The 144,179-nt window shown below is 42.6% G+C and overlaps 2 protein-coding genes across 5 annotated transcripts; one reads left to right on the top strand and one right to left on the bottom strand.

Moving 5' to 3' along the window:
- Positions 1-1,517: 1,517 nt before the first annotated feature.
- Positions 1,518-76,941, bottom strand: LOC147223697 (protein phosphatase 3 catalytic subunit alpha). 4 transcript variants are annotated; one of them, XM_086165856.1, is made up of 15 exons: positions 76,607-76,941; positions 45,336-45,536; positions 33,555-33,679; positions 32,905-33,016; positions 32,123-32,268; positions 31,311-31,450; positions 26,882-26,959; positions 25,793-25,887; positions 16,677-16,802; positions 15,216-15,287; positions 13,468-13,494; positions 11,961-12,045; positions 10,892-10,989; positions 7,312-7,341; positions 1,518-3,324 (listed from the first exon to the last, which is right to left on the bottom strand). In XM_086165856.1, the coding sequence occupies exons 1-15, from the start codon at positions 76,665-76,667 to the stop codon at positions 3,122-3,124; spliced, it is 1,599 nt and encodes a 532-aa protein (XP_086021982.1). In that variant the 5' UTR covers positions 76,668-76,941; the 3' UTR covers positions 1,518-3,121. The 4 variants fall into 4 exon arrangements, with proteins under 4 accessions (XP_086021982.1, XP_086021983.1, XP_086021984.1 ...); XM_086165857.1 differs by lacking the exon at positions 13,468-13,494; XM_086165858.1 differs by lacking the exon at positions 7,312-7,341.
- Positions 76,942-96,744: 19,803 nt separating this feature from the next.
- On the top strand, positions 96,745-102,675 carry LOC147223698 (B-cell scaffold protein with ankyrin repeats-like). The gene is made up of 8 exons (XM_086166477.1): positions 96,745-96,786; positions 97,001-97,204; positions 99,247-99,309; positions 100,939-101,138; positions 101,912-101,975; positions 102,050-102,079; positions 102,205-102,329; positions 102,427-102,675. Exons 1-8 carry the CDS (start codon positions 96,771-96,773, stop codon positions 102,457-102,459), a joined length of 735 nt encoding a protein of 244 aa, XP_086022603.1. The 5' UTR covers positions 96,745-96,770; the 3' UTR covers positions 102,460-102,675.
- Positions 102,676-144,179: the final 41,504 nt, after the last annotated feature.

The following is a 144,179-nucleotide window of genomic DNA, read 5'->3' on the forward strand; positions in this document are numbered from 1 at the left end:
GGGGACCTTTTCAAATATTAACTGTAATATTTGACTATTGTTCATAATGCGCCAATGACTCCCAAATACACTTTGCAATTTAATCCACTCTATAAGACTCTATTAAATACCATTATAAAATATGTATTTTATTAAACTTTTATACTGGTGAATACTATACTTAGCTGTGACAAATCAGGCCTCTGTTCCTTTATCGTCCCTCCAACATCAAACTCAGGTGGCTTTCACGTTTGAATCTCAGTTTTTGGTCCTCTCGAAAGGCAGGATGTCAGTTTACATCCTGTCATTTGATCACTGTGTTTTGGAATTCACCTTAAAAGACAAAAAGAAAACAAGTTGCTTAAACTATAAAATCCTATGAAAACCACATCTGTGTCCAGATCTTAGGGAATTCTCCATTTCGGCCAGACCTCTTTTTAAACAAATGCAGTTTTGATCAGAATGAGACACTTTGGATTGAAACCAAATAAGGTTTTTAAAGTCTTTTCACATTGTGAAGTGACGTGTTGTCTGTGCGTCAAGGAGGACTGCCTTTTTTTGTAGCTTTGCTTACACAATCTTGGCCTGGTCTTGAGTTTAATCAAAGAAGTCACCAAGGTTGACAAAAAGGAAACACCCTTGTTGCAGAACTGCCAAGAGGCAATTTCCCATCTACAAGCTGGAACATCAACACTGAATTCCAAAGCAAATAGATTGTTTACACCAAAAGAAAGAGGAACTGTTTCAAAGACCTTATTCAAACTCAGAAAAACAGAAATTAAAATGGTCAATGGTGAAGTACCAGAAGATTGAAATGCTCTAATGTCTGCAACTGTTCTTTTTAGGAAAGCCCACTGGTATCTTTTTGTCTGTTTTTCAAATCAATAACTTTAAGATTAGTATTTTTTACAGAATTTACAGTATGCTTTTCTCAAAATGGCAATTAAAAACATTTGCATATGTTTGACAAATTGAGACACTGATGGGTATATTATCTGTAACAGCAATTCATCGTGGTTTCATTTATCATTAGGTGTGGGATACAAATACTGACGTTCTATCAATTTTCTCACCTGCAATTTAAGGGTTCTTTTTCCCCAATATCTGACAATAACTAGAATCACAAGAAAGGTTCTACATTATTTCTGAAACTGGTTTATTTTCCGTTAATAAACGGAGGCCTTCTAAAACGTAGCCAACAGACACTAATGCTCGGTTAACAGGTGCTAACACTATATGGCTAACTAATGTTGAGCAATGGATTAACAGCAGGCTAGCTCTGAGCTAAGATATTGCTAACAACACTCAAATATTGTCCTACACAACTAAAAGGGACAAACTTACTAGTCACACTTGAAACCAAACAACTTCTGTCAAACCTGTAAGCAAGTAATGCACGCCAAACACCACACAGGATGACAGGAGGGGTTTAAAAGTGCCTCTTAAACAAAATCACCTGCGCTAAATTAGAAACTAGTTTTGACAAAGCACCAACCTGAAAGTTAAGCACTTCCGTACACACACGCAGGAGAAATAAGTTCAAGTTGAAATTCATGCACATTTTTATTGAACAGTTATATAAAATACTTATTTTTCATAGTTGCAAGTGCATGCCTCATCTGCCAACAGTTTTGAAGTTAAATTACAAAAGCAAGGCTTCATGTCGTGTAGTGAATTACTTGGGCACTTAAGCAGTTCTTAAAAAAGATCAAAGTATTTTTTTTTCTGTCATCTTTAAGTATTGAGCAGTATCAAACCTGTAACTGATATACAAAGCAGAGTTCCAAATAATAATAAGTCATAATAAAACCAAATTACACTTTCTGTGGCACATTTACAAAAACGGAACAGAAACCGATTTACCTGTTATATGACACAAACAGCTAATCATGCAGTTTTGAGCTCCACATTGTAACCACACACCTCACAAGAATTGTCAAACATGCTTAATTGGACTGTGTGCACTTATAAGCGCAGGATAAAAATATGATTTCTCCTCATCTTCCATCATTAAATGCTTCAATTACAAAAGAAGTTGAAGGCATAGAGCATCATGGTGTTAATTGAAAGTATGCAGGTATACATTTCCAGTATATGATCACTAAAGCGCAAGATATTTCAAAACAGGCTTCCATGGCCAAGGTATTCAGATTTTCTAGTTCCTTTCTTTGATTTTTATAAAACATGCATAGGCAGACACTTTTATCTTACTCTTTTTTTCTTTTTTACACAATATAGGTTCTCTAGTTTTACTTTGTTCGCAATACTTAAAGAGAAAATTAACACTCAGTTCCAGCAAGCCACAATAAATCTACCCCTCCCTTTTAAAAGAGACAAAAAATAAACATATTTGCAAATGATAGATAGGTCAATGTAAATTCCAGTTATGAAACTCAAGAAAATAGGTATTCATTACCGAGTTATTTAGCCATTATACAGAAAAATCAGGTCAAAGCACACACCAAAAGAACCTGAGGTAAGCAGAATATGTACAAAACCATAAAACTTTCCATTTTTGGCATTTCGACAACATTGCAACATTCTTTTTAAGACTGCCTAATTCATCTCAGAGCTATTTTAAAAGAGTAGCAAAAAAAAAAAGTTATCAATAAATAGTCCTTACTTAGTTTGTACACCCTTACATTTTAAAAACGGTATCTCATGTTCTGTCCTTTTAGTGCTGTATTTTTGTAAACGTACAATAGTTAGTAAGAAGTTAAACAACTTTCAGTGAAAATGAGCAAGGGTCTTTAAAAAAAATAAAATTAATCACCTTTGAGCTATTACTATCTCTCTGTCTCTCTGCCTCCCTCTCTCACATACGGTGGGGTGTGGAATCAAGCCCAGAAAGGCCTGACAGTCCAGAAATGTGAACTAATAAACAGATTTGACTAGGAAACTTAATATTTTGAAGGCATATCCAAACTAGCAAGAGAGAACCCCCTCCCACCCCCCTTTCCCATAACCCCCCCTTTCCCATGACAGCCAGACTGCCCGCTCCAATCCCCTCCAAACTCTTACACCCCCCCCTTTCATTTCATTTCCACTCCTCCACCCTCTGCCTCTTCTCTGCGGTGGCAGGCCGGGATGAGGCTCTGAGCAGGGCGGCCCCGTCGGCCGAGCTGGCGCCTCCTCTTGGCCTTTACTGGATGCTGCTGCCGCTGCTGGTGCTTCCTTTGGTGTCTGTGCCATTGGTCTCCGAGGACAGGGCCTTGTTCAGGGAGTTGAGGCTAGCGTCTGATGGCAAGGCGTCTCGCCGCGGCGGCATTCTCTCATTGATGCGGTCCAGGCCTTTGGCCTCCTCGAAGCTGGTGATCTTGTGCTGAGGAGAGAAGCCCTTGATGGCTGTTGAGATGCAAGAAAGAAAGAAGGGGGAAATAAAAAAGCGAGAAGAAATTAGGGAGGATCAGGCGAGGGACTGGTTTGACAAGTGAAGTAAAGGCCACATTTCACACACACGCACGCACGCAGACACGCGCACAGACACACACGTCATTGGCTTAATCTTTTCCATGGAATTACATGGAGAAAAAAACAAAAATACCCTTGACGCAACAAACTAAATAACCTCATGATTTCAGAGAGCTGTTTAAAGGTCTAATGTGACTGAATGAATTGGACCGCCTAAACTCTAAAAGAATGACGGAATAATTAGACATTTTGCAAGTATTCAGGTCTTTGTCCAGAGGTTGAGGATTACTCTGGTGTCCATCTGTTCAATCTGAGGCTGCTGCCATCATGCGTGTTGTACTTTAAAATCTTCTTGAGTCAGAATGAAACAAAACATTTTTTACTGGGACTAGGCAGAACTTTTGCATCAGAGGCTGACATAGCTTTATTAAATAATATCCCTGAATATTATTTCATGACATGACATTTCTGATGAAATAACTGCATATCAACCTTTTGAAATCTTTGGATCTTCTGAAATAGTTTTTCCTTATTTTAAGCATGTCTGCCGGATGGGTATGTCAGTGATTATACTGGGAGACTGATAAATCGGTTTTGTTGTCCACGGCATTTCCTGGTTTGGCGTCAAACTTGCTGGTGGTTGCACAAGTTCATGTGGAGAATACATACTGGATGATATCAATTTTGGAGAGACACCTCAGTTTTAGTATTCTATTCTATTCTTCTATTCTATTCTATTCACCAAGGGATAACAGGTATATTTCCCAAAATGTTCAATTATTCCTTGAAAAAGAAAAGTCTGATGTTAATTAAATCTGGTCTACTGAGAGTTATTGAAATTGTTTAAAGGTTTTTTGAAAAAATAAATCATAAAAAGGTACAAAAACAAATTGTACAACATACATTCCCATCGCTAAATCTACACACCAAGCTCTTCACCAATGACTGAAATAAAACGATTGCTTCGATGACAAAACACTGACAATGTTTTGTCGGAATTCTAAACATTATAAGTGGAAGGACTACAGGATTAAGTATAATCCCTCTAAAATCTATAGTGGGAAGTGCTGGCATCAGGGTCAACAGGTTGCCATGGTGCCGGATCCATCCAAGGGCTACATGTATGTTCTGGTTACCCTACCCTGCTGGTTTTCCAAGTTTTATACCGGTTTGGTTTTTGAGCATATCGAAGAGCAGCGTCCACTGCTAAAAATAAAGCTGATGCTGAAGACAGTATTGCTTCAAAAAGGCACAAATCAGAGCACCTGAGGACCCCGACCATCCAGATCCACCCGGCATGTCACAGATTAAAATGACGAAGGGAGGGGACGGGGGAGAAGGAGGATGATAAGAGACAAAAGAACCAGGGGAGAAATAAAAGATACTAGTGGAGCCCACGGAGACATTCACGTCCACAAAATAGAACCACGTTGAGACCGAGCTCACGTACAAAGACACTACAGAGGTGTTTGGGGTGCTAACCACTTGTTTCGTCTGCTTGGAACATGCAGCAAAATTGGGAGCTGGTTTGAGGTTATGAGGGGTGGAGGCCACAGACTAAAGGGCAGGGCTGGGCCGTACCCGAAGACACCAGGGCCGTGATATCCAGAGAGCCTGAGCTGCTTTAAGCACTGAAAATCACATGAAAGGTATGCAATCTAATTATACCCTAAAGTGCTTTTGTGTACACTGTATTCCAGTCTAATCTGAAAGGATAACTGATCACTTCTTAAGTATATAGCATAATCTAGACTTGTTTTTAAATGTCTTCTTTTTTGTTCCTGCCCCCAGCTTCTAATTCTTCTTTTCTGTAATTTTCAGCTAATGCTTTTAGATGTGACTAATTGCCTTTATTTCACTCATGTGACTTTAGACAGAGAAAAGGATGGAGTTTTGTTTTACGGAGTCAGCAAAGAAATGTCAAGGTTTTTCCCAATAAAAAATAAAACTATGCAAAATCCTATTCTATTAGTAGTTTAGAGTTTGATTTCTATATTGCCCAGCCCTACTTTGAGATCAATGAGATGAAGCTGAGCTAAGAAGGGACATTACTTGTTGACATTATCGCAGTAAAAGTACAAATGGTGGCTGACTTCTGAATCTTTTTGCAATATTCAATCAATTAGCGCCCATTTCTTTAACAATGAACTGTGCTACTTCCACCTTTCATAAAGGCTCAACTGTCCTTCATTAAATTAGATATGAATTTAAAAAAAAAGGGACGACCCTAAGCTCATTTTCGAAGTACTGTCTAATCGGGGGGTTGTATGAAGAGGGGCGTGGTTGCTGCATAGCACAGGTCAGACACAGGTTATTAGCAGCTCACAGGGAGGAACACAACACAGCAGGGCCACAGAGGAACCACATGGAATAAGAAGCAGAGAAGTGTCTCGACTACAATGGACGGCCCACTGCAGGGCTCAGGTGGACAAACTGGACAAGTCCAACGTAAATAGCAGCTGGCAGACTACTATTTAGCTTGCAGTTGAGGTTGTTCTTGCGCCAGTGGCAGAGGGGGGGGGCATGAGTTTTGGGGAAGAGACCAATTTATGCAGGGGTTATGTTGGTGGGAATGCAATAACAAGGCACAACTGCTTCAGGTGTTTCAAAGGGGAAATACTGAGAGAAGCTTTCATAGCAAGACTTGCATGAGGGCTGTGCAGTGGATGTGCTGTCTTGAAAGGTAAGATAATGGCTAAATCATGCCATGGAGTGGCTCTAAATAAATGGTCTTGATTTCGTAAGAGACTCCCTTCCTCTGGCAAGGTCCAAAAACTCTTTAGTTGATTCATTCACTGCATGAAACCTGAAGTGTGTGTGCTCTGCAAGGTAACAAATTTTAAAGGCCAGAAAACTTGCTTGAAATGGTTTTGTAATTTCACATTATTTCTAATGGGCCTTTCTGCCTCCCTGCCTCATTGGTTTTAAGTGGGCAGAAATTAACTTTTATTATACAGTACGTAAGGATTTTAAGAACAAGTTAGGATGCAGCACCATTCAAATGTCCATTAAATCTGAACTGTTGTCACTCCTTAGATGAGGAGCGAGTTGCTGTGGACGTGGGGAGGACAGCAGTTTCAGACACCAGTTCAGGACCTTGATTGTTTGAATAACTGGCTTTTTGTGGACATAATTTGTGTGTTTTATTTATTATCTTCAAATAAATCTTGACTTTTTTTTTTTGCTAAACCTAAAATAGTGATCGCATATCTTATGATCAATTGACATGCTGCATTTTTACGGCCAAATATTAGGATTGAGTCCAGAAATCATAGTTCTTTCTGTTCAAAGGCATCCAGTGTAAACCACATTGAAAGTTTCCACATTTGATGCCTTGGCACAGAAGAACAATCCGTTCAAAATATCTGTAAGAAAATTTTAGAAATATGCGACAGGAGAAATTTGTTATTTATGACTACATCTATTTTTGGGCTTTAGGGTACAGTATTTTTCCTGTTGTATCTGATAAAAAATTCATGCATCAGTTTATTTACCTTTTTCTTAACAACACTGGTATTATAAATGTATGTCTTTCAGTCTTACTCACTCCACGTTATTTACCAATAACTGAAAGCCCACAACATGAATGTCCCATTATATCCCATTATACTTTTGGGTGCTAATATCAAATTTACATTTTGATCTTGACAGATAAAGATATGGTTTGCACTCACCCAACACGGCAACACAAACTCTGTGACAACGAAGTCTGTGCTATGAAATCTGTTCCCCTTTAAAACATTTGACCACAAGACTTCCTAATTACTTACATTTTGTTCCCTGTTAATACTGTGCCACATTTTGTTAGCCCAAACACCCAACACACTCTATTCAAGCACCAGCGAGATGGATGAAAACCCAGCAGAGCCCCCCATCTATTGCCATGAGCAGCAACAGAAGAGGGCAGCCAGACCTATTTACCTTCGTCAGCCTCAATAGCTTCAATAGTAGCTGAAGAGAAGAAGAGGGGAGTTGCAAAACGAATGAGAGAAGTGAGCAGAGGAGTTCATTTTGTCCCAGGAACAAGTCAATGAGCAGCAACGACAGCCAGTGCCGACAACAGTGATTCAGGTTATCATCACATTTTGTGACAAGACACATGAGTGTTAGCGCAGGTGGTGAGTTGGATGAAAATGGTTGAAGGAAGAGAGAAGAATGATGGGTCTTAGCTTTTTGATAAGTTCCAGTTCTGTGAGAGGAAGCAGAAACGTGTTGGTGGGGGAAAGTCGAGATATGACATTTTGTTTTGTTTTGAAGATTAAACGTCTTGTTTCCGCAGAGCTCTGTGCATCAAACCCAAGTGCATCCACTCCTATAGGAACCTCGGCCATCTCCAATCACCTCCTTGTTATTTAGCTCATTTTCAGATTCGAGCATCTTTTAAAAAGAGATTTATCAGCAGATTTGGGGAGGCCATACACAGTCTCTCTCACCCAGGGTTTCGGGTGGCATTCTAATCCATCTAGAAATTAATCAGCTTGCAGTGAATGCTAAAATGCACATTCCTTTTCTTTGTAAGTACGACCATCCTGCAGAGCTATGTGGAAACAAAGCATGAATGATGAGATTGAGAAAGGTAACTAAGGCAATGATGAACACTAACAGCAACACAAATAACTGAACTGTATTAGTTGTTCATTATTGAGAAGATGCATGGAAAGGGACTTTTGTCAACAGGACATGTTAAAACAAGAATACTGGCTGATTGTGACATGTCACTCTAGACGAATGTAGAATTTGCATCTTTTGATACAAATTATCAAAAGTGCTGCTTTGCAGGAAGTTAAAAAAGGGGAGGGGGGGAACCTTTGCCACACTGACCACTTACCAACGTTTACTGTTTTTCTTGAGATTATACACTAAGAACACAGCTATGAAAATTAGTTACACAAGAAACAGGAACAAAGCGAGGGGTGGAAGCAAAATCACAACTATTCCGAACACGAAATTCTGCCATGAGAATGAGTAGAAATTACAAGAAGACACAGGTGGAGCAGACAAGAGTTTGGTCAGAATGGCTGATGGGAGTCAACATTACAGTAGAAGCACACCAGTGTTTGCCTTAAGGTGGGGATGTTTTGGGGGGGGGGGGCAATGTGATTCTACCAATGTTGCAACAGGAATCTTTGAACATCACTCTTCCTCCACTTGGGTTCTCTTCACTGTCAGTCGCTTGCTGATGGCTCACAGTCATCCCACAGGCTACAGGTGACTCATTTGGCCAAGGCGGCTCTTCTAAATCTATTTTTTAGCCAAGCAGTAACGGTTTCTCAGTGTCAGTGAACTCAAAGTTTGTCATAGAACTAAAAGTTATGAGTTACATAATTATCATATTTCAGATGTAGCCATTGTAGCATCTGTGCTCTTTATTTGATGCCCAATATCCCTATCAGTTTTTTGAGAAATTCACGTGATTTGAACCACAGATTTGAGAGGACAGTGTGAGCTTGTAATGCTCCTCAGGAAGGTTCAAGGACCAGAGGTCAGATTCCCCTCAGAGCGCAAAGGGAAAATAATTGAACATGTCAACAGAGGAAGTTAATATCATCGTACATCAATTTAAAAAAAAAAAAAAAAGGCAATGTGTAATGTCTAAATGTTTGAGCACTCAAGCCATATTATTTAAATGTATCTTGGCCAGGGGAGTCAACAGCCGAAGGTACATTGATAAAGATATACAGAAAGTTAAATTTGTTGATTCATACATTATTGCAACTGTCAAGTCTGCACTGAGCAGGTTTGTGTCCTGTTCGCTGATCTAGAGGTAGGTCTGGTATATCTTGGTTATGTGTATGCATAAGTTCAAGTATTCAGTAAGTAAATGGAGCCATTTATGGGTCTTTTGTAGAGTCGCAGCAAACAGTCTCCTTGTCTGCTCAACTAGATGCAGAACATATCCCACGCTTTTAGAAGTAAAACTGTGAGTAAAATACTTTACTTTTTGTTTTTCTAAACATTACACTTTGGAATTTGTGTACAATCATCAGGGTGGTGCTTTTCACAGAGGTAGAAACCCAGAGATTGGGTACCATCAAAATTTTCATTGTGGGAAGGTGCAGTTTTCAAAGCTCATGTGGGTTTCAATGGTGGACAGTGAACCTAAAGAGGTTTGTGGCAATGTGATTAGCTTTGACCTTGTTAATTCACACACTAGAAGCTGTGTTTTCTTTACCCGCACAAAGAGCTGGGTGTAAAGCCTGTGTTTGACATCGGAGAAATTAAGATTTTGTTCCAAAAATGTTGCACCCATGGAGACCTAGTAGGAGGTACTCCTGCCTCTCCTTCCTTGCACCACAGCCACAACAGTCTGAAATTGAACATTATTCTTTGAAAATGAAAAGAAAGAGCATTTTCACTCAATCACATAAAATCAGGGTATTTGCATCATGACCCCACATTAAAAGAAAGGTGTTCTTCAGACTATAATAAGACCCTGTTATTCTCATTGTTCCATAACTAAGGGTTGGTTTTATATTCCTATGACAAAGTGAGAGGTTTTTTGAATTTTCTTCGTGTATTTTATTTTATTTTTTTACATATTTGCATAGCTTTTTGTCGTTTTATAGAGTGAGAACCTGTGAGAGGAGAGCAACGTCGTGTGGATTTCTGCTTCATTTTGTGAATAAAGAGGCAGACAGCAGCAGCTCCCCCCCTGTTCATTCACAAGTGGCTGTCAATTCCAATCCATCCTTTGTATCACAGAGCGCCCTGTTTATCCTGACAGAGCGCTACTGAGATCCAAACGACCACTCCTCTTTGGAAAAATGAAATTGCGGTTTCTATCAGGGGGGTTGCAACTAAATCGGAAGGGATTTTTCTTTTTTTTTCCTTTAAAGGCATTTCTGGAAAAGCTTTTGTTTTCTCGTCGCTGCGCCTGGTCAGTCATTTAGGGAATGTTTGGAATTCAACATGAGAGGGTGAACTGGACTCTAAACTTGTCTCACAAAATGAGAGGGGGAGGACAACAACACAACAGAATACTTGCACAACCGAATATACCTGCAGTTTCTAGGGAGAAAGGAGAAAGAAAAAGATACAGGTAATATTTGAGATAAAACCAGTGGAATACACAAAGAAACAGGGTCTGGAGGAGTGGGACTTAATGTGAGACATCAGGAGAGACACATTAGAGAAGACAAAGAGACAAGGAATATTGCTGTAAGTATGACATTATTTGGGAAGGGGGTGTGGTCTTTTGAAAATACAACATAGTTAAGCTATTTAATGAGACAAGGGTCATAATAAGTGGATGGAAAATGTTGATATTGTTAAATATTTAACTGACTGCAGTATAGAAAATTACACATACAATATGGCAGCAACTGGAGGCTACAACTTGAGATTCTCGAGTGGCGAGAGGAAAACGGAAGGGAAGAGAATTCCCTGAGCAACGAACTAGCGATTCCTTCAGGGGTCGTTCTGTGTAAGGCTAGTTTGTGTGAGTGCAAATCTCTTCTGGGGCCACAGCTGAGGGTCTCTGGGTAGGTGGTAACAGTCTTACCATTCTGAAGCTTCTCTTTGCCACCAGACAGCACTCCGCTTGGCAGCATGCCTGTAGGGGTCAGGCCCTTCAGAGTCAGCACACTCTCACTTTCCTCTCTAAGACATAAAACACAGAGATGCATCCATCATCCACTGTCCACCACCTTTGGATAGATTATTTTACGGAATTAATAACAAGAAAGCATCCTGAATATTCTGAACTTTGTTACCAGTGTTAATTAATGAAGCTGCTCAGCTGCAGATTGCAGAGGCCAGCTTCCTGAGAGCTGAGTCAGCCCCAGTTTCAAAACCCAACCCATCCATTGAAGGGAGAGATTGCTGTTTGCTGTTGTTTTCACATTGCTCCTCCGAGTACAATTTGGTCTGAACCGTAAAAACAGATGTGAAATATATCTCCGACTACAGTCTGGACCAAAGCAGACTTAAAGCTCAGAGTTAAAGAGTTTGTTTGTATCCACAAAAATAAATAAATAAATAATTTGAAAAATAAAAAAAAAAAAAAAAAAAAAAAAATTGCTGTAGTTTGTTTTGGAGGCTTTGGATTCTCAGACCATTTAACCCTGAAGACAAAAAAAAAGGGGGAGGTAAAGCCAAATGGGCACACTTGGAGACGAAACAGATAAATAATAGTCAAACTTCAAAAAATATGTAAATGCTTTTTTGTTCTAAAATGGCCTGGATAATTGAGAGCGATGGTGCTGTCGGTAGTGATGCTAGTGAAGAGAACTGGCTGTTTTGGCTTCATGTATCCAACTCTCACCTCCCCACTTACCGTTTTATTCTCAGCCAACTCCAGAGGGAAACACCTGGTGCTACTACGAATGCGAATGTAGGGCGGGATGATCAACGTTTTCATGAAAAGGAGCCTTATTCAAAACTGAGGTTCAAAGAACGCAGGTCAGTTTAGCCAGAATGAATTGAGCGCCAATAACAATAAAGATGTGGAGTTGCAAGTTAAAATGTTACGTGTTGTGGGAACTAAAGGTGACAAATCTGCGTGGGACAAGAGTAATGGCCATATAGACCTTGAATTGTGCGTCTTTGAGTTTTGGGTCACAATCACATACCTGAGCACAGAGAAGACTCGGGCCATTTTCCCAATGGCACGGATTTTGTTTCGGATCACTTCCTTTCGGGCAGAAGCCGTGGCACCTTGAGTGTCAGAGGTTGTGGGAAAAAAAATTTAGTAAGTAGTGGCTCGTGAGTACAAGGGCCGACTAAATCCTGTCTGCTATGATTTCTTTAAACACTGAGCACTTCTGGACATTGAGATAACGAAATGTACGTTTTAGCTTAATTCGGGACTGTGTCAAATAGAATGTGATGCAGGCACGACGCAGTGAGCGACTCCTGGCGCTACAATGAAACACTTTTGAATTCACTCACAGCAACCAGCAGAGGAACTCTCAGCGGTCAGTGCACACATGCTATCTGTGATCTACCGCAATGTAACCTGCGAGCTCTTCGACATCAGAACCATTGCTTGGTCGTCTGTAAATGATCCGTTCCTTGTACAAACATGTTATTTCAGCACGTTGGCTTAACGGATCTGCAAAGAGTTTTTTTTCCTGTGCAGAGTTTTGGTTGCAGAGATTTTTTTTAAATTTTATTTTCTTACTGGACTGGAAAACTAAACTTTGTTTTAAAAAGAACCCTTTAGCAGAATAACAGTTTGAGGGCCCCTCGGGGACCCTGCTTGGAAAATGAATGAGCATGAAGGATGGAAATGATGTTGGTATGTTTTGAAGGGTTGTGTAAAGGAAAAAAAAAGTTGTCTTGTCTGAACCTCCGGTTTCATTTTCCATCTCAGAAACCTGTCAGCAGAAGAACATGTTTCTCCACAGGATTTGCTCTAGTAGAGAACCATTATTCAAGCTTTGTGTATTTGGCATGGGGCTAACAGAAGAAAACATGACTTCAGTGCATCTTTGCTTATTTTCTTATTCCACTGAGAATCCAGAACCAGAAATTAGGAACATTGATTTGGTTTCAAACAACAGTATATTTAGTTTGTTTTAATGTGAGACTTAAAAAAACTAACTTGTAGCATTCAATATCAATTAACTGTTTATCAAATTAAAACACATGACCATTTGGTTGATTTTGAGCTGATAAAGGTTATCCTTTAACAACCCAGGATAATAAACATCCACACTATGTAAGATTTAAACGTCTGCAGCTTTTGCCTGATGTCCGGCTGATGTTAATTGCTGTCTGATACAGCCTTTTGCTTTGAACTGTTCAAGTGTTTCATGTCCTGGAATTAGCTCAGCCTCACTTTTTTGATTTTTATTCTCAGCCAAACATGAAAAGAGAGGGTGATGCACTGGAATGAAAAGACCTTCATGGGATTTCTCTTTGTTGGTACTTCAGTTCTCATTTTGGCTGATGCAAGAGCTTGTAAATGTAAAACTCGGGTCAGGAAAACAATTTACTTGAGATCAAAACCAAGGCTCAGAAGAGGTGTTAGGGCTTTTAATCAGAGAGTTTAGTTTTCAGCCTTCCGAAATGCGGAGCAAGCAACAGAGCAGGTCTACGTGCTGCTGCACACACCAGTATGGCTCGGGTTTGTACCTTTCTTGGGGGGATATATTAGCTGTCCTTCTCATGAAACACCCCCAGCAGAGAAGAAAAGGAAAAAAAAAAGGGGACAGAGAAATCAGTGGATGGGCTGCAGAATGAGAGAGGAGGCGGCGAAGGAGGGGTCAGACAGCAATAATAAGAAGCTAGAGAGTACGAGTGTAAAGAAAAGCGATGCCTTGAACACAAAACTCTGGAAAACACAGAAAAGAGAAATTAGATAGGTAAATTGAGGTTGTGACATCACAGCATGAGAGAAAGAGAATGTGTGTGAAGGAAAGAGCAGTGAGACTGGGCCTGTAAATATAACTGATAAGTGAGAACGTTGGCAGATAGGAGTTGGACAAACAGGATTATCCGAAATTAGGGAGGCAGAGAAAATGAGCTTGTGAGTGAGGAGGAAAGAACAGTCAACAGAATGAAAATTAACTAAATGTGAGAGGAAATGGTTGTAGAATTACATTAAAAAAAGAAAAGAGAAAACATGGGAGGCAGGAAATGTGAAAATAAAACAGATTGACAGTACCACGCAAAGGTCAATGAAGTGGAGAATGGTGAAATGATGAGGCCTTGTCTTGAAATGTCTATCAGTCTGAGTTAAACTACTCTGAATCATTCTTATAACTGATCCATCGTTTATAATCCCTGATTGGATGCAACTTTTTCATCCCCATTGTGCACCACAGATGCCTATTGCATTTGAAAGAATGGGCGGTGAGTTTTAGTGCAATTGATTTCCTATCTCTATATTATGTCCTTAAAACTGTAAAATTCTTCGAGCTGTCATGACATGATCGGATTTGCTTTGACAATACAATTTTTTTGAATTTGCAACCAGGTTGTGAGAGTGTGCTAAAACATTTATGAGACGCTATTGTATACTCATTTGTATTTGGTGGTTTTAATATCCGAGTTACCATGGGGCATAATGTTATTGTTGGTTAATCGTTGTGCTACCCGAGCATGTCTAAACGACCAATAAAAATGGAATATCTTTACTCATCCATGAAAAAAAAAAAAAAAAAAAGAGAAAACAGCTGTTGTCAGATGGTGTAAAGAAATTAAATTTAAGACTCCAACATTTGATGAACCAAATCCATTCCTGTTTCCATGTCACTAAGTTGATCCTTTCGACATTTTATTCACCAGATGCCCTTTTTCCAAGACAACTGGACTCTCATGATATTCGAACACTCCACCACTGACTGCTGTTTACAGCCAAACCCTGCGCATTCGTAAACAAAGAATATGGGAGCAGAAAGGGAAGTACTGCTGAGATAATTTCCTGTTCGGCAGGAAGGGGTGGAACGGGCTGAGGAAATCTGGCCATATCAATGTTGATAAGCTGTAACCTAGGTTCAAACAGATGGTACAAACCCCACAGTATGCTACACTGTTAAAAAGTATGCGTTCAAACTAGTTATCGGCCTTTTGGAACCTGAGCTGATGTGTGCCACATTTAGTGGAGGCATTTGAATTATTTTAAGACACTATGAGCTGATTTCCTGTGTTTAGAAATTCAAGTTGGAATCAGCTACTAAACAGAACATTTGCTTATCTGGCTGGTGCGAGAATGGTCTCTAAGAACGTGTCACAGAATGCAGAGAAATTTAATACAACCAAATGCAAGTGTTACAAACACTGTGTGCACTTAATAGAGCTTATATCTCTCTCTAGTGGCCATGTGACAAACTGCAATGAGGCTGGGGGTTGTTGCTGCCGCCACCACTGCTGCCGCTTACCGTCCAGCTCCTCGTCAGTCGTCAGCTCATCGTTGGAACAGATGCTCAGAACATTCACGAGCATTTCCGTCACTGCAGAGGATTGAGAAATAGGATTTAATGTTTTCACAACTTTGACTTTGAACAAATACTTTGAGCAGTAAGGTTCGGATTTCATTTATTATCCCACTGTACGAAATTAATTTGGTCTAGTTATCTTAAACTCCCTATAATAAAAAGTAAAACTATGTCTGAGCATCATTACGATGAAATGCAATTGTAAGACACAGCCAAGTAACATTCACAGATATTTGTGTGTGTCACTTTCCCCAAATCAGGATGCTGCGCAGTGAAGAAGATGGGTCTTGTTCTACAGTATTTGAATGATGACTTTGCTATACAGGCTGGAAGTCATTTTTTAGCACTGCTGCTGTGATTCCTTGCTGCAGCCCTACTTTGTCCTGTCTGACTATATCTGAGTATTAGGACCTTGGTCAGTTGTGTAAGGATATGAAAACCTTTTAAAGGTCATATAGAAGGTAATTTGAGACATCCATACAGATTAAAAAAAGGACATAAAGGAATGTAATAATAATAATCATTGTCTTTCACTAAGCTGCAAGGAGTTCAAAAGCACTGTGACTGCAGTTTACTCTGGAGAAATGGGAAGAAGAATTATGCATGGTAACACACCCGATCCCAGGGATATGCTGTCTAAAGTTTATTGGTGCCAGTAGCCGCCAGTATTTATAGTCTTGGGGGAGGAATATTTCAACCTGATAAACAACTTAATTGAATACAAAATTATTAAAGGCCCCCGAGTACAGAATGAGTCATCAAACATTTTAAACCCTTCTAAAAAGGAAGAGAGAGAGAGAGAGAGAGAGAGAGAGAGAGAGAAAGAGGGAAAGTCCTCAAATTGCTGACACATAATTTGCATTCAACAGAGGGATTCGAATTTTAAGCTGGACAAATGTAATTTCACATCCATGGGGTTTGTAAAGACCTTTGGGAACTCCATAAAAAAAAAACATGTTTTAGTGGAATTGTAGAAAACATTCACCCACACACACATACCCGCTTTCACGCACAGGCATACACTGAGTAGAGTTCTTGAGAGCTTGTAGTGTTTACCCTTATGTTAATAGTTTATTCCCAAAATGGGAATCTGAAAGTGTGTGTGTGAGTGGAACAGAAGAGGTTGACAGTATTGACTGACATGAATACAAATTGAGAATATGTTAACATGAGAAACCATCTCATGCAGTGTTCCAGAAACAGTCAGTATGTTTTTCATTAACTCAAACCATTCTTGATACAATTTGAAATGCATAAAGGTGTTTATTTAAGGACTTCCAAAGCAACTTCAGATAAATATCCTGAATAGTATCACAGAATGTGCTCTGTCACTTTCATGTAAACCACAACCCCTACAGGTCAAATTAAGATTGCATGTGTGCCTATGTATGTCTTCACACTCACCTTTTTCACCGACAAAGGGAAGGGACCAGGTGAAGACGTCCATGAAGTTGGGCAGCCAGTAAGGGTGAGGCGAACAGTTGAACTGTCTGATATTCATTACATTGTTCTCGTACTTCAGTACTGCCGCTGAGGGTGGAAAAGGGGGAAGGTGCGTATTAAAATACAAAATATGTCCAAATGAGTCAGAAATGTTGGAGGATGTTCTGTGGAGGAGTATAAATCCCAAGTTTTATAACCTCATTCCTGTCAAAATGTCTCTTTCTTTTTGCTGCAGTTAAATGTTAGCGCTTCAATGCGTAGGAGGATGACCGTTTGATGACAAGAGGTGGTCACATTCACTGATTTCATTTTTTTTTTTTTTTTTTTTTGGACATACAAAGCCAATTTTGAAAAAGTGTTATGTTAGCTGATGAATAACCAGAGGACCAGATTTGTAAATTGGACCGTGAAAGGTCAGAAAAATTACCAAAAATGTTAATCAGTGCTTTCCAAAAGCTGAAGGCAAGAGAATAGAAAGAAATATCCTGAACAAGAAGAAATTTAAAGTCCCTGATAGGTACAGAGAACAAGCACAGTCTATACATTTATCAGTTTTGGTAGTCCTTGTGCAAACAAAAAACAGACATAAGTGGTTCTACATGTTGTTCAGCCTTGGTCTGAGCCCCCAACTGTATTGAACCTTGAACAAGAGGTTCGATCCATTTCCGATTCATTGAAAAGGATTCCATTAAAAAGGGCTTGCTTTTTAATGTGGAACGGTTCTAAAATGACTGATTCATGACTTGTGGATGCTGCCAGTGTCACAAACTGACAACCCTTAAGTTTTCCAGTTAGCTCAAAAACATTCAAAAAAAAGTGTACAAGACTGAAATCACAGGTAAACACTGTCAGGTTGCTGTCAGCCAAGCCCTTTGGGGGGCGGAAATGCAAATAAATCATTCAATACAGAACTGGTTTGGAGGAATATTAATACATTAAACCAACTGTCAAATTAACTGAAGTAGTTGCTGTAGACTCAAAAGGTACAAATTGACAGGTTCAAAATAGGGCTGCAGAAAAGCACACACATCAAAGTGAAGCTGACTAACATTCAGGGAGGGGAGGAAAATCAAATAAATTCGCTGCCCCATCTGGAACATTTCCTCTGGATATTGACTACTGCCCCCAGTTGGTTCAACATGTCAGTCATTTACAGGGTTGGACACAAGAGTAACATCACAGAAACACACGGCTCATCATCTGCGCTTGGTGAGGCCTGGCTTGTCATTTGTTAGAGAAACAGCAAAACTTCCTGGCGACAAGCGGATGAAGGAGTAGAAAAACAGTTGTTTGCATTGAAATGTCCTTTGTTAAAACACTAAAAAAACCCCAGTTGAGCCCAATGGCCTGGGTTTGTGCCTTGCATGGCAAAACATACCACATCAGTGTGTTTGTGTGTGTGTGTAAGTGAATGAGTGAAAGTAATCCAGTATAAAGGATTTTGAAACCGTAAGGTGCATAAGTGCTGTATATGAGCAATTTACCTTGAACAATGTCCACCATACTATTAGAATACACATTAAAAAAGACAGAATAAACTGGTTCACAAAAGGCAAAGTGGACTCAGCATCTGATCAGTTCTATTTCAGTTACATGAACCAACACTTTGTTGAAAGGGAAGCAATGGTTATCTTATCGACTTCACAAAAGCCCTAATGTATCTAATTCATTTAGTGAAGTATAATAAGTGTATTTCCAAGAGAAAAAATCTATTGTGCACATGGTGGGTTTAAATAATTAAGCAGAGTATTAATCATGTAGCAATAGAGACTCCGGTAGGTGTGGTAAAGCTGATGTTTGCTGGAAGTTGGGGTTAACAGTCGAAAAACATTCTGGCAGTGTTTTGTGATTATTTTGAGCCCATTTCACTCCATTGAAATATGGGCGCCCTGCTGATGCACCACAACCAATGCAGCTTCATGCAAAAGCTCAAGTCTAGCCATCTGGAAAAATGTGCGGCTTCAGTTTCAGCCATTCAATGTTCTAATTTGCTTACCCCCCCATAAAATGCCAAATGGCCATGTCAAGTCTAAAAGACTGACATTGAAAGTAACCTCCACAACACTGACAGCAACATGCTGCATGTGACCTAACCCATGATTAAGGCACTGTGAACATGAGTGCTGAGCAACACGAGAGATACCAAACAAATATATCCATGCTGTATATAGAGACCCCAGCTTTGCTGTCATACACAAGGCAGTCTGGTGACCCAGATCAGGGAACAGCTGACACCGCGACTGGGTCGCCATGGGGGACTTTCTTCCCTTGGCCTCTCTCAGGTCGGGAATAGCAAGTCATCAGACCTGGCATCCCAAACAGCTAACCACGGACACGACGCAAATCGAGACAGAAAACACCCTGAGAGCCTGGGGTTTGCCCCTAGCGTGTGTGTGTGTGTGCCTGTGTGCGTGTGCCGATGTATATGTGCGTTTTAATCAATGAAGCATGGTAATGCCGGCACACCATGCTTTGCCTGAGCAATCACGAAATATTATATTCCACTATCTATATGTCAAGCTACACAAATAAACAGACAAAAATCCTCCAGAATACCCTGCAGGTTGAATTTTTGCAGCAGTATGATTAATGCCAGTCTTATCAATACAAGCAAAACATCACTACCTAGATGAATAAGAGGACCTTTGTATTGCCCACTGCACTCAGATGGGGTCGTGGGCGTTTATGCATGTGTGGAGGCATGCATGAAAGCAATTGCGCGCGTGGGCTGCCGTTGCATAAACATTACATACTGCATTAACATCGTCAAGGCACTTGATTGAACGCAGCCATGGAAGCCCGGGGGGAATAAAAGGCAGCGCGGGGGAGAAGGTCAGCCTGCATGCCATGGCTCCTTCAAACTAGAATCCCTTTAAAGGAGCAGGGACAGCCCCCCCCCCGTGCACAGCAACCGGCCCCTTTGAATGTGAGCAAATTCAAAGGGTTCCTTTTCAGATATTAAAATAAAGATGCAGATTGTGGCGGCAAGCAGCTCTTCCTTTCCCATCTTCAGACCATTAATTAGTCCAAACTTATTTCTTCGTAGAAGTCACTGCTCCTGTGGCAACCGGCCGGGCGCTCGGTGTTTAAGTCGGGTGCTAAATTTAGTGGTGTGATGACCACTAGGTGTCTCTGCTGCCCTGACGGTGGGGACAGAGCAGCTGAGGCCAAGACCGCTGCCACAGTAACACAAAAATGGCAAAGTGCCGCCTGCTTATTAATTATTCATTAGGGAGTGCCTCAAGCCTGTTTCCTGGTAACAAAGACAGCTAAAAGAACTGCTTTGTGATCACTGGTAGATTCCTAACATCCCTCCTCGGCTAATGCTGATTGCATGTGGGTCTCAGAGGCCTCTTGTATCAAGTTCCACTGGGTTATTTACATTTTCATCTCCATCTCCTTCAGTACTCGCCTTCTGTCAGATCTTTCTGAATGGTGGAGATCTAAGATGGGGTTTGTAAGGCCTTTCCTTGTGTCAATTATCGAGCCACACCGAGCGCACACTATTCCGTCATGACTTCTATGTTCATTCACAGAGAGAAAGAGAGTAACCAGCTATGGAATGGCTGTGAGTTGAAGCCAGTTCCACTGGGATTTTTATATTCTTTTTCCCTCCACTAATTTTCTAAAAACAAAAAATCTAACAATTATGGAATGTTAGGCTCACTGGGTCTACATCTCCACTCGCTGTTTCCTCATGGATCATTGACGCTTGTTAGGCCTGCAATAAAATCATATACCTTTTAGCGATAGCAATCGTAGCCCTCCGTTTGTCAGTTAACAAATGCAGAGAACCGAAAGCAGTGGACAAACAACGCGAGGAGCAAAACGGGACACAAACTGTCAGGATAGGACAACAAAAGGTCAGTTTATTGTTTACCATCTTTATACATTTTTAAATTATATTATTGCATAATGACTGAAAATGATGAATCACTTCTTCCACCCCCCAATTACAACCAATTTTCCTAAGTGAAACAATTGAATTCTTGAAATCTGATACATAACATTTTGATTGCTATTTGTGGCCCTAAATTTAGTGCAAATTATCTAAAAATTAGACAATTATACCGGGCTCCATTTACATAACAATATGCGGGCTTGAATCTTCACCTGAATTCAGATGCTAGACACAAACAAAACTGAAAAGCTTCTCCTGATTGGTGTTGTGTAGCTGATACGGGAGGATACGAACTATCTGGATTTAATAATCCATATTTTCTTCCAACAAACCCCACCCACGTTCATTTTTCCTTTTTTAAATGAATATATATATATATATATGTATATGTATATATATATATATATATATATGTGTGTGTGCGTGTGTGAGTGCAATGATTGATTTAAGTCTGCTCAGCTGTCACTGATATTGCATGTGATAAAATATTTGGTAGAGTTTTCAACCACAGCTGGTCAGAAAGGAAGGCAGGGTACGCCAGCGGTTCTTAATGGAGCTTAAAGTATTGTGCTGTAATGAGGTTTACATCCCAGGTGGTTTGGAAAAGAAGAGCTCTAAGTCTTTCCTGCAATGTCTGTGTTTTTTGTCTGATACAACATAAAAAGCCTCTGAACTGGACCACAATTGCAGATAAGTGAGGGGAAGCCCAGCACTGACCGGCGATAACAGATGGGTGGGCATCTGCAGCAGGGAATACTCTGCTGGCGCTTGTGACGAGTGGGGAAAAACGAATTCCCTGCGGTGCTGGCGTCATCACTGGCTGAGCCTCTATCCTGCTATTTATTCCAGTGGCAGGGCCAGCAGCCAATCATACCACTCTATTTCCCGTCTTCTCAAATCAGCCATCTCTGCAGTTTGTCCTGCGAGTGAACCAAACTTTGATGTCTCTTGGCAACAGCACACTTCGCTTTTTTTTCTTTCCTTTTTTTCATAAATGAATTTATGTTTCCCCTCAGTCAATCTACTCTCATTTCCACCTCATCAGCAAAAAAACACAAAAGAGGAAGGAAACATTCATTTGGTGGTGTTGGGTTGAGTTAGGTTATGGCTGTTCCACCGTGTTTGTGCGTGCGCAAGCTGAGACCTGTATTGTTTCACGCAAACAGGCTGGACCAGTATGAATTATTATGACACATGCTGTCAAATGAGAAGTAACCTGCACCAGTGGCTTTAAGACAACAAGCCAATGTGTGGCCGGTGGTCGGTAGCTTTGGGAGGAAGGCAAGATGTACATGATGTGTTTTCTGATGGGATGGTAACAAGTCAGGGCATGGTGGGCCCAAAGCCTTAAACATAAATCTAATCAAATGGAACAATTTGTAATCACAATTTTAGAACCAGACTAAGGTATAACTACAATTGGGTAAGGAATCAGGATTAGCAAGTATACAGAGAAAAACACGCATGACATGAAGGGAAAATAAGAACCAAATCAAAATTTAAAATTCTAACAAAATCAGTCAAAGATTGTTAAATTTGAAAAAAAAAAAAATGTTTACAGTATTATTTCAGTCATTGTTTATCAGTCAGGATTTTCTTGTATTAAATATTTTTTCATGTTTAAATATTTTGCACATGCTGAACTAACCCTTCTTCTAAATCTATTGAAATTCACCAGTTTTGCTGAATCACTTTCTCATCTGCATGAAAGCTCTTTTTTTGTCTATGAAGTTCTAGTCCAGTAGCAATGACCAGATTTTATTATTTCATCTAACATACACTAGCTCTATGAGGACAAAGCTGCCACCTGCTGATCAAATTTGGTATTCTTTTCTGGTCACTGAATTTATGTTTGACTTTTAAATTTTTCCTTTTACATCTTATCGCCGGACAAAAATCGTCATTTGTTTGCATTGAGTTTAACAGGTGTAATTTGAGAGGAACCGAGCCATCTGCCACTGCCTTGGGGAAGATAGTTCGCATTGTTATTAATCCATCTTTTCATCTGAGCACCAGGACCATTAGGATTCAGTCACTGGCTTTCAAGTCCGGTAAATAATGACTCAGTAGAAAATCTTCCATTAATTCAAAACCACAGCCAAACTCTGAAGTGTACGATTGCCAATTTCTACCCCCATCCTATAATACCCCCCACCCCTCCTACTGTAGTCATTTCAGGACTCAGATCAATGCTGCTCTGTTTTCATTAAACAGTTTCCTTGACAGGTCATCCATTTCAACAATTTTATGATTTCAGTGAGAAGGTCAGGGGTCAGAGTTGTGATGGCCAGGTGGTCAGCGCCAAACAGTTGCTGGATAATTGACAGTTTGGCCTAAAAGGGCAAAAAAAAAAAAAAAAAAAAAAAAAAAGGGGATGTGTGACTCAATAAAGCTTGACTTCTCCTGCTGTAGTCACACCCCCAGCAGTTTTCCAGCCTTGATTAGTCAGACTGACTACAAGCCCCATTTATTCCTCATTGAGGTGTTCATTTCACGACTGCTTCTTGTCCCTTTTGAAAGCAGATGCAATTCTTACCCCCTCCGTCCAGTGCGAGAGGTCTCATGGTTAATCTGGCCGACTCCCAGCGCTAGATTGATGGGGCCTGCTGATACCTCCTCCCTCCCTTTTAAGATTTATGTGCCCACTCAATTGCCCATCAGACATGGAGCTTGCGCAGTGGGCTCTTGGGTTCCGGTGAGCCATGAAGAGCGGAGCAATTCATAACGGAGACTGGTTCTAACAGTGAACCCCACCCACATGAGTGATGAGGGCAGCGACAGGGGAACCGGCAAGACAGTATTGCTGCGTCTCTTTGGTAGAAATATGTTACTGCGGGGAAAAATATGTTGGGGAAATGATCAATAAAGTCAATGAGGGAGTAATTATATAGAAATGGGGTGACATTTTTACTTCTGTGCTTAGCAGTTGCTTACTTCATATATTTTCATGTTTTGACATAAAAAATGCATCTCGCAGACAGGTTTGCTCATGGATGGGATGATAGAAAAAAGGACTGTAAGCTCTGCTTCAAGCTGAACTGCATAATACTGTGTTTGGCTTTGTTTGTTTGTTTGTTTGTTTGTTGTAATAAGCAATCTTGCTCTGGAAGACATGTCATGAACTGCCTGTGGAGGCTAATCCGGGGCTGTAGACCAAATCATATTAAATACTTTCAACTCCACTATCTTGAGCTCCAATGGTGCAAATCATTTGCTAGACAGTCGCTTGCCAAAACTAAAAATAGCATGGACTTTGTTTGTTTGTTTTGTGTCATGTTGTCTGTGCGCCCTCAGAAGATTAGTTGGCACAGGACAAATGGGGTCCTAATAATAAACAACCGAACAGACAAGCAAACTGCTCTGCCTTCAGTGTAGCTGCCTGAGCGAGGGTGCCGCTCGCAGAGAGCGGAGTAAACAGAGGCAAACATGTCCCTTCTTATACACACACCCGCAAATGGGTCAAAAGAGGGCGAAGAGGACACTCCTTCCTCCCTAGTGTAAAGTACACACCCCGAGAGCCTGGCCTTGTGACGATACACCGGGACACTTTATCAGGAGGGGGATTTCAAAACAGTGGGTGACAGCACCATAGGTCTTTCTCTGACATTTCCATTTCCTGTGGTTTACCTACCAGCCCCACATACACATGCCCCCACAGCCAAGGCACATAGTGTTTGTTCTCCGGGGTGGGGGGGGGAGTGCTGACTCACAGCACAAAGGCAACCGTATCGCATTGCGTGGGCTCCACAGTGCAATATAGGGTGCCATCGAGAGCCAAGTGAAGCAGCCCTCCTTTACCTGACCAAATCCGCATTGTGTCGGCAGGCAAGCGTTATTTCAAACCCCAATTTGTTTGCGGTGGACAATGCAGAAATGTTATTCTCAGTTGGAGAACAAACAGATGCTGTTACTGTGTGATAATTGGAATAAAACATGAGACTGGCGCCAAACATTAATTGCCGCTGTACAAGTGAAATATACTGAAGCATGAAATTAAAAGGAGCACCCTGAGAACATACACTTTTCTACTGCCACTGAATTGCAGTGCACAAAATTGATATGGATGACAAAAGTGAACTTCAACCAGCAGTGTGGTAAAACCTGCGCTTCCTGTTATAGTCTACAAGTCCAAGATCAGACACTCAAGTAACGTCAAGCATTTAGGACAACAATAAAAGACAGCTGTTAACCTTTAAGTCAAGACAGGACACAATTGAGTCCTTGTCAAAGGCTGGTAATGTTGCTGATCTCTGCTCCAAAGTAAAAAATCTGTTCTGTAGTGCTCCTCAGCCATTTTTAGCTCTTGGTTTTGGTTGTCTGGTAGAGTTTCTATAGCGCTTACACGATCCTCACTCTAGAGGTTGCATTCAAGCCTTGCCCTCGTTTTTAGAGCTATCCTCTCAAAGGCTCTCCAATGTCTAACATGTCTGCAAAATCTTTGCTGCCACTGTCACGGTAGTTTAATTTGGAAAGGTCGATGAGAGCAAACCTCATCGTGACATAGGCAGTGGCTTCACACAAACATTTAGAAACTACCTGAAAATCAATCATGCAAGAAAGCATGTAAGAGAGGTTTCCCTTCCAATAGTGTTTATCACCTCTCAATTTGGATGGTGAGAGGACTGACACTGGTGGGCTTGTCTGCTTGGGTTGAGCTACTTTTAACTAAAAACACAACAAGCTCAGCATAAACAGAACCAAGGGCACGTTCAGGATGGTGACTGCTGTCAACTGAACTACAGAGGGCTGGTATAGAAAACAGATGCTGCCAGAGCAGGAAACCTCTAAGAAGGACTGACAAAAGTGAGGGCTGCCAGGGCCTTTTTCCATACACATACATATTCTGAGATTGCATGACAGAAAGTGAAAAGGAGTCAGTCAACAAACTCCACCGGTAGCGTCATTTGTGGCTTTACTACATGTCAGCCAGCCAGCTTGCAGGATACCGCACTTGTATCCAGGTAGTCATTATAAAATGTCAAAATGACAGGAAAATTGAATATACCGCAATGCTGCTATATAAAGTTTTGCACCCATCCAGGGTTAAACACATGGTCTCTTCCCCAGAACAGGCTGCAATGTGTGTGAATCTATGTGTGTGATGCTTCCTAGAGGCACCTCATGAATGAAAGTGTTCATGTTAAAGCTTGATGACAATCCTTTTCCCTCTCCTTACCTTTGTTGTTGTAGACGTCCAGGTAGTTGGGTGCGGAGAAAATGGTTATAAGGGATGGGAAGCCAGTGGTCTGACTCTTTCTGTACATGCGATATCTGGTAAACAGAAAATGTCCAAATGAGAGCTATCATCACTTTACGTTACACTATTAGAATCGGCTGGCGCTTGTTGGCATTTGACCCTCGGGATATGATTAGGATTTTGTTCCCAAGCGTGTTTTCATGCCTGTTTGTCTTGTAAGCTGTTGCATCAGAAGAGGGACAACTTGGCGAAGCCACGGGAGAGTGAATCCCACTGTTGCAGGTGAAACATGCACTTGAGACCTGCAACAAGCCAACCACTGTGCTCTCAATCTTTGATCCGCCAAAAGGCCTGAGCTGGGATTGGCGGTTGGTATTCTTGGAACGGACTGAAACTTTAGGTAAACAGCAAAAACTGGGACCATTTATTTTGAGGCCTTCGTACCTTGTACCAACTGTTTGGATTCTAAGGGAGGCACTATTTGCAAAGTAAACACAAGTGAATAACATTGTTGCATGAGTGGTTTTATGTCAGCTTGGGGTAGAAACCTCATCTGAGACATGATGTTGTGTCCCATGTGACCACACTGTGGGAGTGCAATGGTAAACAACGGTGTGCTGTGCCTCCCACCACCTTGCCCTTGCCTGGAGGCAGATCAGCTTGACACAGCCACCCACCTGTCCATTCTAATAACAGGACTCCTCAAAGAGGGCTATCCAGTGCCTGCGATAGAAATCCAGCTGGCTCCTGCTATGCTATGATATTTATAAAGAGTTTGAGTGTGAGATAAAACACAAGGAAATCTTTGGGGCCAAAACAACTTTTTAAAACCCATTTTGGTGTCTGCATTAGAGTAGGCACAATTTTCTACTGCACTCAAACTGGTTTGCTCTTCATGCTGGATACACTTTCATTTTCCCAGATTAACATGACTTTCTCTTAAGGTTAAAACTCCACTGATTTTCCTGTCTCGCAGCAGCTCTCAGGAGAATGCTTTTCATGTGATGCCCTGAAGCGAATCACTGCATTGTGTCACAGTGTGATGGGAGAAGGACCACAAAAACTCACCCTGCATCCTGCGCTTCATGGGCCCGGATGATAGATAATAAATTATTGTGTTGTAGAAAGTCACAGACTGCCGGGTAGCTGCGGAGAGAGGAGACAAACACTTGCTTCACTCACACGTGAAAACTGGAGGTCATTATGGGCAATCAATATAGATATCAGTGAGTCAGAGGTATTCACAGAGATATAAAACCCTGAGTTCAAGCTCTAAAATTCAGCCACTAGGGCAGTTAACTCAAAAAGCTAATATTCTAGCAGTTTGATATACAATATTACTATATTATACATTATAAATAATAGTCTTGCATACCTTAACAATGAGACATGAATTCAAGCACAGAGGAAAGTAAAAAGGACCATTTTCATAAGCTGGATTTATTTCAGAATAGACTGAAAAAATGGCAAGAGTAAAACATTGGATAGTATCTCAATTTAAAAAAGTATGCCAGAGTTAAATGCTGGTGCTGACTTATTCACTCAATTATTCTTTAAACGTTTCTCCCCTTCAGCTCTGACTTCCACTGGAAACACTGAATGGTGCACTGCTGCCAGGCGTGTAATCTTGACCTCTTTTTAAAAAAAAAAAAAAAAAAGTGCGATCCAAACCACAGCACCACAGTGCCACAGAGGGCAGCCTGGAGCAAATGTGATTGACACGCCAGTGGATGCTGTGTAATGACCAAAGTGAGCGACGGCTCCCGAGGAACCAGTGACACCTTAGCATTGCTCTTGAGACACTGAGGGACTGCGGGAGGTCCCTATAACAATATAACAGGCTGACATAAAGGTCTGTCTAGTTCTGCAGAATCTCCAGAGGGTTTTGCCCGATTAAATGTCAGTCTGGGGTGAGTGTTGAGCACTGAGTGAGGTAGACCGATCAAATAATATATCATAAGTAGACAAATTCATTATAGTTGGTAAAACCAGTGCCAAACTGATTTTGAGTTTCTGTGTTTGTTTTTTAATCATATTCCCCACTCTGTTACAGGGCTTAGACAAAATACCTATGTAGCCATGTAATGGATTACTGCACTTTCAGTACACACAAAACATGGATATTGTGTACACACACACACAAACACACACTTAAAATCAGTAAACCATTATAAACACACTTCCCTGTCACGATTTTGACGGGCTGCTTATTGTGCATATTGAAGAGCCACAAGCTCTTCCTCACGCACTTTCTTATTATTCCCCATGTGGCTCGAGTTGACTGTCTAAGGCTGTCCATTCTACTCCTTGCTTTTCTGTATTGCTTTTATTTGTTTTTAACGTTAGAGAGCTGCCATGGTAATTTTCGTGAGATTGTTGTCATGCACAGTTGTATAGAGGCAGTAAATCTGTTTATTTTATCCCTCGAGATTACGCCCTTTACCGTTCACCATTCGGGGTAATAAATTTACAACTCAGCTTGCAGTGAATAAATACATAATTTATATTGTTTGCCTTGTTCCTATTTTATAATCAGCTGTAAATTCTTGAAAATTACTGATAATTGCACAATCGCTATTGAGTACAAAGAGCAGTCAAAGCACTGTAATCTGGGTTCTCCCAAGATTTCCCATTTTCCCATGTTTTTGGCCTTTTATCCACCGCCCCATCTGGTGCCGCTCAAGGCTCATGCATGCAATCTCCAAGACAGTTTAAACGATTCCTATGAAACTTCTTACACCCAGTACTGTCTGATCCTCGTTCTTATTGTTTTTCTGGGGATGCTGCCAAATTCTGATGCAGCGATGTAGGATTATTGATTTCTACACAATCTTATCACAATCCTATGCCTTGATTGATTTGCTTCATATTTTAGTCATGTTTCACACAGTTCTTCATTTAAGATATTTATGACCTGAAATGTTCACTTCCTGTGGCAGTCAGAGTGGATTATTGACTTTTTTTGCAAAATAATATATCCCAAAACATTGATGATTTATATGCTGCAACACTGTAGTTTTTCAACTGGCAAGCCAGTAGTGATGGCTGACTGATGGTGTGAAGGTTACCGTGATACATTCTGCTATTACCCCCAGCAGTGGTCAACATCACAGAAGAATAAGGTCATTACTAAACTTTTTTTTTTTTTAAACACATTTCTAATAATCAACACATCAAACCACAAGGAAATGTAACGTGTAGTCTAGTTAGTAAGCAGCCTTTATTAGGAGATTTTTTTTTCCCAGGTTTTAGATATTCTGTATTAATGTGTATGCAAGATTTGTTATTGGCATTTTATAAAATAAACAATTTCTCTTAACGGACCTGTTTACAGACATATGTGCATTTTAGATGTACCATTTATCGGCTAGATGGGTATAAAAGTGCTATATCTTTGCACATCTTTCATTGGAGCCTGAAAGGTTCATTTACAATCAGGATGCATGGTAACATGAGAGCATATGTTCCTGACAATTACAACAAACGTCTGCCCGCAGGGAATCAGGGTTGGGGGGAGCTATATTTCTTTAAGGACTGTTTTCTCACTTGATCTCCTGCGGCAGATGCAAATATAAAAGCCATATGGAGCCTTTCAGTCAACGGAATACATTTTGGTCTAGTTTGGGTTTTTTTTCCTAGTTTGAGTTCAGAGCATTTCCCATCTGTCCAATGGTAGGTCAGGTATGGTAATGAGTTCCATGGACTCCGTGACTGCTTGCGAGGCAAGGAAGTCTGTCATGAGTAATCTAAGCCTGGATGAAAGTGACAAAAATGATTTGAGGTGAATTTGTTTAGGGTGTTGCATCTATTACACATCAAAAAGTATAATTTCATGCCTAGGTTGTGCTCATAAAAGCACAATGAGTGTGTACCTGGTGTTGAGAAGAATAATTTCATGTTGCAAGAGAGGGGCCAGAAAGAAAGCTGATTTTTGTGCATGTGAGTGTATGTGTTTTTGTTTCAGTCAAACTTGGGCTGTCTTATACATCCTGAATGCCAGTGTGATGCCAATTAGCAGGCGTCCCCTGGGAAGACGAAGTGAAGGACACTGATGAAAACTCCGGAGGAATTTTGAACAAATGGCAGAAGGTTAACCGGGATGCTGGTACAACACAAACATGTGACAATCAACTGCAACGTCTGAGGTAAAAAGTCACATACTTGTCATTTCTGTCTGGCACTTTCAGACAAAATGAATGTAATTTGACTGTCTGGGTAAAATAAAGTCAGCACACAGAAAAGTGTCAGGGCTGGAACTTTTTCATAACCATTATTAGGAACTATATTAAGGCAGTAGCTATGAACCACCTGCAACAGAGAAAGAAAAAAATAAAAACAATGGCAGAAAATACATGTTAAGGGCCTCCGGGCATTTTGGACCATTTGTGCTGGCTTGTCCCTAACAGGAGAGAGCCAGAGAAGCATCACTCAGGCAATAATGAAGAGTGGGAGTGCCGAACACATTTTGAGGGAGTATGGAACCCTCCGGTAATGAGCCAGTTCATTACATTTTCAGACAGTGCAAGTGCTTGTGTTTGCATTTCCTTTGCTCAGTTACTCAGCTCAATTTAAGGTAATGTGGGTTCCATTAAAAACTGTCAGCAATCGCAGGAGTCTTTAAGGGGACTTTCATAAATACTTCCTATCAGTATTTTGCTGTATGTACATGTTGCACTCTACCAGGGTTGAGACCTTTTAGCATATAAGAACAAAAGTTAAAGTTATGACTTTTCTTCTTGACACAAAACTCACCTCCAGCTAAAGCAACTTATTACATTAATATATAATGAAGATGAACTGGACTGCAATGATTTCATTAATAGAACTTAAATATTTGAAATGTAGTCTTTGGTATATTATACAAATCAATTTAATTCACCAAATGTGTCAGTGAGGCTTATCTAGGGTAGTATTGAATTCATAACAAATTGATTTATTCAAAACGCTTTTTTTTCTGTTATTGGCATTGATTTTTGCTGGTGAGGTGATCAGTGGTCATCAAAATTTGTGAATTTGCACTTTTACACATGTAGTATAACGTGATAGTGAAGTAAAAGAACAAGATGGAAATAAGCACCAGCAATTAAGCCATTAAAGATGGGTAATCATAGTCAATAAGGGTGGAGATGATGCTAAACTCTTGAAATCAACATCTTTACTCCAATATTCTGCCTGTGTTATGAAGCTAAAGCTGGCAAATGCCTGCAATGTATTTTTAAATTCAGCCAAACGTAATTGGGGATCATTTTCCCCCCAAAGCATTCAAAGCAATAAATCTCAACCACCAGTTTTTCGCATTCCGCATTAAAATACAGCAAGTTGTTTTTATTTATATGGAAGCATTTTTTGAAAAGGGACAGCTTCATATGGAAGCGGTTATACAGACTCGACTCGAGTGAATGTAATCTGATGCTGTCGGTGAATAATCCAGCTGCTGTGTCTAGACTCTCAAAAGAAGAGGCCATGACCTGCAAACCTGCGGTCGCTAATTGCTCACCTGTAGAAATAGGAGCATCCTCGCACCGTGTTGTGTGTGAAATGCTCTTGGCTTTTCTCGTTCCCAAAGTCTTCCAGAGGGTCGGACCACAGCAGATCGCACATGGGCCCGTACGCTGGGGGCTCTTTGAATCTGTCTAACTGTGGAGGAGAGTGGATATGACACTTGTCAGCCTGTTTAACAAGGATTCACTACTGTGCCAAAAAATAAGTTTCAGCAGGATGCTGTGCAAAAGTTCATCTCAGAGTTCTCAGTTTCAGTTCGGGGGGGGGGGGGGCTTGTGCAGCCTTTTTTGGAGCGGAGAACATAAATGACTTTGCTCTCAGCTGGGGATCGCTCTTTCTCAAATAAAAGCTTGTGGATTTCTGGATGTACAGCCTGATGGACACTTCAATGGAGCTGATTCCATTATGCATGCCCTCTGATTGCGGCCACAAAATCCATTTGGAATTAATGAAAGCAGAACCTCGCTCTGCAATGTCTTTTAATCAGAGGGAAGGTGCAGACCACTGCTTCCGATCCCGCGTGTCAAAATCCTGATCGCCTCTTCAGAGGCTCTCGCACAGAGCAACTTCAGGTTATTATTTTTTTCTTCAACGCACATGACAAAAACAAATACCCTTTTTTCCTCATTAGCGCAGACTGAATGCAGAGAAATACATGAAGACAGGAAGCACTGATTATCAACAACTGCTCTGTATTTCCAAGAGCCATTTATGTTCACCTGCTGTTAAAACACACACACACACACACACACACACACTTTGGCTTAGTGAAATTTTAGAGAAAATAGTCTCAAATCAGACACATACTTTCCTGATGTCGTCAAGATTTGTGATTTCTGGAGACAGTCCTCCGTGTACACACAGGAACTGCTGGTTCATAAGTGCAGCCAGGGGAAGGCAGTCGAAGGCGTCCATACATGCGTCATACACCCTCTCTGAATACTTAATTCTACCTGTAATGTGGGGGGGACAAGGCAGGGAAGGGTAAGCGTGCCAAGTCAAACAACATTGCTCTCATACACTGGGCAGTGCACTGAACTGGGATGGAAAGGTTCTCCAAAGTGCCAAATAACCCCCAAAACGCATTTTAAAACAGCATCATTTTATATCTTCTTTTCAAACTCAGTCATGCAGTCCACAGCAGAGAGCTTTCAGTCAAGGGGCTGAACCAGACCCTTTATGGAGGACCAGGTCCATTAAAAAAACTGCAGGCTGCATCTTCAGTCGAGGGGAAAAATAGCAATTTAATAAGAGTTAATGTATAATTTAATGAATGATGATAATTTAACCTTTACGTCAGAATTGCATCCGTTACATGTTTGACATTTATTTAAAAGGGAGTGAGCCCGCATAGGTTTGTTTTTTTTTGCAGGTAAAACAAATTCTTCTTTCTATTAAAAAAAAAACAACAACACATTTGCCATGTGGCTGTGATAAAAAAGGTTCTTAAAAGGTCTTGAATGGCTTCTGAGGAAGGACTCAAGAGGCTTCAAGAAAGAATAATGTAGTCCATCCTCATGGCCCAGACTGGTCGGACTCAAATTGGTTGGGGAAAGGAGTGGGGTGTGAGGTACTGAGGCATTACTTACATTCTTGCTTAAATGTGAAATACTCTGTTAAATGTCTACATTCATGGTTCCCACGCAGCAAAAACAGTGTTTTGGGGTAAAGGATCTTTAAGGCCCACAAGTACAGCACACACTGAAACAGAGAAGAACAAACAGTATATCATAATAAAATGGAGAAAAAAAAAGAAAAGAAAAAAACAGAGGAAACACAAAAGCGTCAAGTGAAGCCCACTGTTGGGTTTATGTTGAAACATTCATGCAGAACATTTTGTGGCACAATCTGAATTTGCTTCAAGAGATGACAAACCTTCAGAGGGCAGGCATGGCTCCATTAAAGAATGTTTTATTAATAAAAGTATGCTGTGTGAAGAAGTGACGCAACAGCAGGAAACAAGAGTTAATTCCAACCTGTGTTTTTTGATTAAATAAATACATTATACCTCCCATGAACAATCTCCATCTTCAAGGATATAGGTCTTACAATAGCAATAGAGGCCACATCGAAGCTATAACAAAAGCTTATTACCACTCTATCGTCAGCCTGATTTCATCTATGCTCAAAGAAAGCTATTAATACACTCCGCTTCGGTTGGGCACATGGTGTGTGTCATACTTGATTAGGCCCTTGTGAAGATAGGAGGAAAAAAAAAAAAAAAAAAAGACAGACTTACTTCAATACTGAAATAACCTCTGTCAACATAGTCCCCCAGGAAAAGGTAGCGTGTGGATGCTGGTGATCCTCCTACTTCAAACAGCTTCATCAGGTCAAAGAACTGCCCATGGATGTCTCCACACACTGGAGGAAGACAGGGGGGAGCAACAGCAGCTCGTCAGGAGGACAGACATCTATTTTTACAGCTGAGAAACAGCAGATGAAAGCCTACAGAACACTGAGTACCAATTGCTTATTTCCATATTTCCAATCGTTCATGGAGTGCTCCATCAATGTACATTCTGCTGGTAAACACAAGATACGGGTCCATAAAGGACCGGGTGCATGTATTATCCTTGACTGTAAAATCTTGCCGCTGAGAAGGCCTTTCAAAATTACACAAACACTTTTTAATTAGTCTCTGTTATTAAACAATGGGAAATGTATTTGTCTAAATGCTCATGCATGCTTATAATTAAAAAGAGGCATCATTACAGAGTATCTACTGTCTGTGTAAAGAATTTGCAAAGAGAAGAACTGAGGATAACCGACGGTTTGTGCAGGACATGTCAAAAAACTGGTTTGTCAGGCTGTCAGTTCAATTTTGGGAGATATTCCAGTTTTAACCGTTTATGTAAGGGCAGGGTGGAGGACCTCTAATTCAATATGATATAAGTGTCTCACCCCCATTAAGATTAATGAACCTTGACTGACTTGGTTATCACAGATTTACTTTGCATTTAGTGCTGTTTCAAGTAAGTGCTTACTCAAAGACATTAAAAGCAGTCACTTTTATTCAATGGTTTGAATAACATGTAACAGGGAAAGGTTTAATTTGTTGACAAGAGCAAAAGAAAATCTGTCATTTTTGGTTGAACAACCTTCCTTGTGAAAACCACATGCCCTTGGAATATGAAGTAAGACCCAAGGGAATAACAACATTCAGTCCAAAACACATCAAATACATGAACATACAGAAAGGGCTGTTATGCATTACACCTGGGGTGCGCAATACATCGATCGCAATCTACCAGTCGATTCGAAAATGTAATGCTGGTAGATCGCATGACATAAAAAAAAAAAAACAGACGTCAGCTATCATCCATCCTGTCACTTGATTGATAGACAGGCCAGCCGGTCAGATGACATCTGATTTTTTCAGACACTGAGGTCACTGCACATGCACAAACAACAGCGCTGTGTGCAGCAAAAAGTTACCTCCAATTTTTAGCCCTCGTTTTTTTCTCTTAAACTTAAGAAATAGTATAAAATGAGTGGGAGAGCTGGACCAAGTAAGAAAACAAAAAATTATCACTTTCATACGAAATTGGAGGAATCATGGAAACTACGACATGAACATCCCGCCAAAAAGCGAGCTAAGAATGAGAAAGGTGAAAGAACTAAAATCCCAGTTATCCAGACAGCAGTCATTTTCCACACAACATACTTCAAAAGCGAAAGCCGCGACCGAAGCATCGTTCCGGGTGAGTCACTTCATCGTTAATAAGGCTGGCTGTAAGCAGCTACTGTCCGGACTATTCATCCCTGGCTGACTCAATTCAGTGCAAGTCATCAGAGTGAACTTGGGCAAGGTACATTAACATTCATTGTAAATATTAAGAATGTTTGCATTTCTGTTGTGGGTAGATCATTTTGACTTGGTCATTTTATATGTAGCTCGCATGCTGAAAAAGTGTGAGCACCCCTGCATTACACAAGTGGTAGATGGTGGCTTTACGCTGACCTTTTCCAAAGGCACTACCAAGCCAATGGGAGCCTCCGTATTCTGACCACGACCAATGAGAATGGAGCTAAACGGAAGTGCCTCCTCCTTTTGTTCGAATCCCACATCATTTACAAGCAGGCTGAGTCAATGGTCGCATAGGTAATGAAACCCAGAAAAATGACCACATGCTTAGCGCAATGTTTACGACGGTAATAAAATGGACACATTCATACAGCTAGATACTGGACTTTTACCCAACCCAGGAGAGGGAGAACTCTTAAGTCCTAATTTCTTAAAGATCACCAAAACTTGAGGTAAGAGGAGCAAGAGAGACAAGTTTTTTTTTGTTTGTTTGTTTGTTTGTTTGAGTAATCAAAATGAGCAACAATTCAGCATGAGATATTACCTCAAAATATTTCAGTTAGATAAAAATGTAACTAATTAGTTAGCAATTATAAGACAATCACAAGGAAGGTATAAGAAATCTAGGATCATGATTCAACTGATGAATTATTGTGATTCGATAATATTAGTAATTTGACCCTGAAAATAGAGGGGTACAGTCAATGATTCAAATTGCTGCACACTTGCTTTATTGGCATTCAATAATTGTCTTGTGGTCACGACTGATTCTGAGGCTAAATACCCAGTGGCTGATTGGTGTGCATCATATCGAGGCCAATACAACTCTGAGAAGATGAAGTAGGAGGATATATCACGGATTACATACTGCACTTTATCAACGACAAACTTCAAGTTTTAAAGACGTAAAATTAAATACTGCAGTGCACTGGCTTTCTTATATAAAATAGCTGTCAAATATGGTAAGGTATCATAAGTTCTGGCTTCAGGACACATTTCCATGCCTTGCCTTTTCACCACATCCTCATAACCTTGAGGTGATTTCACTGGCAGACAAGAGTCTTCTGAACACACCTTGCTTTGCCAAATGCACTAAAAGTTCATTGGTTGAAACCCAATGGAAAACGTTCAGTTGTGTCCGTGGCCTGGCTTCTCGCCGGATCTGCAAACAGACAATGGCTTGGAAGGGCTCATCCTGATATTGCTGGCAGGCTTTTGCTTCACTTGAATTCCCTGGAACACCGGTGAGTTGTGCTCAGTTAAGTACGCTCTGTTCTCTTGGCTTGCTTTTCTATTTATGCTATAGGACGACTAGTAGCGTGGCAAGCACACGTTGAACAACATCTGGGGAGAGATTTGACCTCAGCGTGTCCACATCACCCAAAAAAACAAAACAAAAAAAAAAAAAAAAACCCTAAGCCAGTCAGTATGGATTAGTTTCCTGGAACCTATGTGACCCCACGCTCTATTACCCCCCTGGGAGTCCAAAAGAGCATGGGTCGCTGGTGCCGTGCTGCTTAACTGCCTTTGAATGACAGCGCACATTGACGGTGGTCTGATTAAAGATTCTTGGCTCGTTTTTTCAGTTTCCCTCAAGGTTGGTTACACCAGTACTCCTGACATGTTGATTGCTACATTTAATCATCCGTAATGTAAAAGATACATTCTAAACATAATCTAATGGCACAGGACCTTTTAAGCAGAGAATTAATCCTTGATGAAAACAGCAATTAGTACAATTGTTTTCATGGCTGACTTGAAGCCTCTTCAGAACAATTTTTAAAAGCCACTTTTCCTTACCTGGAATCTGCAATGAAGACAAAAGCAAAATCATAACAGCAGAGGTAAGTGTGGCCTTTTCAGGCAATCTGCTAATTAAGCAAATAACAGGGTAAATAGATTGAAATGGATGTGAAAAGCGGTCACTGCGACACACCGCTGTTTGTGGCTTTATGAACTTTATCTGGCGGTATTACAATGAGGGCCGGTGTCTGTTAGAGAGACACCCAATTAGAGGGAGCACGACAGGCATTGGAGAGCAATTATCTGGAGTTACGAGCCCCAAGAGACAGCTCCTAGAATCAGCTCTCCTCGGCTGTATCGTAAACCTCTGCTTTACCATTTGCCTTTTTATTAAACCCACAGCGTGTAACAGTTTAAACCCACAGTAGGGAGAAGAACTTCAAAAAGAAGCACTTTTTTACATCCAGATTCAAAGAATCCCTCTCTGGATCAATTTTATTGCACTCACTGAGAGCGGGGCTGTATCTATTCTTTTTTATTCATTTTTCAAATCATTTTCAACTTTCCTGGAATATTAATTTCTTGGTCCAAATGGCTCAAGGGGTGCTCAGATAAATACATACCAAGCCATTTATGATTGTATTGCTATTTTGCATCAAGTTGCTTCAAATCAAGTTTTTCTGAGAGGAGCAGCAGCACTCTCTGTAGTTGTAAATGTTACTTGCTGCAGGACGTGACTCTTCTACGAAGCCAAGGTCATAGACCATATTTCCATTTATCCAGTTCGCCCTTTTCCATATCGGGCTCTTATCTGGAATATCTAAATATAAAAAAATCTATGTTGTAACTTACTAACATTTGTTCTTTCCAAGGAGCTTACAATATCAATCTCCCAATAAACTGAAACTTTTTTTCATTACAAATTACTAACACCATATAACCAAATATCACATTTCTATCAAAATATCTATTTTAAGCAGACTATGCCTCCAGTCCTTTTGACAACTTGTTTGTTGTGTGTGTGTGTGTGTGTGTGTGTGTGTGTGTGTGTGTGTGTCACAAAGGCTACGTAATCAAACAGTTTGAATGAAACATCTGGAGTGACAGTAAAACATGCACTCCTCTGCAAAACTACCGGTATCTTGAAGATATGTCAAGCATGTTATCAAAACCATGTGAAAGTAATATTTAGCTGATAAAAAGCCTCAAATTCTGCATCGGGGGGCAAGGATTTCGGGATTCAAATTTCCATTAAAATACCAGTATCTAACTTAGATGGAGGCTCATTCAAGTGAGGCAGCACTGTTTGTGCTTCCCCTTCCAGCAAGGCACTCAAAACCAAAACATTCTGAATTAAAGTAACAATAAAGACTACTTTAGAGCTCAAAAGTAAAGAATTGCTAAAATCCCAAACATTTCCTCTGATGGCCAGTAGATTGATTTTACCAAGATGAAATTCAAACAAATTTACAAGAATTTATTTTCACAATAAACACTTTCCATGTTAGTGCATAGTCCCAATATCTCGTACCAAAACAAGTTAGTTTTGGTTATGTTAGAGTATGACATTTGATTACAATTGTTTTTGCAAGTAGCAACAGTTGGGTCCCCCTCAAACTGCTAACCAAATATGGTGATGATATATACATATTTCACAATAAAATGCCACAACACATGTTTGTCAGGAAAATGTTTGATTTATGTAATTAACGGAGGTATTCACATTTAAATGTTGAGAGGCGTTGAAAGGGTAAAACAGGAGAACATTCCTATTTTGCACTATCAGGAATCATGATGTCTCAGACTCATCTTGCTTCTTCCAGTGCTAATATAGTATTTTCTACATAAACACAACTATCAATATACAGCCCTGTGAAGCCCTGTATCTCTGAGAAAAAGCCCTGAGCTGCAGCTGACCTGATAAAGGCCCTTTGTGGGAATCACCAATGGCAACAATACAGCCAATCCGTTGTGTAATAACAAGCAGATGGATGCAGTAAGCAGGGGTTCTGAAAAATCATATTTCACAGCGCCTAAAGCAAAACTACCATGAGCAATTACTGTAGAAAGTCTGGTGTTTACAGCTCGTCAGTAGAATGTCGTGGTGAGATTCACACCACAACCATGAGCGTTCTTGAAAATAATCTCCGAGGAATATAAAATCTCTTTTTTTTACGCCAGTGCTGCAGGCGGGGATTCTACCAAGGGACTAAGAGGCTGCAATTTCACCTGAAGCCCATGTCAAACACAACCATGTGTGGGAGGACTGCACCTCCAGCTGACCTTTTAGAACCCTGTCATTTGCTGGCGATGGGGACAGCAGGAGGGGGTGGGGGCAATGATGAAGGTTCAATTACTGTCCAAATAGCCTCGGCACAATAGACAATGGGTAGACTGGTCCTCTTATATACGCGAGAGCGGTCGATACAAAAGCAAACAGAGATGCTAAAACAGCTCACTCTCCAAGCTACACCTCGGCTTTATCATGGCAAAACACGATCCATCCGTCATTCCGCTTCACTACACCTGCGGAGGCGCTTCACTCCCCCTCCTCGTCGCACAACACACAAAAACGAGGTGAGAACCAAAGCCCACATAAGAAGAGCAGGTGGGAGTAAATTATCTGGAGTGAGAAACAATTCGTTCTGACCATCTCCTGCTTGTGCACTAAAGTGATCTGCCCGAGTAGCAGTGTTTCAGCAAGCAGCAGCTACTGAGTGGGCGGTGGACGTTACACAACCTGGCTTCAGAACCTACACAGGCCACTCCAAAGGCCCCGCTCATTGAGCAAGAAAAATCCGGGGTGAGACAAACTGTGCCGCATCATGTTTTGATTGAAGCCGGATGAACAAAACACCGCAGTCCGGGGTTTATGACACAAACATTCGGCAAAGAAAGCAGTCACATGAACCTCCAAGCAAGGCGGCTAATTTATTACAAGTAAAGATCTTGTTTTTGAATTCTCTGGAAAAAAATCTTGTCTAAGTGATACTAAAAAAGTAAATTCACCTGGAATTGTTTGTAATCAAGATTGAAAAAAGAAAAGAAAAAAAAAATATATATATATATACATATATATACACACTGAGCATTAGATGTGGACTCAAGATACTATCCAAAATAAACATCAAGGGTTTGTGTTTGCATGTAGCTCTAGCTGCTTCGTCTTCACCTCAGTCAAGTGTGTTCAGCAGAGTCGTGTTGGGTGTCTGATTAACACTGTTGACCCTACCTGGCTAATTCAGGACTTAAAAAGCCTGCCATCACTAATGCATTAAACATGCGCGCAGTTCACACACAGGCGACATGCTAGGGGGGCTCTAGTCGTCATGGTGTGAATGAAACAAACCGTCATGTTTGTTGGTGCCTGCAATTTTCTTCAGACCTACTTGGGAGCAGAGTGAGACGCCCCCAATCCTGCTGTGCATCAGCCAGGGCATCTCGGAACACAGATGTGAACAGATTGAACAGAAAAAAGGTTCTGGAAAAGCCATGGTGTAGAGATATATTTTTCTAATTAATCAGTTGGCAAAAAAAACATGCAAGGAGCCACTCCAACCATATTACTTCAACTGCCCGGACCTGCAGATTTGTGCTGTACAACATTCAGAAAATCAGACCCGACCTGACCCACAGCTATTGGTTCAGGCCATGGTTATCTCTCGCCTGGACTACTGCAATTCCCTCCTAGCTGGACTACCTGCTTGTGCAATAAAACCACTGCAGATGGTACAGAATGCTGCAGCATGGTTGGTATTCACTCAACCCAAAAGGGCTCATGTTACACCTCTGTTCATCCAGTTGCACTGGCTACCAGTAGCTGCCAGGATCAAGCACAAGGCCCTGACCCTAGCATTCAAAACTACCTCAGGAACAGGTCCAGCATATTTGAACGAAATGATAAGACCTTATGCTCCCGGCAGAGAGCTGCGTTCCTCTAATACAAATCTAAGGCAAAACTGTTCTCAGTTCTACTACCGCAGTGGTGGAACAAACTTCCAGAAGCAACAAGACTAGCATCATCTCTCTCAACCTTCAAGAAACAGGTAAAAACTGTTCTCTTTCAGGACTTTTTACTGCGCTGATGTCCTAGATCTGGTTAGGCAGCAAGTTAGGCTATGCAGTGTGTGTGTACGTTTGTGTATGTCTTGTCAAAAAAACAAAACAAAACAAAAAAAAAACTCACTAACCCAAGCTTACTGTTCTCTATATTTCCTGTGCATCGTGTATTTGCAGTCCCTAAGTCCTCTATTGTAAGTCGCTTTGGATAAAAGCGTCTGCCAAATGTAATGTAATGTAATGGTTATGATGGCATATTTAACCCTCTCAGGCTCAAATTAAGTTGTGGCGTAATTAGCTAAGTAGCATTTAGCTGTCGCAAATCTGCAACATCTGCCTGGAGAGGGTTAAACTGGTGATTAAGTGGCGGGGGCCAAATTAACACTACCATGATGAACAAAAAAAAAATAATTGTCTGAAAACATTTTGATTTATATATATACTTTTTCACTGCTGAGATTCAAATTCCTCACTTAGGCAATTTCCCCCTTGGGAATCAATAAAGTAATTCTGATTCTTGGTACTGCTGTTGAGAAGTTCTCCCCAATAGCAAATAAATGACAATTACACAAATTCAGTGAATGACCAAAAAAGGATATGGCCTTCGAATTAGTTTTAAGAACTTCCTAACCTCCTGGCTTGCACTCACTAGAACATGATATTGTACATGACGGTAGTGAAACGATAAACAGAGAGGACTGTTCGCTTCAGACCTTGATTTTTGAGCAGTGAGGGCCAGGCACAGTTTCACTCCAGCAGAAATCAGAAACACAATGCTGCTTCTTTTCTTTTTATTTATTAATATACTTAACACCGGATCAGTGAATATGTGCTGTGTGTGTGTGTCTTTCTAAAGCAAAACAATCAATACTGCTGCAACTAGCTGCAATATCGTCAGAAGTAGAACGAGAAAAAAAAAAGCATTTACTAGAGGAAAATAATTAGCGATTCAAAAAGATAAAATATGCTCAAGGTGTGCAGCTTAGAAAACAGAGCCTGTTTAAACAAGGTCGATTGTGTGCTCAGCATTAGAGCTGTTTGCAGAAAATGTGGCTGGCGCAGTTCTGTCTATTCTTTTGCCCGGTTTGGTTTAATGCCCCTGACATAACCTTAATACAATAATATCGGACCCTGCCCATTCTCATGTCTCCCTGCACAGACAGATGAAGCTCCCACTGCAAGACTATTGCATAAAAGCCTTTTGGAAAGGTTTAATAGACCTGTGATGCTGGAAAAAAAAAACTGCCATTTTCATCAAGGTCTTTGTTAGACCTTTAGACTTGTAGCCATAGTTTCATGAAATCCAAGGTCTTTCCCTCACTTGGAATATACAACTTTTTAGTCCATACAAGTCTCGAATGTCAATATTTTATGAAACATGTTTTTATTATCAAATTCTAGAAGTGGGGGGGGGGGGGGGTGTCACAAACATCGGACAGACCAAGGACCTTCACGTGTGCATGACCAGGTGCTCAGTATGTGTTGCCCAGTGACATGGCTCTGGTGATGGGTAACTTGTACGAAGGCCACAGGAGCAGCTTGTACTCAGAGGCCTAAGCCAGTATTGTTTCGTCACACCCCTCCCACCATAAAAAAAAAAAAACCCACCTGCCATCTGGCCTGACCAGGAAATGACTGTGTGAGAGAAGCTGAAAAAAGGCAGGGTGATGGAAGGGTAGTGGACACGTCACGCTTCTTTGCATGTATGATAAATATTTACATACTAATTTGCTGACCGTGTGTGGTGCTGAACTCAGGGTGTGTTAACAGGCTTGGGGAGCGAGAGAAACAGATCCAGAGCGTGACACGGAAAGATTAAACATGGCAGACTGAGGGAAGAGAAACAAAGACATGTTTATAGAGGATCGTCTGTGTTCGGGAATGTGCAGGAGAGGGAGACGTGGCAGGAGCATGGGCAGAAATCCTTGTTGAAATGGACTGCTGAGTGGGAGATGGGTTGAGACAGAGGTGTTGAGTGGGAGGGAAAGAAGTGCTGCCACCCTTGCGCACACACACACACACACGCACACACGCGCACCTTGGCTTGCATAGAGAAGATGTCCACTGTTTCTATATTACACAACAAAGGAATCAGTGTCACTGCACCTACAATCCGACTGGAGATTCCCTGCTTTTACAAGATCGCTGTGGGAGCACATTTCCCCGCTGCAAACTTAAGCAATTCGGGTAAAGATAGGAAGTGGTCTTTTTCTGTGCATCTATTGGTCGATTAATGCTGCTTGACTGCATCTTACCACATATCTGATCACTCTTCTCTTACAGTGTGTGTTCTTGTCCTTATATGTATGAAACGCTGTCACTTTAAGGGATATTTTTTCCTCTCAGCTCCAACAGAGTTTAAAAAAGGCTTTCAAAAAGGCTCTCAGGAAGATCAGAGCATTTACATATCAAGCACCATAGAGAGGTGGGGAAAACAAATTACACCATAATATTCTGAAGCCCTTTTCAAAAAAGAATTTTGGTGAAAAATCGCAGTGATGGCTTTGGTATGGGGGTGAGGGGGCTGAGATACGCAACACACAAACTGATTCCCTGGTATAATTTCACTTTTATTCAATTTAAGAGGGTTGTTACTGCTGCCACATTTTAGCTAGATATCTGACAATTTCCTGGCCGCTATCTTGTTACTGCTTTCCAATTTCAAACAGATATACAGCTTTTCTCGCTCACTTTCAGGACATTTCTAATTTTCAGTTATGCAAACATAAAGATCACGATTTTACAGGTAATTGTACTGGCTAAACTCTCCTCAACAACTGGACAATACAGTCTCCTGGCATAATGGCGCCAGTAACATAGGACAAGGGCTGTGAATTTATTCATTTGATTAATTTAAATATGACAATAGTCCAAGTTGGCCTATATATTTGGGAATAATCTTGTCTGAATGAATGAGAGGTTGCCATAGATCCCTCGAGGAGGTCTCTGATTAACACAAGATCAAAGAGGCCTCATTGGAAAGTCTAATGGAGGAACAGGGCACTTGACCAGGAAGAAAGGCGGCAGAGGATGAGTGTGTGAATAATATGCATCCGCAATGCTGCTCGTTCAGCGCACCCCTGCTACGTGGCATGTTCACCCCCCCAGTGCAAAAATGAGTGGAAAACCAGAAGCAGAAGAACAAATATCAAATGGAGCGCTTTAGATGGATGACACTGGCAGACGGATGAGGTAAAAGCTTCTCCTCGGGTTAGCAAATACTTACAGTCAGATGAATATCTGGGGAAAAAAAAAAAAATGCAGCCTCATATCTGCTTTTTCTGTGTCAGAAGCAACAGCATTTTGGTTCTTAGAGAAGTGATTGAATTTAATCTGCGCCTTCCTTAAAATACATTTCTATAGCCGGTGGCTGCGTGGCCCGCATAGAGGCCGGAGGCAAAAGGACTGAGTCAATAATATGTCTCCACTTATACAACGCTTTCACACCTTGCAGTTTCGAAGCGCTTTACAGTGGATGTCACATTCACCACACACAGGCACACACGCACCCCAATGGCGAGAGCTGCCCTGCAAGGTGCTAACCAGGCCATTGTGAGCAACTGGGAGATTCGGTGTCTTGCCCAAGGCCACATCAGCATGCTGACAAGAGGAGCCGGGAATGGAACCGCCAACCTTCAGATTGGAGGGATTCCTGCTCTACAAACAGAGTCACAGTCACCCTCGGAAAAGAAGGAATGTTACATCGTAAAAGTGATTTAAGCAAGCTGCCCTTCCCAGTTACTCTACTGTATTGAATATAAATAATACATAAAGCAAAGGCCCGTAAATTCACTTGCGATTTGGACCCATTGTGGTTTCAGCACTGGCTCTCTTGCAAGGAGTAAAATGAGGGGTGGAATCGGAGGATTAAGTCAAAAATGGACAATCACTTGTCGTGAGTTAAACCAATAGATAACACACAGGCTTGCTTTATTTACAGTCTTGCCATCAGTTTTTCCTCTGAGAAGCTAACTGCATTCTAAATTAATAGCTGGGTAGATTTTTTTTCCCCACATCAACAAGATGATAATACGACTGAATATTCACTTGACACCTTGGCCGGGCGGTAAGATGACACATACACAAGAATCTACACTAAAAAAGCTCAGAGCAGAAACGCTCAGTCCAATTTTTCACATGCATGGCAGTGACAGGCACCTGAATGCAGCATTGAGTATAAACAGTGTAATTAAAATACTCCTAATTAAAATGTTGTCTGGCTGTGTATCTGATGGGATTTTTCAGACGTGAGTAGATTGACGATAATATTGGTTGTTTTTTTCCCCCCTCTATTATCCATTTAGCTACATATTGCATTAAATTGCTGAGTGTGAAGGCAAATCAGCCACCGGTGATGTACCAATTTATGGGTGGGAGCATCCTGGCAACATGGTGTAATGTGTGACTTACCCGTCACAGGGGCTTCGATGTCCAGCAGGTTCTTTTCTGAATGCAAGATGGAGGCCCCCTCCCCTATGAGCCGGAGGGCCACAGCCTCCTCCACGCGGCCCTCCTTGGTTAGGTGCGCTTTCAGCACATCCACTTTGGGCTTGCCCTCGCTGTCAAACACTTCTTTAGCGGTCAGTCGGTGACTGGGGGGGAACGGGACAGCTGCAGGGAACAAGAGAGAAATGTATTTTCAACCACGCAGTGCTTGAATATGCTTTTCCAGACTTCTGAGGAGACACAGTAAAAGCCACATTACTGAGTAAACAACACTGAGCAGTTTGATTAGCAGGTGCTTTGTACCTTCTAGGAGACTGACTCCCTGCAGGGAGGAGGGAGGCAATGTTCACTCCCTGCTTACAGGCCCCTCGCTGATAAAATTCCACCTGATTTCTGTTATGATCAGTGACTGATTCCATTTCCAGTATTTAGAACAGACCTAAACTCTGTCTGACTTGCTTGTCTGTGTTCGAAGGCAGGAAAAGCAATTACGCAGAGGAATTAGAAATCAGTCTTTCATCTCACAAAGTCACAATAATAAACTTATTATTCTGCAATGTGTCACTTGCAGGTCACTAGCACTTTATTTCAACATGTTCCATCTCATGTCCATGATTCCTATACATTTACAGAATACAATTTTTCAATTCTATTTTTCTAGTCACAATGATTTAGGAGTAAAATGAATTACATTTCTGTGAGCATTTCTTGGAGCATGATGAAAATAAGGTAACTTAAAACCTCCCAGTAAATTGATTCCTTGTGTGTTGGGCTGTTGCTTTTTTTTTTTTTGAAAATTGTTATCTTTGAATAGGCATCCAGACAAAGGTAACAGTGCGGTCTTTTGAAAATTCTCTCCCTCTCTCCCGGTGAATTTTACCAGTTTAGTTTCAAAATATAAAGGAAAATGTCACAGGTATAAACAGTGAACTTGAAATTGGCTCAAGATTAGTGGGGAAAAAAAAGTAATAAAATCAATAAGATCTGCCCTAAACTGGATATAGATTTCCCATCATTCTGTGTAAGATTCTTATCTTGGAAAGACATTTACAAGAAAGAAACTTAAACTCCTCCCTTCTGTGTGGTGAAATCCTACTCTATTTGTGCCGTGTCTTCATCACTTGGCTGCTGGACACTATGTAGCCCCTAAAGCCCGCCCATGTCTGAGCCTCCGCTACCTGGGAATCCCAGGCTCTGTGGACCAACAACAATGAGAATCACTGGTTTCTGTGATGTGGTCCTGGCTACACCCGGCAAGACACACACTGTGGGATGGTCTACTGGAAGACTTTGAACAGGAACTAACACTTCCGTAATATTTCAATCATAAGAGACTGTGCAGTCCACAGAGTTTATTTGGTGGTAAATAAGACACGCAGCGGGGTCTTTCTTCATTATTAACCATGTGTTCTCTCCATCTATTTATTTGGTTGGGAGAGTGCATGTTAATGAACACACATGAGACATGCATGTAAACACTCCGGATTGTAGCCAAGGGCTAATTTGCATCCGTTGTCCCACAGTTGCGCTCACATACACACTCTCATTAATCCTGACCTATTGTACATGTTTTTAGTGATAGGGGAAACCAGTGTAAGAGGAAACCTACGCAGAGAGAACATGCAAACTCCACACAGAAAGGCCCCATCAGGCCCGGGGATCAAACCCGATACTTTCTAGCTGTGAAACCCGTGCACTAACCGCTGCGCTACCGTACTGCAGATCCGTTATTGGTCATTTGACTTGTGGCCTCTTAGCCATGAAAATATATCGCTGTAAGTCTGAATAAAGATCTAGAATGTCAAATTAAAAGCAAAACAAAAAACAAATCAAACATTTCATGAATATCTTAAAAGGGATTCCCCGACCCAAGTTCCATGCAGACCCCAACCCCCACACCCCTCTTCGAAAATATTTGAGCTGCAATTAGTCAGCTGCAGATTTGAGATTGATTTTGAGCACAAGTTAAGAAAAATTTAATTATAACAAAGCATCAACATTTGACATTTGTGATCTACATAATATTGATCCTCATAATATTGATACTGTGCAGTATTGATCTATGCAGAGTTACGGAAAAATTGAATTGTCTTTTTTCTGAATTTATTCATATGAATGATGAATAAAAAGCATTACGCTGATGAAAAATGAAAGCAATTCTCCGAAGTCCCGTCACCTTGGATACAGCTCGGCTATCCAAGTGCGTGTATTTTTTTAAAAACACTGAACTTTCCAATCTAATCACCGCATTAACTAAAAAAAAAAAAAAAAAAAATAGATGGTGCACACATGTTCTTTCAATCCCCTGATGACGGCATTCCTTCCTAACAGCAGAGGTACAAAAGGGGAATTATATAAACCGACTCTTGGGGTGGATGCCCCATTTAATCAATTGACCACCATCACACTTTAAAAATAAGACATGGCCATAACTGACATCCACTTGCAGACTTTGCACAGCATACAGGTGTGACTAATGCACTAAGCTTGCCTGTATGTGTGCGCATGTGCGCACTCGCACCCTCATCGTAACATCCATCCCTCTGAAAGGTGTCGTCAGTTGTAATCAGACCTGGACTTTGGTGTCACACTGCGCTAAGTGACAAATGATATTTGCTGCAGCCCACACCTCCAGTATTTAAAGCTTTCGAACAGGTGGAGGTTAAAACGACACCTTTTGCCAGCTTTGCACACATGAATCAGCAGGTTCAGTGAAATGATGATTTCATGCAGGGACTGAAGAGTTAAGCTTTCTTCTGCGGCAATGGAAATGACACACATTCTCTGCGCTTGTTCCAAAGTGCACTGCTTTATCCGGTACTGATAGAATATTAGGGCTGCTAGATCCAAACAAGATAAGAAGATACTGAGTACTGATAGTACGTCATGATTTTTGAGTTGGACCAGAACTCTGGCACTAATGTCTACCTCTATATAATAAGCTCCGAAATCTCCATTCTGTGCCTGGCAATGAGGTTAGTATTGTGCCGTTTCAAACAACTGCGGAAAATCTATTGGTTTAGCTCACGGGGGACGCAGGAAAAACCGAACTGCTTGCATCGAAACCCCTGCTATAAAATACATCCAGCTCTGTTTTAGCTGAGTCTGCGCGCCAAAGATCCACGTCTTAAAATGGCCTTCATGTGAGCTATATTTCTGCCAGTACAAGGGGTCTAAACCTCAATATCAGACTTATGTTCCCATTCGAGTATCTGGGGCATTTATAAATCCCCATCAGATATAGAGTTACTCAAGGCCCCAGGTTGGCCTCCCCGCAGCACCTGCTGTGCAACTCTAGCCAGAGGTCCGGGCCTCGCTGCTTCTGACTTGAGCATTAACAACGCACATGCAGACTTCTGCTGGACCGGAAATGCACCACATTTTACTTTTGTGTGGTATACTCAGGCCAGCGCATGTCCTTTACCCCCCTAAAGTGCAAGATTTGGAAATGGACAAGAGCATAATACAGGTTTACTTACAAAAATGTGCAAAAATTACTGCCCTGATTAAAATGAAAATATTATTTTAAATACTGAAAATATTAATGCCAGTAATATGAAAAACATAATGCCTACAACACATCTAATGAGTACAAACTATCTGTATCTTTCCACAATACATGGTTAATAATTCATCATGAATCAATTTATCATCCTTTACCCCAGTGTGTGTGTGTGTGGTTGGGGGGGTTCAGCTGCTCAGATAGTTGTGATGAAGCACGGAGGAGAAAAAAATAAATAAATTTTTAAGAAGAGTTTGGGAACCAGTGCCCATCCCTGATAATAGGATAGAGAGAATTCTACACCCCTGAGGATAAATGCTGAAGGGTTTTCTGGAGAGGACGGATGGGAAAACCCCATATGAGGCTGAACAACTACTACTTTCACTGAGGAGTTTTTGTTTTCACCCACATTTGAGTATCTGTCTTTGATTACAAAACTATGGGCTCAATCTTTCAAGGAAAAAAGAAACAAAAACATGCACATGGAGGGATACACTGAGGGCCAGAGAAGAGACCAGGTGAAACTGGCCAAGTAGAAAGTATGGCATCATATGATATCGGTAATATCATGATGCCTTGAAGCCACAATGGATATATGCTGATGTGTGTGTGGTGGCTTTTTAATAATTATTATCGTTCCATTTTTTAAGACAGTGGTGGTGAGAATGTACACATTAAATTTGTGAGAATGGAAAAGATGGTTAAGAGAGCTCTTGTCTGGTTTAAATATGCTCACCCTAATCCTGTACCTAAAAACATCGACCCAGCACCGTTTCACATGCACATCTGTGCATGTGACTCAACCCCATGGCAGCTTTTGACTTGAACTCTACTGCACACCTGTGGAAGACAGCTACTCCTGCTTCTGGTACTCCGAAACATCAGCGGAGCCATGAATGTCTCCCACTGCAGTGACATAACGCAATTCTAAATTCAAAACACTGTAGGATAATATTATTGTTCACAAAAATAACCCAAGTGAAAGCTGTGCTTGTTGGTGCGCTGGCAACCTATACACATGCCATCCTAACATTTCCTGCGGCCAGGACTGTGGAAACACTGAACTTTCCCCTTGTGGAATTTATAACAGCACGCTTATTAACAGCAGTAACACTTGCCTCTGCCAAACATTACATGGCACAACATAATGGCAGCTTCTACGCACTGGAGAAGAAGAAAAAAACGAAAATAGGTGTTTCTCCCATGACAAGTACAATGTAGTGCTCAACAAATCCAGATACAGATGAGGTTAACAAGTCGAGTACTGAGGCCAGATCCGGTCCTTTCTGTGAACTTGTGAAGTGTCAAATGTAGTGTTCTAGCAGTAAATAAAAACAATCTTTACAGCACCATGCAGCTGTTCCTGCATTAGCGTTTGGCTAAAACATCTTACAAGCCCATTTTCTCCCCTGCAACAGCATCTGTGCATTCCATTACGGCAATTTTTGATTATTCTGTATCTATTTGTTCTCACTGTGGCTTTATGTCTGTGAAGGAGCACAAATGGCCCCATGGCTCTCTGCCTGGAACTCAACTGAGACGGTAAAAGGTCTCCATTAGCTGTTCACTTTTGCCTTCATTAATTTGACGATTTCTCCACTCCTTTCTGTTATGTAACATGGAAATTGCACGGGAGCCTTGAGTCTGGCATGAGACAAAAAATAATAAAAGTGTGAAAGAGGGTCAGAAATAAAAAAAATGAAATGTGCCTCAGATTCCTACCTGGTTGGCTTTATTTAATAAACTAGAACATTAAACTCTGTTGGTGATCAGCCAGACTACAAGCTACATTGTGGAGTTTTGTGTCTAACAAAGCCTCTAATTGAAATGATTCTGGTGGCAAACATTAAGAGGTGACTCCTGCAACATCGGAACCATAATGCACCCTGCTAAAAAACCCTTGAGAGACAGTCTTGAAATGTTCGGGCTGATGTGGTTCGCAGCTGATCAGGTGTCTGTGGGATGAGACAGCTGGAGGCAGGCCGTCATACAGCACTGGAGTGATCCGCTTAATTGATGACATTGAACCTGGCTGTTGCAGAGCTCAGCGGGCAGGTGCTGGCTTCATTTACCGGGGGAAAATAAGGTCCGATGCCCGGCGCAGCTCGTTCACACTGACACATTTCCTACACATCTTCGTCCTTCCCTGCTTTTGTCAGATGTCAAAACCAAATGTAATAAAAGTTTAATGTACAGTACAAGCCCCAGCCCAGGCGCCCACAGGTCACTGACAGCATGTCCTCTAAGGCAGAGGTGGCATTTATGCAGGAAGAGGCTAATTAAAGTCAGCCAGTTCATCTACATTTTGCCTCCAGGTAAGTGCCAGTACGTAAGACGACAACCCTTTATCTCGGTCGTGGGTCTCCCTTCTTGACGCTGTGTGCGGCGGCTGATTGCTATGACTTGCACCGCTCCGACCACAGCGTTTCCGACGGGGTGGTGCAAAACACACTTTGGTACACTAACTCTTGTCTCTGCTGTATCTGTGCTGACTCGATTCATCTGCGTTTAACACCAATCGACATGCTGTTAGAGCAGTTGAGCCTGAAAGTTAACTTTCAAAAATACGAAATGTTAAGGATAGAAAATTAATATCGGCTCGCTTTCAATAAAACATTTGGCGGCCAAGGACTATGGAAAGAAAGAGAGAGCGAAAGGAGGGGAAACATTTTGATTTCAAGGAAGGATGGACAAGAAGCAAAAGATGTGCTTTTAAAGTAAATAAAGTAAATAAGTTTTAGTTACCGCAATGTTACACACTTTCCCAAAAGGCTGTATAATTTCAACTGACCGTTGTTGTTCAAATGTGATATTAAAGAAATGTTTATCTGAACATTGTAATTCTCATTTTGACTGAATATCAAATGAATGACACTCATGTTTATTGTGACATGTACCAAACAAATATAGTCTCTCCAGAATTAAAGAGTAGGATGCAGGAGGGGGGGGGGGGGTTCTGCAGCACCACATTATTCCTTTTCTTTGTTGTTTTTTTAAATCATATTTTGTGGTAATGCTTAGAGCTTGTGCCACTCCTGACCAAACATGAACCTTTTTTTTTTTTCTTTTTTTTAAACCAACAAACACAGGATCGTCAAGAGGCATACAGCTACCTGATATCACCTGCCGCTGGATGCGATTAAGCCAATATTAAGCCACAGCTGCCTGTCTGGCAAGAACAACAGCTTATAATAGCTTATTTTAATTTTCATTGCTAGTAAATTCAAATCCTGCCATGCACAGCATCTTTCCATTGGAGACTAAATTGATCCCCAAGAAACCGCTGACAGGACTTGTCAGTGCGGGCAAGGCTGGGGTTGTCACTGCCCACGACGGACAACCCCACCCCCCCATCCCCCGCAGCAGACAAGCCACCGTCCGCACCAGCTTTCTCCTCCCTTTAGACTCTGCATGACCAGTAGAAATCTCGGCAACACTGACAGGGAGCTGAAGCAGAACAAAGATTTAGAACTATGCAAGAGTAAAAAGGGCAGTTTATAAAAAAACGCAGAATACCAGAGGTAATTTGACTGCATTTTATTGTGTTACTACAAAGAAAGAAAAAAGCAGTGGAGATCCTGATCTAAAGCTTGATAGCTTTGCTTTTTTATGCTGTACAAAATAGCAGCCTTTTTTCCCCTTGATCCATTTGCCTTTTCAAAATATGCTCATTGCGCTTTTTATTCAGAGAAGCGAGGTAAGTGGCTGGCAACACAAGCAAGATCCCGTTGTAATGAATCAAGTGGAAACTCACTATCTGATCAAACCGCACATAAATACGCTGCCAGGTAAGACAGCGCCGCAGAAGTGGAGTGGCACGCGGCCCGATTTGTTTGCTTTTGGCAAGAAAGGGAACGAGACGATGCACCCCAGCAAGAATAATTCTTCAGTAATACAACCTCATGAATATGACAGTACACTGACTTGAGACAAATTGGGAGAACACAATAGCACCGTGACTTTTATTTGTTTATTTATTTTACAAGACGCCTTGAGGTGAAGTGTTTCCTCACACGGTGAGAAAGTGTTGATCGTTTTCGTCATGGTTTTTCATATAGCTTTGACATTAAATTACAGCTGGATATGCTGAGCCCATGCTGAGCAGCAAGACACTACAAACACACTACAAGTCGGAAAACATTTCTCTATCCAATGTCATCCTGCAGGGGTTCCACTGCTTCATTATTAGATTACCACACAGTCCATTCTTGTGAAATGAAAAGCTTGAGATCATATGACTATCTTTTCTGATAACGGAAGACCTGCAGCAGCTGGAGCAAATACTTTTAATAATATACAATTCACAAGCTTTATAAATTATTTGCGTCACGTCCACATTAGATCTAAAACTTAATTCGATTGAAATAGCCATTTCAGGTTCTAGTGCATCTCAATCTCACTCAGCAACCATCTCGAAAGCACATTAATACCATCCATCCATCAATAATTCATACACCTTTACAATTAACACATTACTAACGGAATGACGGAGTGACGCCCACAGTACACAATAGCTGCAGAGCAATACAACAGGATTAAACTGACACTCATGGCTGGCCTCTTAATTTAAAGATGATCCCTGTAATATAAATCCAACAACAAAATAGAGGTACGTTAATCCAACAGAAACGTTCCTTTCATTTAATGAGTATCTTCTTTGAATGGCTTTGAGTCAGCACAAAATACTTTTCATATCTGTGTGCAATATTGTGTTCCTTATTAGATGGAAAAAGAATTGCACTTTGGCTGATTACAGAACCCATAAATTAGTGTCTGGGCAATAAACGGGGAAAGTAATTTCCAAAGTGTGTATGATTGTTTTCTTAGCAAAATTTGGATTTTCAAACAAACCATTTACATACTGTGATTGCGGAACGGTTCTGAGAAATCAAGCGTTTTCAAGGTGGGTTTATCAAATCTTCATCCACGTGCTTGGCCATCATTGCGTTGCGGTGTTGCTCAGGACAGGGAAGAAGGGTTTGGTTTAAATCATATTGCAAATATGTTTTCTAATAGAAGTCTACCTATAGAGCATATAAGCTTCCCATCTGGCCATGAACACATCACAGAAGGCCTGCAAGCTTTACCGCTAACGGTGAAAAGGTCAATTCGAAATTTGCATGAACCTCTTTACCATGCATTAGAAAGGATTGAAGGCTGGCCCCGAACAAAACGCTTAGCAGAGCGAGGCTTTGAAGCTCAGCTCGTTTGAGTCTGCCGATTATATCTATATGCAGTATGGGAATGGAGAGATTACCTCTGTCGATGAGGCGGCGAGCAGAATCAGCCACCTTGCCACGTACCGAGTGAAAACACACACACACACACACACACACACACACACACACACAAAGAAGGGGGGGAAAAAAGAAACGCCCCGGGCTGCGTCAGGATATAAAAATGCAAAAAGGTTCCTGAACAGAGCAGTCAAAGCTTCAGAGGACCTGGTATCGTGAAGACAAGTGTTGCCACGACACCTGGCAGGTATCACAGACATGTTAAAATCAGCTGTGTACAGAAAGCTGGCTTGCAACCCCAAACTGATCAGATTTTTCTCTGGCACTACTCCATTTGCTGACTGTAATTAATATTACATGGCCTAGATTTACTAAAATGAGCTATTGAATTACTCCGTTCATTGCCACAAATTAATAATTATTGCCATTTGATCTCATGTAACAATGAGAAACAGATTCAAGGTTGTGTTTTGTATAAGATCTATGTATCTGCTGTCTACTTATTCGCGGATTTTTTTTTGTCTATCTTCTGCCTTTCTATTTGTTTTCATATTAATTTCCTTTTTTTGACATAACTGTTATGCTGCTGTGACAGAGGAATTTCTCCTATGGGGATAAATAAAGTTTCTTATCTTAAGACGCTATCACCACAATGAGTGCCAATAACCGGAGTGGTTCGATCCATACAATCAGCAGCCCCATCACTTCAAGATTTAAAATAATCATCTTATTACTTTAGATAACGTAAACCGGTCCACTGATATGAGTGAATACAAAAAGATCAATTCCAAAGACAGACTTTAATGCAGTCCAGATTTCTTCTTTTCATTGTGGCTCCTCCCCCAGAAGTCGCAACAGCACTTCTTCTGCCTCTATTTAGCCCTATTCTTTGCATCATCTTTTCTCACATTCTCTCTTTTATTGCACATCACACCAGATATATTTTCTTCACAGTTCCAACCTGCTTGCACATGTTTCTTCACCTCTTTTCCACACCCTCCGTTGCTCTGGACTGTTGACCCTAAGCACTTAAAATCCTGCAACTTCTTTATCTCTGCTCCATGTAACCTCGCCATTTTACTTGGCGTCCTTGCATTCATACACGTATGTTCTTGCTGGACCTAACCATTCCAAGGTACACCTCCACCTCTGGATTTGTCTTCACCTGTTCCCTGCTCTCAAACTCAGTCCAGGCAACTGTGGAAGATATATCCATTGCTGGGGATGGGCTTATCACAAGAACTTTAGCTGAATGTTTGACTGGCAGTTCATGGTCTGGTATTTAACTGTAAATGACAGAACATGTAGCTTTGAATTACAGAGCCGGGGGCTGATGGCAACACGAAGAGAGATATCAAGAGAGGGAATGGAAAAGATGGCTGCGAGTGGAACATGCTGTGTTTGTTTACTCCAATGTTCATGTGTTATTTTTGGGGAGGCGATGAGACGAGACACAGCAGACAACGGAGCACCATTTTGGATATGAGAAGTCACCAGCGGCCCCAAGATACCATATTGTAACGATGCTCAAGTTAGAATCATATTGCAATTTTTCTAAATCTTTTTAGCTTCGAATGATGTACCCTAGAAACAAATCTTCTTAAACATCTGCTTATCTCATAAGATGAAGTACTCTTGTTTTTTTCCCCACCCACTTTTATCATGGCAAAAGGCATTTATGAGGCAAAGAGAGAGGAACTCTCAGTTAGAGGTTAGTATTTGCAATGAATATATAATCAGGCATAATAGTTTAAGAAGAATGTGCGAAAGTAACTCAAGTAATGACCAAATATAAGTCGTTGCCTATATTGGAATCAGTAATTTCAGTATCAGAGAGGATTTCTGTGAATATAAAGGATTTCTCATTCATTCACATCGTCGGATTTCTCTAAGTGTTATCCGACAATTATTAACCATCGTTTTGTCTTGGCCGCTAGTGGTCAAATTTTTCTGAAATGCAACTTACTCTTTTCCTGAAATGAGCTGGGGGGGGGGCTCTAAAGGAGATATTGCTGCAGTGGAAGGTGAGGCAGCAGCTTCCAGTAAAAGCCGCTGTAGCGCAGACAACTTGGCTGCTGTGTGAAGCAGGACACCCAAGGATAAAGTTCAGTATATTGGTCCATCAAGGTATCCTGAACTGTAGAAGATCCTGATGTAATTCACTTTGTGGTCAGTGTAGTCACTAAGCAATACAATATAGTTTCACTCTGCACTTCAGCATACCATGATAGTCAACTGTAATGAAAATTGCAAAATTGAATTATTGCAATGAATTATCCAACCACCGCTAAAATGAGACACTTGCATTTAAAAAAAAAAAAAAAAAAAAAAAAAAAAAAAAGATTTATTTTGAAAAGCAACTGATAATGCTGCCCGTCCAGTTCTAAAATGTCCTCTGAATTCTTCTAAGACATAACAATTCACCTGTCAACAACAAAACACCCAAATAATTTCAAAAACATTTCTCTTCAGCCATCTCTGACCTGGAGTCAATGTCCTAGTTCATTGAAGCTCAAAACTAACTTTCCTTAGAAAAGTTGTTCTGTTGTGGTCTCCTGCTGCATGGAGCTTTTAAAACAGACACAGCAGATATATTAGACAAAACTGAGTAAAAGCAGTTGCCAAGGAAACAACACTGTACAGTCTGTCCTAATCTTTCAACCATCAAAACATTGGCTTCGAAATTAGTCAGTCCCCATGTTACGTCACACATTGAGTTGATCCACAGCTAAAATCCTTATCATGCATATTCCATCTCTGTATGCTTAATGCCTTTTTTTTTAATTAAAAAAGGGGAATTGGCGATGAAACACAAACAATAATAATGTAGCGGTGCTTCTAACATCTGTTCCCTGCAATAAAATGTGTGCTTGTCCTCCTGTCGGGGTCAGTTATCCAGGGATCCTGATTATTTAGACAGACAGGTTCCTCACTAAACAAGACAACAATACCCCCAAGACTCTGCGCATCCATCCTACCACAGCTGTCAGGGTTATCAAAAAGCATCAAGGTCTGACAGAAAATAGATCATAGCAATGTTTGTGAGACATGCACAGCAGCCATGTGAGAGTGAGTGACACAAGCAAATGCTAACAGCACCATTTGTGCGACAGATTTTCAATGAGAAATGGAGAAAGCGTTGGCAGCAGGTGGTGATCGAAATGCACCGCCACTCAGACAGATCTCCGACGACGTCCCTGATTAATTAGTGAGGTTAGGCCTGAACCGTGGGAGGCTGAGTGAATGTATGCCTGCATGTGGGGATGGATGGAGGAGGATGAGTGGCGGAGGCTGCCATGAGGGGGAGGGGTGTGCATTTTGAGAGGGAGGTTCCTGCACTGGATATTTGCGGTAGTGGTTGGTGAGCGGTGAATAGTCTGCGTGGCAGCGGATCAATGACACAGTTAGAGGCCGCTGGGGACCTGGATCATGCCTGGCAAATGAAAGCAGTGATTTAGAGCTCTGGTGGGGGAGGGGCACGAGTCAGTGAAGATGAAACATCAGTCAATGAAATAAAATGACATCAGGAGTCAGAATGACCAAAACATAAAGGTTTTTGTTTTTTTTCTGTAAAGCAGGATCAAATCCATGGCTCCAGGCCTGTTGATGGGATGTCCTGCATGCCTTTCCATCATCATAGCCCCCCCCCCATGTTAAATGAGCAACAGCAGTTCAACTTCCTGATGCAATAAACTCATCTCTAAGATTATGACATAAGCAAAAAATATTTTTTCAATTCTCTTCTAAGAGTAAAAACACTAAGATGAATAATGTAATTATGAGTCTAATGGACTCACAAATTAATTTTCAGTCAGAGTATAATTACTTGACTCAGCTGCATTCCTGCTGTCACATACTTACCTTAGGCAATCCCCGTCTCATGACTAATAAAAATATGGTGAAGACAAAATAAAGAATACTATTAGGTAGAACGAATTGGAAATTATAATACTATAATAACTATAATAATTATAAAACCAAGGCAAATGCAACAGCTCTAATATAATCTTAAAATCTGCGGCAGCAGCGTCCATTTCATCACATAAAACTATTTTCTGGATTTCAATGGCTATATGAAGAATCAATCATTAAGCAGAGTGTTTTCCACTTGGCTTGGTCTTTAGATGAGGGAGTTTGGGTAGGCCTATCAGCTTGGATGTGGTGTTCCCTGAAAAGGTCATTTTGCAGCTGCCACTTTAGTATCCAATGCATAAATGTGGCCTAAAATGGGGCGCGCACACACACACACACACACACTCACAAGCATCTTTGAAATGATGCAGTGGTTTTGCATGTCTATATGGAAGCAATTATGTCTTTTGGAATAAATATGCACAACATTCAGCCCCCGGATATGAGTCTGAATTACAGGTGTTAGCTGCTTACGGAGTACACCTTGCTAAAAGCGGAGGACGGCTCAAATGGCATCGATAACCATCTGAAACTACAGGGCCGAAAACTAATACTACTTCGTGGCTGGTTCAAGACTTGATTTTTGTCCTGGATTTTGGCGGAGTCAGCAAAGCTGCTTCTGAACCAGACGCTGTCACTGTTTTCCCCCAACAGTCACCCTCGTGTCATCAGCAATTTTAGCCACTGCAGGGAATGCAGGTCGTGCTGTATGGACACTGCAAAGTGTGAACAGATTTCCAACCCACAGTATGACTAGTAAGTACCCTTGATCTGTTCTGCTGTGCCAGGTCTGATTGAGATTTGAAAACTAAAAAATGAAATAGAAGTCTGGAGTAAGCTGGTAGCAGTTAGGGGGAGGCTCCACCAAAAGGCCCATATGAATAAAACTTTCATTATTGACAACTGAAATATTTAATCTTAAAAACACAATAAACCAGTGTGTAGGAGGAAGCTCCAAATAACAATGCATTAATTTGTAATACATTTTTGCATGCTCCTGATGCACACTGACAGGCTGAAAGCCAGACAATTAATGCATACGACTTTAATAATCAACAATATTAAATGTAACATTGATCATTTAGCTCTTCTAATTAAATAACTGCAAACAAACAGAACAGCACAAAATCCATATGGCAAAATATAAGGCACCACCCCTCTTCCCTGATGCAGAACAGCCCTTCATGTAGCAACATAACCATGTGCAGCAGGTGACGCATAAACACTCAGGCTGGCATTTTAACAGGTGTGCTGGTGTCGTACTACTAAAATGTGTTGGAATAACAGAATCATTGTTAAGTGAGGAAGTTCGTGAAAAAGTCATAATTATTGAAAGAACAGCTGCAAGCTACAAGCACACCTGAATAAAGTATTTGTTTTCCAATTTAAGTGCTTTCAGTCAGTCTCCCAATCTCAAACCTCAGATTGGCAAACAGCATCAAGCAACACTGTTTGCTATGATAAGCAGAAGTTAAATTCCACATGACCAGCACCGGAGAACCAAAGAGGATGTGGTATGACAGCCAAACATCATTGTGATGTTGATAGACAGGCTAAAATAAGTTTGTGCTATATCAAGCTTCATTTACAAATCTGCACACTTTCATTAGGCTCTTCTTCTGCACTATTCTTGGTTTAAATTATATTCTTATTTATAGAAGGTATCAAACTCTTATGGAGCGTCTAGGTTAATCCTCAGCAATTTTAGGTAGTGATTCTGTGAGTAGCCAACTATCAGAAGGGTAACAAGTGGTAGTGTCCTTGTATTTTGTGGTTAGGCTTTGCCTGGATCAGATTACGACAATACATCCATTAAAAAGCAAAGAGCTGATGTGAGACTTGAAATGTTTAATGTTCAATATAGTAACACAACGTGCAAAATAAAAATACATAAACTGTCTTAATCATTGGTACTAAAGATGTGAAGAACCTGACAGGGAGGACTGTGACACCGCTGGTGAGTAATGTTATAAATAACACATTTAAACGCCTTTGGTATTCTTCAGTCTAAATAATGGGATTCAAAATATACTGGTTCACCTGAAAAAAAAAAAAACATGCTTTTGTTTTAACACAACACTGATACATTTAGAAAAGTTAGAAACTGCTTGTGAGAAGCCATGGTGATGGAATGATGATGTACACACTAAAAATGAATGATTACATTATTGTAGGCTCTTGAAATTTTAAGCAGAGCTGTGTGTTGGGTATTAAGACATTACCAGAAAAAGGTCAGTGAGGCAGGTTGGGAGAAACACTAATACTCTTAACATTTCCTCTGAACATCACTCTGACAGGTCCTGAAGAAGACATCCCCGCTGGCTTTGCCTGTCTCACTGCTGCTTTGCCATAATGCCGTGACACAGGATTAGCTTTCATTAGAGAAGGCGCCGTAATCAGCTTTGGAGCATAGCAGAGACCGAACAATGAAGGAGGCTGAAAAGGATCTGGAAGACGAGGTGCGAGGGGCTCAGCCTCAGCTGTATGAGCAGAGCAAGGAGACTACACAGCTGCACTTGTCTTAATTTTCCCATATTCCCCGGAGTTCCATACTACCCATTATATCATGCTTTTTAAAATGGTAAACACAGCAGGAAAAACACACTTACTGTGTCACTTGTATTCGGGCGCAAGTTCACTGAGCGTTGTCAACCCTATGGTTTACCTAATCAGCTGTGGTTGTTTTCACCAGACCATGGTCTGAACATACCAGTTGGAAAGGGGAGATTTATAGTTGTGCACCACATCTGAAAGTTAACTATTCTAGGATGATCATGTTCAAAACAGATTCACTGTGTGATCATTTATAAAAAACAAACAAAAAAAGGTTGGTATGCCAGTTTTGTTACACAAAAGCAACCTACTGAAACAACAAATTCCAGCACTGGCGGCAAAAGGCAAATAATGTCATTGGACTAAATTGGATCATCTATTCAGCCTGTGCTATCATGTGTCCACTCCTGGAGATACTGGTACTTTCTTTCAGGCTATGGTTTCAACATTTTCTACAGATGACAAACTGAAAGGTCATGGGGCAGGGTAGGGGGTGTTGTGAGCATGTTTGGATTTCTGTCCGGACAGGAAGCCGTCCATGCATGTGCGCTGATCGCCTTTGTGAGTGCCTCACCGCTCTCCATCAAGCTGTCAACTGCTGCTTGGGGTGGAGGGGGGGTTTCAGGTCTATCGAGAACATGTGTCCCCACTAACCCTGGAGAGCAAGACCAGAGCCTAGGCAGTCACTTGGCAAAACATCTTTGTTGAGGGCCAGTTCTCTGTGTGCAGTGTGCAGTGACATACAGATGGCAGGGTGGGCGTGATCACGATGTTCAGCCAGGCTTGTAGTTACAAACCAGATTTTGCTTCGAACGTTTTATGCACTTGGGTCAATATGTGAAGCCCAATCCTAAATTCCTGCCTGAACAATCAATCAATCGATAAATCAATAAATAAATAAATAAAATGAACTCAACCTAAGTCGAAGTTTCCAAAACTCATCTGTCCGTCCAATAAAAGATGCAATATTGACTTATATTCAGTCATCGTTTCATGATGTCCTCTTCTCTGCATGAACAAACATACAACTGGTGACATATAAATACGCATACATTTAAAAGATTACCTACTGTTTAGCAAGCATGGTTAAATTAAAGGTGGACTGTGAGAACAGGAGTTTTAAAGGCAGATGGGAGGCAAAGAATATGTCTACGGATATAAATTGTGAGACTATGTGTCTTCTGTGCAAAGAGTGCGGCAGTAATGAAAGACTGATGACTAGCTCAGACTAGTGAGCTTCGCAGTGCAGCAAGCTTAGGTTTGCTGCATTTTCAGTTTTTATTGCACTTTAATTATTGTATTTTTTTCTTCACGCTATGACAGGACATTTTATTTTTTCCTTGAAAATTTTTTGGGCTGTTTGCCAGTAGAAAAATGCTTCACTTGAGCATTCTCTGAGAAAGTTGCAGATAGAGCCATAAGAAACTGCCTTTGTTATGTCATTTATTTGTTGATTCATTTTGTTTTATAGGCAGTAACTTAAAAGCTTTGTTAGTTCCATGTTCAATATGTGCAAGTAGGTAATTACAATAAGTTTTCACTTAACATCAAACCAGTCAGGCCCTTGACTTGCACCCATTTTAAATTTCTTTTTAGTTTGACACCCTTAATTTACAGCTTGAAGGTAGAAATTAAAATAAAAATGTAAAGAAATGTTAAATTATGGAGATGACAGATGTTCCAACTCTATTGTTCTTAGAAGACTATTTTGAATGAAAACAAGGCTTGGTCAAAATAAATTGATCAGCACATAATTGGTAACCATAGGATTTAACATACTAAAAATCAGTTTTTATAACCTTCAGATTAAACCTCCGCTATCAAAACATTTTGACTCACCTTTCAAAATGTCACTTCCCCCATGTCAACCACTCAAATTCTTAAACAGCTGTTGATAATTCCATTCATTATGACACGGACAAAAGACACATTAAATATATGCAATGAATTACTATGTGGAGAAGCAAACTATAGTGAAATGTTAGTGTATTAGGAACTCCAGCCCAATTCATGTTTTCTGTGCTCATTCACAGCTTGCCTCTGAGATAATATGCCTCAACAGGCGTGATCGCACCTCCCAAGGAAGGCTTGTTGGCAGCAGAGATGGTGGCATTTCTAAAATGCAATTACAAGACACATACAGAGGAGATGAGGCCAGTCTATATTTGCACCTTCACTCTGTTAACTAAGCATACCAGACCAGATATTGACCCAGATAAACCACTGACTGATCTACAGATAAAACTTGACCACTTCATCAAGCTGCCGACTCCTTACTATTCATGGCTGACAAGTTCACCTGATGGACCTTAAAACGAACACTCCCGAAGCTAAAGAATCGGGGCAAACCCTCACAACCGCACACACACAAACACACACACACACACGCGGGCGCGCGCAATAACAAATGTGACCTGTGAGATCCTCGATGTGGCAAAGAAGCAGGGGAGGATAAAGAATGATCAGCTTAATGCAAGGTATCCTAAATAAAACAAGTCTATAACAGCCTTTTTTTGTCAACATGATTTACAATAAGTATAATATCATAAGTTTCTTTGTGGCTTGAAACGTGTCCAAGAACCTCATGCTTGAGTTCCATTGCTGGCAGTGACTGTGGTTTTTCAGAGGACAGGTGGTGAGGCAATGGGATGGCGCAGTCAGTCACCTCCTCTCACCTCTTGCCAAAACAACAAGCCCCCAAATAGTCCCTTCCCTCTGCCACTGCTTCCCCTTCCCATTGCCCACGCCAACACTGCTCAGGCACATCTCTGTACTGTATCTAGGCCATGACTGCGTGGGTGTGGTGGGTTCTCCTGCCAGCAGGGGTTCCTGACTGCCAAGAAAGAGAAAAGAACACAGAAAGGGGAGGGCAGTAAACGAATTACTACTGTAACATGGAAAGGAATTCTGAGTCAGCAAGTCGCGCACCCACCACACAACCACACACTTTCTCTCACAATCCCCGGCCCCCTGGAGGCGCTCTATATACTAGGAGAAGCTGTGACGAAGCCCCTGAAGTAGCTGCTATTATGCAACCCTTCTCGGCTAAAAGTGACTGAAGTAAACCATCCTTGCTGACCTCCATACTGCAGAGAAAGCACTTTCAAAATTCACAAGTGAAGTATTGCGCTGGAGGCGCCATCTGTGCCGGCTTTACTGGCAGCCATGAGATTAAAGGTAGTTAAAGCATCAATTTGAAAGCCATCTCCACAGTCAGCCACCAATCGGTGACGGGAGGGGTCAGAAGGGGGCAAGGGCCTTCATAAAAAACAGAGGTGCCACAGGGTTGTCAGGGTCTGGGGATGGAGGCTCACCCAGGTCTTTTCCCCCTATCCCTTCAGGCCAAGCAGGGCTTGCAGGGGTCATGTGTCCTTGACAATCAGGTCAGTGCGTATGTTCACTGTGACACTTGACAGCTTGACTGCCTGAAGGGACTCTCCACTTCCAGAGACAGCTCGACCATAAGCAGTAAGCATTGAACTTTGTTCATTTACTGGCCACATCCTGATTTTTTTTTTAATTTAAACTTTCAAAATCAGCATTCAGATACCATTTCCCCTGTATGTGATGCTAAACGATAACTATGACTACTGCCAATAAATATGTAATTTCACAATTGCACAGTTACTGCAGTACATGCAGTTATTTACAATATCTATAGATTTAATGAAATTTGGAGTGCAAAAAAAACATAGGTCAGGCAGCAATTTTTTGCACTAAATACAAACAGTTTCTCTACGTTTAATTCTCATTCAAGGACACTATGATTTATGCAGTCACCCATGCACTGTTGAAGCTTAATACTATGGAACTGCATGTACTGAATGCACACCATCTGTTAGGCTGAAGAGAAGTCCTGCCCTCTTCATTGCCATCTACAAAGCCCACAAGACCAAACATTAATGCAGCTTATAACTATTGTCTGTGACTTTCATAAAGTGTGTGATGTTGAAAACAATCACAAATCTGGTTTTGTGCTGGGGGGGGGGGGGGGGGGTGCGAAACAGATTTCTCTCTGCCAACTGCAACCCAAGAGCTGGCTCAAAATCACTTGGAGATACACTATCTGCCCGCCGACCGGCTGATTTGTGCCTCGATTTGGCTGCGGCCAAGGCTTGCCGCATTCCTCCAGCAGGATCAGATTACGTTCTATACAGGGAGATGGGTCTGTAGCATTATGGGCGTTTTGGTATTTGAACATGGGTCTGACGCAGTTTAGTTGAGCGGTGTGTGTAGAGAGGAATGAAAAAGAAACACTGAATGAATGGCAGATGATGGCATGGAGACAGCGTTGCAGTCATGGTTGAAAGGCGGCATGGCAGAGCTACTATTAACTACAAATGGGAAAACCAAACATGCTGTTGGAGAGCAACTAGAATACATGACAGCGAGACAGACAGGCAAAATAATTGTACAGTTTGTCTCATATCTTGCAGGACAGAAAAAGAAAGTTCTCACAGGAGCGTCACAACCTAGCAGAAAAACTGTCAGATATTGTTCTCTTTCGTATACCAGCGACTCCATGTCACGAGAAAACCCATACTTGTGTTCACACCAAACTGTGTGCCAGCGAGCTTGTGTGACACTCAACCTTGCTGCTTTGCCGAGCTTGGACGCTATTAAGGGCTCACATGATATAGCAACGCAGCGAAGAAGCTGCCAAAGAACATGACAGCCTGTGACCAAGAGTATGTGTGTGTGTGAGAGAGACTCGGGTGTGACAACAGTGTTAATTAACGACAATGGACCACATCTTGGGCATAGAGATTAGCTTGTTAAAAGAAGATTTGATAATTTTTTTTTTTTTTTTTAACATAGCTCAACCAGTGCTACTGATGTGAGGCCAATACTTATCACAGAGGGGGAAACATAGCATGAATACATGCAAAGTTGGAAGCAAAAGAAAATGTATTAGTGAAATTTGATTTCTATAGTGTTTTTTGAAAAAACTACACATTTTATTCTTGTCTTACAATCATGTTGGCCTACTACAGATAAAGTATTGTAGAATGACAGATTTTCTTTATCATGTTTATCATTATTTTCAGTTCCTGTGAGGTTCAAATTAGAACTTAAGTGGTAGAAATTGAATCTCTCTTTAGTCTCCAATGGTTAGCTTAATAATGTTTCTGCTAAGTGGGAGCAATAGCTTATTATGCATGATTAAGAGACAACCAGGTTACATTCTGACATTCAGACTCACTTCACATCCAATATTTGTTTTCTACAAATTAGAATTTTATTTGCAATAGGGACTCTGCTTCACCCTGCGCAGCACAGAAAATGCTACAAAATTCTTATCCTCAAAGTATCTCCTAATTATTACATTATTTTTTTCTGTCAGTATGGCACTATAATGTGTCGTTCTAGGGTAAAAAAGCAATCATAAAAGGCTGCTATGAAGTAAGTTAATGCCTTTAGAGTTTATGTCTAAGAAAAATATCTTGAGTTATAAACAGATTTTTTATCTGTATTAATCATGTATAGATTTTCATCTAGCCCCATCAGGAGATATTTTCCAACAGATCAGACATAATACTGTGCCCCTTTCAAAAAAAAATGGCAATGCAAGAGAAGATTTGTAATGCTACAAAAAAAACAAATGTGTGCTCCAAATAGCAAAGCCAGAAACAAAACATGGTATGGTTGAAATTATTTGAAAAACAACAAAAGATATCCTCTTGATTTTCATAATCTCCTGGAGATTCCATAAGGGCATTGACAGTAACAGTAAACAGTGAACAATATGGATGCACCCTCAACCAAAGTCAAACTGAACAAGTGATCTCCTGAAATCAATTCATGGTACGATCAGCACAATTTTTTAAAAATTTGATGTTTTGAAGACAGAATTTCCACAAAAAAGAAGAACGCTAGAAAGGGGGGGGGGGGCAGCCTATTTGCTTTTTTCCCCCTCAGGCTGCTACAGGTGCCACTCCTCATATAAAACAACTGAAAACCAACAGGTTCCACGTGTTATGACAATCAGGCTGCAGATACATGGTTGGTTGCTGTCATTTTCACATACCAAGAAGAAGAAGAAAAGAAAATATTACTGGCACTTATTGCTTTCTTCCGATTGCAAAGGTGTTTCAAAATAGGTGCAGCACCTCCCACAGTATGTTGGGAAATATTATTTCTCATAAGATCAATAATAATAAAAAAAAAAAAATCCATTCATGAGCAGCCCAGCCACTTTGAAGCATAAATATAAAGTGTATGGTCCTCCCTCAATCTCGAATGCCTATGCAATGGTATTGAGTGGGACAGCAGAGCCCCCGTGATTGGTTATTGTAATGCATGGCTCCCAGGCGCTGTTTGGACAGGCATAAAATCAATTGGAGGTATGGGACACACTAACCTCCCAGCAGTCATACTAACGGAGTAGCAGGCACTCTCACAGGCAGGCTGATGAGATGCAAGTTTGCACCACGATCATGCATATCCTGGCCAATGAGAAGGATAACTCCAAGTGAGTTGAAGCAGGTCATTCTGTAATGTCCAGATTATACTTGCCACATAATGCATGCAAGGCTAATAGAAAAAGGCTAGCAGAAAAAAAGGCATGCCACTGCAGTCTTATATCTACATACTTCAGCAGGATCATGGGTATAATGGGTATAGTCCATGGACTAATAAAAACATTGAAAACGCCAATCTTCATATAGTCGCTTATTTAAATCCTAATTTTGAGAAATCTGAATGGAAAAATAAATTGTTTTAACATTGGAAGGCTGGAATTGAGGCAGTTAGCTCATGTGCCTTCACAAATATCCCCCAAAAATAAAAATCTAATATTGGGAAACTAATATTATGAAATATAATATTATCTAATATTATGAAAGTCAGGTGGATTATAGTCAAAATGGACATCGATTCAACTTATCCCCCATCAAGCAGCTGACGATTAGCAGAAACAAAATTCACCACCGCGTGGCACAAGAGGGTTCGTTGCCAGCCAGGTGGTCTAAAATTAACGAGTGTAAATAAACCTTGGGGCCTCGACTCACCTCCAGCTGTATTTGTATAGCTGGAGTTGCTCTCTTGTCCACACAGTGGTACTTTAGCTAGTTAGCTTACGCCACCTGAAAGACAGAAAAAGGCCATCTGGCCCCCTCTAGCTTATTTACCCAGCTGTTATTAGGGCTTCCCTCAATTACGTGCATTTCTGTCTGCTTATTGGCCTGGGAGGAAGCACAAAAAAAAAAAAAAAAAAAAAAAAAAAACTTTTGTTAAAAACACAGTAACTGATGCTTTTCACTGCAAAGTTTAAATGGAGAAAAAAATACTAATAATTATACATACATACATAGAGAGTGAGAGAGAAAGAAAGAGACACACACAAACACACACTCTTATTTATAATGCCCAAAAAACCCATCACACAGGAAAAGTGTCTAACTAAACCTCCTTTATTTGCTCCTGTTACTTTGGATGGGCTATGTGTTTAATGAAGTGTGTCTATAAGACTTGATTAAAAATATTGATTTAATTGAAGAGGGACGTTTTCCGCTCATGATCCATCTCATTAAATCTGCTTGGCATCAGATTACTTTCCTAAGAAGTTGTTGAAATGATGAAACCATTCATAATAAGGCAAGCATATTCATTTAACCCTTCACTTGTTCACAGCAAACTGGTAAGCAAAGCAACGGCATAAGACCCAGGCGCACACACATGCACACACACAGACACCTTTCTGAGTTTGTAGTTTAAAAAATAAAGAGAATCTGCAGTCTATGGGCTGAAGCCTCTTGCTGCTGCTAAACCGCTGGGCAGCTTGTCAGAGTGCATGGCGTGCCATGTTGGCCCGCGCTGCACGCTTCAGTAATCGCCCAAGCCAAACTCCCACTAAAAAGCCCTGCAGTGGAATGCAGCACTCCAGCACACCCTGAAGATAAGTGTGAAATTCTGCAAAAAATCCTTGCTTTGACAGCTGATACGCCTTATTGAACACCCTCAAAAGACAACTGTAATGATATCTTGGGAAAAAAATAAAATACCCCACAGTAGCTATTATTCACTCATCTTGCCGCATTGGGGATGATGGTTCAGCAGCTCATTGGCTGTCTGTAGAGGCTCTACTGGCTGGGGGTTGTGAACACAAGACACACTAAGGTCATCGTAACACATTTCATCATAGCAGGGGCATGCGTACATGTGTCAAACTCAGACAAACCACAGAGCATAGTTGATTAAGGGACAATAAAATGAACCCAAACTTTTCCCAGCTTTGATCAGATTAAAAAATAATAATGCAATCTAGACCAGATGGTTTCTAGGAGACATGGCCCACCTCCACCCCTGCCCCTCAGTGCAAGGGATCTACGAGTTGACAAGAACCCAAACGTACCTGTCCTTGCAGCAATGTTTCTCTTCTTCCTAATGTGCCATATACAAGCTGCACAAAGATGGATTCATTCATTTCACCCATATCAAAATGTAGGTGTTTGGCACACCAGAGACATGGGTCTGGGGCCCCTTTGGGCATGCACTGCAAATCTGACATGACCTGGGTCTAAACCTGCTGGACTATACATATAAAAACTGTATCAGAGGGAGTCAGATGGGAAATGAAAAACCGCTTAGCTCCCTCAGCCTAAATCTGCATTATCAGGGATCCACATTCAACAGGCGGGCTCGTAGTGAGTAAAATATGAGTTTATCAAGTGACTGGAAGGAAATTAAAACATTCAGTTCTGAGGACATGCCATTTAAAAATGAGGAGACCAACTGGGTTCATTGATGACACCAATAAATCAACTATGATTAATGCAAATGTGATACATGGCCAAATTTTCTTTTATTTTTGAAAAAAAAAAAACTTTAGAATTCCTTTTCGCATACATAAGTATGTTTTTATGGGTTAATACATTAAATGTTATTCTGTCCATTTTGTAAATAAAATATTAAACGAGTTGACTGGTCTATATATTTTGAGTACTACCATTACTCAGTGAGATTCAACCTACTCTGTAGAGACAAATAATCACAAGCTATAACTTGGGATTTGAGGTTCATGTAAATTTCCTTGTGCGAATTTTAAGGTGTGTGCATGCACATACACGGGGAAACATATCAGTAAGAGTTAAATATCAGTTTACTCAAAAAGTTTGATCATAATGATTAAACCATGGAGTTGTAGTTATTCATTAAAGGCTGACTAGTTGGCATATTCATGTTCATGAACGAAAACTGAAGGTGATTTAGTCTTTCAACAGGTCAAGGGTGTGAACTGCAGTGGAATGGACACAGGTCAGGTCACACATTGAACTCTTTCCAGAAACTTGCTTTTTTTCCCCAAAAGGTGGGAAATTTCAAAGTGCAAAAAAATGAGTTATTGCAACAGTTGTGACTTCTTGCTGTGAGTGAAAGAGAATCTGCCACAGAGAAAGTCACTCTGCACACTGGACTCCGCCTGTGTTTGTTGATGAGGCACAAGTTCTGATCAAGTGATTCTTCTAGCAAACTAGCCAGCGTTCTGCGCCCAGCTGACATCTTGTCAACAAACAGGAGCTGCAGAGGCAGGTATGTGGTGGGAGCTGACATTTCCTCTCAGTTTTGTACAGACACAGATTATCTGACTGGATGTTTCTGCTCTACTTAGCCAAGGACGTTTATGAGTTGTGTGCATGTGAAATACTTCAACCAATGTGCACACCTGCTTAGTGGATTGACAAATGCATTTTTTGTTTCTCCAGTATGAAAAAAAACAACATAAAACCCATAACTCTCAGCGGTCACATGATCATCTACTTTGTTAATTAAAGTGACTCACTGATGGATAAATACCCTTCGATGAACCATTTGCTCTCAACTGTTGCGAAAACACCATAAGGCACCAATTCCGTGACAGATGGATTTCTAATAGTGTGAATAAGAGAAATCCACATTTTGTACAACTGACCTTGGCAGAAGCTAAACGTGCAGTTGAGGATATAAAGCCAGATGAATCAGCCAAACAAAAATCACCATACTTCAGCGGTTGACCATGTGTCTCTCAGTTCACTGGGTTAGCCTCTCCTCCCTGGTGCTCCCCAACTGGATGCCTGTTGTGTTGTTACATGTGTTGCAGACACTGTATTGATTGATTTGCGACTGTGCTGCCACGGGCTCCGGAGGGGGATCTAATGACACACTGCTCTTGTCTCGCTTCCAAATGGCTTTTGTTAACCATTGTCGCTCACAAAAAGGACCACGTGACAGTTTCTCTCATCCACGAGAGCCCAGGGTTGACTGTTAACATGGTATCAAAATGCGCCATGATATATGGCTCTGAGATGTCAATGTGACTCTCAGTGGAAGTTTTCCATAGAGTTTTGAGATAAATTATGAAGCTAATGTGATACAAAAACAGTCAGTCAGTCATTGTACACGTACGAACCGGGGCTAGGAAATTCAGTACCAGAAAAAATATAATCTAGTTTGATTTTAAACCAGTCTTTTTTCACAAATACATTTGTGAAAAAAAATCTTCCATATTCATTGAAATGCTTCTTGATGTCAGAAAAGCCTAATGACAGAAAGAGCTTAAAATTGAAAAGTTTCCCTTGAAATATAGAAATAAGCAAAAATGGCTAAATCTTAAAATGTATATCACTCCCTATTTTGCTAGTGCAACAATAAATGTGTCGCGTGTGTGACACAAATTTCATTAACAAAGCCAAGCATATATACATCTGTATAGAAAAGGGACTTTCAGGATTTCGTTTACTATTTTTCAGCTGGCTGAAATGAAAAACTGTTGCCGAACAAATTTTAAGTTTAAGTTAATTGTTTCAGTATTGTGACTTTAGAAGATTACAAATCCCTTACAATCCAAAAAAAAAATGTCTGTTTGGCTCCCAGTGCTTTATCAAATTAGCACAAGCAGCAGCTAATGCATGGAGTCGTATTACAACCTCTGAGCAGAATCACCTTTATCCCCCTATATGGAGCTTAATCTGTCCAAATCCGCTGTGTTTGCTGTGCCCTAAATCCACAACAGAGCCTAATACCTCTTTAATCTAATGAGTGGTAAAGGTGCACTCACTCAGATTCACAATACCACAATCGAAGAATCCCCGGCCTCCACCACCACCAACTGAGAAAAACATCTTTATCAAGAACCAGCATGAACGTGGAACGCTACGGACAAGTAGACACATGACAGAGTTAGACGGCTTGTCTTGTGTCACTTATGGTTTGTGCTATAAGGAGCATTTCCAGGTTGCGAAGAAGGGCAGAGGATGCGGAGCATGTGTCGGCAAAGCCCCGAAGGGACCGGCATCCCAATCTCACCACATGCCAACAAGACATGACAGCAGACAGGGAAGGGTTCTAGGCGCACGTGGGAAACTTGATTGAGTGACTTGGTGTGATTAACTTCAGACAATTGCAAGTACGGCAGAAACTGCCTCAGCTCATTTGTGCCCATTCAACCAGCTACTCAGTACTGCCCCTATGGTTGGCGGCATGTTACTTAAAAAGGCTATCATCCTCCTGATTTCTCAGGGCAGGGGGTTTTAACAACTTTAAAATGGAGAGGCTACAATATAGCAGCATAAAATGGCGATATATACTGCATATAGAAGCAAGAAACCTGTCATGCACGTGTTTGGAGGGATATATCCTTTTTTTTTTAGTAAGATGCCATTCCGACATTTACTTTATTAGCAACCTTGGTTGTCACTACAGCAGCAGAGTGTGGGTTTCCACAAAATAATTTGAAGATTTTTCTTGACAGTCTGTCAATAAAATGGAAAGAAAACAAACAATTTCTTTGAGTCGAAGATGACATTTACAAAGAGCTTGTTTTGCGTTACTGACACCAAAGAGGTTTACTGATAGTCATGAAAGAAACATTGAAATGAGAGAATGCTTTTGGCATTTAAACAGATTATCAAAATTGCTTTGTCCTGGATAATCCTGTAAGCTTTTCTCCAGCTTTGTGCTCAGGTAGGTAACAATGATGTGGCTCAAGATGGGTCACTGACAAGAGTAGAAAATAAACGAGAAAACAAATTAAATGCCATTAAAATATTGAAAGAAATTACAATTACATGGTGAGGAACAATACCTAAAAACTCAAGAAATTGGCTTACTATAGACTCAAAAGAAATGACTTCATAAAACAAGTCTGTTGTTGCAACAAGCTGTACTGCTCAGCTGGGAAACACAAGGGAGTAAAAGTACTATTACAAAGCAGCAGTCCCTTGAGCAGCGCATGCTTAAGAAGGAATAACGGAAAACTCCATTAGTTTAATTTACTCTTCATTTGGATTTTAGCGTAAGCCAATGAACAGCTCACAAGTCAGTTCTAAACGATGGCTTTATTTAAAGCTGTAATAATAATTGAACTTTACATGAGCCAATGAGAGGAAGCGCTTGTGTGTGTCTGTTAGACTTTACATACAGGTGACCACACCAACACCAAGGATCAAGTGCGTGGTATTACTTAATGTTCTCTGCTATAAATGACTCCGCTACCCTGCTGGGATCATTGGTTGGCATTGTGCCGCTGTCACCACTGCCGCCACCGCCGCCATCGTCTCTCAACCCACGCACATCTGAGCACGGGGGCCTCTCCTCAAAAGTCAAATGTCAGATGTTATCCATCCTCACTCATAGAGAGGGACCGGCACTCGGCCGGTGGCTCCGAAACACTGATTCTCAGCTGCTGATGGAAGAGCTACATTACTAAGCTTGTTTCGCTTTAGAGGAGCCACAAATGTCACCGTCCATTTATTTTAAAACTAGCCCGTGGTGACTCACATGTGTCGGAGTTTTCAGCTAAAGAGTGACATTTAGGTTCTGCGTTCCAAGAGAGGGTTCAGATCGGCCATAATTTAAGACTTGAAGTTACAAGCACACGGTATGTTGACTGAAATCACAGACAGCATTAAACATGGCTCAATAATTTCAGCTGAATATTTTAGTTGTTACATCAGTTATATGATCAATAAAAAGTTATTAGCACTCTAAATGGACCACATGACCCCTGGGGTTTTTTCAGAGAAATGGGAGATAATGGTGCAAACAATGAGGGTTGAAATAAGCCTGGGTGTCTCAAAGAAATACAACCTCCATTGACAGAGTGGGTACATTGGTGCTTATATTTACACTTCGAGATTATGACAGAAATAAGGACAGTGACTTATTCGGAAGTGCAGTTTGGAAAAGGGTGAATGAGGAAAGGGGAGGCATTTGATGGGTCATAAAAACCCCATTGAAGATGAGATCCTGGCTTACTCAAATGAAGATAACAAAAAGCTGCATCTACAATCAAACAGCGGCAAACTACTCTATTTTGCCATTGTGACATCATTGCATCGACAACCAGCTCGTGTTGTTAGAAAGGTCAACACACACAGATTCACTGAAGAGAACATCGCTTCACTGAAATCTCACTCCAAGTGCTATTTAACTGAGAGATGAAGTTAGTTCTGTGGCAAACCTGCCTCAGTTGATTAGTGACTCATAATATCAACTTAAAAATAAGGAAACTTGCAGGCGAACAAGCCTTTTCATTGTTATCCACTTTTGGCTGAGGAACTTTTGTTTTTACTTTTTGCAAACTTAGAATTAATATAAGGAGGGTAATTTCACAGCAAGACCTAGTGTTTTGAGAGGCCAGTGCCGTAATGTGAGGGGAAAAACTCCATATATTGATAAACTGTGTGACATTTGAAACAGATAGCAATGTTGCTGTTTTAGAACTAAATTAAGCAAAACACTGTTGGATAAACAAAGAGCCACAATAGACATTTTAGCATCTTAGTGCTTAGAAATATCTATTTCTGAAAGAAAAAGACATCTTAGGAGGAAATTTAAACAACACCTGACACCAATATCAAAACTTAAATTCAATCAATAAACATCAAGCTGCACTCACTGAATTTTACATTTGAAATATTCACCTTGAAAGCTGTCATTCTTGAAGTGGATAGATCAGTGAAATGCCAACAGTTAGTTGACCAAACTATTTTGCATGTAATGGTTAATGATCATGTCAACCTAAGCATGATTATCAATAATCACAACATACTCAGAAAAACATAAAGTAAAAGGTGCTTACTAAATGGAAAACACAATGATTGGGTCATATATATATATATATATATATATATATATATATATATATATATTAGTGTGTGTGTGTGTGTGTGTATAGTTGTATATATAGCTACGAAGAATGCAGTTTCCTACCTCTGCTAATTAAGATAATGAGCAATCAACATGCAGCAATGATTTTCAGCAGCATACAGAGAGTGCACGTTCAGAACAGGTGAAAGCAAACCAGTTGCGGTAAGTTGGAGGAACGCCGGCAGAGGAGGCAGCAGGAAAACAAATTACTTTGCGCCAATAGCCTGCAGTTATTTTGGAGAACTGCTTTGGACACATCAAGCATCTGTGTTGTCATAATACTGATGCATTACCAAAAACACAGACTCATCAAAAGTTGATGAAGGAACAATTAGCTAAATTACTTTGCGGATCTGGAAATCAGGGTTTTTGTGGAAGGGCATCAGAAACCGGGCTTTCCGACCGATCGATACATTTTAATCTGATTAACCGGGAGAGCTGAGCCTGGAAGGTTGGGAAGGCTTGGAACGACGTTGTTTGGATATGGACTTCTATGACACCTCAGTGTCCAAAATAAGTCACATGACAAAGACAACAGCAGCTCCAAAACACAGGCTGGCTTGGTCTCCCAGTGAAATTGTTAAATCTCTTCAAAACCCATACTTGTATCTATTTTTCATTAGCCTTCAAGTTGCTGAAGACTGCAAGGGGATGATCTCTTGAAATATTCATTACAAAAGCACCCAAGACACGATATGACTGCCTTTTAACACTCAACCCCATTCGAGCCATAGTGCAAGCAGAGACCAGATGAAAAATAGCTGCAATTATGATTATTTTTGTATTTATAGGAAACAAATTTTTCCATTTGAAGAAAGCTGGCCTCAAATAGACATCCCTCTCTCTTTTGAGCAACTTTTGATGTATAAACAATCACATGAAAATTTCAACTAGCTGAACTTTTGCAACTAGGACTGGATAAAATTACTCAACAGTTCCCTTCCTGCACAAGCCTAGTGTGATAAACTACAGCTGGAGAGAATATCAGCCGCGACCAGGGCTGGATCCAAACCTGCCAGCGCAAATAAACACATTCTGCCGTGTCGTTTTCGGACCGACAGGCTTTTCGCTGGGAACGAAGGGGGGTTTAATCCTGCCGCCAAAGTGAGTAGCTGCTTGATAGGGAAGTCAACATGTGATGCAAACTGACTTGGGGGTGGGCAGGCTGGGCAGCATTGCTCCTGCGTTCAAGAGGTAGATCGACCCGATTGTGATCTTTATTGCATTCTTATGGTTGGCTGCAAAGTTGGAATGTCAAACCTGTAAACACACAAGGCAGGAAGAACCACCCCGCTTGGCTCGAACAGTGAAAGCACACGATGACACCGCCCCCCACCCCCACCCCTCCAAAATACAAACACACACAGGCAAAATGTGTGATTACAACATATAGACAATATCGAGCGGTATTGTGCAACGGCGGGAGAAAGAAAACAGCAGCTTTGAGCTGAAAAAAACAACTACTCCTGGCGATGCATGCAAAATGAGGGAAAACCGCCTTCGGGTTGAATGTAATGGTTGTGCAATATCTGCATGCGTTTACTGTAAAGCCGTGAGCTGTGGATCCCACCGGCCGTGCATCTGTCACGGCTGGCTGCAATCGGCGCTAATGAAGACGGGCGGACGGATCATGCCTCACGGCCACACTGTGACACATTTCAAGCTAAATTCTTGCCCCCGGTCTACAAACCGGAGTTACCCCTCACTTCCTAGTAGACAGCTGTTGTCACAGCTCGGCTACCACCCTTCTTCCTCCATGAAGCCCCGCAGACCGTTTCGGCTCGTCTTCGCCGCCGCCGTAGATTCTCCCCGCTAAGTCTGTCTGCTAGTGGCGGAGACGCGGTTGCGTCTCAAAAAGCCTGTATTATCCCTCTCCCTTCCCTTATTCTCGTTTTTCTTTTACTTACATTTCACCACCCTGTCCGTCGTAGATAACTTCGGCTCATCATTCGGCTTGTTTTCGGACATTTCCAGTGTGATATAATAATGAGATATAGCAGAAATGAGAGTGAAAGCGGTCCCTGCGTTGCTCTTGTCGAACAACTCTTGAGTCTCGCCGAGAAAAGAGACCGCAGTGATCTCACTCGGTCCGGTCAGCGGCCAAAAATACGAGCAACAGGGTTACAGTTTCACCGCTGGTGCCGGAGGAGCTCCTCTGACTGATTTACTGTTACTCTGTAGCGAGTTGAGTGAGCGCAGTGTGTGCAATCTAACATGCTGGTCGCGTAGGTCCCGCCCCCAAGTCTCAGAGGATCCTCCTATTGGTTGGGAGTGGGAGACCGCCCTCCCCCCGGCGCACACACTTTTACCAAAGGGTTGCGTCTGTGTCAATCCCACCTGATAGGAATGAGTGAGTTCTGACAATAATAATACATTTGATCAGAAAACAAAACGAATCCAACAAAGACCACAAAAAATACTTTTTTTTTTTCTTCGCTAAAAGCACAACTTGCAACTCAGTGACACCGCATACAATTAATTTTAAATATATCATAGAGTATTATTTGTTTGAGATGAGAGTGCTTCCAGTAAATTTAATGGAATAATGGGCCCAGAGCGATTGACTTTTGTGCCTATTATGAGTGTAATCTTTACTTAAAAATTGAAATGGCTGAAAATGGCTTATCCTTCAGAAGTCCAATCACGGTTTAGTCATGATTTTCAGCACTGTGTGTTTTTAAAGGGTAGGAAAGAGGGAGGAAGAAGTCGGCTCTTATATCTCCAGGCCATTCACAAAATTATCTGATCGCCATTATTTTATTAACAATGTAGCTCGACAAGGCCGTGAATCTCAACTGCGGAGCAGACGGACCGCCGGTATTGTATTAGAGGCAGTAAATTCATGATTTTGCATCCTTGCTTTTGTCCTGTAATATACTTATAATCATCAGGAAGCCCCTGCCAATGGGTAATTACAATTAGGCATTCGCTGTTAATGAGACAACACAAAAATTATCATCAAATTATCCCACGCATTTTAGAATCTGTTTCTGATTGTATTGCCACAGCATGATTTGACATCAGTCAGTCTGTCAGTCACACAGGAGTTAATAGCTGTGTTATATACTCTGGTGGGAGTGTAAGTCTGTTCTCATTTTATCCTCAATTAGTGTATGTTGTTGCTGCTGTTGGATTTGGAATAATGAGAATAGCGTGCCCCTTTGGTTTCACAGTATCAAAGCAGGGTTATTTACTAAATTGCATTGTTATGTGCAGAAAGTCTCATGTGTTAAATTGTTCACCATTACTTGACTTTAACCCAGTTTGGTAGCCTGCAAGCTGCAGACATGTCAGATGACTTATGTCATTATAAATGTAATGAGAAAGTTAAAATGGCTTTCTTTTGCTGATCACTTTCTGTGCAGATCCATTCCATTATCCAGCACTCCTGATGCCTTCATGGCCCCAGAGATGTTTCCAAGGAAAAACAAATGAACAGGATTTAATGACCAGTCTACAGACCCGATTAAATATTAGTCATAAAGATTAACTTCATAATATATAATATGGATCATTAAAATACCACAGAGTTCATCACAAATTAGTAGGCAATACTAAAATAGGATACATTAATTTGAACAATAACTGGATTAAATAAAATGAGGAATAATGCGAAGCAAGCAGAATGAAAGGTCGTAGGTGTTTGATGAATGTAATTGTCAGGCAGCTGCTCAGTACCAGGCCCTGCCTAACGTTAAGATGTCGAAACAACAATATTCATTTGCTACTTTTTCTCAGAACCAAGGATAATGTAGACTGATTGTAATAATTTTAGAGTTTTAAAACCTTTCAAAATTTCTGGTCATTTCTGGTTTTGTTACCTTTTATTGGAGATCCAGGACCAGGGGATCCAGAAGACAGGCTCAGTTTGCATTGACTCAGTGTTTGGTAACTACATGGAGTTCTTCATCTTTAGGTCATTCATGCTGCATTAAAAAAGAACAACTAGAAAAATAGGTATAACATAAGGATTTAATAGTTGCTTAAAACTGATTACAAATGCCAAAAAGTGTCAAAAACGTACATGATAAATGATTAAATCTGAAGATTGTTAAGAAAACAATATGACAATTTTTGGATAATGATATTATGAATGTCTTAAAATGTCAGTTGTTTACATTTGCATTTTATAGTATAAGTAAAGAATTTGTTTGTGGTTAGAGGCCTTTTCCATAGAATTAGATAAAGGCTAAACATTTTATCATGTCAGTATATTTCCACCGGTTGCTTTTTTTTTTTTTTTTTTAATTCTTTTTCTTTTTTCTCGAGAACCCAAACTTTTTACATTGTAGACTGGAACTGCAGACATTTTATTTAGGTTTATTTGTCACAAAAACACGGCCCTATGGAAGTGAAAGTCCCCTGGTCCACGGTGCTGGATTTGCATAACATTAACCTCCGCTTTCACCTTCTCATCCTCTCAACAAAGCAGCTCAGTCACTACGCTGCTGTTCATGGTCATGGGGTGATCATTAGTTCTAACACGCCTCATGTTCTCATGTTCCTCTTTATACAAGCTGCCACTGCAGACTCAATTAAACACCAATGACAGCAGTGACTCAACTTTTCACTTATTGGTCACGAGTGACTTTTCCATTGCTTAACATCAATTTCATTTTCATGCTCGAAAAGACATCAACATGCTCTTCCTATATTTTACATTTTTTTATCATGTTTATTTTTCACGTATTGTGTGAGATGAAGTGACTGATCATTTGCCGCCTGCTAAGTTTGGTTACATATTCCCAGCCATCGCCAGGGCAAATGCCCCTTTGGTTTCACACTTTCAAAAGAAGGTCACGTTTCTGCGTCCACTTGGGTGAAGCAGGAAACTAGTTGTTATCTGTGCATCTCCTGACAATAGCAGCCCTGTGTTTGATGTCATTGTGTAGTCAGACCTGCAGACAGTCAGCACTGTAGCCATGACCCAGACAGGTAAGCTGTATTAACTCTGTATTAGTTTATTATTCTAGACAGGAACCTGGAATTACTTTACGACAGTGTGATATAAGTTTATTTGTGAGTACTACAATGCTTTGCGAGGTTTCAGTTTCAGTTAAGCAAATAACACTGAAAATAAACAGTTTGACTGATCTTAACAATTGACATGACCAGTACTATTAAAACATTATTATGAGGATTTACACTGTTACCTGCATATCTGCACTAAAGTCTGCATGAGCGGAATAGATCAAGAGGTACATCAAAGGGAGTTAATTGTGAAGTCAAACTTTCTGTTTTTAACATATCATCGCTCAGTTAGTTTAACAAATGGGCTAATCCTGTTTGCAGAAAATTGAAAAATCTTTCCCTAAAAATCATGGAAATTTAAAAATGATCTGATCATGATATGACTCAGGTATTAGTATAAAAAATTGGAGGGAAAACATGAAAAAAAAAGACTTTATAAACCGTGATATAAGTCATAAAAAGATTAAAAGTATGACTTATGTAATGTTTTTTTCTTCAACAATACCTAAATAATATCTAAAAAATAATACCTAAAAAATGAGGGTAACATCCTAAAACTAAAGTAAACCACCTAAAACGATTTGGAAAACAAATGACAAACTGTCAAGAAGCACCTTAGAAAATAAACTGAGTGTTACACAAATATAATTAGCAAATATCATGAAATAAAAAAGAAAACAATATATTGAAGAATTTGAAATTGGGAAGTAGGTGTTTTTTTTGTCTTTTCTACAGAAAATATATGGAGTGTTTGCTTTCTTTTAGCAAAGGAGTTGTTAATCATTTACGAGACCGAAGCAGACCAGTGGGCGACGTACCTGCAGTCTGTCTTCACCGGTCCCATGTCCAAGGATGGGATCTGCTGCTACGACATTGCTGCTTTTACCAAAAAGCAGGACGACTTTCTAGAGCTGGCTGGCTTCCCCTGCAAGCTCCTGATCCTTTCCAAGGGCCTGCTGGAGGGGCTTTGCCAGCTGAAACGCTTCTTCCTGGCCCGTGTGCTGAGTCCTGCTGCCCAGGTAGTGGTTCTGCTGTGTGGCGTGGAAAGTCTGGCACCTTTGCTGGACCTCGTGCCGCTTGACGCTGACGAGTGTCTGCAGATCTCCAGTGAGCAAGACACTCACGAGTACCTCTCCACTGTGACTGACATTGTGAGAAAAGGTATGTTTACACACAGACAACACACAATCAAATATGTATGCAGGAAGAAGTCTATCCTCATTGTAAAAAATAAACCTACCGGTAATGAGTAATTTTCCAAACCATCCATCCCACATTGACATTTAATTTTATGCAAATGTGCCTTGTGTGTTCAACAGCATTTAAATATATTTAGCTATGGTGAGTCATAAAAGTATAGAATAATGTTATTTTAACCGACTAATCTGACCTGACTTTTGCAAAGGGGTTCCGTCTCGCAAGCCATTAACGGGGGAGAGCTTACTTAAAGGTGCAGTTGGGGTATAAGGCAAAAGACCAATGTCATGACATATAGAAGATCGCATAGAATTTTATTTTGCATCAATATATATCATGATATTTGATTTGGTATGAAATTCGATGTCAGATACTCACCGTGAAATGAGTGTCCGAGCCTTTCTGTGTTCACAAAAGGTTACTGGATAAGCTTTTAGATCAGTGACAGCATATTGATAATTTAAAAAAACCTGCTTGGTTATTTTTTTTTCTGACACTTCCAAGTTATAGTCCTGATAACTTAGGAGATAAATTGCCAACTTTTAAGTGGAATGTAGAATATTCCCAGGGAAATTTCTTGCTGCCTTTTTTGCCAAAGCAAGGCAACCAATGCATTTCCCCCATGATTTATGAGATAAACTAAATTACATTTACCAAAAGTTTCAAAGGTAATAAAATAATTTAGAAACTAATTTGCATTTTTGGTCGAAAAATGTGTCATGTATCATTGGATGCCTGACAGTTATGTCACCCACATACAAGCCAGCCATGCAGTTACTGTGTTGCCATAAACAGAAACCAAAACAGCTAAAATATGTAATATGGTTTCATCACCAGGGCATATTATTACCTACAGATAATATTTCTCGGCCGCTCCTCTGTTATTTGATGATGACTTTGGTCAGACAGAGTTTAATTTCTGAGTTGCTGCATATTTTTACAAAAACACCTGGTACCCATGGAAACCATTCTGTAGCCTTTGGCTGATCTCCAGATGAAAGGCATCTTCTCTCATTGAAACTGAGACACGGTGGGAATCCCAATCTTACAAATCATGAAAACGACCAACCTAGGTCTTCACCACCCTGTCTCGGTGAAAAAGCCGATATGGATCATACTCCCCTGACAGCTGCGAGCTAAGGACTATATATTTTAGCACAAGCCGTGGAGACATCTCGGGTGAAACTGTGTGTTTTGCAGCATGTTCTTTTTTGAATTGCCAATTATCCTCTGCCTTCTTCTCCACCTCACTTAATTGGACTATTTGAAACAGGAGAGCGGAGGAGGGGGCTTACTTTAATACAGGTGTGTGTGCGGGAGGAACATCTGATGCAAATAGCCAGTCTTTCCTCTTTGGCCATCACTGATTACTCATTTCGAACCATGCAAATTCAAGTGCACTCTGCATGGCTCTGTTGCACTAATGCAGTGAAGTGGCTCAAGCAAGGATACCACAGACGGTTACATTTCAGCCCACATGTACCTCCTCTTTCCATCCAGGGCACTGATTGCCATCTGATCAGTTTGGTGATTTAGTATACAGCCTCAAACCTAGAAGCATGAAAATCCGCGTAGATCCACACGTCAGATATGCACCACCTAACACCTATTTTCACTAAAAGCCAGAGAGGCAGAGGGGCCCTTGAGCCCCACCAACACAGAGGAACTTACTGACTATGATAGGAACCGGATAATACGATAGAACGGAAAATTGTTTGTACAACAACAAGGATAACTGGTGTTCGGATATAATAAGGATAATAGACTTTGCAGGGAAATCGTGTTTGCGGTGTATTAGCATGCTAATACACAGGTGGCGCTAACTGAAGCCCAAGTAACAAAATCTTTAATTCCCTTTAAGGTATAAAAGTAGTATCTAAGTATATTTAAGTAAATGTTTCCATTTAAAACTATTTTTAGAGTGTTAAATAATGGCATCATGATGTTTTGTGTTCCCTCCTTTGAGCTCTCATCCCTTACATTATCCCTCAGTCTCTGGCTGTAGAGGAGGATGCTTCAAGACACTGCTGGCCGCAACTCATTTCCACATGAATAGCTGTCACTGTTGATGTAGTACATTTACTCAAGTAGTGTACTTGAGCATAATTTTCAAGGTACTTGAGTATTTTTATATTTATTATTACTTTATACCTCCATCTAGACAATTCATGGTGAAATACTATACTCTCCACGTGATGATAGAATGGGATGCTTTTAATTCTCCTATGATTGGCTCCGTATTGATAACAACTATACATGTATGCAAAAAATATATATTGTTTACATTGTTTTAATGTATATTCTATGTATGTTGTATTGTATTCTATTTTACACTCTGATTTAATCAGTATTTTGTTTTAGCACTGTTAATATCAAATTAAATAGGAGAAAGGAAATGGCATGAGTTGCTCTTTTGCGCTAATTCGGTTTCAAAAAACATCACTTAAAGTCCTCAGTCATGCAAATGATGCCGTGGGCTCATAGCAGAGTACCGCAGTAATTTGAGCTAAATATCATCGTACTGACAGAAGATATGATGTTTAAAACATTCCCTATGTTAATGGGATTTTTTAATGGAATATGGTTACTTTTTGCAACTGCTTAACAAATTGTGATGATAATAAAATCACCACCACCACAATTATCATGGTCGCCATGGCTCTAAGTGATTCATTCATTTACTTATTTAGCACCTTTTAAAGGTAGAAGGGTTTCACATCAACATGAGAATGAAATGAAATAATTTATCACGCTTTAGCTTGAGGGACTCATGTTGTTATGACAACCTCACTGTGCTGCTACAGGAAAGTCAAGGATTGAAGGGAAGGTCTGTATGACTCTTCCAGGAAATCGACGTGAACTTGCTCTTTCATTTAGGTGGTTTGTGACCTTGTCTTCTTTACACAGATTTGGCTTGTACATTGTGTCATGATCAGCAGCTAAAAGCAGCGTTGCCTTTTCTTAATAAAGGTGTAACAGCCTGCCAATGGCTATAGGGACACTGAATACATGTGTGCTTACAGTGAGTCTGATGCTGACACTTGTCACACACTATTTCCATCCGTTACAGTGAGCTCGCCTCTCTTGTAGCATTAACGCATCTACTAATGGCACCATTTATGTGCATGGGATGGATTTTTTTTCTCATTATTATTCATGGTTTTGTCACCAGGGTTTTACTCACAGGTGTTCACATGTATGTGTGTATGTGCGTGTGTGTGTGTGCGCGCGTGCGCGTGTGTGTGTGTGTGTGTGTGTGTGTGTGTGTGTGTGTGTGTGTGTGTGTGTGTGTGTGTGTGTGTGTGTGTGTGTGTGTGTGTGTGTGTGTGTGTGTGTGGTGGGGGTCTGCAACAACTGATATTCATTTCTTTCCTATTTTAAATTGTTTTGTAATTTAAGATTTAAGTGATGCAGTATTTGACACTTCACACACAAGCACACCGTGTACATTTGCAAGCTCAATAAATAGAAGTCAGAGATTTGCATTGCACTACAAATCCATTTTTAGTTTTCAGACCTTGAAATCACTCTCCTCGGGAGTTGCCCACTTTGGTATCGGTGTACAATGGAGTCTTTTTGAACATAAATCTGTGATACTTCATGCATTCCTACAGAATGGGAGAAACTATGAGGGGAGTCAGGCACTAGTGAAAGAACCTTTGCCAAAGAGCATCATGGGGACAAAACTTCCTGGAATCATGAATGTCTGAAAATTATATAATTACAATAAATGCATGATTAGTTCAGATTTTTCAGTCTGATGCTTTTATCCCAAACAAACTGCTCGCATGGCAGGAAGCGCTCCTCAATGCCCAATGACACGAGAGACATATTTATGCTTTCGGGAAATGAATCGTCATCTAACTCAATGGCCCATCTTTTATAGGTGTTTCAGCCAAAGCTGCAAATATCCTCCAGGGGACACGTAAACATACTGGATCAGAGCAAAAGCCATCAGATGGAGCCCACAGTGTCACATCCAGCATGGTGGTGGTTCCTTCCAGGATCCCCTGCAGGGTGAGACACTCATTCTGCCGGTGGTTATCAATTCCTTTTATTTTCAAGAAAGCCTGCAGTGAGGTATGCTATCTCCTTTACAGGGCTCCACAGAGGTGTTTATTCTTTTGAAAAATACTGCATGTGGCGGCGAAGCTGAGGTGGAGTTCACTGGGGAGAACCAGACCGTGAGAGTGACGCCCGACAGCTGGAACGAACAGATCCTGTGTGTCAATACACCTGGTTAGCGTCCCGAGGGAAAGAACGAGTTATTTAATGTGAAAATATTAAAGAAATAAATACTCTATCAGAATCATCTTTTTTTTTTTGGAACTGCTGCAGATTTTCCAGCCAGCAGTGTGAGAGTGACTGTTTACCGCAACGGAGTGCCTCTGGGCAAAGCCGAAATACAGTTCTACAGCAACACGGAAGAAATCACGCATCTTTTGTCCAGGGTGACTGACCCGGTAGACTTCATGTGTCAGGTAAAGTCATTAGAGATCAATCCTGTGGTGCACCAAAAAATGCTGGATGTCAACCCTTTTGATTATGATGCTGAGGATAGCTGTTGTTGTTACTTTATTGTTCATGAAATTGCATCAATGTATTTACTCTTACTCTGCACCTTGGTCGAACACGGCTTCTACTGAGGATTTTTGACATCTTCAGAGACATATTATCATTATTATTTTTAAATATGTATTCCTACATTTCAAATTAATGGTCTTAGTGTTACTCTGAAGGCTGCCTCATCTAAGAAACACTGCAGTAGAATGTAAACATGTTTTGCAGACAACACGTACAGAGTAATTTTTTAAACTTGCCAACATAACTCAATACATCTAGACAATGATTTAATTACTAATGCAGAAAAAAAAATTAAAATACCCTCCGTCCTCCCACTCCCCAATATAAGGAACTCCTCCGGGACACTGAATGTGTTATGTTACCGAGTGACTCATCGTTATGCAACTCATTTATAGAAATTAGTCAATGGCTGCCCAAAAAACTCTGCCTGTCATCGATCCGGTGCGAGCCAATAGAAATATGCGGAAGCACGGAAGGGAAAGTGGATCAATGTTGCATTTTAGCACCGCCGTGTCCTCCCTGGAACGGGAAACTGGCTGGTTTCAGAGCGCTTCCACGCACCAACACTTGATTTGATTGGGCCTGTTTTGCTGAGGGGGCAAATCCGAGCAATGCCAAAAGACAAATTTGCCGAGAGGCTTTTAATCTGAAACTGTAGACTGTGCTGTATTGTAGCTGCTGTAATAATGTGCCTCTCTTACACACACCTCTGCTCTGCTCTGTTTTCATTATTCACCTCCTGATGTTACGCTACAACAGATTTTTTTTTTTTTTGGACATGCTTGTGTTTGTTAATTACATTGAGGAGAAATTGTGTGTGTGTGTGTGTGTGTGTGTGTGTGTGTGTGTGTGTGTGTGTGTGTGTGTGTGTGTGTGTGTGTGTGTGTGTGGCAGGCTTTTCAGGTTCCCTCGGTGGAGCAGCTGGATCAGAAGTTGTTCTCTCTGTTGTTGGAGGCAATGCCCACTGGAGGCTTTCAGGGACTCCAGTGCAAGGACACACCTGCAGGAGGTAAACTGCTGCTGTTGTGAATATGGTATTACGAAACATCTCCCCAATATTCTCTGAGCCATTCCCTGCACCTTGTGCTCTGTCTTCAGCTTTTATTAGCACTTTCAGCAACACTTAACATTACATGACAGTACATGCTGAATCTGGTTTTATTATCTTTTCTTGTTGTTGCTGAAACCTATTCTGTTGGGATTCTGCAGATCCGGGTACATTTCATTTTGATACATTAAAAAATTTGAGGAGGTGAGGATAAATGGAAATAATCTTGCTGCACCTTGACTTTGCACTCGACAATAAAAATAAAGCGTATTCTTCCCTGTTTATCCGTCCTGATATGTTTGCCCAATTTTGGATGCTGTAGAGCCATTCCTGCCTTCCCCCCACTACAATGGAAAAGCGCAGCGGTTATTTGTCAAACCAAACGAAAAAGCTGCTTTCTAGAAATCCTGGCCTGAAAGTGCCAGGCGTCCACTCGGGAGGGGCGATATGATTTTGTTCTACCCTCTGCAGATTCATATCCCTCTGGAAGTATTTCAAAACAATATTTAAAAAAAAAAAATTGTCTTCCTGGACTTGATCATTGATTAATTCACCCTTGATTTCATATTTCCACTAAAGATAAGAAGATATTATGAAGTAAATTGCATTTTAAAACCACAGCCGTTTATGCTATTTTCCATTTTTCAACGAGTTGTAGCTCACAAAGTTGAGCCCATGAGAATTTTACCTGCTCGAAAATGAACCTGTCACGGTTCTTGATGAAACTCCTCTGACCGATGGATTTTTGGCTTCTGGTGGAAACACAATAATTACTCGCAGCGGCTGGAATCGGCTCCACAGGTTGGTCAATGTAATCTACAGACCTTGCTGGCAGCAATCTAATGCAGAAACATTTTTCTCAGGATAAACAACTCCTCCAGTCACTTATAATAAAACCGGGCTCTCCAATGTACGTAGATTACTTTGATCAACAAGGCTACGACTGCAAGATTAATTTTCCAAATTCTAGTTATTCACCTTATATTTAGACAGGAGCATTCACGGCCAGTGATGTTTGCCGATAACATTGTGATCTGTATTGAGAGCAGTGAGCAGGTGGAGGAAAATCGGGAGAGGTGGAGGTATGCTCTGGAGAAGAGATGAATTAAGGTTAGCTGAAACAAGACAGAATATGTGTGTAAATGGGAGGGACCCAAGTGGAAGCGTGAAACTACATGGAGCGGAGATAACGAACGTTAAGGATTTTAAGTACTTGGGGTCAACAGTTCAGAGCAATGGAGAGTGTGGTGAAGTGGTAAAGAAACGTGTGCAAGCGGATTGGAACAGTGGTGAAAAGTGTCAGTGGTGATGTGCAATCCAGAATGAAAGGAAGACCTGAAAGAAGATTTATGTATGGAGGGAAAGAAGACGTGAAGTAAGTTGATGTGAGAGAAGAGGATGCCCAAGAAGAGGATGCTGAGAGCGGGGTTAGATGGAGGCAGATGATTGGCTGTGGTGAGTGGTGACCCCTGAAGGGAGAAGCCTAAAGGAAATAATAAGAGGACTTATTTTCTTGAAATTTGGAGGTCTGGAGTGAAATGTCTTATAGTTAAATTTTTTCTTTAAAAAACAACTCTCGATACTTGTCCTCATCTGCACATTAGAATATCTGAGTGGTTGTATGTTACAACAGCCATGAGAAAAGCACGTCATTTTAATCTGAGGGGGCACACTCTCTCTTTAAAGCAAACCTATTAGTAGCATTTTTGCTAAGGCCTTACCACGAGTAAGGCACGAATGTCAGTGGAATTCTCTCTCTCCCTCTGACTATGCGGTTATGCAATGCATCAGCTCACGGTTGGAAGCCATTCTCATTGCAAGATGCACATTATCCACCACCAAAAAGCTTTCCGTTATTTCTCGGCTCATTATGTGAGAGATTGATGGCTTCATTAGCTACTGAAATTGATCCTCAACTCGGCTAAAAAGGGCAAAGCGATATATTCAAGGTCCAAACAGGTCAATAAATGCCTCCTAGCTGTCGGTCCTCGACTCCTTTGAGATTCCTCTCGCTGCATTGGTCCCACTTACAAGTTATCTTCTGAAGATGTGGTGACCAACAAGTATTATTTGTAAGAAAAAAAAAAAAAAAACATGGCATGTCTACCTATGGGTTTCAATCGAATCATCATTCCTGTTATTTGAAAAAGAAAATATGTATCTCTAAATTACTGGCTGTACCTGAACAGGAACACCGGTACCAGAACACCATCAAGCAGATTCACCATCCATCCTCCACTTTGCCGCTAAGTACGGGCTGAAAAGTGTCTGCAGCCTGCTTCTGCAGTGTCCAGGTGCTGAGCAAGCAATGCGCACTGCCAATCGCCACGGCCAGACTCCTGCAGAGATTGCCATGAGTCATAACCACACCGAGCTCCATGTCTTGTTGAAGGAAACACTGGTGAGTATTGCCCCATTCTCCATTTGCAGCTATCTATCAAACATACAGGGTGGGCTTTGTGTCTGCTGTTGTTGATGCTGATGTTTACGGTACTCCTGATGGGATACGGTCTTGCTACTTGGAAAATATGCTTTTATCGATCCACTATGCAATAGAGACATTCTTCAAAATGCCGATATCTGATGACAGCTTTTCATGTCCGGTGATTTCTGGTCTTAACTAAAAAGCACCTAATTACATTATTAGACCACCTCGGCCTGTCAAGAAGGTGTGATATGTCCTACCTCGGGCTCTCCCTTATAGCTGGAAAACAATACACGCTAAAAGGCTAATACTACGAGGTACTAGGTGCTGTTTTATCAATAACAAAGAAGCTCAAGAGAATAGTGGTGGAAAGTCGGGGAAGGCCTCTGTCTCCAACCTCAGTCCCACTGATCATTGGCCTTAGATCCAGCACATGGTCGTACGGTTGACCCCGTCCTCTACTCCACAAAACCTCTGAGTTGCCCAACGGAAAGTCCATAAACATGAGAGCGCCTGCGCCTGTTTTGGCGGCAGCAGACAGAGCAGGTAATCCCTATGTATCCAGCCACTAATATTGAGATTTTTCTCATGTAATGGGTGCCAAATTCTACAGTTGTGCTCAAACTCCCGTTTTGTGATGCGCACAAGAACGCATGAACAGCACGCACGATTTTCACTCCCTTGCTCACTCACTCACTCACTCACTCACTAATGAAAGGCAATTCAGCTGTAATAGATCCCCTTGTATGCATGTGCATCTCTTTATTTGATAAAGCTGGAGGACAGTGGCATCATGGTGTTCTTTCCTATGCTAATTTCATTACCCAACAAGGACATTATCATTAAACAGGAAACATGTTACGCTAAGTGCCGAGACGGCAGATAGAAAAGAAAAGACCGTGCCAGTTCCTTGACGAAGAGGAGGAATCAGCCGGATCTTTTATCCAATTTTTTTATACCACGGGAGGTCATGACAGACTGCCTGTGCAAAAAGGGGTTTGCCTGAAATGACAAATGGTAACAAGCAATTCTGGTGCACTCATCTCGAAAGAGCACCTGACTGGTTTCCAGGCTATTGTTCTGGTCATCCAGTTCTCTGTTCTGTTAAGAGGTTTGTTTTCATATGATGGCTCTCTCGTCTTGTATCGCTCCAGAAGGCTGCATGTTGCAAAAAAAATAACAAAAGCTCTGAAACTAAGGGAAATATCATAAAATGATAATGTGAAATGGCCGCAGTCTTTTTTGCACACCTACCCAGCATAGCAGTGGTATGTAATTATGGTATGGTTTTTCCAGATAAACAATCCTAGTTTTAATCTTTTTGGTTTTTTTTTCAAGGCTGGCACGCAAATTTGCAAATTCAACAACTTTGCAATGGGAGTAAAGATTTTTTTTTAATTTGCAGGCAGTCCATTTCAGCAGGCAAGTGGGTGTGAAGCCAGCTCATTAGGGGTTCTTGAAGGCTGCCTGCAGAGCAGCAAGAATTGTGAGATCGTAAAATCCCAAGTTTAACATGGGAATACATCCATTTAATGTTTTATGTTTTATGCATGAAACAGAGTTCAGCCAATTGGTTTCCACCATAGTCTGGGGTCTGAGGCTGCTAAGAGTGGCCCAGGAAAGTGACACGAACAATAGTGGCCACTCCACAGGAGGTTAGCTTATCAGGCCCTCAGCTAGGCTCGGACAGTCAGTGTTTCTGCAATGATGCAAACAAAAACCACCCGAAAGGCTTTTCTTGATGGAAACATTGATATCAGCAAGGGTAGTAGTTTAATCTGGCCGGAGGCTACCGATTTATACGGTGGCTCAGTCTGTGCTCATGGCTAGATAGATTTTTTTTAATCCAAGAAACATAACCCAGTTTGAAACATATCTCATACATGGATCCCTCTAGTACTTTATCCCATAAGCCGTCACTCTGCTAATGCATAAATCCCCACGGCACCTTATATACCTTCATGCACTAAAAACATCTCTACCTGGTTATCACTTTATTCATTCAATATCTATACTGCTTACCATCGTCATTGAGTGAGAGGCGGGGTTCATCCTGCGCCCGTCACCAGTCGATCACAGGGCCACACATAGAGACATACATACAACCATTCACCCTCTCACTCAGTCAATATGGAGACATACACCTATTTATTCTCTCATCCATACATTGTCTGTCGCGTATTCTGCACTCAGGGTCACGGCTGATGCTGGAGCCTATCCCTCACCCGAGGCGGTGGACACAATTGCAGGGCCACATATACAGACATACAACCATTCACTCACTCAATCACTCATTCAGGGTAATTTTCCCCAATTTTTTTTCCATGCAGACATTGGGAGAACATGCAAACTCCATGCAGAAAGGTCCCTTTGTTGGAATCGAACCAGGGTCCTGTGAGGGCTGAAACGCTAACCATAGCGCCACCGTGCCACCCTATTCATTCTTTCATTCACATTACATAAAAACATACAACCATTCACTCTGTCATTCCCATGTCATGTACAGACATTCAACCATGCACCCTATTATTCGAACTTATTGGTAAATCATGGTCTTCGATGAACTACCTTCATGTTTTTGGATAGTGGGAGGAAACTGGAGAACCTGATGGAAACCCATACAGACACAGGGAGACCATGAAGACTCAACCCAGAAAGGCAGCCTGTCAGAATCTAACCAGAGACCTTCCTGTCGGTGACATGGAAGCACTGACCGGTGCATTACCGTGCCAGTCTTCATAGCTTTTTTTAGTTATTTCATGAATGCAATTACTTCATCCTTGTGCTACCTCACTGAACACATTACTCATATGGATTATCACCTTATTCCTAAAGTCCACGCTGCACTATCCGGTAGTGCTTTTAATGTTCTTCTTCAGTAGTTGTTTACTTCTGCGTCAATGTGTGTTATAGCTGTCAATCAGCGCCAAATTCCTAGAATGTGTGAACATACTTAGTCAGTAAAACTGATTCTGACAAAAATTACTGACTAAAACTATTCGGCGTAATTACGTCCGGTTCAAGAAATCGATCCCGCTGTAACTGTGAGAGCTTCACGTCAGGTGAGTGAACTGAGCAATCAGCTTGTTACGAACTGACGCATCCTGCTCATTCAAATGAAACGCTCTCGCTTAAATTCCCCTCTTGCCTCATTCTCCCAAACACAACTTTTAACGTTCTCGGATGCACCAAAGCAGCCTTTTGAGAACCTCCCCCTCTGGGGAAATTTAGACACTCTAACAGCTGTTGCAAACGTATTTATCCCCCTAGCAACACTGCTAATTGAGAGTGACTGCAGATGGAGCGAGTTTGATCAGACCGCTCTTGCGAGTCAAAGTGCTCGCCATGAGCCTGCAGTGAGTCGAAGGAGCTGACTGAGGAGTCAAACGGAGGTCTCCCCGCAGGGATGTCAACCAGCACATAGATGAAACATGCGCGATGAATTGGACGTGCGCAACGAACCGACTGTTCGTCGCAGTTTTCTTGAATGGTAATTAAAATTCACTCTGACTGCGATGATAAAACCCAGTCGTGTCGAGCTCGTGTTGTGTTAGCCGGCGTTATCATTGCGGGGCGCGGCGCTAATCTTGCAGTTTCATTAGGCTAACTCATCCGCAGTGTTTCCCCCCGCCTACAATTAATCAACCCATGATGCATCAGTGATTTGGGTGTCAGTGGAGCGGCACTCTGTCAATAAATCTTAGACTGATAGGTCCCCTGCTTCATACACAAGCTGAATCACTCACAGGGCCTGCATCAGATCCACTAGTCTGCCCTGGCAACACACTTCTGTGTTAATTAGCTGTGAACTGCTCCAGAGGGGAAAACTGAATTATTCAAGGAGAGCATAACTAGAATACAAATATAGAAAATGCACCGCTGTTATAGAGTGCGTTTATGTCCTCAAACTGCAATATTGGAGCACTTCCTGTTAATTACCACAACAAACACACATTGTCCTTATTTAATATTTTAATACCGAACCCCAAATTTGGCTGAGAGTCACTTGGCATTTAGATGGACTTTAGACTCCTACTGGCATCTTACCGCCGATGCAGAGTAAATCCTGATAAATATAAATTAGCATGCAACCGTAGGGTCTTCCAAACACTGCAAAGAGCTTTGGGCTGTGTGAGGCACACTTTCATCGATACACAGAAGCCAAATAAGGTGATATTCTACTCCAGGGGAAGGGCCATCGATGCCTCTAGCCTTATTTTGCATGTTATGAGTGTTTGGGTCAGTTACCAAACCGTCATTATATGCGGTCTGCGCATTAGAATTAGAATCATAGACATGCTCTTTCTGAAAGAGAAACCCTTGCATCCATTTGGTTTGAAGTTGCATGAATCACACAAACACTGGACGAATTGACACCTACGGTTTCCAGCCACTCCGGAAACCATCGGCGTCATGCTTTGTCCCGGTGTTGGTAGCAGCTTCCCCACTTTTTTTACGTAACATAATGGCGAAGGATTCAGCCTGAGGTCAGTATGTTCCCACTTGAATCTAGGAATGTAAATGTCCCTGCAAAAACAATATCTCCCAACAACTACTGGATGAATTACCATGGATATGAACTTTTGCTCAAATATTAATGTCCCCCCAGAGGATGAATCCTAGACTTGACATTTCCATTTGCAACAGCGGCGAGTTGTCATTTGTGGTTTGGAGGGAAACGTCTGAACAACTACAGAGTGGATTTCCATTTATCAAAATCGTTGGTTTATGACAAAATATTTTCAGAATCTAATGATATTCCCAGACGCAGTTCTTGTGTTTAGGCGGCTACTATAATGCAACTGTTGGCAATTAGCACTGACACATGTAGCGCCTCGTTCTGGGCCAATTCTGGGGTTTCTACCCCTCAGTGACAGCTGAGAACCAGACACTAAATCTGTGGATGGGCAAGAACTGGTTCAGATAAGTGATCGGTAGGTTTCGCTGTCACTGGGCTAATCTTTGAAAACAATGTCTGTGGAGGTTCTCGGTCGTTTAAGTCATGGTGAGTTTTTGTCAAACTTTTCTTGGCAACTGGATTTGAATTTTTTTCACTTGAACATGTTTCACCCCTCACCAAAAAGGCTTCTTAAATCTTTGAAAACAATGAGATGGATGTCTGTACTTCTCCAAATAATGTTCTGACAGGATAAACTACCTTTAAACACAAGCTATCAAAATGCTCTTCCGGAGAAAGAACTTACATTTTACTCAAGTTAAGGCCACAAATATTCTTGCTTATGCATACGCTAACATAATTCAGGCTTGACTAATACAAATCAGTGCAACTCTCGTATTCATGCATTAGTCATAACGCTTGTCCTTGCACTCAGGGTCATCAGGGGGATGGAATCTATCCTGGCGGTTATCGGGTGAGAGGCGGGGCTTACCCTGGATCAGTACCCAGTCTGTCACATAGCCACATATAGACATACAACCATTCACCCTCTCACTCATGCAATTGACCCACTGCTTGTATTTAGACTGGGGGAGGAAATCGGAGAACACAGAGGAAACCCCTGCAGACACAGGAAGAACATGAAAAAAAAAAAAAAAAACACACACAGAGAGGCCTCCTGTTGGAATCAAACCAGGGACCTTCTTGCTGTGCAGCGGAAGCGCAAACCACTGAACAACCCATAATGTTAGCATTTGGTTAAAAACAGCCTCCAAAATGTGGCTATGTCTGTGTCCACGAGTTAGTATCACCATGGCCTCGGCTTTTATTCGAAGAACGGCACAAAGATAACCTCATAGAGAGTAAATATATTTTTTAAAGGAATATGAAACCGTGGCTTGCTAAGTTAAACACTTTGCAACACCAAACACAGCCTGTACAACACTCAGGCAGAGCGCTGTGTTCATTGTTACACCCCACAATCTGCCATTTTATCAGCCCCATTCAGCAGCCACTATGTTAAAGACAGCAAGCATGCTGGCAGCGAGCGCGCCGACTCGCCGGCTTGTGAACACACAATCGCAGCTGCTGACAGCAGCTCTCCAGTCCTTGCCCTGAACCGGGGTCACTCAAGATGCCTTGTCCCTCTCAGACGCTGCCGCCCCATATGCAGCTGTGAAAGAGTGCATTTGGATTGCCCGCGGACTCCTACAGTTTCCATCATCTGTAAGATTATTTAGCATTTTCGGTCAGTTAATAAATGTCGCTCCCACTGGCCGAAATTACCCCTGAAAATACCATATTGTGCAGCCCGCTATTATGATTCAATGTTCAAGCTGCGGTGATGATTAACCCATCCTTTCTACCTGTTGGGCCTGTTATCAACTGCTACTGTTAAATAATGCATTCATTGCAAGCCAATAAGTAATTTGCAGAATCAGGAATAGTGTAATTTTGCAATTCCGTCATGAGTGGATGTGTTGCTTGGAAACTGCACACAGAGCCCGGTGGGTTATATGAAGGGTATCAGAGTGAGCTGTGCCTCATATATTCAGCAAAGATTTATGTTACCAACTGGGGATTTTTGTTATTCAATGCAGGATATTATCCTCTTAAATTGACAAAGGAATCAGATGTAATCCTTTGTTATTATAAGTATTAAGGTGGAATATTCTGTTGCCGTAATCCATTTGATGCAAAAATCTACAATGCAGCGCTGCGGTTGTTTTCCACGCAAAACGAAACAGACTCTTGACTCCCAAGGCCGCGGAGGTTCACGCAGATTCGAGAGTCCTCACGTTGTCAAGTGGCTGTTCCTCTTTTCTTCCTCCCCCGGAAGCCAGTGGCTCACTGTACTTTCGAAATGAATAACAACACAGATCTCTATCAGGGACTGAAATATAAAAAAAAAAAAAAAAAAATCAACGTCACAAACTAATCACTGTGCATACTAAAAAGCCAAGTCAAGTATCTTCCACTGTTGGCTAAATGATATGTTTGGACTGAAAGGGGAAGGTTGTCTGATTTCCTAATTACACAGATCGTACCCTGGTCTTTGCTTCGGCATGTTATTAGCAGATAGGCCCTAATCCACCACCTATCAGTCAGAAGAAATACCGCCTTCCTTCTGCCAGCAGAGAGAGTTAAAGTGCATCTCTCTAATTCCTGCCAGAGGCGATAAATTGCATTTCCACATGTGATATCCTAAAAGATGCATCGAGAAAAACCTTGATTAGAAATCCGACGTGCAGCCTGACCTTGGCAAAAAATGTGAGGGAGCTAAAAAGATGGTCATCTCTGCTTTCATTTTTATGCAATGGAAGGAAGGGGGGAGACTGGGGAGACGGTGAGCCGATTCAAGATTCAAGATTCAAAGCGTTCACTGTCACATGTACAGTGAAGAAATGTGTTTCCCTGTACAGTGAAATTCCTACTTTGGGAGTTGTGCTGCCAAAAGAGTGTAAGCCTCATTTTAAATTTGATTATAGATATAAATGTGAACATTGCAATAGAACAGTGGGTAGAATACAGTGCAATGAGACATTTGAGTGTAGCTTGGTGTGCAACTCACAAAGTGCAGGTGCAAGGATGAGTGCAATTTGAGTGCAAATTAAGTGGCAGTAGACTTTACATGTGCAAGGAGAAGAGCGAGTGTCAGCTGTTTAAGTGTCTGACGGCGGTCGGGTAGGACGAGTTCTTTAATCATCCATCCTGATGGGATGGATTGAGTGAACGATCCAAGACGGGCTGAAAAGATTTTTCAATCCCGTGTAATTCTGAGACCGAAGATTCCCTCCTTGACAGCGCAGGACGGACGAAACTGAATTCCAAACCGTGTCGATTGTGCTGTGCGGCGTTGATGAGGCATAAAGACCCTCTCTCTGTGCTCTGTTGTTGCAGGATATGTTCGACTCCAGCGAGAACGAGAATGAAACCAGTGTGTATGAAATGATGTGCACAGCAGGTGAGTGAAGGACTGAAGGGATGTGAGACGTGGACAAAGAAATAATGGAAAATGAAACGGTTTTTTTTTCCCCTCCGTCACGACCATCGTGTGTTTTGTCCAACCGATTTGGCGCTTCTGTGCGGCGACGATCTTGTTTAGTCGTGAAATGACGGTGGCAAAAACGGCCTTCAAAATGGTACTGAGGTGCTGCAGGAAACTTTTTGTGCATCAGGGATCCCCGCTGCCTCCGACATGCAGCAACAGCACAGCGGGAGAGCAGATGAGGGGGAGGAAGAAGAGGATCCCTACGCTCCGCTGGGGGAGAATGATGAATATGACACCATCCTGACTTCTGAAAGACCTATTGCCAATCGCCCACCTGCGCCCACGCCTCGTCCTGCAACCGCGGAAGATCGAACCCCGTATAACACACAAGGTAGCTTTTTGGTTTTGCTCTTTCCCGTTCAAATTGATTCGTTGTAAAAAAGAAGATCGAGTTATGTACAGCATGCAGATGGGAGCTGGGGATATCATGTGGGCGGGAGGAAGTGCCTGGAATGTGCATTGCCATTGTAAGAAGAGGCAGCTGACGACACCAAAGAGGCTTTGTGTGTGTGTGTGTGTGTGTGTGTGTGCGTGCATTTGTGTGAAGGAGTTTGTTTTGATTCCACAGAGCACAGTCGCTCCCCGCTACAAAACAAACACAAAGAGAAAGACACATTCGCCTGCATCAGGAGCCCACAGCCCCTAACTGTTCAATCTCTGGGCCGTGAATATTTCATGAAGATTAAACCTCCAAAAGTGACTGGTATTATTAAGGCTTATAAATCATTTAAAGGCATTGTGCTTTCCCGTCTCCATCTTGCAAATGCAAACATGCAGGCGTGCATCCTCTAGACCATGTTCTGCTCATCTCTCATTAAGCAGCACACATGCAAAGATAACACGTGGTTGCCGTTGATCCATTTTGCTGTTTTCTTGCTGTTTTTTTTTTGGGGGGGGGGTTACTGAGCTTGCCTGTTGCCCTCTGGGACTCACAGTGTGAAAAAAAGAAGAAAAAAAAAAGTGACCTCACCAAGGAACTCACCCAATCTGCACTCCCGCGTGCGTCCCGAGTCTCCCCTTAGTAACAGAGAGGGAACCACCAGGCTGCCATCTGTAACCAATCTTGGCCAGGCTAAGGCCAAGTCAGCCAGAATAAGTCATTACACATGTTTTCCATCGTCCTTGTCCCCAAAGCGCACGAGAGAAAAGGAGAGGGATTTTGAGGTTTCCATCTATTGAGACGGCGGAGCTTCAAACCACACAAGGATCACATTTTGCTCCCCTCTCCGGTGAGAGATGTGAGAGGAGGCATGCGGCCTGGCGGAGGATTAGGCCTGGAGCCAGTTATCGGTGCACGAGTGGAAATAATGAGGAGTTTTCTTTTGTTTGCAGCAACTTCTTGAGCTCAGTGAGACAGAAATGCTGAAATGTGAATGAAATTCCATCCCGTGGGAGGAGGAATTACCAGGCGTGTAAACTCAAAGAGAATTTCATGTACTACATAATGAGGCGAAGTAAAGGTGGGGTCATGCGATGGATCCGCGCCCCGCTCATATTTGCCCCGCGCTGAGCCGTGAATTCAGGCGAGTATTACCGAGGATGAAGAGGAGAGCGTGAAGTGGAAAAGAGAGGAAGCGGGCAGTGGTGGGATTATATTCCAGCGCACGGATGTTGAATTTTAACCCCGGCGTTTGTCTGTGGCTGCTGCCTACAAGAGGAAAACACAATCGGGCCTTTCATTCTCAGGCCTCTCACACCCGGCCAGAGCCACCGTGCAGCTCGTTTATCTCCTCTCTTTAAATGCAACTCAAACTCTGAAAAATGGAATCACAATGACGATCATATCCAACACATGTTTCTATCCAGTGATGATGTAGACTGTATGGTAAACGCTGAGGGAATGTGATGATTTCTTGACCTTTTTCTTGCAAATAAGTTTTGCGGCTATCAACTTGCAGAATACTTTTAAGGTAAATGGCGCCGTCTCGTGGACAAATGGGTCAAATACAGAATGATAACAATTTTCATTTTTTTTAAATTAGTTATTAAATTATCATTAAATAACTATTATCATTCAATTAATCAAATCTAGTTATTTTCAAATGCAAGTAGGTTGCACTCTCATTTTTATGTGCACGTTAATAACCCCGCTTGTCATTTATTTGCTGCAAGTTCATCTGAAATGTACATCTAGATTTATATTACTTCCAGATGTTAATAAACCTTTTTAACAAATCATGTGTTAAAAGTTAACATTTCAAAACTGTATGCAAAATCACCAAACTGCCATTATCATAATACTCACATACTTTAGAGAGAGGCTGCAGAGTTGTTGTGAGAAAAAGACTTATGCTTCAGACAGTGTGGGGGGTTAAGAATCAGTAGAGAAAAGGATAGATTTTCTGATAACTGCAAGTTTCTCTGTGCTCTCAGTGTTCCAGAAGAAGGACACCGCGCACGTTGATTCCGCTATTTATTCACTTCCGACCAAACAAGGTGAGTAATGCAGAACTTTGCCGGGAAAAAAAATTTCCTTACCTGATGTCACACTTTACTTCCAGCCATGGCATTCAAAATTTTTGTCTGAAATTAATTTTTTTATTTGACTGTGAGTCCCCAGTGTTCTGACATTAGGGCAGAACATGATGAGCAGAATAGACAATGAGTGAATAGTTTTTTGACACATGGAGAAAACAGGAAAAAGCGCCAGGTACCAAAATCATAACCCGAATAATCCCATCAGTCCTAAATCAGACCTAGATTGATAATTGATTGTTTTGCAGTGAAACAGCTCTTTAAATTTGTTAAACAGGACTGTTCTCCCAGTGTGGGTTTCCTCCTGGTTCTCCGGCTTCTTCCCCACATCCAAAAACACATAGAGCCTTCACTAAAGACCCCAAATTGCCCAGAGGTGTAAATGAGAGAGTGAATGGTTATATATCTCTACAATTTGGACCAAGAAGGCAAATGGTTGACAAGTGAATGAGAGTGAACGGTTGCATGTCTCTATATTTCGGATGAAACGACAGCTCAGATCAGCTCCAGCACCCCTGCGACACTGAGCGCAGGCTAAGCGGCGGAGATGAATGTATGAACGAACAACAAACCACTTTACTGTCCTTCAGCTACTTTATTTGCTTCTCACTCTGAGCCGCTGGAACGTCAATGAATCGACATCTCGGCTATGAGACAACTTCTCGGCGGCTGCTCTCAATTTTTTGTGGAAATATAAGATAATTCGAGGGGAGTGGGTGGTTCACTGAAGTAGTAATGGGGGAGTAAACAGTTTGGTGCAGAGGAGATAAGGAAAATAAACTCCTGTGAATGAAGGGCTGCCCAGAGACAGATTTGTCTGTACGGCGACGCGGACTGACACGCTTGTAGATCATCACAGTCACCCAGAAAATTAGTTACCATCCTCGCGACTCGCCGAGGTTACAGATGTGTTGCGGAAAATCAAAATTTAACAGTCCACGCCTTCCAGTGAACGCCATCTGGACCGAGGTCACGCCCTGTCTCTTCTTGTTTCCTTCTCACCGCGTGCGGAAATTACAGGTTGAATATTTTACATGAACCCCGCGTTAACATGTCGGCACATCGTGACGATACTTTTGCCCCGTAACTGCTGCACATATTCATTTGTTTTAAATTTGATATTAAATTTATTAGCGGAAAAATACATATAATACATATATCTATCTAGAAATAAGAAAAAATACAGTGCCAATTGTAAATTTTCTTTTCATGTAAAATTTTAATGCATCATTTCAATGTCCCTTTTCCCTCGGCAAATTAATTGGTTTTAAGACGCCTTCACCGACTCCATTCGTTCAGCAAATTGGGAAAAAAAAATCCAAATATTACAAGAGCTGACAGATGCCTCAGTCAGCTAAGGTGACGGTGTAATGGATTTCTTTCATTTGAATTCTAATTAAGGGCTTCTGGATGCAGTGTTTTAATTAAATAGACTATAATTACACTGTTGTTATTCCTCACAGTGGTGAGGACACACTCCCAGAATACCGTTGTGTGATGTTTTCTACCTGAGCTAATACTGAGAGACCAGCGTTTTCATTTTTGAACATCTTGTGTACATTTTGTGAATTGCACTGTTTCTGCATGCAGTTCGTGGACAAGAGGACAGCGTCTCCTCCGCCTACGACACCTTTCTGCCCAACGTGGAGCTCCAGCAGAAGGTGCAGGTCGCGCCGCCCGCCGTCTGCAAAGCCTTGGCTAACGTTAGTGACCCGAGGGCAGCGCAAAGGGGCAGAGACTTCAGCCACCAGGGACGGCTCTTGCAGAGCACGTCGCATTGGAGCGATCACGTGAGCAAACACCAAACCTAATGTTGCGTGATAAACATTCAACTGTGAGGCCGGGAATTTATAAATAGAAAAAATGTACAGGATAGAGGTGATTAGATTAATTAAATGGGAGCTCCTGAACACGCCAGTCCAGTTCCAATTGATAAGTAAAATCCAAAAAGCAGCAGAATAAATAAAGTGAGTTTAGTTGAAATGGTCAGGAGCAAGCGTGATGAATATTTAAACCGACAACGTGAAGTGGAGCAGCTGAATTTACATCTGAAAGTCTTTGACACTTTCCCAGGAGAGAATGAAGGCATGATGGGAAGGAGGGTGGAGCCACGTGATGCTGGGTTCGGGGCTCACGTAGAATTTGTAACAGAACACCTGTAAAAAGGCACAGAGCAAAGGTTTGACCGGCAACAAATGCGAAACATGAGCGCAAGTTGCTGATTGAACAGAATCACCAGGAGCGGGCCTTGAAGAGGAGGACGAACTACCAAAATAAAACACGACTTAGGAATTTCTTCAACTCAGAAACACTACATCCCAAGATTCTAACACAGAAGGACAGAAGGATGTGAGTTCTCAGAAAGTGCAGGAATGCAAGGAACATCATTGGCTAGACGGGAACTTCCTGTCCGCCGCCTCGAACTAAGCGAAATTATAAGCCGAGAGCGAAAGAAAACTGACTGCTTCAACTTTACCACCTCTTTTCCAGTGACGCCCCCCTCCCGCCTCCCCATAAGACTAAATACTTGAAAGCATCTCCTATTGTTTTGTTTTTTTGGCAGAGGAAGCTCAGTCAGCCGGGAACCTGCATTTTCATCACAGGCGAGGATGAGGACGGCGTTTATGGTAAACGGACCCCAAACTGTGGAGTTAAACTGCTGTAAATGGATTAGTAACCCCCTCCCTCCTTCCCTCCACAGATAAAATCAACACCGTTCATCACTCCCCCTGTGAGTATTTGAAATCAGTCCGTGGGCCTGCGTGGAGGTGGATCCTCCGGGAGCCGTCACTCATTCCCGTCGCCGCCGTTGTGTTTCGCACAAAGAACAAGTCTTCTGTTTGTTCTGCCGTTCAGTTCCCCGCTCAGCTGTGCGCGTGGGATCATCTCCCCCCCACGGATCATCCACGGTGACGAATGGGGGGCGCAGGGGAGGAAGCCCACTGGTGGATTTTTACAGCAGGCCCCACAAAGGGCAGCACGTACGTGAGTGCAGATAGAAAATTTGAGAAAGAAAGTTTTGAAACGCAGAGGCTTTGAAACAAGAAGTGACAATTATCCTGATCATTTATCTTACAGTCGATTTTCTTCTGGAAAACTGACAAGCAGTGATGGAGATTGTGCAGAGCAGTGGCCGGTTTGAACCCGGCCTCAACGTTATTTCAAGACTCTTTCACCTTCTTACCGAAATTAACATGTTTCCGATGAACGCACACAAACAAACAATGTTTTATGAAAACTCAAACTTGCCATTTTATTATCCAGGTGTCTTAGTTTTGTATTTCATGGTAATCGGTCAGCTCATTTACAACATGTTCAATGTTCAATAAAGTCACATCTAAAAATTTCAGCTTTGTTGTGAATCCTAATGTTTTTGATGAACCGCCATGTAGAACCTGTTCACACATTGATAATAAATGTCATCTAAGGTGTAATATCATAACTTTTGATTGGGAAAGATTCTCAGCTCCTCCCAGTATGTCGAGGTGTTGTTGAGCAAGACCCCTTATGGCTCATCCATGCTGGGTTAAATGCAAAGAACGAGGGCTAATTAAAGTATTCATTATGTATCATTATATTATCAAACACAAGCTTTATGCTGTAAGTAACTTATATACATTTCCATCTCATAGGTGCAATTCTTTTATTCCGTGTCTGTGTTGCGTCAATTACCGGGTTCACCACTAGAGGGCGCTGTTTCTCTAAATATAGCCACAGAACGGCCTGCTGACCTCCTGGTGGCTGCAAGGTGAGAAATGTTAAATTGGGTGCAACTTGAGGGGGGACACTTTGTGTTCTTGGACGTGACGGGGATATAAAAGTGTAAATATAGCTTGGACCCTGCGGAACGGAAGCTTAAATAAAGACAATCTCCAGGAAAGGTGCCTCTGCTGTTGTGCTTCGTGCATAAATAAAACAACGCGATATCTGCTGCCTTGCTGCACGCAGGAGGGCTTCACAACGCTCACTCGTGCACGCACAACTACTGACTTTAAGGATAGCTGAGCATTAGTTGTCAGTTATTGCATAAATCTTCTGCGGGGACGCGCATGGATGAACGGGATTCATGAAATCGCGCGTGCCATCAGAGCATCTGGGTCCACGCAGGGCGCGCCTTCCGCACTCTGCCCTCCATCATGCTGCTGTGAGCTATGAGATGACCCGGCTCCGGGACCCCGTAGCATCGAGGCATATGTTTGCCCGCCACCCGCGGAGTGGGCTCCAGACTCGGCCACCACCCCCCCGCTTCCCACACACACACACACACACACACACACACACACACACATCACCGTCGAGCTCGCCCACAGAGGACATGACTCTCGATCTGTGGGCGACGACGCATCAAAAGATGAAGACTAAAGAGAAACACCAGCATTTACTGACTGACTGTTCGAGCGATGTCGGAATATATGAGATTATTTATAAATAATCCACGGTCTTATTAACATAAGAATTCACTCAGATCCTCTCCCACTGTCCCGTGGGTGAGAAACATCGCATCAAATGACACTTTTCAAAGTTTGTGTTTTAAGAAAAAAAAGCTGCCTACAACCAACCCATTCCCTCACACTGACTAACTTCATGTCCTTTTCCCTCCCTCCATAAATCTCCTCTTCGGTCTTCTCATCATCAAAACTCCCATGACATTGAGGATTTTCGAGATTCTGAGACACGGGTCGAGGAAACTACAAATGCGGCAGTTTTTGGGGCCGTAAACGACAGCCACTGTTTGAAAGTGTCCGTTCAGCATGAAGTTTCACAAACAATTAAATCCCCTGACGTTTCTGTCCGAGCAGTGACGGCGCAGGGCAGCCAGGGGAGGAATGAGATTGCAGTTTTCGCAAATGCTGCTGAGAGGAAATGGACATTCTGAGAGAAAGCGGACGCTGCGGGTGGATACGAGATGACGGAATCTTTTATAATCGGTTCGTGAGTTTACCACGGAGAATCACTACCGGCCTTTAGTCACAGTCATTATTCCTTATTCCATCCATAACTGGAAGAATCCATCAACCTCAAGGCACTGAAAGTGGACTCATATTCTGGAGAAATGACCACCTTAACCAAAGAACGGCTAACAAATGGTGCACTCTTGTGGTAAAAACGAGCATTACAACAAACTCAAGCCACACCAACCTATAAATTCTTATATTGGCCTTCAGGGTCAAGGGGTCGAGTGAGATTTGAGGATAAAATTATGGAAAAAGTGGCATGAAATAATTTTACACAAGCCCGACAGAACAAAAACAGAATAAAAGATAAATGAATACATACACAAGCTAGCTTTTGAAGTTTATTCATTTTTCTTTTTCCATAATTTTATCTTTTTCCATAATTTTATCCTCAAATCTCACTTGACCCCACATGTCCTTCAGCCACATGTTCACTATGTATATATGAGCATGTCTTATATGAATATGTCTACTTTCAAGGAATCTCGGGACCCAACTCTACAGACAATATTTGAATCCTTTTTTTCTGATATTTTGCAAACAGGGAAAGGTGTTACTGATTTATACAGACATGCTGGGATTATTTTGAGTTATTAAATGTGATAACCTTCATTTCAACGTCAGACACTCTTTCTATACACATCTCTGCAGTACCAACTGAAAACAATTAGAGAAATTCCAATTTAGATTTGGATTGTCTCTCTGTTCAAACATCAGGCAAGGCCACATCATGGAGAGACTGGATTATACAGTCAATGCATCAATAACATTGTTATGACACAGCTCCTAACTGCCGACGGTGTCCTTCAGTCGAAACAGTGAGAGCCAGGCTGCCGCCTCGCTCGTCTGCGGATCCTCCCTTGCAGCACGACGGCACTACCGGTTCCACGCCACTGCGAAAACACTCATGAGAGTACAAACACTGGGATAACTTATCAGGGATAACTAGTCTACTGAAGGAGCGTGTATAAACACAGCCATTCAATTCCCCCCTCCCCATTATACACCTTGGCATGCAACACACACAAAGAGGTGAAAACACACACGCGCACCTCCCCTCCTTGGCTGGTCCTCGCTCCGGCCCCAGGATTAGGGCAGAGGATTGTGCACAGCTGCTCCCCAACATCCCCCGATAAAAATCAGGCAATTTCACAGTGAGTGGCATTCTTTCATCCCCTAATCCACACCCCGCATACAGTATAGATGAACCTTGCTGCGATGAGAACAAGCTGCTTTGAGCCCCCCCACCCCCCTCCCCACCCCCAAAAGCTTCCTCCACCCCCACACCTTCTCCCACCCCAACACCCCCACACAGGGCCCCAGGTTAATGTGGACAGCTTCAATTGACCACGGAGGAAAATGAACTCCGGTGCTCTATTTTGATTTAATTCCACTCCAGGCAAAATACAAATACATTACGAATATGATCTATCTATCTATCTATCTATCTATCTATCTATCTATCTATCTATGATAGAATTTTAAAATAATCAATTACATGAGATTTGATGAGCTGATTCCTGAAATATCAGAAATAAAGTGACAGATAATATAACAAAAAAGCCTATTTTTTTGAATTTCTGATTTCTGATTATCAATCTTTAAACTTCAAAAAGTATCACAGGGTCTTAGGTTCTTCCTTGCTACAGGGTAAAGAAAATTTATGCCTAAAAAGAGGAACCATATGAATGAAATCGCAACATAAAACGACACGAGGGCCCGTAACATGTTGCGACTTGATTTGTTTTAACCGAATTTGTATTATTATAGATATCATAATTATTTACTGCGAGACTCCAGAAATAAGTGTGGATCACATATCCCACCATATAAAGCTCCCATTTCTAATAATGCCGGTGACAGGAGCAGCCTCTGTTTATACAGACATTATTTATTGCATTCTTTTATACGCCTGCACGTGTAAACGCCACATACTTTTTCCTTCTAGAAACAATTTCCTTCAACCCACTTTGTCTAACCCCGACCCCCGTTCATGGGGCCATTCTTCACTCGAGTTCAATCGGAGGACACAAAGGTACCTCACAGACGAGAAAACAAAGAGGAAAGAAATGAAAAAAAAAAAAAAAAAAAAAAAGGAATGAATCAAAAAGGCGAGGAAATGGATTTTGCTGTTCGAACGTCCGGGGAGTTCCAGCGTCCGCCAGGGCACAGAGGAGCTCTGTTCAGCCCTGGCAGGCTGCAGGGTGAGAAGAGCAGCAGCCGCAGCAGGGAACATCTCCTCCGACGAGTTCCCCGCGCACGCTGGAGCGCAGGAGCGCCTTCTGTTTGTCTAAAAAAGCAACAGAGCTGGCTGAAAAAAAAAAAAAAAACGCCGGAGCTTTAACGCTACAACGCTATAATTTCATGCTTTTGCTCTTTGACAAAGTGAAATTAATGAAATAAAATTTAGTATTTCCCCTTTGCGCACTAACAGTTTCGCGAACTCGGTTGCAATTTGTTCAGCGAAAAAAAAAAGAAATCAAAACTTTCAACTTTTTCCTGGGACCCTCCTGATAAATGGCCACCAACACAGACTTCGGGCCTCTTTTAATTCTGATTTATGTCAAGAGGGAAGACGTTTCTCTTACAGGGGGCAGCGCCTCCCTTGCACTCCGCCTTTTCATCTGCGCCTCCTCGCCAGGGTAAATGGATGTAGACTGGAATAACAACGCCGCATCTTTTTGATCCGGCGAGGTGAAACTCTGGTTTCCCTTCACATCCTTCACGGGGGTCAAAGGTCAGTGTCTGCACCCTTGAGCCGCTCTCGCCTGACGCCGTCTCTTGACGGATGTGGAAGTTATTAAATGACGTAGATTGCTATAAAACATTGTTGCAGGTTGATATATAATTTTCTCTCCGAGGGTCGTCACACATAAAATATGTCTTGTTGCAGTTTTAGGGGGTTAAAAATAATGATCAAAAGACGCTAGATTCTAATCCCATGGTGTTTTTCATTCTGCTAGGACTCTGTCCCGCTGCTTGGGAGAAGCACTCCATGCAGAGGACATTGATTTTATTTAATTGTCTTAAACAAACTTCCAGTATCTGTAAAAGTCAGATTTATTTATTATCTTCCTTTCTTTTCTATTATCATTATTTAAATTAAAACGCTACCATCAACAGCAGTCCCCGTGTGGGTTCACTGGTGCTTAAGTTTTTATCTCAACACGTCTGCACCAGCAGTAGAACCAAAGGAGATGCCTCATTTTCATTAAGCTCAATGAATACTTTATTTAGACAGCACAACAAAATATACATCTCTATAACTACTTGTTGGGTCAAATTGTCTCAGAGCCCAAACTAAATCCAACATATCATCCCGGTCATGGTAAATTCTTGTTAAAATCTTCTTGTTGTGGCAACTGGACTTCTTCACTTTTGAATAGCGTCTGAACTAAAGAAGCCTCTCGGATGGGGGCCTTCAACTGAAGAAATTCAAGTCTGGTTGCTACAACACGAAGATTTTGATAAGAATATCATTCATTTATTCTCTATACGGCACACAGATAGAGCCTTCTGTCCATCCTTTGCATTAATTTCCTGTGTTTTTCTGTACATTTCCCGCCAGCTCGGATGCAGAGCCAAACGCAGCAAACGGAATAGTACCTCCAGATATCTTTAGAGAGCAGTGTTGCACAGCCTGCCCAAGTTGCAACAAGCAAAAGGAATTGAGAAGATGAAGAATAAGAGTTTGAGTTTATAAATTCTTCCCTATATTTATCAACCGCTGGGATTTTACAGGGATACATTTAACGAGAACATGTGAAGATACTCAGTATGGGTCAGTGGCAGGGAATCAACTCAGAATGAGAACATCAACACGCCATGGTTGTTGACAGAACACAAAATGCCTCCTCTTGCCCAAGTTGAAATAAAGTCCTCCAAGTTGTCAGTTAAAGAAAAGAAATCAAATCAATCAAAAAATCAAACTTTTGATCGAGTCTTAATCGGCGCTTTTAAGACTTTGGACTTTATTCCCTTGGTCAGAGGCCTTGTTTTTCTGAGTCTGCCACATGGCTAATTTGGCAGAGCCCCGACAAAAAGTTTAGCATAACCGATACCCTCTTATTGTTCTTTGAATACTTTGGCCAAAAAATAAATAAATGGAAAGTAAAGGTAATCCTCAAAGCCAGAAATAAATTCTTCAAGAAACTAAACAGTGGCAGCAACCTGGGACATCCAATAAACAAATGAGTCAATGTTTCAGGGCGTGAGCAAAACAGGGCAAAATGTGCCCCGAATGTGTTTAAGGCAATGGCGCCGTGGACAATCCTCCACCGGGGGTCACCTGCCCGCTTTTCCAGTGGTGGCTTGAACAGAGCTCGCCACTTGGATTCTTTCACTTGTAATAAGGGGTATAAGCTAAGAACCTTGACACAAGTTGCAAAGACGTATTTTTTTGTCTGTAGCTGTAAATGCCTTCAATCTTGGGGTTTCGAAGGTCGGCAGCATCCTCCCACTACCCAACCCATGGCAGGATGGTCAGCGAGGAGAACCTGTAGTTGACGTTCTCATTCCATAGCTTGTGGTGGCAGCGATTCAACACTAAGTACTTCAGGTAGGGAGGGAGAGCGTCATGTTTCCTTAGTGATCCTGGTGATCAGCCTAACAGAGGTGGTGCATCCAGAATCCCTCAGTGCATTCCAGGAAGAGGAAATTAGCTGCAAGAGGTGACCCAGCTTTTTGAGACCCTGGGCTGAGACCCAGTCCTGTGGAACACAAGAACTGGGACCTCAGGAAATTGCCTAAACGCTAAAACCTACCAAGCCTGGAGGGCTAAGCCATAGAACGATGATGAATCGAGTCTGGTTGAGAATCTCCGTATGTATCAAAAAAAGCTCTCTGTCCAACCCTAACATCCAACCTTTTTCAAGAGCACCTTCGTAGTGATCAGCTACTATAGTTGGCTGCACACTCATATTGGATCATCTTCACTGTAAGCAGTCTGAAAGCTGATACCTTGGGTCAAACGTTTTCCAGACCAGTAAAAGTCTATGATGAGCCTCTGGATCTCCTCTAAGAAGCCTCATGACGGCATTAGTGCAATAAGCTTGTGCCAAAGCGTTGAGGCAATCAGATTATTGATAACTAGCACCTTTCCCCGATAAGACAGCTGAGGCAGTAGCCACCTCCACTTTGACAGCTGTGCACTAACCTTTGGATCCTTTGAGCTCAGAGGTTTGCTCTACTGCTGTGTCCCTATTATCTACCAAGGAAATTCACTGCTGTGTTTTTAGTCGCTGTTTATATCCCACCGGGTGGCTGGCGACTTCAACCAGTGTAGCCTGCAGACCCTACTCCCCACATACCACCAACATGCGGACATTCTCACCCGGGACAAGAACACCCTGGACCACGTGTACGGCAACATCCGTGGCGTGTACAGGGCCGCACCCCGCCCCCACTTTGGACAGTCAGATCACATCTCTCTGTTTTTGTACCTCGCATACGGACAGAAACTTAAACAGACAAACGCCGTAACCCGGGAAATCAAACTCTGGACCCCGAATTCAGAGGGCATCCTGCAGGACTCTTTTGCTATGACCGACTGGGATGTGTTCAAGACGGCAGCCACTCAGGACTCTTCTGTCAGCATACAGGAGTAGGCTGAGTATGTGACTGGGTACATCAGTACTTGTGTTGACAACATCGTGCCAACCATACAAGTCAGGAAGTTCCCAAACCAGACAACTTGGCTGAACAGTCAAATATGCCACATGCTACATGCCCGCTCTAATGCGATTAGGTCCGGCAATGAGACAGAGAACAAAGCTGCTTCGTACGGACTGAAGAGGGCCATCAGAACAGCCAAGAGGCAGTACGAAGAAAAGTTGGATGGCCTCTACTCCACTGCTGACCCTGGGCAGATGTGGCAAGGCCTGCAGCGCATCATGCACTACAAATCCAACACCACAGATAGTCTGCCGGATGACCTCATCATCTTCTACGCTCACTTCAATAACCCCAGCCACAACACAGAAGTGAGTCACATATGCGATGGGAACTCCGCCCCCCACACACACATTCCTCCTCTCTCATAACAGTATCATCAGACCAGGTACGCCGAGCACTGAGAAGGATCAACCCCTGCAAGGCAGCCGGACTTGACAACATCCTGGGGCGGGCCCTCAGAGTTTGTGCCAGTGAGCTGGCTGATGTTCTCACCCCCATCCTCGTCCCCACCTACTTCAAGAACACAACCATCGTCCCCCTCCCCAAGAGGAGCCCAGCCACCTGCCTGAATGACTACAGGCCAGTAGCACACACTCCCATCATCATCAAGTGCTACGAGAGAGTGGTGCTGGCCCACATTCAGAGCAACATCCTGGAAACCCCCTGCATTTTGCATACTGGCCCAAGAGGTCTACCTCAGATGCCATAGCTGCCACCCTCCACTACTCCTTCTCACACCTAGAAAACAAAGACTCCTACATCAGGATGCTTTTTGTGAACTACAGCTCTTCATTCGACACCGTCATACCCCATAAACAAACAAAATAAAATATCCACCGTCAGGCGGCAGTATCCGTACTCTCGGCTCAGAGGACACCATCTCTACGATCAGAATGAGAATAGAACATTCTTGTAAACAACCATTTACTCATTCAGAAACTCATTCAGTGGCCTCCTATGAACTTATTGTATGCTTTAGATTGTGGAAGAAAAGCAGAGAACCCAGAGAAAACCCAAGCACACACTGCGAGACGACACTCAGAAAGCCCCCTTGTTGGAATCAAACCAGGAACCTTCTTGCGGTGAGGTGGAAGCAAACCACTGCATCACTGAGGGCCTTTTCTACTTTTGACCAAAATCCAATAACATTGAACAGAAAATGATCCTTGCAATATATATGTGGGTATCAGCAGTCAGGAGTAAGTGCTTTTGTCATAGGAGTGCTTAATGTGATGAAAACATTACTCCCTCAAGCTCTTACTTTTTACTTGCTATTATGAGGAAAAATGGCAGATAAATCTCCTGAATTTTCATTCGGAGTGTCAGAGTTCCAACCAGCTTTTTTTAAAAATTTAAAAATTGCATTCCAGGTTGTTTTGTTTTTTTTAAGAACCCACCTCAAACTCCCAGCTGACTACAGTGATGTACTGCATGAGAAAACCTGGCCAGAGTACAGACACGAAGCTGTGAGTAACCTTTTTACGTAGTATCACTAAAAACATGGATATAGGAGATGGGATATATATAATAACACTGGCATTGCTGCGGTTTTCATAGACATAAATCAACTGGTTCAACGCTGGTCATTCTAACATTATTGGTTTCTGTGTTTTTCCTGACAGGCACAAGAACCGAGTCCAAAATTGAGGTTTTAGGATATAGATAAATAAATATCTCAGGAGCTCAGTTGATTATTTTCTCTTTATTCTCACTGGTTTCTTAGTACAGAATAACAAGTAGATTGTATCAAAGGTATGACAGTGTTAAGATGTCTTTCTGCTGTTTCTTGCTGGATGATATCACTTCAAATGTGTTGTTGTATCTTATCGAGTCTAACGCTAAGGTTGTTACACCTCCATCTGCTTGTCAACCGGATTCCCGATTGCGCAAATTCTACCGTGACAATTCCCTCGCAAAGTTTCCAACAGACCATCGTCAATCACAGGAAGTGATTGTGGCATTGACGGTCATTTGACTTAATCGCCCGGACATAATGGGGTTTTACGATTTGCCACATTTCCTCAGATTCACAGCATCCGCCGCTGTTTTCTGATGAGTTTCAAACCATTTTGTTTAGGTTCCGGAGGGTCTTACAAGTCAAACCCGTCCAACTTCTTCCTTCATCTCGAGCAAGTGAATTAAAGCCAGCCCACAGGCAGTGTGCAGGCGGAGCAAGTTAACTAGGATGATGAGAGTCTAAGTTCAAATCAACTCCCATGGAGTTTGAGTTTGAAAAATACATTATCAATACTTGTCTCACTTTCCCTGAGTTTAAATGCTGGGTGGAGTGGCCGCAGGCTTTAATTTCTGAAGGTGAGCTGTAGCTGTTGGATGATCAGTCAAACACAACGACTTGCTAGTAAAATAATATATAATGATATTAAGGCTGTTTTGGAAAAAAAAAAAGGAGGAGAAGTTTTTCACCTCTGAGTCCGAGAGTGAAAGCGTCCAAGGGAGCAGCCATCCACCCCTCCAGGAGTTACTCATTTTTTTGCAGTTCAAACGCTTTTAGTCACTTCCTGACTACATGTTTACATGCTGCCCCCTGGTGGCTTGGAGTGTGAAGTACACAAATCCTACATTCTCACCTTAAAAAAGAATTCCTATTATTCGCCTGTGACAAGCCTGTCTCGTGACACGTTCAGAAGACTATTACTTCCTAAATTCACTCATACCCCGCCCAAAGAAGTGCTTCACGCCCACGCTGCGGCCGTAGAGCTGCCAGGTTTCATCTCATCATGCATCGGCAGATCAGATGCCCGTCTCCACGTGATCATTTAAACCACAAAGACAAACACAGGGGCAGGACACAGTGCCACAGGTGTTGACTTTCTGTGGTCCCCGCGCCCGGGCCCCGGATCACGGGATTCAGATTATCTTCCACCTCCGTCCTCTTTAATGATGGAGGAAGAGTCCTGATTGATGTTGCTGAAGGCCAGCGGCACCAGGGATGATCCCCTCACCTCTCCCCGGAGCACACCTCGGCCTGGCATCTGCTAAAGGGCACAGGTACGCCATCCCGCACCCTCGTCTCCGCACCTAGCCTATTTTGATCCAGGGCCAGGGGGCGACACCGTGGCGTCTGCCAAGGACCCCTGTCTGTGGGGCCCCAGGATGCAGACTCAGGGGCCCACATGGGCTCCTCTGCTTTTTTGAGGCTTTAGGAAGATTAATAGGCCTCCTCTGCGGAGCTCCTTTGTGAGGCAGCGCCCAGGCGTGTTCAAGCTGTTGGGTTTGCAGGAGACCAAAGGAGCAGCAGCTAATTCCTCCGCAGGTCAGTTTGTCTGTTGCTACTCGCTGACTCAGAAAGGTCACATCCGCACTGGATGAAGCTTCTGAAGGCAAACTTACTTCGACAACTAGAGTTCATCTAATAGCGCCGGATAATTTGACTGGAATTCATCTTCGGCGGTACCCGGATCTCGACCCGGCCCCTCCCCATCAACCCGTCCAAGGATCCTGCAACCACAGCTGAACAATTAAACGTCCAGAGAGGATTGTTTACCCCCAATCTGAGTTTAGATTATGGATTAATAGTCAAATGAACAACAACAAACACGCAAATATACGTATCATATTTGCACAGCCGTTTTCAGCAGGGGGTGCTAATCATACGCAAATACACGGGTCGCTGTGGCGAGAGGGGAGCATCGCCTCGCCTTCATCCGCCTCGCATGATCTTAAGCCCCGCAGGATCTCAACAAGGCCTTTTGCGAAACGCATTTCCTCGCGCACCTGCTGCAAACATCAATACCCGAGCCAAGAATTTTCAGGGATGGACTTTGAACCTCACAATTTAAATGTTTCTCTTTTTCTTTTTTTTTTTTAGACTCAAACTCACTGGATTTTATGCAAAGGCTTTTGGCCTGAAACCATTTAATGATTTTTCTTCTCAGTTGGTTGCAGGTGAGGGCCTTTGAATCTCGTCATGTCACGCCTCCGATCGCGCAGCCACCGTTAACACTTTCCTCACACACACACACACACACACAAACTCCCACGCACACAGACAGACACACATACACACACACACACACACACACACACATACACACATTCCGGCTGCTCCAGGTGCCAGGGTGTGAAGGGATCAGCCAATCCCAGCACTCATCTGAAGCTGGATGTTGGCCATCGTGTTATTAAAAGCTACGGGAGAGCTTTGCTGCTCACTTTATGGAGAAAAAAAAAAACATGAACCAAAACAGCGATGGGTTGCGGGTGCGTTTCCCAGAGGAGAAAAGGCAAATTTAGGTTTTCTTTGCCCAGTCTGTTTCCAACGGCCCCGCGCTCTGAATTATGCATCTGCACGAGCTGATTAGGAATCAATTTATGGGTCATCATTAGATGAGTGATGTCTCCATCTCGCCGCTCTATGTGTCCGGTGATAATCGTCAGTGATATTATTTCCATTAAGATGATTATCAGACAGAGGCGTGCTCTTTCCTCGCGCACAACTACTGGGATGGCTCGAGAGCCTTTGATGAGATGAGATCACATTTTCGAGGGAGCCTGCCTGCTCTTTGCCTGTAGCCAAAAACAGCCTAATTGTGTTTTGTCCCATATGTGAATTATTATTAACGACGATTCATTTACCACACTTCCTTTGCCAATTTCCTAAATTAAAAAAATACCATGTTGAGATTTACAGCGCGCCCCCACCATTCCTGGTGACAGCTTCCAGCGTCACCATGGTAACTTCCAATCAGCGAGTGTGGCGGAGTCTGCCGGCCGTGTGTTTGGCGCGAGGCTCTAAGAGGCGCAGGTGGAGCACATATGGAACAATGGCCTAGCAGGGAAAAAAAGAAAGAAAGCACCACCCTGCCCGCCTGTATGTGCCAGCAGTGCCCATTTTAATCCCACTGTTACCTTCTAGTGGTCTCTGATGGAGACGTCGCGCTGCAATCACAGCCTCAGACTGCTGCTGGGCCCGTGCCAGACTTCGCTCCACAAAGCCGGAGTGAGCGCGCTTTTGTAAAACAATGTGCGCGGGAGCGGCGGATCCACCGTCCCTTGATCACGTCACTCGCCGTCCTTCACGCAAACCTTCGTGACCTTGGCCGGATGGGCCACGTCTCGGGGTTGTGACGCATCCTGCTCCTGTGTCGCGGTCGTGGACCGACTGGTTCCCGCCCGATCGCGACTTTCTCCCGAGTGAGATTTATAAGGTTTCCTGTCACATAAATCCAGCCCGCTAGATGTTTGAGGAAGCTGTAATGTACGTGCTCGTACATACGTCGATATCGGGCGGTTTTCGCCTCAGATGGATAGTAATTGGGCTGGTAATGTTATGGAAATCACTGGCGTGTGCAGTAAATAAATCAATCATTCAAGGGGCCTTATCTATCACCGCACATTTAACCAGTCGGCTCCTGTGTAGGTTAATTAAAGCACAATGGCCGAGGCGAGGACCTGGCACCCGTCCTGCCTGCGTTTAAGCCGTTCCTAGGCCCGCTAGGCTCAAGCTTTCTACAGCCAGATGAAATTTGCCCATTCTATCCACCCCCATCCCAGCTGAACACATAAATCATCTGTAAGGGACTCTGCTTCGACCCTAAATTCCATGAACAATGGCGTTTGTCCACAAATACCAAACATAATTGCTGGATACGCTTCAAAGAGGAAATTGTGTTTCTTTGCACTTATCTGGAAGCATATAGCGCAGATTTCTGTGAGTCACTTCATCTGCGTTTGGAACAAATCAATTAAGATGTTGTGCCACATCCAGCATGGATATTGTGTCAAATGTGCCACCATTGGTTTGCTTTTATGTTTGGCCTGAGTGGCGAGATAAGAGTGAATGGCATCTGTTTGTTGGGGGGGGATGTTTAGAGCGGGGCGGGGGGGCTACGACTGGGAAACATAAACATGTCAAAGTGCAAACGAGGTATGTTTCACATCAAAACGGCATTTGAGTCGTAGTGCGGGTTTTATTGGAATTCTTCTTTTCTTTCATGACAGGGCAGTGCGTGTTCCCATCATCGGAAATATCTCACGTATTCCCTGGCAACGAACCTGAGGGGTGGGGGGTCCTCCGGGGTTCCTATTAACGTGGTACGTAACATAAACGTGACAAGGAGACCAACGTAGCCCAACTTAATAGCACACTAGAAGCTTGGATCTTCAGGCAATATAGATACAATCCTAAAGGCATCCCTGTCAAACTCTACCTTACTCCTCTCCAGCCAATCACCTCATCGCACCAAGACAAGCGGAGGGTGTGTCCACGTATGACAAACGCGGGTATGAGCTCAGTCTGATGTCGGTTATCACTTTTTGTGTATTTTTCATATATTTCAATTTTCATTCATTCATTATCTATACAGGGTCGCAAGAGGTTGAAGCCTATCCCAGCTGTCATTGGGAAAGATGCGGGGTTCACCAGTCGGGGTTTGCCAGTCACATAGAGACATACAACCATTCATTCACATGTCAGAGATATACTTTACAACTATTCACTTTATCCTTCATACATCCGGGCAATTTGGGGTCTCCTGTGAAACTCTTGCATGTTTTTGGACTGCGGGAGGAAACTGGAGAACCCGCACAGACAAAAGGAGAACATGGAGGCTCCACAAAGAGAGGGCCTCTTGTCAGAATCAAACCAGAGACCTTCTTGTTGTGAGGCGGAAGTGCCAACCACCGTGCCCTCATGCTGCCCATAAATAAGGAAAATTACTGTGTCTTTTTAACTTCCAAGTCTCCATTTATAAATGTCCAGAGTAAATCTGGGAGGTTTGTTTGTTTAAAGCATCGGTACAAACGGCAGGCTTAACATGTATGTATGTATGCGCGTGTGTGTGTGTGTGTGTGTGTGTGTGTGTGTGTGTGTGTGTGTGTGTGTGTGTGTGTGTGTGTGTGTGTGTGTGTGTGTGTTCGGTCCGCAGCTACGGGTGAGTGAACATCGCGGCCAAAGTTGGGCAGTTTCGGCGGTAACTTCTGCCGCCACATGTTCAATAAATACTGCGGAAAGGCTTCGGAGGCGCTTGCTTATGTAATATGTCATAAAAGTCATTGTGAATGCTCAGGGAAGTTTCTCATTAGTTCGTCCATGTAATATGTAGCAGCTGCTATGCGAGAATCATCGGAGGCCTGATAATTAGCAAATCCGTCCAAAACAAGGATCCCGGATGACTTCTCTCTACTTTTTCTGATGAAACACTATGTGAAACTTGTATCTTATCTCCCACTCAAAAGATTATTTTTTCTTGTAATTTTCAAATAAATAACAGTAGAGCCACGACTTTCCTGCGCCAAAGCAATTACGGGCAATTCCGAGGCAGCGCCCTGACCGTGCCAACCCCGGGCCTCGCCCTGGGAAGATCCGAGCGGAGGCACCGGGGCCCGTACGGCTCCTCGCGGCCCTCAGCTGTCACCGATAACAACTGTATCTCATTATCCTCCTTCGTGGGAGTGGAGGTGGGGGGAGGTAGCGGCCGTCGTCGACACCGTCCTCCTCTCCCTCTGCGACGGGCCGCTCGCTGACAAAAGACACTCTCCAAAGCTTGAACGCGAGCCAAATCCTCCATTCATGTTGCCATGTACGGCAGATGTCTCGGTGAGCTTATGGCCGGTCGCAGATCGATGCGGCTCGACAGAAAGCTGCAACTCAACACTGCGTCTCGCAGCATCTGCACGGTGCGGGGAGTAATGGCATTTTAAATTTTTCATGCGAATGGGGTGAGTTATTCGCTTAATTAAATCAGCCGGTTTCTCGCTCGTCAGGGACGGGAAAGGGTGGGGGGTGAGAGGGTCACTCAACACTTGAGGTTTTAATAGCAGTGCTTTAATGAACTCCGGCACATTTTGCAGTTTATTCTCGTCTTAATGATCTTTGATTTCCTCCGCTTTTGTACTTCGCACAGAGGAAATCGATGAAACACCTCGAGCGGCTGACCTCACGTCTCCGGTCACGTGATCGGCTGATGTTACGTCTGCCCGGTTTCCCAAATGTACATGTTTTGGGTCACGCGAGCCTTTGGATTTTTGCGTGGCCTAGATCGTGCTACTGCCCGGTGGCAACTGGACCCGCGGTCGTCTTCTATCCGTTACCGATCTGTTTCACTTAGCTTTAAATACCCTGGTCCGTCTCAAGAATCCAAGTATTTCCTTTTACAGTAAAAAGAAAAATAGACATGATGTACTCACAGGGCACTCAGGAGATGCTTTAAGCCCGTCTTATAAACGGTAATAATTGAATTTCTTTTTTTTTGGAAATGTAAAAATGATTCGTCTGTTTTCGGACAGGTTTTTATCAGTAATGGGTCCCCTGTGATTATGTTTATTAGTTGCGGTCAAGGGTCACAGCGGTGGAATGCATCCCAGCAGCGCCGGGCGATAGACAAGCTGACAGCCTGCGCAGAGTCACATACCATTATTCTATATTCACAAGCACGCTCGCATTTATAGAATTTCGCATGTTTATCTTGAGAAAAACTGGGATGCGCATGTGTTTTCACACCTACTTATCAACTGACAAACTCAGAATAACTCCAAGGGCTCAGTGTTGAACGATGATAATTTAATCCTTCCGACGGAGCGCATAAGAATAACTGCCGCCCCTACATGTTCTGAAAAATGCACTTGAATAAACAACAATTTATGACACTGAAAATAAAAGAAATAAAAATTAGCTTTATAATCATCAACGCGCAATCGCCATCAACAACCTGAGCCTCCTAACAAATCAATCATTACTGAGATTTAGCCCTGCTTTCATTAGGAAATCATATAGATTAAATGTTAATCATAGCTAACTCTATAGCGGTGGGCTCCTGCCAAGATGACAGATGGACCATTAATGAGAATTATGAGGGGATCTTCGTTTATCCACGAATATGGAGACGCAACACCAAACATAGCGCCGCGCTCGGCTTCCAAAAACTGAAATTCAGACAGCGAGTGAAAGAGTTAGGATGAGAATCAGCCTGCTCGCCGCCACCGCCTCTTTTCCCCAGGCAGGCGTGTGCGCACAAAAAAAAAAAAAAAAATAGGTGCGAGCGCTCCTGCGAGGATGCTGTTTTTAAGACGGCCTCATTGTGGACACTGCCACGGGAGGCTGGGGGGAAATTGGCGGTAACACCTGTCACACACATTCAGCGTCAGATATTAGCATCCGTCTCTTTCAGCAGTTTGTGAACGATGAATAATTACTCTTGTTTAAAAAATCTGCCTATTAGCGCTAACCAGGTTATATTGGACATCTGTCTCGGAGTGTGACAGATATAATTGGCTGCCCTCGTATTGTGTTTCTCTCTGTGGAGAATAAAAAAAAAAAAAAAATGCAGAGGTTGCCACGGCTTCATCCGGTCGTGTGACGTAGCTCCCGCACGGCGGGCCTCGCCAGCGAGTCAAACAAAATAGCGGGGAGATGAAAGTTGCCGCGAAAGCGGCACACATATGTCCGCGCGTGGCGCTCGGTGCCGTGTTATTGGCACCGTGTTTTCATCAGGTCTGATAACATATGTTGGGAACTCGGGAGGCTCCGGGCAGGAGGGAATAGCGCGGCGTTTGAAGTCAACAGTCGCATTAAAGCAGAGGAGCGGCACAGTTGTGCGGAGATGCTCTCTTGTTCAAAGGGATGGAAGGAACCGCTCCGGGGAGCGTCCAACATCAAGAGCTGACCCCGCCACTGTTTCCAGCTACCTTCTGCCGCGCGTCCCGCTGCCGTATGCTGTGATTCCCAAAGACCGGCAGGCCTGTGCCATCTGGCCTCACTTCGGATTCCCCGGACACATATTGGGAATCCAAACTATGCCACCTCCCTGCGCCGCCCTTCCCTCTGTGCCCCCTCCACCTGGGTCGCCCCTGCCCCTGCACTTCATCCCTGCTTGAGTGTTGGCTGGAGTGGAAGAGGTCGGCTCTCAAAGTCATCCCGGTTGCCCTTTTCCTCTTAATCCCCTTGTGATGGGATCCGCTAGCAGCCCTTTAAATTCAGGGGGGAAACGGTCGATAGTTTTTAAGATGAAGGAAACCCCCCCCCCCTCCCCCCTTGGAGGCTTCCCACCCTCAGCCCCCGCGGTATCAGGGGTTCGTCACGTGACCTTCCGACTGTTTTTTTTTTTCTTTTCTGAAATAAAGCCCCGAAATTTATTTCACTCCGTTGCAATCTAACAGCCCGGACACAAAAACAGAAACGAGAAACAGCCCGAGCTCCCGTGCAAAGTTTGTCGCTTCACCTCTTTGCTGTACATGTTTTACGCGCACACAAAAGAGAGGAGAGGCTCCAGGAAGAGAGCGGCGGTGGGCCGTATAGTGTGTTCTGTAGCGCTGCCACAGATTTCACACTCCTTTTTGTGTGTCTCTTTCTCTTCCTCTCTGCTGGCCGGCGTCTCAGCGGGGAAGTCGATTCCCTAATAACTGGGGAATCAAAGTTGGACAGCGCCACCGCTGAGCGCCATAAAGGAAGCAGCGGAGTGGCTGGCCATTCATTCAGCGAGGGCCCATTACAACATATAGCAGATGGACACTGCACGTCACCGGGTGACATCTCAAGACAGCCGCGGCCGCCCGCCTGCCCGGGCTGGACGAGATGAAAGGTACGAAGGAGACGGGAGGCAGGTTGCCTCAAACAGAGACAGATCTGATCAACAACTGCACAGAGGATGAAATCAAAGTGGTTGAAGCATGTGGCGTGAGGCATCTGGTATTCTAGCAAACAGAAGCTGGCGAAGCTGCCAACACTTTCAGGGGAGAGTGGCCTCCCCCCCCAACAGACACACACACACACACACACACACACACACACACACACACTCACAACGCCCGCCCAGCGGCCTCAAACCAGTGGAAAAGCTACCGGCTTGTATTTTTAAAATCACAAGACGCATTTTTTTTCTGTCCCTTCACATTCTGCACTGATCAGATTAGAGGGACCCGAGCCAGACGGAAAGGAGAGCCCCCCTCGGACAAGAAGTCCCCTCCTCCGTAACCTGAAACAGTAGCTTATTTACTCAAAGTAAATCAAACGCAAAGGTGACTCCCGCTGGAGAGACGCCAGAACATCTGCTCGAATTTCTGGCCACTTTTCTTATCTGAGAAGTAAGCTGGAATCTGATGACTTCAAAAAAAAAAAAAAAAAAATAGGCAAATATTGCTTTTTCATCCCGGAAGCCGAATTTCTACAAGAAGCAAATCACCACTGGAGCGATGTACACAAGTAGCTTATAGCAGAGCTGATGTAATGTGGGTTTACGCGCTGTGTAACAACATTATGCATGGCGTATCTGTGTACATCTGCCCGTCAAGTGTAAAGAACCTGTCAAGCCCCTCTTGGCATCGATTTTACATTTCATACTACTTCCTTGCGTGCAGCGCTGTGAGCATCTGATCCCCTAATCTCAGAATGCCAGGTTTCACTCAATGTCATCTGCCAATGAGCTGCAGCCAGGCGCCCATCCTGCCTCTGGCACCAGAACTGCACCCATCCAGCTTGCATGCGCGCGCGCTAATACCCACTGTTGCTAGGTTACGACGAGAGGAATCAAATTGAGGTGGCTTCCACAGCTGCGCTGTACTGTTGTGCACCGAGGGATATAGATGGCAGTGTTCCCAGTATGCACCTGGATGGAGGGGAGAAGTCTAATCTACTAGGTAGAGCAGCGGCTGCCTGCCCTGCATTTGGAATCAAATGTCGGGGAAGGAGAGGAAATCAGATCCGCTATCGCCGACTTTGTTTTTGACCGAGCGAACGCGTGTTAATATGTGTTTTACTGTCAGCGGGGAGGTTGGGAGGGGTCAGGGGGAGCCTGCGGCGCATGAACTGTGGGATTTTTCTCGCGCAAGGTGCTTAAACGGAAACATGTGTTTCGGCGAGGGGCAGGGGGATTGACACGATTCTTAAAAACTCTCCAGATTTTTATCCCCCCTCCCCCCCCGGCGCGAGCGGACTCGTCGACTCTCTCCCCTTTATTTCCGACGACCGTCGTCCGCAAACACTTTGATCACGTCATCTTTTCTTCGGCTCGCTGCACCGCCGACTGCTCTTTGCTCAGATCCCCTTTTTGAACAATTGGCTGCAAACGGTCTCTCCGACATGCCAAAAACCCATAAAAGGCTTCTCCACAGCTGACTTCCTGCATCTTAGTTTCAATATAACCGCTGATCCGAGCTACTCTGACATTGTTCGTTTCACAGGGTCCTTGCGACTGTGACAACCTCTTAACAACCGCGTGCCAAAAAAAACAGAATGATTACATTTGGCAAAAAACAAGCCGGGCCCACGTTGACGTGCAAAGCGGCCGTTAAAAAACCAAAAAGCCGAGGAGGTACGGCACACCTCCGCGCACCTCCGAAAGATCCAAATAGATTTTGTGTGGGGTAAATAAATAAATAAACAAAATAAAAACACACTTCCTGGATATGAGTCTGTCTCACAGGTTTCACAAATATTATGTAACAGTCTATTAGCGGTCTTCAAGGGGCCGCTCGACATAGTTTGTTCATGTGGCCGGAGACGGGCCCGGCGGCTGCCAGGCCGGGAGGCTGCTGGCTTCGGTTTCATGTTTAGTTAAGAGCTGGCGAGACCCGACTGCTCCTTTGACGGGACGCACTGAGCTTAGGGAGGGTTTATTACAAGGTTTAACGCATGAAGTGGAAGGTTATGAGATTATTTATGTTCATAATCTAGGAAAACAATTACATTTTTGAATATATATATATCATGGTATCTCCAAGAATTTATCGATGAGGCTGGAGATCACAATATGTTTTGTGTCCAAACACAAAAAGCGGCTGCTTCATAATTAAATAATATCTAATTACTATTCTATTGAATTATTTTTTTCGATCCTTAATGTGGTAATTTGGGGTCAGGCAGGTCTTCTGCATCTTTTTTCAGGATTTGTAAAACAATCCCATTCAATTGCAGATTTTCTAAAAAAAATGATCAAAATGAATAAACAACATAAAATATTTCACAAAGTCTTAGAGAAGCCACTGCCTATTTTGAGAAAATTTGGGTTTTACATTTTATATGTTATCAATTTATCATTTATTTCTTATTAATAATCATATAAATAATTTATCATTTGTAACTACAATTATCATTATTATCATTATTATTATTATTCTGTTAAGGGCCTCCAATACCCCCAGCAATTATAAATTTCAAAATAAAGACAAAATTGGTTGACTATTGATCTACTTATCATTTGCCTCCTCACTGAAGGTCCTCACCGACTCCGGCTCGTAACACACACAAACACACACACACACACACACACACACACACACACACACACAAACACACACACACACACACACACACACACACACACACACACACACTCTGCATTGTAGCACAGATAATTCACACACCGCTTACTAACATGAGACTTTAAGGAATGGTTTCAAATAGGAATAGGACGACAGAACAAGGATGAATAGAACAGGTATGACTGTATAACTGCGTGGCGCTTCTGTGATAAACAGCTAAACTGAAACCCCACATCTGCTGTCCTGCCAGTGTAAAAGTTGACTTTACTGGAGGGTGGAGAGCAACTGTTTGATTAATAAATGCACAAGTGCATTTCCTTTTGAAATAGAGGCCATGTTTTTGCCCGAGCCCACCCCCGGCCTCCCACCCGTTTGATGGATTCATGCCTCCTCCGCCATGTTTTCACAGGAGCCACACACACACTGGAGAAGGCAAAAGCCTGCATTGTGTCTCTGAGTGAATCTTCCTCTGTGATATTAAGAAGCCATTAGAAGTATCATATCAGAGCTACATTTTGGGGGTGTTTAAGGAGGAAAAAAAAAAAAAAAAAACAGCTAAATAAATCCTTTCCCCTCCTCTGGCTCCTCCTCGCCAAGGCGAGCCAGAAACAGATGCCGGTGCCACCATGTTGCCAGCGCTCCCTCCCAGCGGCGGGGACGATGACGGGAGCTGCCAAATAATCCTCTCAGTGGCTCAAGTGATGTTGGAGTGCATTTTCTGAAAGAACATTGGCTCGTTTCTGAAATGACTAGAATATTTATGTGGACATTATTACTATTTGGCATCATCATCAAATGAAAGCCTACATTTATAAAGGGAGCACAGGTGCAACTCATTTCCCGTCCCGTTCCTCCTCCCATCGCCTCCTTGGTTCTTTGCTTCAATTTACTAGCAGGCAGTTGATAAGTTGTCGCCAACGCGGAGGAGAGAATTAAAAATAAGAGGCCCGGTGTGATCATCTGTGCCGCTAGTGGGAGCATGCTCATTTTTAGCATTTTGCACGGGCCGGGTGAGCGAGCAGACGAAGGAGAGGGCAGATGGAGGCAGGAAGCTCCTGGTGCCTCCTCTTCTCTCAACACGTGGGGGGAGGGAAGGGGGGGGTCAGAGTTCCGGTAGCACACAGAAGATCCTGCAAATGTGGGTTTGCCCCTCCCCCCCCTCCCCTTACAGTAACACTAATATAAATGGAAGTCATTGAAACGCTGCGGCAATGACCTCAGGCCAGCAAAGTGTCCATGACAACTAGCAGTTGGGGATCACTGAATTCAGATCTGAATGTATCCATACACACACACACACACACACACACACATATATACAGACCATTCATTCATTCAATATCTATACCACTGCACTCACTGAAATCACTGATACAGTAACTGGAAATGATTTGGCTCTGAGGGAAAAAGGCTATTCATTTATTTATTATCTATATCGCTTATCTTGCACTCAGGGTTAATGGGGGAGATTGAGTGGCGAGTGGAAGGGCTCACCCCGGACCCATCAATCATAAGGCCACATACAAACTGTTCACCCTCTCATTGACACCTCATATAGAGACAAACAACCATTCATTCTCTTGGTAATGAACCTCCTGCATGGTTTTGGACTATTTGAGGAAACCAGAGAGCTTTGAGGAAACCAGCACAGACACGGGGAGAAAAATGGCAACTCAACACAGAGAGGCCTCCCTAAATCAAACCTGGAATCAAACCTGGGACCTTCTTTCTGTGAGCCAGAACTGGAACATATATATATATATATATATACACACACACACGCATGCATACACAGACACACAAGTGCATATGAACAACATATGTGCCCTGGATACGTAGTTATAAAATGGGTATTGGCATAAGATCAAAGTTCTGAAAAACTCAGAACTACATGGAAATGTTAAAATACCCATCACCACCGCTATACTAAATAAATACTGCAACACCGAAAGTACTGAAATTCCAGGGAGAGCCAGTGCGACCTCCTCCGAGCTGCAGCGGAGGGGGAGGAGGCTCGGAAAGCTGCGATGAAGAAGAAAATTAAATGGAAAAAAGTAAATAAGCAAACAAAATACGATTATCCCTGCCACTTCTTCTCATCAGCGGAAGGTAAGTGATCGGAGGAGCTGAGAGGATTTTAAAGTTCTTGCAGAAGGGGGTGGGGAGCCATGGTGTTATTTATATTATAGCATAACTAGGCTGGCACCACGACTCCGACTGCAAGAGCGGGTAAGTTTGTGCGATATCTCGTCCAGATGTTTCCCTCAGCTCGAGGAATCCTACGTGTTTGGTGAAAATGTCTTTTGCTTTGTTTTGTTATGTGACAACTTTTGTGATTGTATTTGGAGATTCTGGAGGAGGAGGAAGAGGCGACGCTGAATTTCCAGAGGTCCGGAGTCGGACCCGTCACAGACCTCACAACGGATCTGCTACCGTACAGGAGCTGAGAACATCGGCTTGCCTTTTAAATGAGTCTCGCAGACAATGCGCGCTTATTATCCATCTGTGGGTTAATTATTAACATTGAGCATAATCTCCGACCATCTCCACTTCACACGGTTTGACACGAGACGACAGATTGTTCCTGACTGAACTTGTTATTGAATGAAAGAACAACATGACGGCAGCTTTGGTCGACTCTAATATCACAAACAGCAGGTTCGGTGTTAAAGCTGCATTGCTGAAGGAGCGAGGATGCCTGATTGTTCAACAAATGAATGAATAAAAAAGTAAAATGAAATTAGATAAGTAAATCAATAAAGTGACCGCTCATTTCAATGTTTGAGAAGAATAAACCCATCTGGATTCGAAATATTTAAATCCTAGTCCTTTTCTGTCTCTTATCTCGAGCTTGACTCCAAAACACAGCTGTCAGACTAAACACAAAATAAATGTTTAAATTGTTTGATCATTTTTATTTAATTATCATTATTTAATATAATATAAAGCAAGATACACTGCATAAAATGTGTAATTTTTCTTGTCTATATAAGGTTGGATGGAAAACAGGAGAAGTAAGGATTTCTGGCGAGAATTACACGAGAGGCTTCCAAGAAATGACAAAACCTCTGATATGGAAAGTTTCATGGAGAAGGTTTGAGTTAGCTGGGTTAATAGAGTTAAATAAAATACTATTTAATAACTTACGTAATATTAGATAGTAAATCATAAATACATTTTTTTCTTCTACATATTTCGATCTTTTGAAAATTGTGCTTTCCTTTGATTTTTCTTTTCGCTAATATCTTTATTTCTGATCATCCATTTAGGAGTCCTTGTGAGGCATCTGCATGCATTTCTCCAATAAAAACAGAATTGTTCAGGATTTTTTTTTTTTTAATTCTAAGTGTTCGGTTTGTTTGCAATAAGTTAAGAATGTTAAAATTTGCATTTGAAGGCCGAAGGGATGTTTCTGAGCGTCTGCCGGTGGAGGGTGCGTGATACCAAAAGGCTATGTTTAACCAGTGGGAACTGGTTTATCGAAAGACCACCAAGCCTGTGTTTCCTTCTCTCTCTCTCTCTCTCTCTCTCTCTCTCTTCTAAACACACACACACACACACACACACACACACTGTCTCACGCCCCGTGTGAACACTCGTCTTTAACGAGTCGAGAGCCGAAGCCATGCGTGATTGTTTTAGAGAGGCTGCCCTTAAGGCACGTTATCGCTCAATGCGGGCCTGCCTCTCCCAGTCATACGTCCCCTCTTGTTGATTGTGCCGCGCGGATCAGTGGCAACAAAGGCATCATTAGAGGGGCTTCGGTCCCCACCAGGCCCGGGGTAATTATGAATGGGGGGCCCGGTAATAATTCAAGGGCCCATCGGTGCAGCTTGAAACTGAAGAGAGACGTTCACAGAGTCGGTGGTGGCGCACTTAGCCCCATCTGCCTCCATTTCCAAGCCACCTGCCTGAGGATCTGACCCACGTCAGCCACGAGGATGGAGCACCATCGGGCCCAGGAGCCAGGCGGCGGGAAACATATGGGATTTATACATTGCTTTAATGAATGATTTGCAGCGATCGTAAAAAGAAGAAAGAAAAAAAAAACAGCTCCGGACAATTACTTGATGAGGCCTGTCTGCTCAATTGGAGGACGATTGTTAATTCTGCATTTATCTCAGGATGTGGAGTCAAATGATGTCACACACACAAACACACACACACACATGCACACATGCATGAGGAGAAAGCAGGGATCCACCTCCGTCCACACTTGCCATCTTCTGCCGCTCGCCTCCGACTTGAATCGGTGATTTTGCATCTCGCCGACTGATAAACTCCTCGCGGCCCCGGCGCCTCCATCCAGGAGAGCGACGGCCTTTTCTCCTGCCAGAAGAGGGCAGTATCCATTTTCTTAATCACATCTCCGGTCGTCTCCCTGTTGGCTGGAGCCAGCACAAACATTGCTCCAATTCCAAACCCACAATAGAGGGAATTTGAAAGTAAACAAATGAGCCCGATGGGACGATCAGCATTCTCAGACTCGCAGCATAAACTCTTTTCCCATGGAGTGGGCTCATAATTCCGAGACGGGCCTGGGATTTATCTCCCGGTGCTCGATTCGTTTCATGACGAGGCTCTAATTTACAACAGCTCTCAGAAGGTTTTGACATCTTTTTTTTTTTTTTTTTAATTTTTGCAAGAAAAGATGGGGACCGGGTGAATCGTGAGGGACCGATATCACTAATATTATTTCTATGCGCAGGGAAGTGGATGTATAAACCCTGTCTGTGGGTTTGGCTCATTTTGAAGCCGTTGGCATGGCGAGGGGCCCCGGTGATGTCAGCAGGAGGAGGATGCTGATGACTGACAGGGTCGGACACACATCCCGTTGGCTATTTCATGAGAATGACTAAAAGCGGTTGTTGTGATTCTTCATTTTTTTCAAATAGAGCGATTCTTTCCAAAATGAGGCGCATACCATGTGTCTGTGCACACCGGCTCTGTGTTTAAATGGTTTTATCGCCCCGGCCAGGTCGGCCATCAATATGCAGGCCCTCCATATACGCGGGGCCTTTTTCTGAAAGGAGCTGCTAATTTGAAAATAATCTGGAGTGACACACCGCTTTTGTCGGCGATGACATCACCGTGTTGATTATTCACGCATCCTGCGAAGACGGGTCTCGACGACGTGCTCAGTACCGGTCGTGGGTGCTCTCTTTTTTTTTTTTTTTGGTTTTCTTTCAGACTTCAAAAAGATGGAGGAGAAGGAGGAGAAGGCGCACTTCGGCGAGTTGACATTGAATGTGAGAGCACTCGGCCGGCGGGCCTCGGGCCCGGGGGGAGGGGAACCAACAAGGCGGGGGAAGGAGGGAGAGCCGGTCGCATTTGCGGGTCGTAATGCGGTGCTGCGGTGAGGATTTGCCTTCCGTCTCAGTTCCAGAAGCGGCGAGGGGACTGATTGAGAAGAAAAGGGGAGCTGAACAGTGAGTCACAAAAACACAGGCTGGTTTTGATCTGGATTCAATGGCCTGGAATAACAGGCCCCTGAAGAGCTCTTGTGTCAAATGGTATCTGTGACAGGGAACAGAGAAGGGGGATAAACATGCTGCATTTAACATGTGGACATAACACCTCCCCCTCTCGCCATCTGGAAGAAAACAACCTCGTCTTCGAATACTGCGGATCTTGTTTTAGCCACGTCTCACAAGCTGCAGCTAGCCACTGACTCGTCTCAGAATAAGCCACATTAGCTCAAAAGCCGCAGCCGCCGGCGTCCCGGCGCTCCCTCCGAGCGGCAGCCCGGCCGCTCGAGTGCAGATGGAAATGCATCGACTCGTCGGCCGACTTCTTTCCTCTCCAAAGTCCGGAGCTTTGTGATGTGAGAGTGTTTGGAGGCGGGTCAAAAGGCCCGTTCAACCCAAGGCCTCACCTACTTCCTAATGAATTCCCAGGGTCCATCGACCTGCAGGCGCTCCCATACAAGCTAACCAATGATTACACCTTGAGGGGGAGAGGGAGGAGGCAGAGGGGCGGGAGGAGGAGAGACGGAGAATCCCCGATACACGCATACGCACACACACACACACACACACACACACACACACCACCACCACCACTACCATCACCCCCCAGATTGGAGGCAGGTGCAGCAGCAAATCAAGCCTCATTAGCTGCACCTTCTGCTAGCGTATACCGCGGACAGATGGAAGCTCGCCCTCACATGTTACCTCACATCAGATGGCAGTTGGAGGAGGGTGGCTAGGGGGTAACAGGGCGGTACACTAGCCCCCTTCTGCCGGTATTACTTCCTCTAAGCTACAAGATGCTCCTAAGTTCAGATCTAGCACCAGAGTGCTCTTTAACCTTAATACTGCTGGCAGCTACCACTTTCCAGGGAATATCTGACATCAGATCAGTTGCTACGAGCTCCCCGTAAGGCCTGGTCCTGGTTAGAGGAGAGTGTTCCTCACCCCCCTCGAGCGGGGGTCCCGGACACTCGGGCCTCTGTGGTCGCGTTTCAGCCGAACGCGTGGAAAAAGAGCCGGGGGCATTCTCGCGTTAGTGTGCACACACGATATGTTAGCTTACACTCTGGGGCCACCAGGTAAGTGACAGGGCCACGGATACAGGGTATCACATGGCTACCCCGAGTCCCATCCCCCCGCCACTCCGGCCCTCCCGGGCCGTGACGCAGATCTGGGGCGGCTAATTGAGTCCGTGGCATAATTCAACGGAGCCGGGGCCAAGTGTCGACACCTTTCTCGAGGTAACGGCAGATTTATTCCCGCCCCGCTAGGGACATGGGCAGGAGGGGTCACCAGGAGGCCACGTGCAAATTGAAGCTGTCAGCGTGATCAGAGTTATTGCACATGTGCTTTTCAAGAAAGCTTGTCAGAAGTCGATGGGTTTAGGATGCTGGAATTTCCTGTTTCCGCGCCGCCGAAGACGACGCGGGTCTATGTCGGTGAAACATCTGCGGCGAGAGATGCCCGCTCGTCCGCGGACGGAACCCTGCGCCGACTTCTCGGAGATAAAGACCAGAAACTTTCCTCCGCAGAAACTCCAAGGAGAAAGAAGTCACAGGATGCGATGCGCTGATTGGAAAGTGCAGTACATTAAATCCACCGGCAACTTTTAAGTGCCGTATCCATGTAATGAGGTCGGGCGCAATTTTACGACTGTAAAAAGTGGTGTTTTGGCAGGTAATTATGTGACATTAATCAAAATATATAATAATCTCGAACTTCTGCGTGAGGCTGCTACCGCTGAAGTTAGGTTTAGGGTTGGGAAGGGGTGTCGATAGGGAAATTCATAAAAGGGTGTTGGTGGCGAAGCAGGGAGAATGAGGGCAACGGTACAATGAGCACTTTGTCTGGAGCGGGTGGCGGGTGCAGGGGCGGGGGTGGAGGGGTGTGGGGGGGTCACTGTGGTCGGGCCGGAGCTACAGCATTAATGGATTGAACTTAAGTAGCTGGCTTGGAAACGCATTGAATCTCCTCAGCCATTGCAGAACCCAGTGGTTTCTCCTTCCCGAGACCATCGGACGGGGAGATGATGGGAAAACACCACATGATAGAAGCCGCTGCTGCTCTGAATCAATATTTTATACAAAGGAGGCATCGAATGTGCGAAGTAGCCGGTTCGACCTGTGGTAACACACACACACATACACACACACACACACACAGGAGGAGGAGGAGTTTTAGGCCTTTCTGATCTGGTTAGTTTTACAATTTTAAGGTAACACCTCCAACAGTGTCTCACTGAGCTCCAACTGACGGGTGAAGACCACCTGACCCTGTAGTTCGACAGGCCCTTTATTAGAAACACTCAATTTTTGCCGTACCATTATTACTCTGATTTATATTTCTGCATCTGACCGAGTGACAATAAAATATTTGTTCTCCCCCTCTATGCGTGTCCTCCACTTGACTTTGCCCACTAAGTGTTTTTCTTCTCCTATTGTTTAATGGGTGGCGATGGCCTGCCTCCACTTCCTGTTATTTGTCTGAAAGTCTGCGCCATCCAAAAGAAAGTGTTTTCACACCGCAAACAAACCGCAAACCCCTCTGAAGTATCCGAAACGTCTGTTGCCAGGGCGACAAAAAAATAAAAAGATCGAACCGTTAACCCTCTGGTGTGCTTCCGTCGTTCGGGCGTGCATCACTTAGTGCCCGGCGGCAAACGGCAGCCCTTAGAAAAAAAAAAAAACGTAGGAATTTACCAGCGATTGCATTTAACCACTAAGAAAAAAAAAACATCGTAATAAATAATCGTCTATATCTCAACAAAGTCATCATCATATCATAAATAATCGGAGAGAGCCGGAGCAACGCACTAAAACTCCTCAAAGTCAATATCAGGTCAGCTCTTCATGATGCAGGAAGACAAGTTAATACAAGGTCTTAACATTCCTTCCTTCATCTTTAACCACCAGCGATGATAAATGGAACGGATATTAAAGTATATGTTTCCAACGCCGTCCAAACACCGGCGCGCACTCTCGAAACCCGAGCCTCCATTCGGAGGAGGGCGACACGAAAATCTTTCAAGAAAACACTCTGGGTTTTTATGATGTCGGGTTCTCGTGGAAACGAACTGCATCCGTCTTGACGTTTTTAACAACATTCATTTCAATCAAGCTGCTGAGGAGGTACTTCTGTTTGGCCGGGAGCTAATGAAGAGAAACAGACACACATATGGGATTTTTGCTTTTTCTTTTTTTTTTTTTTTCTCCTCTCGTGCGCGTGTGTCTCATCCTTCGATCTGCGCCCAGATCCGTACGCCATATGGGAAAGTGTGGATGTGAAGACGCGAACAGCGTTCGGCCTCCCTCCAAACGCAGCAGAGAATCAAAAAAGTCCCCCTCTCTTGTCTTGCTCGCTCCCATGGGCACATGAAAGTGAAGGTTACACTCTCGGCCCCCTTTTTTTGAGGGGTTTTGTTTCATTTAGTGGAAATCTTCATTGTTAATCCCTCGCTTGTTGCCAGGTTTGAACACACAGCGCCATATGTTGCATTCTGCCTGGCTACCTCACTTCTAAACCCCGGGATTTAAGATTTGTCATTTTGATTCGCTTCAAAACGAGACAGCCACTTTATGTGGAAAGACGTTCTATGTTAATTTTTGCGCGGTTGCCAAATATAATGCGAGAACGCTGCAACTTCCAGCAGTTAAAGAAAAAGGCCTTTTGAATAGTTTATCTTCCATTTTTTGATCCAACCGCGCGGTTCGGTCGTATCACTTTTAGCCGAAAAGGTTTGACCTCATACAATTTCTTGAGCTCTGTAAACCAAGAACGTTTTGCACAAACAGCTCCGAGCAGAGTCACTCCCAGTCGGCGAGGAAGTTGGGGGGAGTGGGGGGGGGCTCTCGCTCCCCATCCCGGCGACGCGCCTCGGCCAACGTGAGGTCTGTAAGCCATTAGCGGGGAGGCTCCGGCAGAAAGTACAGTAAATGTTAAGCAGGTGAGGGATTCAAAAGCCGTAATGATGCGAATTTCGCTCATCAATCTTCGACGCAAAACAGCTGGACAGAGATTTCGTGACATCCGCGCCTTTATTTATTTATTTCAGTTTTTTGGGCTTATTGTTGTTACTCTTTCTCTGACTTGGAACAACCGCGGAATGACAGTTTCGCATAATGCAGCAGCAGATTGTAACGCTGTGCATCCTCCTGTGTGTGTGTGTGTGTGTGTGTGTGTGTGTGTGTGTGTGTGTGTGTGTGTGTTTTACCAGAGGGGATTACACCAAGCAGGTGTTTATGGAAAAGCATATTTAAGATACAATCACAACACTGTCTGCATTATATAAATAAAGTAGCCTCCCTACAACATAAACAATTATTCCAGCTTGTATTTTCACAGGTGGGAGTGCAATATTAGCGTGCCAGGATCCATACATCGCGCCATTCATCACGTAATTAGATTTTCATGAGGTGCATTGCCTCCTTATTGGCTGTCACTTCGACTCACCGCTGTCAGCGAGAGAAACCCCTCCTGCCCGGCGCTCCGCAGACCCATCTTTACTTCGCATACCTGCCAACACGGCTATAAAGAAATTAGCCTAATCATCGGCGTAATTACCGTCAATAATTATTGACAGGGGCCGCAGACGGAAGGGGGAGAGGGGTTTGTTCCTTTGTCGAGGGCTTCGGAAAACAATTTACCCACAGAGGCGTCGGTTCTGTTGATGGGAAGTTAAGTGAAAGCGCTTTATGGTGAAGTATATCAGGCCAGCTTGACTTTACTTGGTAATGTAGATTTCCAACGAGCACACGCGTGCGTGCGCATGCCCGCACACACACACACACGCACGCACGCACGCACGCACACACAATCACACCCCCCAGCCCGTTTGCCGGGAGTGCACCTGCAGCTTATTATCCAAGCCTTTAGGTTTCTAATGCAGCGCAGGTGCCAAAGTGCTAGAGCACCATTGTTACATACAAACACACACATCAACAAACGTGAGAGGGAGGCGCAACCATTGCCACGCACACACACACACTTACAGATGTGCGCAGATGAATTAATTCAATGGTAAGTAAATCCGCTCTACAAAAGAGTCAGATTTAAAGGAAAAGCCCACAGATTTAGAAAAAAAAAAAAATAATACCGTCCACAAATATTCAGAGGCCTACAAACAGAATATTGTGATAAATAAAAGAATCTTTGACTGAATATTTATATGCAATTATCTGGTTAAACTACCCACTTCAATCGGAGTCGTAAATTATTCCGATGTTTTATTATTTCATCGACGAATGTGAAAACAGCCCTCTGGCATGCAAACGTCTGTGCAGAATGAGGTTTGGCTCCAAACTGGGCTCAATCCCGACAGCCCCAAGGAACAAGAGGAGGAACATATTTTTGACTTGGGGGGGTTACAGTTGTCTCAAAAGTATGAAATACTGAGTATGACATCTCAAACGGGCACAGTGGCACTGCGGTTAGCACTTCCACCTCTCAGCAAGAAGGTTCCTGGTTCCCTTCCAACTGGAGGCCTTTCTGTGTGGAGTCTCCATCTTCTCCTGATGTCTGCAGAGGCTTTTCGACGGTTTCCTCCCGCAGTTTAAAAAAATACTGGAGGTTCATTGGAGACCAGTATTTTCTTGGGTGAACGGCTGTATGCCTCTATATGACGTGTGTCTCTAGGCCACATGTGAATGAGTAAATGGTTGCATTTCTCTACATTTGGCCCTGTGATTGGCTGGCAATTTGTCCAGGGTAAACCCTGCCTCCCGCCCAAAGATGACACGGAGTGCAGGATAAATGGCGTAGATAATGAACTAAAGGATTAGCATCTCTGTCCACGTCAATATTCTTATCCCATGAATTTACTTGTTTTCTCCAATACTTATTTGTACCCTTGAAATTTCATAGGCCCAAGTAAAGCCTCCTCTGCCGGGGCCACTGTTGAGCCTTCGCAGCACAATGACAATTTCCCTGACTGGGGTTTTATGCGTGTAGCGTCGCTCTTTCCACCGCCAAGCTCTTTCCCCGATGTCTTTGTTGTTATTTCCCGATTATCCACCTCTGGAACTTCCCCTCCAAGGGGCCTGAGTGCAGATCAGCCACTAGAGTTTTCACAGCAACTCACTCGAGCATCCTGTGCTCTAGAGCTCCCTTCAGTGTGAGACTAGCTGGTCGTAGAGAGAGGGATGAAAAGGAGACAGACGATGGGTATCAGGAGCATCGGCAGAAACCTCTCGGCCAAATGTCATCTTGGCGTCGAGGCGTAAAGGACCGGATATTATTCTGACGCGGTTTCCTAAAAAACTCACAGAGACGCAAAATCCCTCTGCTATAAATTATCCAGCGGTGCTCCGTCGAGTCTGCTCTTATTTTAAGAATCTCCTTTCAAAAATCATCTGCTTTCAAAAATCCACGAGAATAACCCGACATCCTGCAGTTTTCAATGCCACGCCATTCTCTGGACATAGTTTATGATCTTAAGCTGACAACCGTTCCAGAAGTAGCTGCAGATGGACAGCGTTGCCTTACTGCCCTTTCCTAAGCATGTTGTTATGTTTGTGTTCGAGGCCTCGCCGGGGCTTCATACGGGGAGACGCACAACAGTCATCAGCTGCAGTTTTTATTTTTCCTGCGTCCTCTGCCGCTGTCTCCTGCAGCGTACCCCATGGTTCTGTCCTTGGCCCTGTTTTCTATTTTTATTGAATCCGTATTCACTCGGGTCTGCCTTTTGAAGATTCAGCATCTCCCACCGCTGTTTCCGCGCCGTAGCCGAGAGAACCTGAAATGGTATCTCTCCAATCAGTTGTCTTGACGATGTTTAATACTAGATGGCTGAATGCTTCTAAGATGAAAGCAGAACAGGGATTCTCTCTGCTTTCATTTCAAAAAAACTCACCGATGGTAAGTTTTCCCAGTATCCCCATGGAGAAATTTGGGTTCTGGGGTCCGCGGCAAAAAAATAACCCTTTTCTTTGGTTTCACTGTCTGGAGGTCCTTTTACATGCTTTTATTACCCTGTGTCATGGCTACTGAAACTCTCTATAGTCAGTCTTCTCTCCCACATAGCCACATTACTCTCTACCAGTGATGGGCCACACAGCCCACTTACACTTGACACATATACAGCAATGAATTATGGTCTACATGTGGTCCAAATCTGGAAACCCGTACGTTAGGGGCTGGATTATTAGGCTAAGAATGCATTTCAGCATCCCCACCAACCCCCCACTCCCCCCAAAACATTTGATTCAGCTAGGATTTAGGGTTAAAACAACCCAACCGCACGTCCCGACTTCAGTAACTGTACCGAAGTGCAATTTTCCCCCATTAACAAAAGCCTCAACCCCCTAACTACCAGATCTGGACCACACGTGGACCATAATTCACTGCTGTGCTTGAGTCAATGTGGGCAGCGTGGCCAGTTAGTGGGCCAGATCAGTATTGATACGCGGGTCTGGCCCGCAGCTGCCGACAGAAGTCCTTCCTATAAAATGCGTCGGGAGACATTTTTTGTATGTCTTTATATAAATCTGCTTACCGACACGTGACACATGAAAAGTTCAATGCCGGTTCAATTGTGTATCCATTTCTATGTTATTAATCAGAATAGACACAAGGTAATAAACAGCAGCATTAAAAGAAAATCAAATCCAGGTCTGAATACAAATGTTTCATTACAAAAACACTAGTGCGCAAGAAACAAACACCTCCAGCATTTATACAACAAAAGCATCATCATGGATACATTTCAGTTAGATTCCATGATGCAGTCCTAAGTCTGAATGTTGTCCTGATTTCAACTTGCTACTTTTCAAAAATTGCTTCCTTCACCCACTGAGGCGGCGCTCACCGTCCTCTGGCGTCATTCTCTATATGTTTTGTGTCACGCCGCATTGGAGACCCTCGACAGACCCTGTCATTGCTGCGCTGACAAAATGCAGGTGACTTTCTCATTACGAACAGGCAAAATATTTGGTCCACTGGCTCTTATGAGTTGTCGTGACGACGGCAAACACCCAGAGCCAAAACATTTTCTCTCAATGAGATGGGTTTTATTTTTCACCTGAGATGACTAACAACTATAACTTTTGTTCCATCAAAGCTCTCAAAGGCCATTTAAATTGTTTTATTGCCCCGGGGCTTGACAAGTGAAACCCCCTTTATGCCGAGGGTCAGTCAGTCTCCTCTGGGCCACACAGCCCACTTTTCCACTCCAGACAAATGTATCGGTGAATTATGAGCCACATGTGGGCCAGGTCTGGCAGCCTGCGTGTTAAAGCTTAGATTGGTCTGCCGAAAATGTATCTTTGCGGAAGCAGGTAGCCTTCTTTGATACTGACAGGATGTTGAATGCAAAGCATGTGAGTCTCGCTCATTGGAAGGAGGGGGCAGGACGTACCGTGACCCTGTTTTGCCCCATTAGACCAACCTCTAACCCTGAGGTTCACAGATCTGGACAGCATGTGGACCATAATTCACCACTCTATTAGAGTGTCAGTGGGCTATGTGGTCAGTCCGGGGGCCAGACCCGCAGCCTGCAGCTGCCGCATAATTCAGCGGCGAGAATCCTCAGTAGTTCCAAGAACAGACACCGTGTCACCCTCATAATGGCCTCTAAATTTGGGAAATGTGAAATCGTTCTGATGAACGGCACGCATGGTTTGGTCAAAGCGAAGACGTCCAGGCTTAGACCCCGCCCCTCATCTTTGATGCACCCCTCTGTCGGCTATTGAAAACAATTTGAAAGCAATTATTTTAACGGATAGACATTATTTCTTAAAAGCCATTTTGTGGCCAGAACACATATCTGGTTTTTGTGCTTCATTTTGGACACAAGTTATTCCCCTGCTTTGATCCGCTTCAAGCTGCAAGTGGTCGCTGAGCTTTGTTTTTGTTTTCTGCATAATCACTGATTAATTTGCAGCACCGCGATCAAACTTGTCACAGCGTGAAAAACAAGTTAACCTTTGCAGCCACTTCATAAGAACAATCACGATTTCATCAAAAGGGTGGAAATAAGTTCTCTTGCAGCCACAAAATAATCATGACTCATATTCTAATTTGAATCCCGTTGTTAAAGTTGAAGAACCACATCTCAGTCCCATTACCTTAAATAAATGTGTAGTTTCTTTTAATTTTATTTAGATATTAATCAGCAGGAGCACTCCAACTTGAAATTAATTTTGGAGGCCAGAGCAAACGAATACGGAGGAGCAGCAGGTGGAAAGGCAGTGATCCAAAAGGATCGCAGTGCTCATTAGTGAGCTAAAACAAACAAACTAAATACAAAATTCAACACTTGACAAAATAAACATGGAACAAGAATTTGCGGGGGGAAAAAAAACTGGCACAACCGCAATGAGACAAATAGAAAAGTCAGAAGTAAGGGCGCTAGAGGAGGCAGGTGCACAACACCAGATGACTGACAGAAATGCGAGTAACACACTAATGAAGAGGACAGACCGGAGCGGCAGGAATATTTGAGGGAAATGAGGGGAAAAAGCACAATCACAAAAGGGATCAGTAACACAGTGAAGCTGGGAGTAACAAAACCAAAAAAAAAAAAAAAACCGTTACGATGGACCTTTGAAAACAGCATCAGAAGGCGGGGCTTCATTCTAATTTCTTCGAGGAGCTGCTCAGCGGTGTGTGATACAAATAAACAAATTGACATCTGGAATTCAGTCTCTGTGTTGATTTCTCCTTTTCTTCCTCGGCTTGAGGGGGAAAGTCGGTACAATTAGAGCTTGACAACAAGGTGCATAAATAGCTGCCTCTTTCTATATGCAGGTTTCATAACTCCTTAAATAAAAAAGATAAAGTGTTGAAATCGTGGTTCTCAGTGCAATACGGTGAGTTTAAATAAACAGCTAAGCTGCATTTAGCTCATAGATCGAGTTCATTAACTATCATACGTTGGCTTGTTGTACCATGCATGATTTTCATTACCTAAAATGATGACCATTTTCTGTGCGTGCGGGTCTCTGGCCTACAGCTGGTACAAAATGCATCAAGACTTAGAACACAAATGGCCTGCATTCAGTTTGTGTCAGATCCTGCCCGAACAGAATCTAGGAATTCCCTCCATGGATAGCAAGGCATGTGGTCACATCTGTTCAACGTTCAGCCCAAATTTTGGCTTGAATGACGGCGTTGACTCATGGTGAGTTTGGTGAGCCAGGCTAATTACCTTTGGGTCACATTTGGTGTACTCGGCACGCGCCAGCGCTGCAAGTTTGCTGCGGGTGCCAAAAGTGTCCCGGATAGAGCCCAAATGTGCTGCTGTCCGTCTGACTTCTGACTTATTCGACTTGCCTTCAATTGCTTGGGTATTTCAGGTCATTTTGAAATGGATTCAAAAAAGAGAACACACGGTGGGGTCTAAGATTTACACCGCGGACAGTGCTGCTGAAACACAAAGCCATAACACAAATAAGGCCACGCTAAGCTTTTTAGCAAATATCACATGCAAGGGAGAGTCTGGCCAAAAATCTGCAAAGCAGTTTAGAATAAGTCTAAATAACTTACAGAAACACTGCATGGTGGCTGATCAGCTTCTCTTCCTCCTCCCTGAGTCCTTCTCAGTCTAAAATAAACAGCTGAAAGATTTAGGCTGTTTATTATTTGGGTGGGAGCTGAGGTTTGGGTTGGTTTCAGGTGGTTGGTTTTGACACAGCTCTGCGGGGGCTATTAGTCCAGACTGGGGTTCAAGAGGGGGTAATGGGTTGGGGTTCCAAAAAAACAAACAAAAAAAAAACAATACTATAGAGCCAGATTTATTTGTTTCAGGTTGCCTTTTGTAACTTTTGATAAAACATTTGCTGTAAAGGAACCTATTTAAGATGGAAAACAATCACAGGCCAATCACAAGCATCGAGCATCGCAGATTTTGCGACTTCAAGACATTATTTTGAGTAATATGGCATAGTTTTCTGTGAGTTCTCATTCTCTCTCTTAGTGAGTTTTGCAAAGGTTTAGCATTTTTGTCTTAGTGAGTTTTGCAAAGGTTCTAGCATTTACTTCAGAAATTTTCCCATTTTCAATTTGGGTTCATCTCTATATTCATTCATTATAAAACGATTAGGATAAGGTGAATTTAATGGGAAATTTCTCATCCACTTTAGTCAGGGGTTCATTTGAACTGCCTGTAAGCTGTTATGTAGTTTAGATAATATGAACCTAAGCTGCACCCTAGCTTCCCTATTTCTTTCTACTGTACTGCAGACAGAAAAAAAACTTTAAATACGAGCCAAACAGTATTTCTGTGAATGTGTTGCCAGCCACCTAATTAAGCAAAAACTACGTGTTACTTTTAGCTGGATTCCAATTAATTAACATCATCTTGCCAGTGTTATCAAAAAAAACTAGCATACATGTTCAGAGACTTCTTATTCTGCTGGGTAATTTACTCATGACCCCAGCTCAGCTGACTGAATCCAGGCTAAGAAAATGTCAAGTTTACAATTTTTGACGTGATTTAAAACATTTTATTTCCTGCCATTTGGTTGTACGCATTAAATGCGTTGTGTAGAAACTGTCTTTCCACCATTCTGTGTATCCCAGCAGCAAGTTTTCAGGGCACGATTGCATATATAGAGTAACATCACCATGTTACTGCAGTAACCAATGAGTTAGGTCATTGCATTGTGACATCTTAAGAACAAAATTGCATTCTTTCACTGACGATTTACTAATCCATTCATTGTCTATACCATTAATCCTGCACACAGGGTTGTGGGGGAGGGGCTAGAGCCATTCCCACCTGACACTGGGTAGCCAATTGTCTTAAAATACACTTGAGCTGTGAATTACATATGCATGTATTTAAATAATGTCAGTATGTCATTGAAAGCAATATCAATATTTGCGTTATGTCTCAATTTATTTTTCAGTAACTCAGACTGTATCATAGGTAGACAGGATGCACACAGTTTGATCATTCATTCACAACAGGCAGCCCTGGGAGCACTGAGTTTTCCATCCTACACACATGGCAGCATGAGTAACACCTCTATCACTGCATGGCTCAGTCCTTCAACGTGGACTTGCACGTGATGTCGTGTCACACCAAGTCATAAAAGAGTGGTCTGGTGGATTGAGGCGACAGATGTACGAGCTGATTGGGACGTGACCCCCGCGAACCCTGCAGTCACTCTGCGTCGGAAGGAGAAAGAGAGAGCCCTGCAAACTGCGTGTCGTCTCACGATTTAGAGTGATCCCTGAAAATGTTGTTTAGTTTTATTTAAGAGTCGCCCGCTGTACCCCATGAACTGAGATATATTTATTTTTATGGCTTCTGTGACTTTTCTACTCATTTGACATATGTAAGCAGTCCTGCCTCTGTGTTCTAGTTCTTTCTGATTTACAAGTTAAACCTCAAAGATCATCAAGAATTGGACAACAGAGGAATCTTCACCCTATCCTTTTCAGTCTTAATATCAGGGCCCCCTCTTTCACTGCACCCAGAGGCAGGAAAACTACAATGCATGAACAGCAGGCACATGGGAATCAAAGAACCAGGATATTAATTGTACAAAGCAAATAGGCAGATTAACTGAATAGCTCAGAGGCTTGAACACACACACCTGACTAAACTATCGACCCAACATGAAGCAGGCAGGGGCCGATAGGGGGAGTAGGGCCAACAAGGTCTCATCACTAGACAAGACACTGGTGATTACATGAAAAAGGGAACACGCTCTCTCACTTTCAGACACACAAACACACACACACACACAGGCAGAAACAAACCTATCAAAGGAAACAGGATATATAGAGAAACGCAGCATGTTACATATGCCAAATTATGACGTAACGACAAACAAAAATAGGATAAAAGCAGTCCAAAATTGATTCATTCACAACAATTCAGGCTTCACAGCTCTATTTGTTTACCTTCATTGTTTAATATAAAGCCACATTTGTTGAAAGGTTGCAATTGTGTTGCAAAGCCTTGCTTTTCTTCCATTACGCTGTATTCATAATCTGATTCCCTTTAGAATTAGAAAAAAAACCTAGCATTAAAAATGTACTTTTACAAAAAGAACAAATATAAATTCTAGAGCTGACTGTGCCGGTCTGTCTCAATTGGATTTGCATAATGGTGCAAAATTTGGCAATAAGACAGCAAGGCTAGATTTAAACTGTGAAACTCACACTTTGGTTGAAGCTTGGTTGCTTTTAAGTTTAAAGAGAACCATCGCAGTCTGGTGGAAATTCAACTCATCACCAACATTTGCAAACATGTCAGCTTTGATCAAATCTGTAGATACAGCAGACATTTACCGTGATAGATCTAGAATCAACATCGTCGAGGAGAGATAGAGAAGCATGCAATGACTTGGAGGACTTACGGATTGTCATCGGATAATATTTTGTTTTTCATGAAAACAGCTGACTCAGCAGACAACTCTTGGCAAGGCCAGGTTTGTTTACATAGCAGTTAGCTGACGCTAATGCTAGCATTAGCTTAGGTGATGCCAAAGCTGGCATACCGCGTTTCTTTTCCTTTCATTTTGGAGGTAACATACTCATGTTGATTGTTTCTGTTTGCTTCGTATAAGGAACGAGAAAACATATCAAGAGCCGTCGTATTTCTTTGACCTGTGTGTGTGCGACTGTACTACGGGTGCGCCAGGTTGCCAAGGTAACCGCGATGAGTGTCGCGTCACCGGGATAACTCTCAGGTTGGCGCAAAGTCTCGGTATAACAGGGCGGAGTGTTAAGCAACCACATGGAAAAGAGAAAAGGAGAGAAAAAATGGTTCACAAAAGTTAAAAAACGTGTTTTCAGCAGAGGTGAAGAATTTCATGTGAAAGCAAAATTAGACGGTGATATTGGAAGTGCCCACGGCGGACACTGTAGTTTTGGATTTTGGACTACCTGGACTGCAAACGGTGGCGATCAAAAAAATGAAAACAAAAAATAAAAAATAAAAATAAAAACTTTTTTTAAAATAAATAAACGGTGGCAAAAAAGCGCAGGATCCCGTGACCAGCCGTTCGTAACAATAAACATGCACCTTGTTAGCTGACAGCACGGCCAGTTTTCGTTACATCCTCAGCTAACCGGAAGAGTAAAAAGCTACCAAACTGCATTCTCACGTCAAACGGCATGAACATCAGGCTCATAATTCAGTGATTAGTGACACTTGCCCGTCGCGTCCATGCTGATTTTTAGGGGAATGTTGTCGTCTTATGGGTGCCGATGCTTTCCGACCCCGGCTGGAGCGGAAACGCTGCTGTCAGTGAAGGACGCTGGCAATTAGCATGATGTGCTAATAACTGGCTAATGGTGCTAACCGCTAGCCAGTTCTTAATAGGGGGAGGTACCTGTTAGGATGGTCATGGAAAACTTCATAGGTGGGAAAACGCATATTAGTTTGCTTGTGACTTCAGTTAATGCATCATAAATGTGCATGGATCATCGTAAAAAAAAATAAAAAAAAAATCTCTGTTGTCGTGTGTGTCTGTGTTTGTGTATGTATGTGGCAACACCCGGGACCCAAATGTTACTGTAAAGGCAATTAAAATGTCATTTTGAATGACACGATTGCTCTGACAACATGTCCAAATCAATATGATCCAGCGAAAGAACAATACATAATAAGATTCAATGATCCCAACGTCTTGACGACAACTACTTGATTTAATCTGCCGAGAAAACGATATGACAGATGGAAAATTATCAGTCTTAGTGCAAGAAACCTAATAAATCTGGTGCATTGCATGAGACTTTGATTTGGACTGCTTTGTAAAGCTGTCAACATCCATGGAAATTATGTTTCATGCAACTTGCGGCCTGAAAGTCTGCTGTAACCCGTATAGATCCAGACAGACAACACAGTTTATGAAGCAGTAAACTTCAACTGGTATGACACATTGCATGTTTTTATGTTTTCCATACAACTTGAGGCTTCACTTGAATGTCACTTTTAAATGTACAAAAAAACGGTCCTCCATCATTTAAAAGACTTTTGGGAAATGTCAAATGAATAGAGAAAAAAAACTCTTTTCATCAAAGAGGGACCAAACTTGAAGTTATTATGTCTTCCCAAAGACTCAGCCTGACCGTCTTTATTACCAACAAAGAAGCCACTTTTTAAAGCAAGGCAGTTCAATCCAAGTTTGATTTTTTTTTAATGTCCTGAGATAACTTGGCATCAAAGCACAAATCTGGAAAATGACAGTTGTTCCTACTAGAAATGACTGATGACGGTCCTAATGGTTTCTGTAAAATGGTGAATGTTAATATAAGATGAAGGCGAAGCCTCACATAATGAGATAAATGTATGTGAAATTAATCCCTGTGAGAAACCTTGCTCGGGGTCAGAGGCACTGAACACTGGCTTCTCTCTGCCGCTGTTGCGTGGTCGCCATGCTGCAGGCGGCAGGGCATCCTGTAATCAATATATTAATTCATCATGACTGAAGTGTTCGGCCCTTTAACCCGGTAAGATTAAGTGGCATCCCTCATTTTTATTTCGCATTATTTTTTATTTCAAACAGCAATAAAAACTGCACTAACATTTTGCATTCTGTGTTTTTTTCCTACAGTTTGAATGGATGAA

The sequence above is a fragment of the Fistularia commersonii genome, chromosome 19, assembly GCF_037954325.1.
Source record: "Fistularia commersonii isolate RoL2024-O1a breed Wild chromosome 19, RoL_Fcom_v1.0, whole genome shotgun sequence".
Classification (NCBI taxonomy): domain Eukaryota; kingdom Metazoa; phylum Chordata; class Actinopteri; order Syngnathiformes; family Fistulariidae; genus Fistularia; species Fistularia commersonii.

Coding starts and splice junctions, on each gene's coding strand:
- LOC147223697 (XM_086165856.1), bottom strand. CDS start 76,667: ATGTCCGAAAACAAGCCGAATGATGAGCCGAAGTTATCTACGACGGAC. Junction 33,680..45,335: donor CATCGAAGCCCCTGTGACGG/GTAAGTCACACA, acceptor GTCTTCCTCCAG/TGTGTGGAGACATCCATGGG. Junction 31,451..32,122: donor ATCTTGACGACATCAGGAAA/GTATGTGTCTGA, acceptor TCTCCTCCACAG/TTAGACAGATTCAAAGAGCC.
- LOC147223698 (XM_086166477.1), top strand. Junction 99,310..100,938: donor TTCACTTCCGACCAAACAAG/GTGAGTAATGCA, acceptor TTCTGCATGCAG/TTCGTGGACAAGAGGACAGC. Junction 102,330..102,426: donor GGCCCCACAAAGGGCAGCAC/GTACGTGAGTGC, acceptor TTTATCTTACAG/TCGATTTTCTTCTGGAAAAC.